Source organism: Pseudophryne corroboree, chromosome 9, assembly GCF_028390025.1.
Source record: "Pseudophryne corroboree isolate aPseCor3 chromosome 9, aPseCor3.hap2, whole genome shotgun sequence".
NCBI lineage: Eukaryota > Metazoa > Chordata > Amphibia > Anura > Myobatrachidae > Pseudophryne > Pseudophryne corroboree.
The window spans coordinates 122,596,698-122,740,876 of NC_086452.1; the positions used below are offsets into that span (position 1 = coordinate 122,596,698).

Consider the following 144,179-nt stretch of genomic DNA (forward strand, 5'->3'; position numbering starts at 1 on the left):
TATACAGGGGCTTTTTGCAAACTTTAAAAAAAAAATGTTCTATAGAATTATGCCCCTAAACAGGACAATGTGGGACTCCACCTCGGCTGTCTCTTGTGGTGTTAGCAACTATGTAGATCAAGGGTACGGAAGAAGCCAGGCAGTGGGACAGAGGGAGGTTGAGAAGGAAGGAGGTCTGGGAGAAAATTATGCAGCTCATTGGTGGCTGTTCCTGGGGGTGGGTCCAGTCACCAGCCAAGGAAACCAAGACCATGAGTAGTAGTCTTTGCACACATTAAAATGGTGAGTATTCACCATGCTGCATCACTAGGGTTGATTGTCATGCACACTATGGCTGGTGGCGTGTCTACCGCCTCTTCCCCCATCAGGTCCAGGGTCGGTGGCCGCATGGAGTAGGCACCCTCCTAGTCTACAACTCTATGCAATCACGTACACTGCATATGTGCTGGACTGACCATGCCTGCAACTGACACCCCTGCACCCTGTATCTACCCACTCCTACAATATGTACCTTCCACCTATGCACCCTGCACCTTCCATTCCTGTACCTTGTAACTGCCCACTCCTGCAATATGTACCTTCCACCTCTGCACCCCGTAACTGCCCACCCCCACACCCTGTAACTGACCACCAATGCAATATGCATCTATCACTTCTGCGCATTCAATCCCTACACCATCTAACTGCCCACCATTTCAATATACACCTTCCAACTTCGCATCCTGTAACTGCCCACCCCCAAAGTATGCACATTCTATCTCTGCACCCTGTAACTACCCACCCTTAAAATATGCACCTACTCCTTGTAACTGCCTCTCCTCTGTGTGTATCCTGGGCTTTCCTGTCCTCAGGAGGAACTGCTGCTCCTGGCTCCCTGCAGCCACTGATGTCTTATGATGCCCCCACTGCATGGCTGTGCGTGTGTGTGTGTATGTGTGTGTGTGTGTGTGTGTATGTGTGTGTGTGTGTGCGTGTGTGTGTGTGCCCATTAACTATACCCACTCTGGTGGAGGTAGGGGGCCCCTGAACATTTATGCTATGGGGCCCACAAGCTCTAGTTACATTCTGATCTGGTCTGATGCATTATCATATAGATCTGGGCATTACTGGAATAATAAGCTGGGGGCATCCCTGTTATGATATTTGAGGATTTCTAAATAAATGCTACTTGGGTTCCCATAATTTGTGCATTTGAATTCCCCCATTCACAACACATGGGGCTGAACCTTGATTTCTGCCCCAAGAAGGTAGATTTGATGGATACAGTCACCTCACTGACTCAAGACAATATGGGGCTTATTCATTAACCTTTATGTGCCTGTTACACATGCGGAAATGCTACTTTCATCATATTTTTAGTAGTGTGTCCATTCATTATTAGGGACCATATGGGGCTGTCTACCATTCAGCAAAACTTTGAATACTGAAAGTTTTGTAGTGCCTATGTCATTTAGCTTTTGGACATCAGCCTTGTGTGATCTGTTTGCTACTACATAAAGAGCTGTATAAACTCACAAATACATGAAAACTGCAATCACTTAATCGTGTAATCATACTCGACCTCTCATGTTTTCCCAGCAGGTCATGTTTTGAGGATTTCATTAAAATCAGGTGGAATGATTATTGACCCAGGAAAGAGATTTACTCTGCTGTGCATGGTTAATGAAATTCACAAAACATGACCTGTACGTAGGGTTGCCACCTATCCTGGATTTCCTGGATTCTCCAGGAGTTGGTGGCAACCCACCAGGAGGCTTTTCCTGTCTCTTGTATTCCAGGATTATCCCGGAATAAAGAGACCCGCCGGGGACCCACCTGCACTTAGTCCCTACCCCGCCCCTCCCACGCTTCAATAGCTTACGTGCAGTGCCACGGCGTGCCCTTTGTGCACACCATGGAGAGGAGGTCCCGCCCCCCCCAGCCATCCAGAAGAGGTCTGCGCCGCTGCATGCCAAAGTCAGTTGGTGTAACGTCATCGCGTGGCAGTGGACGTGGACCTCGGAGGAAGGGATGTACCGCCTGCAGCTCACCGTCGTGATGTGAGTGACTCGTTATATGTGCTCACTGCAGTGCTCACCCTCCTTCATCTGCTAGAAGAAGCATGTGAGAAGACTTAATGGACAGGTTGGGATGTTTGAGCATGTGAGAGAATGTGGGAAGATCTAATGGGCAAATGAGGGAATGTGGTGATAACTGATGGACATGTGAGGATAATGTGGGGAGATCTGAATCTGATGGACATGTAGCCAGAATGTGGAGAGATCTGATGGTCATTTAAGTGCAAAAGAATGTGGGAAGATCTGATGTGCTTGTGAGGGGAATGTGGGAAGATTTGATGGGCATGAGAGAAGAGTGCAGGGAGATCTGATGGGCATGAGAGAGGAATGTGGGAAGATTTGATGGGCATGAGAACAGAGTGCAGGGAGATCTGATGGGCATGAGAGAGGAATGTGGGAAGATCTGATGGGCATGAGAGAAGAATGTGGGAAGATCTGATGGGCATGAGAGAGGAATGTGGGAAGATCTGATGGGCATGAGAGAGGAATGTGGGAAGATCTGATGGGCATGAGAGAGGAATGTGGGAAGATCTGATGGGCATGAGTGAGGAATGTGGGAAGATCTGATGGGCATGAGAGAGGAATGTGGGAAGATCTGATGGGCATGAGATAGGATTGCAGGGTGATCTGATGAGCATGTGACTCACATACCCAGCATCAGTTCACCCTGCAATCCTCTCTCATGCTCATCAGATCTCCTCACATGTCCAATCCATCAGATGTCCCCATATTCCTCTTACATGCCCATCAATTCTCCCCACATTTTCCTCTCACATTAGATCTCCTTACATGCCTATCAGATTGGTTCAACTTCTCCTCACATGTTCATCAGATGTCCCCACATTCTCCTCACATGAAATCCTAGTGTCAGTGTCACCTGTTTCTTTTGGGTGCACTACCTGAGCCATGCAAATGGGCTTCATATACCCTAAACATGTGTACACCTTATACACCTTTCACTTGCTGGCACTGCACACAATGGGGGCACCTGTTTCTGCTGTGTGTATCACCAGCTCAATATGGGTATACCTCCAAACTCCTGAATGAGCATGCTGTCTGCTCACCTCCCAAACAAACTGCAGCACAGACAGCATGTTCATTCAGGAGTTTGGAGGTATACCCATATTGAGCTGGTGATACACACAGCAGAAACTGGTGCCCCCATTGTGTGCAGTGCCAGCAAGTGAAAGGTGTATAAGGTGTACACATGTTTAGGGTATATGAAGTCCATTTGCATGGCTCAGGTAGTGCTTCTGGTGACCAGAATCTGCTCATGGGAAGGTCTAGCAGATGAGTCATACATCTGAGCACGTTTGAATTATGCAGGTGTTATGGCTGCAGTGCCTTCAGGTCACATACATGTTGCATCGCTATATAGAACATGGCTGAGTAGTGTAAGTATTGTACTTATGTTTTCCTTTATGCAGATGCAGATGGCAGCTTCTCCTCCCTCAATGTTTAGTATGGAAGAGTTTCCCCCAGATGAACAAGGAGTCTCTGCCTGAAACAAATCCTCCATCTAGGCAGGGTGACCGTGCACAGGCCACCGGAGTTATCCTAACTTGAGACGGGGGAAACGTAATTCTCATGTATTGCAGTGACAGATGGTGGCCTAACTGGGTAATAACGTGTAATGGGTCCCTTGTCTCTGTAACCTCTGACAGGTTTCATTTTGCTCCCTGGTAGAGAGGACTTTGTGTTGTAGAGCTGCAGCAGCATTGTGGCCTTGTAGTGCTCTGTGCAGGGAGCTGTGTTATTATTGAGGCAGGACGGGGTGGTATGTGCAGATGTGTCCCTTCCTGCGACATAATTAGTACATCAGTCAGTTGGATTATGCAATCTGTACACAAGCAGGGATATCCCTAAAACCTGAAATGGTGGGGTGCCTCGAGGACAGCGTTTGGGAACCACTGAGTTAGAGAGTGCTCCATTTTCTGTTGTCATACCATGCATACTAAGTTACTCTGTTCTTTCTTGATATGAGCAAGTCACACAAACTTTGAAAAAAGGATAACACTGAAAACGAGTCCAGTTGGCAGGTCTACAAAGTGATTGTGTTCCTTTGACTTTGATAGATGCCCAGTAATGTTACCAGGATCTATCTGCAGCCAGTCCCTGGTTGAGCCACATTCCCCGGGGTTAGTGATGGATGTTGAATTAGAGAAACTGTGACCTCAACACAAACAGCAGGCTATACAAGGTAAACACAACAATGCAAGCGCATACATCACATCTATCAATATGTTTAAAGGATGCTCAACCTCATTGCCAAAAAAACCCCAAAAACAAACTCCTTTGCGTCCGGGAAGATATTTTAAAATAACCTGTTTATATGATATTGTTTAACATCTTAAGTCTGGTGTTAGAGTCACAGTTTGACAGATAATGCTATACTTTTTTTATTTTTAATTGCTACATGTTTTTCTATAGCTTTTATTTTTCCATAACACTTTGCAAGGGGAGTGGAGTCTTGTTGCCAGGTACAGTAACAAAAGTGCCCAAGTCATTGCCTAATGTGACAGCGTTATATAGAGTTTAAGCTAAAGGGAAGAGACTGGCATTGGTTTGTAACTAAGTAAGACTGAAAGGATCTATGTACCTGTGTGCTTGTGCAAGTGTTTAACAATTGTATCCGGTTGTTATACTGTGAATTCCATACAGTAGCTGCCAAATATCACTGGAAGTTATCCTCTTTGTCTATATCGGAGGAGAGCTGCATATTTTAGTTCCTCATTTGTATATTGAATGTTAATTTTTATAGTGATCTCTTTAGTTTTACTTGCATTACTTGCATATTTTGTCTGTAGTCATTAAGGTGCTTTCCACTAGGGTCAGATCAGTTCCATTACTAGTAGTAATATTTGTGTTTCAGGCAGAGGCTCCAAAATCAAACCTTAATCCAGAGTTTGATGCTGTGGGGTTTACAGTCGTCCTAATCACTTGCACATACCAGGCACAGGAGTTCATCTGAGTCTGCTATTTGCCAACAATGAGTACTCGGATCCTGAGCTTAGAGAGAAACGACCCTTGAAGCCAGACAACAAGTGCTGCCTAATTCTGTGCTAATTCTGAGCGGATGCTGGAGTTAACATGTTCCGCCACCGTGTGCAGGAGGTGTGCGGCTGATGAGGGCACTCATACTTGTGAAATGTCTGACAAAGACACTCATACTGGCACTGACAATATGCCGCCACGAGTAAAGAAGGCAAAATATTCAACATAATTCAAGAACATATGGTTGTGTGAATTCAATTGGCTTGTGAAAAGAGATGAATTCCACGGAGAATGCAAGCTTTGCCGATCTATGATTGACATCCAGTATGAGGGTAGGAGCGTGCTAACTGTACATTCTGAAAGCAAAAAGCACAAACTACAGTATGTGCTTTAGATAAAGATCGATCGCAATCAATTTTAAACTTTTTCCCAAAGAAATACTTAAAGGAAGAAGATACTATTGCTGCCATTGAGATTACTTCTGTCTATCATGGAATTAAACACCACCACAGTTTTAGCAGCCAAGATTGCACAAACTGTTCAGAACTTTATTTACAGATTCATCTTTAGCGAAAGAGATTTCTTGTGGGAGAACAAAATGTACCAGCATTTGTGAGAGTGTACTGTCTGTGGCCACTCAGGAATTGCTTTTGTGTGATTTAAAAGAAGCAGAATAATTTTCAATCGGAACAGGCTCTTCAAATAAAGCAATGTGAAAATGTTTCCAGTCATCGTGCAGTGTTTTAGCCAAGAATGTAGTGTAAAACAAGGACTTCTGGACTTTTACACTGACCCTAATGAAAAAAGTATTAACATTAAGGATCAACTTTGTCGAATCCTTCTCAAAACCAATTTGGATATCAAAATTTTTTCTTCACTTTCTGCAGATAATGCCTCTGTCAATTATGGTGTACACAATTCCGTATACTAAAAACATAAACTAGAAAACAAAAGAATTTTCAAAGCAAACTGTAAATGCCATATACTGCACAATCGCACAAAATTTGCTCTTAAGGCCATTAAATTTGATATCGAATCACTAGTGTTGAAAGTTTATAGTGAATTTTCAGCATATGCTAAACGAACGGAAACAGTGAAAAACGTTATCAGTTCTTTAATATTGAATACCGTGAAATTTTGCATCATGTCCCAACTTGGTGGCAGTTTGCTGCCAGCAATCGAATGTTTCCTTACAAATTGGCCAGCTTTGTGGGCATATTTTATTGAAGAAGGAGAAGAATGTAGCACAATTGTGTGGCAAGCATTCAAAGATGAAAACTTGCTAGCATTGTGCTACAGTTACTTTTTGCACAATGTTATGCAGATTTTTGACATTAACATTACATTTATTGAGAGGGATTCTGTAACCTGCACTGAAATACACGATATAATGCTTGACATTTATCAGAAGATCACTAATAGAAAGAGAGACAAATTTTTTGCCAGTTCGATAAATGGTATCTTAAACAAATTGAACGAAACGGGCAAGGGGACATTTTACTGAGAGGCAGATGTTTTCTTCGACCGGTGCCTAGTTTACCTCAATAAATGGTATGATTTGGTAAACTCGGAGTTCATGAAAATGGGCATACTTTCCATGAAGAATCCAATCTCATGGAATGATTTACAAGATTTGGCCAGCTCCTTGAAACTGAATACAATGGAAGATAAATTATATGAAGATTTTTGCATTTTGATAGAGGTTCAGGAAACTATTAAAAATTCAACTGAAAGAGTAGATTTGAAATGGGCTCAGTTTTTTCTCAAAACTTGATGAGGGAGTAGGTACAGAACTAAAAAAGATTGTATGTTTTGTTCTCTCCATCCCTGATTCAAATATTGCCTACGAGCGCACTTTAAGCATTGTAAATGATATTTGGCGTAAGGAGAGAAAACGTCTGGATGAAGCGCACACGAAAGCAGAGGTTCTGACTTTTGTAAACTTTAAAATGGACTGCAAAGAGTTCCACACATTTGTTTGTTCAAAGCCAGACATATTAAAGTCTGTGCATTCAAATGATAAAAATAGCTTTAAGAAGTAGAATACAAATTTATAAAAAAGGTGCGTACCAAACTGTTCTGGCCTTTTCAAAATTTGGTGTATTGCTAATAAAATACATACTGTATTTACTATTTTATAAATATGGTACATAATTTTAATTACATGAACATTGCTTGGTGTCAGGGGTGGGGGGTAGGTTTTTTTTTTTTTTTTGGGGGGGGGGGTGAGGATCTCCAGGAATGATGCATGAGGTGGCAACCCTAACTGTATTTGGTACTCAGGGACATGAATTGGAAACCCCTGGATTCTGGATTCCTCAACCTACAGTACATATACTAAAGCCCAGTGCTGCCGAGAGGGGAGGAGTGTTGGTGTGGCCCAGGTCCCACTGTCCCCCCTTCCCAGTTATAGGCAACGGCACTAGGAGCGGGGAGAGAGAGGAGTGACTGCAGCAGGCTCTCTGCTGTGTGCTGCGATGGGGGAGAGACAGCTGCAGTCACTCCTCTCTCTCCCTGATGTGCAGATGATTGATCGCACCCGGCCGCATGCCCTCCTGCCTGCCGCCTATCTGCCCCAATGCCGGTGCCCCCCTGTCCAGCACAAGGATTTGTAATATATCATAAGGAGGGCGGCTGGCCATATCTCCCCGCATTTGCCATGCTACCCTCCCATTACCCGGGCCCAACATAGCTGTGGGTGCCCCTGCTAAAGCCAAATATACAGTAGCTCTGATTTTGCCAAATGCTAAAAACCTCATGTAGGTACAAACATAAAGAAAACCATGGGTTTGTCTTGTATTGCCTCCCCCTTCCCTCCCATACCATTGAGGAACTTGATGTCCTCAAATACACAAGTATCTAGTCACATGATCACACAAAATATATTATATTCAGGTGCTGCTTTAGGCCAGATTTATCAATAGAATGTGCTTCTATTATATTTATAGAACACACAGCGTTATGTAAACTGTATTTATATAAGTTTCTAACTATCCTATAACATATTCTTTTTTACAAAAATCTGCCATCACTGCTTTTCTGTAAAGGTCATCGCAGTTTTTCAAGTTTACTCTTGGGGAGGTAGACAAGAGTGGGATGCCTGCTGAATTCAGACTTTTTTTTAAAGGAGCAATCACTTGCAAGGCACAACCATGCCTTGTAAGTGATTGTCCTTTTAAAAAATGTCTGTGCTCACCAAGAATCATGCACAGCCGCTGAATTCGGATGTTACTACATCCGACCCTTCATCGAACCTGCAGCATATTTACCAACAATTCCCATCCAGCCATTGCTCAGTCCCATCATTTACTTCTTCACTGGACAATTCTTTGAAAGAATATAATCTCACATACTTTATATTGGTTTGCAATGAATTTATTAGGTATTCATCTCAGGAATAGAAGAGTGAATGCAGATTTTGATTATAATGTAATACAGAGAGATAATAAATGTAAATTTCCTTGACACTGAAAAAAAGATTTCTTGGCAATTATTGATTTCATTAGAAGTTGACGAATTTCATTGTTGACAGTCGGTGAATCTGTAAAAGATAAAATTGTTATTAAACTGAGTACTCAATGAGATAATACTCAATAATCAAGTATTGTGGGAGCTTTGTAAACTGGTGTGAGCCAAAGAGGTAATTTGGTCCTTTTGTCACAAAGCGGGCAGCTTCTATAACCACATTTCTGACATTGTTGAAAGGCTGAATGACAGATTTGGCTCTGTGGCTTTAATTGTATATAAAGGAAAATATGTTAGATGTATGAACAAGCATGGGAATCAAAAGACCTCTAAAATGGGAGACATTCGATATGTCGGCAGTTGGGATCCCATCGCTCAGCATACCAGCGCCGGGATTCCGTCAGCCAGCATACTGACAACTATTCTCCCCCTTGTGGCGTCCACGACACCCCTGGAGAGAGAATAAATAGCGTGATGCGCGTAGCACGCCACCATGCCCACAAGGGGTTCTTTTGCGCTCGCCATGCTGCCGGCATTCCGGCGGTTGGGATCCCAGTGCTAGTATGCTGGGCGCTGGGATCCCGAGCATCGTTAAAACGTAGTACACCCCTCTGAAATTGCAAGGTTTTAAGCCTCTATTTTATCTAGTGATGAGCGGATTCGGTTTTACTCGGTTTTACTCGGTTCTCAAAACCGAATCTTATTGGCTATCCAAAACACGTGACATCAGTGAGTCAATAAGATTCGGTTTTGAGAACCGAGTAAAACCGAGTAAAACCGAATCCGCCCATCACTAATTTTATCAGAGTGCTAACATCGTATAATGCTTTATTTAAAATCCATTAACAAGCAAATCTAAAACAGGACACACTGGAGCGATAACCCATTGCAACAAATCGGATACCAGCTTTTATAATTCAAACTACGGTTTATGTTATGGTATTTATCTCTGCAATTTGAGGGTACAATGTATGATTCTGGTACAACATAATCTGGTGTCTTTTTATTTGCCATATGAGTCATTTATTTCCCCACAACTTAATTAGACTGAGGTTTCCCAATGATCCTTAAAGGGATGTTTTGGGTACGTTCATATAAGCATCATTATAAACTAAATGTTCATTAGATTATTTTGCAGCACCGTAAATAGATACACTCTGCAACCATTTATACCCCTTTTAGACTTGTATAAACTTCCTGGGTTATTGCATGTGAATGCGCATTAACCAGGGACTTTGCTTAGTCTGAAAGGGTCTTGAAGGAATATCCCAGGTAAAGCGTCCCGGCATTTCATCCCAGGTCGTGACCTGGGTAGAAGCAGGAACCGACCCGGATGCAGTGCAGTGTGAACGGGTAAGCCGGGTCAAGGTGACCTAACACCTGTTCTCTGCATAGGAGGAGGCGACTCTTGGAAATAATCATCTCCAAGTGCTGCCTCCTGTAGTGCCAGCAGTGACCTCACAAACCCAGCAATATGCCGGGTGGGGCCGCAAGTCTGAAAGGGGTCTCAAGCCAGGTTGCATCTGGGAAGCACCCGTGTACAAATTCCCGGTTGCAAACTTGCTCTGGGAATCTGAAAGGGGTATAAGTAGTGAACGTATTTTATGCATACTGTAAGATCTATGCTTTTGTACCTCGTATTAATGCAAAAAATGTATATACCCATGTCCATTATGTGTAGCAGTGAGCAAAAGAAAAGGAGAGGGAGAGAAAGAGAGCAAGAGAGAGACAAAGGGAGAGGGTGAGATGGAGAGAGGGAGAGAGAAAGAGAGCGATCGATCTGATTGGCAACACCTCCACTCCACTTTTTAAATTTAGAAGTTTAGTAAATCTACACCTTAGAAAGTGTACATTTGCATGTTTCTCTCTCTTTTTATTTTTTGCATGTGATTATTACTCCATACGCTACCACAAAAGAAAAAGAAAAAAATCTGCTTGTAATACTCCAGTAGAAAATCACAATGCTGGGCTGTTCATTGATGTGTGCAATACATTTGGTCCTTAAGGCGGTAAATAAAGTTTATCCCAAAAAAATCTTACTAGAAATCGCTAGCAAACCTAAATATGTTGCATTTAAGGAACCTTTTTTTTTTTTGCTTCATAACATGGAACTTACATAAACTTGTATTATTCTTCACAATAAATTCCCCAAAAGTCCTCCACCACCTGGCTTCTTACCAAGAAGGTCATCAATAGCTTTTGCCTGGTTATGAATAAATAAAATTACATTTATTATTATTATTATTGACAACTGCCATAATATACTGTATTTGGCCAATATTCATTGATATTTCAAAAATAAGTAGCAAACCCTTAATTAAAACATAAGTTAAAATGTTGAGCTTTTATTAAACATGGGACCCTTGGCATCATAAAACATTTGCTTACTCAATAAATTAGTTAACTTGCTTCGCCAAACTCCCCAATTTTGTTTTCATACAGTAGCTCTTTTATTTAATAGAAATGATCTCAGTAAATCTGTTTGCTATATTACATTATTGTATTGATAATTCTGTAACCAGAATAATTGTATACATTTAAAATTAATTTTACATTTAATCAATATATATTATAACTGAATAAAAATGAAAAGTCTATAAAGATAGAATATTTCTATAAACAGCAAAATCAACAATGCTTTGTAAACATGGAAAAAGTTTCAATGATGAAAGAAAGGATTGTGTTCTTAATAAATATCACCATAATTACCAGAACAGCCATGGTTTAGCTGTCCCATTAGTAAAACCATGTACTCCTTTGTGAATCCCACATATCGCACAGGTAAAAGAGGGGCATTTCCTGTGTAACAGGAATCCCCAATCCAGTGGATTGTAATCTCATACAAATAAAAAAAAACACTGTTTGCACAGATTTATCAAAGAGTGAAATGTTCTATTATCTGCAAATGCAGGTGTTTTTGCTGGTGGTAGGTTTTTTTTAATTTTCCTTTACACTATAGAGAAAAGGGTTGCTGCTGGTGAAAACCCCTACAGATGGTACAGATGTTTATGTGTACCACCACAATACTTGTTATGTTACAATACCTCCATTTCAGGATGGCAAAAACTGATCAAAATCACTTAAAAAACGCTGTATTCTTAGACTATATTATTTTTTCATATTTAATGTTTTTATACTTTAGAAAAAAATATTTTGAAATAAGTTTTGAATAGCTGAAATCTGGGTAAACTGTCTCAAGTGTCTACAGAGACTGGTTCAGTGAAGTGGTAAATGGGGAAGCGGTTAACATACCGCCAGTCGGGATCCCGGCAATCACAATACAGATACTGGAATCCTGACAAGCAGTGAAATGCCGATGCCGGAATCCTGGCAGCACAGGCTATTCTCCCTCTATGGGTGTCCACAACATCAATAGAGGGAGAACATAACCTGTGGCGAGCGCAGCGAGCCATCTTGCCTGCATCACGGTGAGTGCAGCGAGCCCGTAAGGAGCTTTCTATAACTCGCCTCGATGCCGGCATACTGGTGGCTGGGATGCTGCTGATGGTATACTGACAGACGCCATCCAGGCCACCGGTATATCATTCTGACTCCGGTAAATGAACTCTTACTGCTCTGGGCTAGTATCACTAAGGCAGATGATCATCACCTAGTTATATTCTTTTAGTTTCAAATCAGATTCACTGAGCCCATGATCTCAGAGTAGTTAATAATACTAGAGATGAGCGGGTTCAGTTCTCAGAGAACCGAACCCCCCCAAACATCACATTCCAAGCCAGAATCCGAGCCCAGCTTGGAACTTCCCACTGGACTCGGAAACCAAAACAAGGCAAAACATCATCATCCAACTGTCGGACTCTTTTGGATTCCATATAAACAGCTGCACGTCACTGCCATTTTAACTCTGGACTTGGAGAGTGAGGGAGACAGACCTCTGTCTCTCTCTGTGGGTGGTGGCATCGGGTAGGGTCAGTGTGTTCTCTGTAGGGGTGCTGTTCCAGTTCCTGTCACTGTGGTGTCAATGTGCTGTTAGGGGTGCTGTCCTGGCTGTCACTGGTGTTTCATGTGCTGTTATGGGTGCTGCAGCTGTACATGGGTGTTGTTGTCCTGGCTGTCACTGTGTTGTACAGGAGGCAGGGGCACTGTCCTCCTGTATGCAGTGAAAACACAGGGGTGTTGCCTGTAAAAATTCAGGGATACAGTGTAAATACATGTACACTGACCCTGTCTTTTATGTTGTACAAATTCTGGGGTGCAGTTAAAATAAATGTACACTGGCCCTGTCTTGTATGCTGTAGAAATTCTGGGGTGCAGTGAAAATAAATGTACACTGGCCCTTTCTTGTATGCTGTACAAATTCTGGGGTGCAGTGAAAATAAATGTACACTGGCCTTGTCTTGTATGCTGTAAATAATCTGGGGTGCTGCTGTGAAAATAAATGTACATGGGTCCTGTATGCTGTAAAAACACAGGGGTGCTGCTGTTAAAATAAACATACACTGGTCCTGTATGCTGTACTAAAAATATAGGGGTGCTGCTGTTGAAATAAAATTACACTGTTCCTGTATGCTGTAGTAAAAACACAGGGGTGATGCAGTTAAAATAAAAGTACACTGGTCCTGTATGCTTTAAAAATACAGGGGTGCTGCTGTTATAATAAAAGTACACTGGTCCTGTATGCTGTAGTAAAAATACAGGAGTGATGCTGTTAAAATAAAAGTACACTGGCTCTGTATGCTGAAAGATACAGGGGTGATGTTGTTAAAATAAAAGTACACTGGTCCTGTATGCTTTCAAAATACAGGGGTGCTGCTGTTAAAATAAAAGTACACTGGTCCTGTATGCTGTAGTAAAAATACAGGGGTGCTGCTGTTAAAATGAAAGTACACTGGCCCTGTATGCTGTAAAAATACAGGGTTGCTGCTGTTAAAATAAAAGTACACTGGTCCTGTATGATGTAAAATACAGGGGTTCTGCTGTTAAAATGAAAGTACACTGGTCCTGTATGTTGTAAAAATACAGGGGTACGGCTGTTAAAATAACAGTACACTGGTCCTGTATACTGTAAAAATACAGGGATGCTGCTGTTAAAATAAAAGTACACTGGTTCTGTGTGCTGCAGTAAAAATATAGGGGTGTTGCTGTTAAAATAAAAGTACACTGGCCCTGTATGCTTTAAAAATACAGGGTGGTGCTGTTAAAATAAAAGTACACTTGTCCTGTATGCTTTAAAAATTCAGGGGTGCTGCTGTTACAATAAAAGTACACTGGTCCTGTGTGCTGTAAAAATACAGGGTTGCTGCTGTTAAAATAAACATACACTGGTCCTGTATGCTTTACTAAAGATTTAGGGGTGCTGCTGTTGAAACAAAATTACACTGGTCCTGTATGCTGTAGTAAAAATACAGGTGTGATGCTGTTAAAATAAAAGTACACTGGTCCTGTATGTTTTAAAAATACAGGGGTGCTGCTGTTATAATAAAAGTACACTGGTCCTGTATGCTGTAGTAAAAATACAGGAGTGATGCTGTTAAAATAAAAGTACACTGGTTCTGTATGCTGAAAGATACAGGGGTGATGTTGTTAAAATAAAAGTACACTGGTCCTGTATGCTTTCAAAATACAGGGGTGCTGCTGTTAAAATAAAAGTACACTGGTCCTGTATGCTGTAGTAAAAATACAGGGGTGCTGCTGTTAAAATGAAAGTACACTGGCCCTGTATGCTGTGAAAATACAGGGTGCTGCTGTTAAAATAAAAGTACACTGGTCCTGTATGCTGTGAAATACAGGGGCGCTGCTGTTTTAATGAAAGTACACTGGTCCTATATACTGTAAAAATACAGGGGTGTTGCTGTTAAAATAAAAGTTCACTGGCCCTGTATGCTGTAAAAATACAGGGTGGTGCTGTTAAAATAAAAGTACACTTGTCCTGTATGCTTTAAAAATTCAGGGGTGCTGCTGTTACAATAAAAGTACACTAGTCCTGTATGCTGTAAAAACACAGGGTTGCTGCTGTTAAAATAAACATACACTGGTCCTGTATGCTTTACTAAAGATTTAGGGGTGCTGCTGTTGAAATAATATTACACTGGTCCTGTATGCTGTAGTAAAAATACAGGTGTGATGCTGTTAAAATAAAAGTACACTGGTCCTGTATGCTTTAAAAATACAGGGGTGCTGCTGTTATAATAAAAGTACACTGGTCCTATATGCTGTAGTAAAAATACAGGAGTGATGCTGTTAAAATAAAAGTACACTGGTTCTGTATGCTTTCAAAATACAGGGGTGCTGCTGTTAAAATAAAAGTACACTGGTCCTGTATGCTGTAGTAAAAATACAGGGGTGCTGCTGTTAAAATGAAAGTACACTGGCCCTGTATGCTGTGAAAATACAGGGTGCTGCTGTTAAAATAAAAGTACATTGATCCTGTATGCTGTAAAATACAGGGTTGCTGCTGTTTTAATGAAAGTACACTGGTCCTATATACTGTAAAAATACAGGGGTGCTGCTGTTAAAATAAAAGTACACTGGTTCTGTGTGCTGTAGTAAAAATACAGGGGTGTTGCTATTAAAATAAAAGTACACTGGCCCTGTATGCTGTAAAAATACGGGGTGGTGCTGTTAAAATAAAAGTACACTTGTCCTGTATGCTTTAAAAATTCAGGGGTGCTGCTGTTACAATAAAAGTACACTGGTCCTGTATACTGTAAAAATACTGGGGTGCGGCTGTTAAAATAAAAGTACACTGCACCTGCATGCTGTAAAATACAGGGGTACAGTGAAAGTAAATGTACACTGGCCTTGCCTTTTGAGCTGTAAAATTACAGGGGTGTTGTGAAAATACAGGGGTGCTGGTACTGTCCATGGCTGCGATATCTAGGCCTGGTCTTCACAACACTGTATGGGAAGAGGAGGCTCCTACCACCATTTGCACGCCCTCTGCAAGTACTGGGAGGAGCACCTCCAGTCCAGTTGCTGATATTGATATTGAGGCTGTCACTGTAGAAGTACACCAGGATGAGGAGGATATTAGTGTAGCTGGCGCTGAGGAGGAAGTTGACAATGAGGATTCTGATGGTGATGTGGTTTGTGTGAATAAGGCACCAGTGGAGACAGTTGTTGGCCATGGGATGAAAAAGTCCATTGTCATGCCTGGGCAAAATACCAAAAAAAGCCACCCCTTTGGTGTGGAATTATTTCTCCACAGGTGTCACGCCATTGATTGCCTTTGTCAATCCATAATAAGTAGGGGTAAGGACGTTAACCACTTAGGAACATCCTTCCTTATACGATACCTGTAGTGCATTCATCATAAGTCATTGTCAAGTTCAGAAACTTTGGGTAATAGCATAAGCAGTCCACTGACACCTAAATGATGTGGTATGTTTGAATATTATTTCTCTGTGAGGATGTAAACACTGAAAGGGGGAATCTGAGGATGAGGATGACATATTGCCACTGTAGAGCCAGTTTGCACAAGGAGAGATTAATTGCTTCTTTTTTGTTGGGGCCCCAAACAAACCAATCATTTCAGCCACAGTTGTGTGGCACACCCTGTCGATATAATTGATGTTTGTAAAAGTGTGCTTCCTATGCTGTATAAATACAGATGTGCTGCCGTATAATTCTAGTGGTGCTGCTGTACTTGGTTTAAATGAAAGCCTAGAACACATATGAAACAAGCTTAAACAACACAAACATATTTTTGAAAACATAGCCACAAAGGTGGTAATGGAAATTGCAATTTTGATGAAGTGTTTCCCAATGAGACCACATTTGTGGCCAAAATCAGTCAATCTCAGAAGAGACAGAATCATAATCCAGCGCAACTGCAGGAGAGGTAGAAGAGAGATTTTCAGCTGGAGTATTAGAGAGAGGTTCTTATCAATTATTTCATGTTAGGGATTCACTCAAATGAATGGCTCCATTAGTCAACCTTAATTTTGATTTATTATTAATGTTCCACATTTTGGGATTATTTATTTACAGGATGTGCATTTGTTGTACAGGGTTCTTTTCCTATGGGCTGCATAGGGCTGTCGCAAGACCTTGCGGTGTTAAACAGAATTTCAGTGATCCTGCATTGCATCAGCTTTCCATTGCACTGCAGCACTAGATGGGCCAGGAGCTGCTGTGAGGCACAAACAGTTACTGAATAAGGCCCAGTATGGAATCTCATGGTGGCTTACAGCCAGGAAGATGTCTCGCTTGCCAGACTGTGGCATGCTGTGGGCACAGAGGTTAGCATTGTTCCTCCCACAGTCCTGCTTATAGTATGAAATGATTTTTGACTGTTGAGTGGTAAGATCCACTAGGCACGGGCTCAATAGCAAAAAATTCACTGCACAGTCCTCCTTAGTACTGTACTGAACCCACCCGAACTCAACTTGTCCCATCTGGGGCTGCTGTGGGGGCTCAGGAGGGGCTGCTAAAACTTCTAAGGCTGCTTTATTTAAAAATTAAATATGAAAAAAATAAGAAGACAGACAGGTTTGCTCACATGCGTGTAACTGGGACACACAGGTATGCTCACATGCGTGTAACTGGGAGCTGTGAAAAACAAAAATAAGGCATCTGCCACAAAATATGTAAATAAAAATGCAATAAAAAATTGATAAAAAGAAACCCACGAGATTTTAACAAAATAAGTCTCCAGACTGCATGGAGGGGAAAATATCCAACCTTGATCCTTGCCTCTTCTCATAATGTGAAAAGTCATCAAATATGTAGGTGGTATGTTTTTAGCTATCTATGATTTGGAGCATTTGATGAGCTTTTTCCAGGGGGACCACCTGTTTTCTGAAATGATGGGTTTATTAAACTGTGCATGTCCTGTTTAAATAACATAAGGGTGGGTGGGAGGGCCAAGGACAATTCCATAGTGCGCCTCTTTTTTATCTTTGCAATATGTGCTCTTTGGGGCCTAGTTTGTAAAACTGCTATACTGTCTGCAATGCAGTGCCACTCCTAGATGGGCATGGTGTTTTTGCCGCCTACTTGTGTCACTTAGCTTAGTCATCCAGCTACCTCGGTGCAACCTTTTGGCCTAAAAACAATGGCCCTCATTCCGAGTTGATCGGTCGCAAGGCGAATTTAGCAGAGTTACACACGCTAAGCCGCCGCCTACTGGGAGTGAATCTTAGCTTCTTAAAATTGCGACCGATGTATTCGCAATAATGCGATTACTAACTACTTAGCAGTTTCAGAGTAGCTCCAGACTTACTCTGCCTGTGCGATCATTTCAGTGCTTGTCGTTCCTGGTTGACGTCACAAACACACCCAGCGTTCGCCCAGGCACTCCCACCGTTTCTCCGGCCACTCCTGCGTTTTTTCCGGAAACGGTAGCGTTTTCAGCCACACGCCCCTGAAACGCCGTGTTTCCGCCCAGTAACACCCATTTCCTGTCAATCACATTACGTTCGCCGGAGCGAAGAAAAAGCCGTGAGTAAAAATACTTTCTTCATAGTAAAGTTACTTGGCGCAGTCGCAGTGCGAACTTTGCGCATGCGTACTAAGCGGATTTTCACTGCGATGCGATGAAAAATACCGAGCGAACAACTCGGAATGAGGGCCTATATTGTGAGGTGTTCAGAATAGACTGGAAATGAGTAGAAATGAATGTTATTGAGATTAATAATACCGTAGGATCACAATTACCCCCAAACTCTGTGATTTTAGCTGTTTTTATGTATCTTTTTAAAAAAAACATTTAGATCCAAAACCAAAATCCAAAAGGGTGGTTTTGGCAAAACCAATCCAGATCCAAAACACGAATGGAGATCCAGATCCAAAACCAAAACGCAAAACCAAAACGCAAAACCTGAAAAGTGTCCACAGCACATCTCTAGAACTTCATACTATTCCTACTGTAATTCTAATTTTTTGCCAATGAGTGCAGGTTACATCTCCGATAATAAGTAGGATTGTAATTTGAGAATTAATGTTTTGGAAATAGGGCAGGGTGCTGTTGGTACCAGTACCAACATTTAAGAAAAGGGAGGGCAATACAGTTACCTTCCACTACAACATATTCATTTATTTTTATTTAGTTCAATTTACCTTTTGTCTTTAAATGTATTTTTTTTCATACCATATTTATATTGAGTTTTAATAGTAATGGATATAGGCAGGTACAGAAAAAAAGTGGAGACAGGGGGAAGGGGTTGACGGTACACACAAATGAGCAAAGAGCATACAAAATGCATCTAGGTCCAAGATAAAAATCACATGGAAATACATACGAATCAATGTACATAGTAATATAATGATATAATAATATAGTAGAAGAAGAAAATGTCAAGTTACCGGCTTGATCATATGCATGCACAGAAGAATATACAATTACTGGTTCATATCCAGTGAGAACGGTCTACCGGCCAGCCCAGGGGCTCTCATTAACCAATAATTGCTCCACAGGAACCAGCGCAGCCAGTGACAAGTGGCTGAAGAGTAATAAGTAGCCCCTGCTGTTTCAAACTCATAATGGGATTGGGTCATATTTCCGATAGCTTCAATAGTGGGGACAGTTTGTGTATGCCAGTGATGGGCTAACAGAAGTTTTGCTGCAATAAGTACTGTGTATGGCCCATTATGTATCAGTCGTTCGGCGTAAAGGTCACCAAAATATACATGGCGCAGAGCTAACTTCGGATGAGGGGATACCGGAAATCCTAGGACTCTTGAGATAAGTGTAAACACCAAGTTCCATAGGCTAGTAATTGTGGGGCATGACCAAGAAATATGTAACAAGTTAACGTTCACACATTGCCACAATTTCGCCAACATAGGTTGGAGATAGAGGGTTGCATGGCGTGTAGGCGTGCAGGTGTTAAATATAAACAGGTAAGAAGTTTGTAAAATAATTCAGCATGGGACAAGCATCTCCACAGTCAAAACTGGTTTGAAATATTGATTTCCAGTCCTCATCTGAAATAGTACAGGCTAAATCAGCTTCCCAATCAACCTGGGACATGAATTTCTTGAGGGATTGAGATCCAGTCGCAAGATTATACCACCGCGTGATACACCCCCTACTATCCTTTTTAATAAGTAAATCATGCACATATTTAGGTATGGTGGATACTCCACCGGGAGACCGTGTGGGTCCTGACAACCAATTTCTTAATTGGAGAAATTTGTAAAAGTCCTTATGAGACAAGGAGAATTGTGATTGTATTTGATTAAAAGGCAGTAAAGGGCCCGCCACGGTCACCTCACGGAGACACCACCCCTCTGGACATCCATGTGTCAAACAGAAGATCCAGTATGACAGGCCAGACCCCTTAGTGAAAGGTCAGTGGAAGGGAGGGAGACCTCAGTCATTTTGGATACAAGTTCTAGCCACGCCCTGCACGTGGATTGTACCACACTGGACCCAATGGCCACATTTCCCTTCAGTTGCTGGAACCCACAGCACATCATCCAAAGGGAATTGGGATAATAATCCTTGCTCCAGGTACTCCCAAAATTTAGGTTCATCATGATCAGTCCACGCTCCCATCTGGGCAAGGACACAAGCTAGAGGATAAGACCACAAATCTGTGTGTGTGTGTGTGTGTGTGGGGGGGGGGCATTCTGCAGTCCATGTGTGTTTGTGTGATGTGCTGAAAGGAAAAGGGGAAGGGATTGTTGTTGCACAGGAAACAATGGAGGTCATTTCGAGTTGATCGTTCACTAGCAGTTTTTAGCAGCTGTGCAAACGCATTGTCGCCGCCCACTGGGGAGTGTATTTTTGCTTTGCAGATGTCCGAACGCTTGTGCAGCAGAGCGCCTGCAAAATCTTTTTGTGCAAAACAAGACCAGTCCTGTAGTTATTCCTTGTGTGCTTTGATTCTAATGACGGAGGGACGGCTTTTGACGTCACACACCCGCCCAGCGAACGCCCAGCCACGCCTGTGTTTTTCCAAACACTCACTGAAAACGGTCAGTTGACACCCAGAAACGCCCACTTCATGTCAATCTTCCTGCGTTCAGCCGTGCAACAGGAATGTTCTTTAGACTGTGCAAACCCACGATGCTCATTGTACCTGTACGACGCGTATTGCGCATTGCAGAAATGCAGATTTTTAGCCTGATCGCTGCGAACAACGGCAGCTAGCGATCAACTCGGAATGACCCTCACTGTCTCTATGTTTCTTTGTTATGTATTTGAGTATTTAAAACCCCTAATGTCAATTGTTTATAACATTTGATATCCGTTGTTGGGGTTGCTACCACAGATCATGTAATTGTTGAGAAAAAACACAAAAGGAGGAGGATCTGTTTCCGGTGCACTATAGATTTAAAACATAACTTTTAATCAGTTATTAAAATAAATTATGTTTATTATTTCATCTGAAATCTAACAGATGAATTGTATGCGATTGCAAGATTTCAGATGAAATAATAAACACAATTTATTTTAATAACTGACTAAAAGTCATATTTTAAATCTATAGTGCACCGGAAACAGATCCCTTTTCCTCTTTTTGTGTTTGTGTGATGTGCAGTCTAAAGGGGGGTACTCACGGAGCGATATTCTAAGCAATCTGACTAGATTGCTTAGAATATCGGCAGGATCGCTCCGTGTGTAGCCCCCTCGGCGATAGCGATGCGCGGCCCCGCACATCGCTATCGCCGCTGCTAGATTGGCCTGCATGCAGGCCAATCTAGCGGGTCGCTCACTTCACCCGCTGGGTGAAGTGAGCGGCCCCCCCGTCTCCCCCCGCACGCTCAGCACAGATCGCGCTGTGCTGAGCGGCAGGAGAGATGTGTGCTGAGCGGTTCGCTCAGCACGCATCTCTCCTTGATCGGCCCGTGAGTACTGGGCTTAAGTGTGTGTGTGAGGGAGGGAGCAATTTGCATTCAGTGCATGTGTAGGGAAAGGGGACAGTCTGCACAGGACCTTAACTACCTGTGGGCTGATGGTGCTACACACCATCTGCATCCAACCCGATTGGCCACCGACAGCTGCAGCTCTGCCCACTATAACATATAAAGTAACATTGTGCCCGGCTTGTCTGCCGGACGCACAGCAGGTGCCCGCTGATATATATTCTAGCTGCCTGCGCCAGTGCCGTAACTAGGCATTTTAGCGCTGTGTGCAAGAAACGACAGTGGCGCCCCCCACCCCATGTAAGATAGGGGCAGTGCGCGCCGGAGGCGTGCAAAAAAATTATAGGGGCGTGGCTTCACGGGGAAGGGGCGTGGCCACAAAATAATAGCAATTCATACTACGGTGCACAGTAGTCTACATTATTCAAATTACGCTGCACAGTAGCGCCACTACACCAGGTAGAGCCCCTTTTATACATTACAGCAGACAGTGTCCCCCTTTTTACACATTGCGGCAGCCAGTCCCCCTTTTTACACATTGCGGCAGCCAGTCTCCCTTTTTACACATTGCGGCAGCCAGGGCCCATTCTTACACATTGCGGCAGCCAGGCCCCCTTTTTACACATTGTGGCAGATAGACCCTTTTTTTACACATTGCGGCAGCCAGTCCCCCTTTTTATACATTGCGGCAGATAGACCCTTTTTACACATTGCGGCAGCCAGTCCCCCTTTTTACACATTACAGCAGCCAGTCTCCCTTTTAACACATTGCGGCAGCCGGTCCTTCTTTTTACACATTGCGGCAGACAGCGTCCCTTTTTTACAATTACAGCAGACAGCGTCCCCGTTTTTACACATTACGGCAGACGGTGTCCCCCTTTATACACATTGCGGCAGCCAGTCCCCCTTTTTACACATTACGGCAGCCAGTCCCCCTTTTTACACATTGCGGCAGATAGACCCTTTTTACACATTGCGGCAGCCAGCCCCATTTTACACATTGCGGCAGCCAGGAACCCATTTTACACATTGCGGCAGCCAGTCCCCATTTTTTACACATTGCGGCAGCCAGTCCCATTTTACACATTGCGGCAGCCAGTCCCATTTTACACATTGCGGCAGCCATCCCCCTTTTTTACACATTGCGGCAGCCAGTCCCATTTTTTACACATTGCGGCAGCCAGTCCCATTTTTTACACATTGCGGCAGCCAGTCCCATTTTTTACACATTGCGGCAGCCAGTCCCATTTTACACATTGCGGCAGCCAGTCCCATTTTTTACACATTGCGGCAGGCGGTGTCCGAGAGAGAGACAGAGAGAGAGAGACAGAGAGAGAGAGAGAGAGAGATAGAGAGAGAGAGAGAGAGAGAGAGGGGGGGGGGTATACTTACCTTCTCCCCGCTGACAGGCTCCTCGTGCTGCTCCCTCGGTGCAGGCAGTGAGATGAGAAGGAGGAGGAGGGAGGGGGAGCAGGGAGCCGCAGCAGCGCTATGTTATTGGTAGTAAGCGCCGCTGCAGCATCCCCCTCTCCTTCTGTATTGGCTGCCGGGTAGCCAATACGGAAGGAGAGGGGGATGCTGCAGCGGCGCTTACTACCAATAACATAGCGCTGCTGCGGCTCCCTGCTCCCCCTCCCTCCTCCTTCTCCGCTGCCTCTGGCGCTGATGTCTTCTAGCTTCACAGCGCGGCGCACGGCGCAGAGACTTAGAGGCGGCATGTAATGAGTCAATTTGACTCATTACATGCCGCTGGCCGTGCGCCCCCAGGGCAACTGCGCTTTGTGCCAAGCCCCCTTGGCACACACGTAGTTACGGCTCTGGCCTGCGCAATCATCACATAGGTACTGCTGCGTATGTGTTAGTCTCTCTCTCTCTCTCTCCTCCCTACCACTCTCTCTGTCTCTCTACCTGCCACCTTTCTTTCCTTTCTACCCTATCTCTCCCTCCCTCTCTCTTTTGTGACTCTACCTTCTGTAATCTGTAAAAGGAGACACTGCCTGACGTAACGTGTAAAAGGGGGATCTACCTGGTGTAATATGTGTGATAGGGGCTCTACCTGGAGTAATGTGTAAAAGGGGCTCTACCTGGCATAATGTGTGACTGGCTCTACCTGGCATAATGTGTGACAGGGACTCTACCTGCCATAATGTGTAAAAGGGGCTCTACCTGGCACAATGTGTGACAGACTCTACCCGGAGGTATATGTAAAAGGGGACTCTACCTGGTGTAATGTGTGTAGATGGCGCTACTGTGCGACGTCATTTGAATAATGGGGACTGCTGTGCAGCGTAATATGAATTGGTATTATTTTGTGGCCACGCCCCTTCCCCATAAAGCCACATCCCTATATTTTTAACCCTCACTGGCCCTGTTTTACATATGCAGGGGGGCGCTGATGCTGGTTCTTGCACACAGTGGTAAAATGTATAGTTACGGCACTGCTGATGGGTATAAGTAGAATTCTCACCAGCACAGACAGCGGTGTGTTAGCTGGATCGTCCTCTCCCAGCCTCGTGCTGGAGGAAAGGTCACTGGCCTTATTCGACCAGAGCCGGCCCCTCCTGTATTATGTTCTGGGCATGCGGCTCAGGAGCGTGGCTGGCCGGGGCTGCGGTGCAGGAAGCGGGCCATGTGAGTGCTGGACTCCGGCTGCCATCCCGCAGGCCCGGGGACTTCTCGGAAATCCAGCACCGGTCTCTCCTCCCCATGGCAGGCTCAGGCATTAGCCACAAGATAACAGCCTCTCAGCAGCCTGGGGGCCAGACAGCAGCTCCAGCCATGGAGGGGGGAGCGGCCCAGCGGCAGCACCAGCAGCACTAACATAGCAGCGATCACTGGGATCGAGAGGACACGGCTCCCCGTACTCCTCGCTCACATTGCTCTCTTCATTGCCACACTTCAGCGGCTAATGCCTTATGGCACTATATTAAACTGCACACCCCCTGTCTGTCATCTGTCATTACCATGTGCATCTATATAATTAATGTACGTGTGTGTGTATATATATATATATGTGTGTGTATTTATATGTGTGTACACCCGTCCCTCTCCCACCTCCGGCTCCCCTGCACCCTCCCCTGCCCCACCTGCAGCAATAAAAATATTGCACGCCCTAAGGGCATGCAAGGGATAAGGGGGCGTCCCCTTGCGATGGTGTGAAGAGCGCCTGTAGGGTGCGAATAATAACCAAGTATTTAATAAAAAGAGAATTAAAGTATATAGTAAGTGATTAGGGAGTAAAGGGGGGTATTGACGAGAGAGATGTGTGCTGAGCGATCTTAACACAGACCGCTCAGCACACATCTCTCCACCCGCTCAGCACAGTGCGATGTGCTGAGCGAGAGGGGGGACGGACGGGGGTTCGCTCACTTCACATGCTGGGGGGCATGCACACTGCAGATCCGTGCTTAAAATCTAAGCATTCTAGTCAGCTTGCTTAGATTTTAAACACGGATCTCTCCGTATGTTCCCCCCTTAAGATAGGGATAGTCCTAGATAAATAAAGTAACTTTGTCAGAATCATCATTTTCAAAACTTATCCAAGACACATGTTGCATCATCCATTCCGTAAGCAAAAATTATACGTAGAACGTAGAGATGAGCGCCTGAAATTTTTCGGGTTTTGTGTTTTGGTTTTGGGTTCGGTTCCGCGGCCGTGTTTTGGGTTCGAACGCGTTTTGGCAAAACCTCACCGAATTTTTTTTGTCGGATTCGGGTGTGTTTTGGATTCGGGTGTTTTTTTCAAAAAACACTAAAAAACAGCTTAAATCATAGAATTTGGGGGTCATTTTGATCCCAAAGTATTATTAACCTCAAAAACCATAATTTACACTCATTTTCAGTCTATTCTGATTACCTCACACCTCACAATATTATTTTTAGTCCTAAAATTTGCACCGAGGTCGCTGTGTGAGTAAGATAAGCGACCCTAGTGGCCGACACAAACACCGGGCCCATCTAGGAGTGGCACTGCAGTGTCACGCAGGATGTCCCTTCCAAAAAACCCTCCCCAAACAGCACATGACGCAAAGAAAAAAAGAGGCGCAATGAGGTAGCTGTGTGAGTAAGATTAGCGACCCTAGTGGCCGACACAAACACCGGGCCCATCTAGGAGTGGCACTGCAGTGTCACGCAGGATGTCCCTTCCAAAAAACCCTCCCCAAACAGCACATGACGCAAAGAAAAAAAGAGGCGCAATGAGGTAGCTGACTGTGTGAGTAAGATTAGCGACCCTAGTGGCCGACACAAACACCGGGCCCATCTAGGAGTGGCACTGCAGTGTCACGCAGGATGTCCCTTCCAAAAAACCCTCCCCAATCAGCACATGATGCAAAGAAAAAGAAAAGAAAAAAGAGGTGCAAGATGGAATTGTCCTTGGGCCCTCCCACCCACCCTTATGTTGTATAAACAAAACAGGACATGCACACTTTAACCAACCCATCATTTCAGTGACAGGGTCTGCCACACGACTGTGACTGATATGACGGGTTGGTTTGGACCCCCCCCAAAAAAGAAGCAATTAATCTCTCCTTGCACAAACTGGCTCTACAGAGGCAAGATGTCCACCTCATCTTCACCCTCCGATATATCACCGTGTACATCCCCCTCCTCACAGATTATCAATTCGTCCCCACTGGAATCCACCATCTCAGCTCCCTGTGTACTTTGTGGAGGCAATTGCTGCTGGTCAATGTCTCCGCGGAGGAATTGATTATAATTCATTTTAATGAACATCATCTTCTCCACATTTTCTGGATGTAACCTCGTACGCCGATTGCTGACAAGGTGAGCGGCGGCACTAAACACTCTTTCGGAGTACACACTTGTGGGAGGGCAACTTAGGTAGAATAAAGCCAGTTTGTGCAAGGGCCTCCAAATTGCCTCTTTTTCCTGCCAGTATAAGTACGGACTGTGTGACGTGCCTACTTGGATGCGGTCACTCATATAATCCTCCACCATTCTATCAATGTTGAGAGAATCATATGCAGTGACAGTAGACGACATGTCCGTAATCGTTGTCAGGTCCTTCAGTCCGGACCAGATGTCAGCATCAGCAGTCGCTCCAGACTGCCCTGCATCACCGCCAGCGGGTGGGCTCGGAATTCTGAGCCTTTTCCTCGCACCCCCAGTTGCGGGAGAATGTGAAGGAGGAGATGTTGACAGGTCGCGTTCCGCTTGACTTGACAATTTTGTCACCAGCAGGTCTTTCAACCCCAGCAGACCTGTGTCTGCCGGAAAGAGAGATCCAAGGTAGGCTTTAAATCTAGGATCGAGCACGGTGGCCAAAATGTAGTGCTCTGATTTCAACAGATTGACCACCCGTGAATCCTTGTTAAGCGAATTAAGGGCTGCATCCACAAGTCCCACATGCCTAGCGGAATCGCTCCCTTTTAGCTCCTTCTTCAATGCCTCCAGCTTCTTCTGCAAAAGCCTGATGAGGGGAATGACCTGACTCAGGCTGGCAGTGTCTGAACTGACTTCACGTGTGGCAAGTTCAAAGGGCATCAGAACCTTGCACAACGTTGAAATCATTCTCCACTGCACTTGAGACAGGTGCATTCCACCTACTATATCGTGCTCAATTGTATAGGCTTGAATGGCCTTTTGCTGCTCCTCCAACCTCTGAAGCATATAGAGGGTTGAATTCCACCTCGTTACCACTTCTTGCTTCAGATGATGGCAGGGCAGGTTCAGTAGTTGTTGGTGGTGCTCCAGTCTTCTGTACGTGGTGCCTGTACGCCGAAAGTGTCCCGCAATTTTTCTGGCCACCGACAGCATCTCTTGCACGCCCCTGTCGTTTTTTAAAAAATTCTGCACCACCAAATTCAAGGTATGTGCAAAACATGGGACGTGCTGGAATTTGCCCATATTTAATGCACACACAATATTGCTGGCGTTGTCCGATGCCACAAATCCACAGGAGAGTCCAATTGGGGTAAGCCATTCCGCGATGATCTTCCTCAGTTGCCGTAAGAGGTTTTCAGCTGTGTGCGTATTCTGGAAAGCGGTGATACAAAGCGTAGCCTGCCTAGGAAAGAGTTGGCGTTTGCGAGATGCTGCTACTGGTGCCGCCGCTGCTGTTCTTGCGGCGGGAGTCCATACATCTACCCAGTGGGCTGTCACAGTCATATAGTCCTGACCCTGCCCTGCTCCACTTGTCCACATGTCCGTGGTTAAGTGGACATTGGGTACAACTGCATTTTTTAGGACACTGGTGAGTCTTTTTCTGACGTCCGTGTACATTCTCGGTATCGCCTGCCTAGAGAAGTGGAACCTAGATGGTATTTGGTAACGGGGGCACACTGCCTCAATAAATTGTCTAGTTCCCTGTGAACTAACGGCGGATACCGGACGCACGTCTAACACCAACATAGTTGTCAAGGACTCAGTTATCCGCTTTGCAGTAGGATGACTGCTGTGATATTTCATCTTCCTCGCAAAGGACTGTTGAACAGTCAATTGCTTACTGGAAGTAGTACAAGTGGGCTTACGACTTCCCCTCTGGGATGACCATCGACTCCCAGCGGCAACAACAGCAGCGCCAGCAGCAGTAGGCGTTACACGCAAGGATGCATCGGAGGAATCCCAGGCAGGAGAGGACTCGTCAGAATTGCCAGTGACATGGCCTGCAGGACTATTGGCATTCCTGGGGAAGGAGGAAATTGACACTGAGGGAGTTGGTGGGGTGGTTTGCGTGAGCTTGGTTACAAGAGGAAGGGATTTACTGGTCAGTGGACTGCTTCCGCTGTCACCCAAAGTTTTTGAACTTGTCACTGACTTATTATGAATGCGCTGCAGGTGACGTATAAGGGAGGATGTTCCGAGGTGGTTAACGTCCTTACCCCTACTTATTACAGCTTGACAAAGGGAACACACGGCTTGACACCTGTTGTCCGCATTTCTGGTGAAATACCTCCACACCGAAGAGCTGATTTTTTTGGTATTTTCACCTGGCATGTCAACGGCCATATTCCTCCCACGGACAACAGGTGTCTCCCCGGGTGCCTGACTTAAACAAACCACCTCACCATCAGAATCCTCCTGGTCAATTTCCTCCCCAGCGCCAGCAACACCCATATCCTCCTCATCCTGGTGTACTTCAACACTGACATCTTCAATCTGACTATCAGGAACTGGACTGCGGGTGCTCCTTCCAGCACTTGCAGGGGGCGTGCAAATGGTGGAAGGCGCATGCTCTTCACGTCCAGTGTTGGGAAGGTCAGGCATCGCAACCGACACAATTGGACTCTCCTTGTGTATTTGGGATTTCGAAGAATGCACAGTTCTTTGCTGTGCTGCTTTTGCCAGCTTGAGTCTTTTCATTTTTCTAGCGAGAGGCTGAGTGCTTCCATCCTCATGTGAAGCTGAACCACTAGCCATGAACATAGGCCAGGGCCTCAGCCGTTCCTTGCCACTCCGTGTGGTAAATGGCATATTGGCAAGTTTACGCTTCTCCTCCGACAATTTTATTTTAGGTTTTGGAGTCCTTTTTTTACTGATATTTGGTGTTTTGGATTTGACATGCTCTGTACTATGACATTGGGCATCGGCCTTGGCAGACGACGTTGCTGGCATTTCATCGTCTCGGCCATGACTAGTGGCAGCAGCTTCAGCACGAGGTGGAAGTGGATCTTGATCTTTCCCTAATTTTGGAACCTCAACATTTTTGTTCTCCATATTTTAATAGGCACAACTAAAAGGCACCTCAGGTAAACAATGGAGATGGATGGATTGGATACTAGTATACAATTATGGACGGGCTGCCGAGTGCCGACACAGAGGTAGCCACAGCCGTGAACTACCGCACTGTACTGTGTCTGCTGCTAATATATAGACTGGTTGATAAAGAGATAGTATACTCGTAACTAGTATGTATGTATAAAGAAAGAAAAAAAAACCACGGTTAGGTGGTATATACAATTATGGACGGGCTGCCGAGTGCCGACACAGAGGTAGCCACAGCCGTGAACTACCGCACTGTACTGTGTCTGCTGCTAATATATAGACTGGTTGATAAAGAGATAGTATACTCGTAACTAGTATGTATGTATAAAGAAAGAAAAAAAAACCACGGTTAGGTGGTATATACAATTATGGACGGGCTGCCGAGTGCCGACACAGAGGTAGCCACAGCCGTGAACTACCGCACTGTACTGTGTCTGCTGCTAATATATAGACTGGTTGATAAAGAGATAGTATACTCGTAACTAGTATGTATGTATAAAGAAAGAAAAAAAAACCACGGTTAGGTGGTATATACAATTATGGACGGGCTGCCGAGTGCCGACACAGAGGTAGCCACAGCCGTGAACTACCGCACTGTACTGTGTCTGCTGCTAATATATAGACTGGTTGATAAAGAGATAGTATACTCGTAACTAGTATGTATGTATAAAGAAAGAAAAAAAAACCACGGTTAGGTGGTATATACAATTATGGACGGGCTGCCGAGTGCCGACACAGAGGTAGCCACAGCCGTGAACTACCGCACTGTACTGTGTCTGCTGCTAATATAGACTGGTTGATAAAGAGATAGTATACTACTAATATTATATATACTGGTGGTCAGGTCACTGGTCACTAGTCACACTGGCAGTGGCACTCCTGCAGCAAAAGTGTGCACTGTTTAATTTTAATATAATATTATGTACTCCTGGCTCCTGCTATAACCTATAACTGGCACTGCAGTAGTGCTCCCCAGTCTCCCCCACAATTATAAGCTGTGTGAGCTGAGCAGTCAGACAGATATATAATATATATAGATGATGCAGCACACTGGCCTGAGCCTGAGCAGTGCACACAGATATGGTATGTGACTGACTGAGTCACTGTGTGTATCGCTTTTTTCAGGCAGAGAACGGATATATTAAATAAACTGCACTGTGTGTCTGGTGGTCACTCACTATATAATATATTATGTACTCCTGGCTCCTGCTATAACCTATAACTGGCACTGCAGTAGTGCTCCCCAGTCTCCCCCACAATTATAAGCTGTGTGAGCTGAGCAGTCAGACAGATATATATAATATTATATATAGATAATAGATGATGCAGCACACTGGCCTGAGCCTGAGCAGTGCACACAGATATGGTATGTGACTGAGTCACTGTGTGCTGTGTATCGCTTTTTTCAGGCAGAGAACGGATTATAAATAAAACTGGTGGTCACTATCAGCAAAACTCTGCACTGTACTGAGTACTCCTAATGCTCCCCAAAATTAGTAAATCAAGTGTCTCTCTAATCTATTCTAAACGGAGAGGACGCCAGCCACGTCCTCTCCCTATCAATCTCAATGCACGTGTGAAAATGGCGGCGACGCGCGGCTCCTTATATAGAATCCGAGTCTCGCGATAGAATCCGAGCCTCGCGAGAATCCGACAGCGTCATGATGACGTTCGGGCGCGCTCGGGTTAACCGAGCAAGGCGGGAAGATCCGAGTCGCTCGGACCCGTGAAAAAAAACATGAAGTTCTGGCGGGTTCGGATTCAGAGAAACCGAACCCGCTCATCTCTACGTAGAAGTGATGAATAATTAGCTGAAATTAGATTGGCCACTCTCGGGGTGATCTGGACCGCCAAGTATTTGAGGCTTCTCTCCTGCCAGACATATGCATTAGAGATGTGCACCGGAAATTTTTCGCGTTTTGTGTTTTGGTTTTGGGTTCGGTTCCGCGGCCGTGTTTTGTGTTCGAACGCGTTTTGGCAAAACCTCACCGAATTTTTTTTGTCGGATTCGGGTGTGTTTTGGATTCTGGTGTTTTTTTCAAAAAACCCTAAAAAACAGCTTAAATCATAGAATTTGGGGGTCATTTTGATCCCAAAGTATTATTAACCTCAATAACCATAATTTCCACTCATTTTCAGTCTATTCTGAACACCTCACACCTCACAATATTATTTTTAGTCCTAAAATTTGCACCGAGGTCGCTGGATGACTAAGCTCAGCGACCCAAGTGGCCGACACAAACACCTGGCCCATCTAGGAGTGGCACTGCAGTGTCACACAGGATGGCCCTTCCAAAAAACACTCCCCAAACAGCACATGACGCAAAGAAAAAAAGAGGCGCAATGAGGTAGCTGTGTGACTAAGCTCAGCGACCCTAGTGGCCGACACAAACACCTGGCCCATCTAGGAGTGGCACTGCAGTGTCAGGCAGGATGGCCCTTCCAAAAAACACTCCCCAAACAGCACATGACGCAAAGAAGAAAAAAAAGAGGCGCAATGAGGTAGCTGTGTGACTAAGCTCAGCGACCCAAGTGGCCGACACAAACACCTGGCCCATCTAGGAGTGGCACTGCAGTGTCAGGCAGGATGGCCCTTCCAAAAAATACTCCCCAAACAGCACATGACGCAAAGAAGAAAAAAAAGAGGCGCAATGAGGTAGCTGTGTGACTAAGCTCAGCGACCCTAGTGGCCGACACAAACACCTGGCCCATCTAGGAGTGGCACTGCAGTGTCAGGCAGGATGGCCCTTCCAAAAAACACTCCCCAAACAGCACATGACGCAAAGAAGAAAAAAAAAGAGGCGCAATGAGGTAGCTGTGTGACTAAGCTCAGCGACCCTAGTGGCCGACACAAACACCTGGCCCATCTAGGAGTGTCACTGCAGTGTCACGCAGGATGGCCCTTCCAAAAAACACTCCCCAAACAGCACATGACGCAAAGAAAAATGAAAGAAAAAAGAGGTGCAAGATGGAATTGTCCTTGGGCCCTCCCACCCACCCTTATGTTGTATAAACAGGACATGCACACTTTAACCAACCCATCATTTCAGTGACAGGGTCTGCCACACGACTGTGACTGAAATGACGGGTTGGTTTGGACCCCCACCAAAAAAGAAGCAATTAATCTCTCCTTGCACAAACTGGCTCTACAGAGGCAAGATGTCCACCTCATCATCATCCTCCGATTCATCACCGTGTACATCCCCCTCCTCACAGGTTATCAATTCGTCCCCACTGGAATCCACCATCACAGCTCCCTGTGTACTTTGTGGAGGCAATTGCTGCTGGTGAATGTCTCCATGGAGGAATTGATTATAATTCATTTTAATGAACGTCATCTTCTCCACATTTTCTGGAAGTAACCTCGTACGCCGATTGCTGACAAGGTGAGCGGCGGCACTAAACACTCTTTCGGAGTACACACTTGTGGGAGGGCAACTTAGGTAGAATAAAGCCAGTTTGTGCAAGGGCCTCCAAATTGCCTCTTTTTCCTGCCAGTATACGTACGGACTGTCTGACGTGCCTACTTGGATGCGGTCACTCATATAATCCTCCACCATTCTTTCAATGAGGAGAGAATCATATGCAGTGACAGTAGACGACATGTCCGTAATCGTTGGCAGGTCCTTCAGTCCGGACCAGATGTCAGCATCAGCAGTCGCTCCAGACTGCCCTGCATCACCGCCAGCGGGTGGGCTCGGAATTCTGAGCCTTTTCCTCGCACCCCCAGTTGCAGGAGAATGTGAAGGAGGAGATGTTGACAGGTCGCGTTCCGCTTGACTTGACAATTTTCTTACCAGCAGTTCTTTGAACCCCTGCAGACTTGTGTCTGCTGGAAAGAGAAATCCAAGGTAGGTTTTAAATCTAGGATCGAGCACGGTGGCCAAAATGTAGTGCTCTGATTTCAACAGATTGACCACCCGTGAAACCTTGTTAAGCGAATTAAGGGCTCCATCCACAAGTCCCACATGCCTAGCGGAATCGCTCTGTGTTAGCTCCTCCTTCAATGTCTCCAGCTTCTTCTGCAAAAGCCTGATGAGGGGAATGACCTGACTCAGGCTGGCAGTGTCTGAACTGACTTCACGTGTGGCAAGTTCAAAAGGTTGCAGAACCTTGCACAACGTTGAAATCATTTTCCACTGCGCTTGAGACAGGTGCATTCCACCTCCTATATCGTGCTCAGTTGTATAGGCTTGAATGGCCTTTTGCTGCTCCTCCAACCTCTGAAGCATATAGAGGGTTGAATTCCACCTCGTTACCACTTCTTGCTTCAGATGATGGCAGGGCAGGTTCAGGCGTTTTTGGTGTTGCTCCAGTCTTCTGTACGTGGTGCCTGTACGCCGAAAGTGTCCCGCAATTCTTCTGGCCACCGACAGCATCTCTTGCACGCCCCTCTCGTTTTTTAAATAATTCTGCACCACCAAATTCAAGGTATGTGCAAAACATGGGACGTGCTGGAATTTGCCCAGATTTAATGCACACACAATATTGCTGGCGTTATCCGATGCCACAAATCCACAGGAGAGTCCAATTGGGGTAAGCCATTCTGCGATGATCTTCCTCAGTTGCCGTAAGAGGTTTTTAGCTGTGTGCGTATTCTGGAAAGCGGTGATACAAAGCGTAGCCTGCCTAGGAAAGAGTTGGCGTTTGCGAGATGCTGCTACTGGTGCCGCCGCTGCTGTTCTTGCGGCGGGAGTCCATACATCTACCCAGTGGGCTGTCACAGTCATATAGTCCTGAGTCTGCCCTGCTCCACTTGTCCACATGTCCGTGGTTAAGTGGACATTGGGTACAACTGCATTTTTTAGGACACTGGTGAGTCTTTTTCTGAGGTCTGTGTACATTTTCGGTATCGCCTGCCTAGAGAAATGGAACCTAGATGGTATTTGGTACCGGGGACACAGTACCTCCAACAAGTCTCTAGTTGCCTCTGCAGTAATGATGGATACCGGAACCACGTTTCTCACCGCCCAGGATGCCAAGGCCTCAGTTATCCGCTTTGCAGCAGGATGACTGCTGTGATATTTCATCTTCCTCGCAAAGGACTGTTGGACAGTCAATTGCTTGGTGGAAGTAGTAAAAGTGGTCTTACGACTTCCCCTCTGGGATGACCATCGACTCCCAGCAGCAACAACAGCAGCGCCAGCAGCAGTAGGCATTACACGCAAGGATGCATCGGAGGAATCCCAGGCAGGAGAGGACTCGTCAGAATTGCCAGTGACATGGCCTGCAGGACTATTGGCATTCCTGGGGAAGGAGGAAATTGTCACTGAGGGAGATGGTGGGGTGGTTTGCGTGAGCTTGGTTACAAGAGGAAGGGATTTACTGGTCAGTGGACTGCTTCCGCTGTCGCCCAAAGTTTTTGAACTTGTCACTGACTTATGATGAATGCGCTGCAGGTGACGTATAAGGGAGGATGTTCCGAGGTGGTTAACGTCCTTACCCCTACTTATTACAGCTTGACAAAGGCAACACACGGCTTGACAAATGTTGTCCGCATTTCTGTTGAAATACTTCCACACTGAAGAGCTGATTTTTTTGGTATTTTCACCAGGCATGTCAATGGCCATATTCCTCCCACGGACAACAGGTGTCTCCCCGGGTGCCTGACTTAAACAAACCACCTCACCATCAGAATCCTCCTGGTCAATTTCCTCCCAAGCGCCAGCAACACCCATATCCTCCTCATCCTGGTGTACTTCAACACTGACATCTTCAATCTGACTATCAGGAACTGGACTGCGGGTGCTCCTTCCAGCACTTGCAGGGGGCGTGCAAATGGTGGAAGGTGCATGCTCTTCACGTCCAGTGTTGGGAAGGTCAGGCATCGCAACCGACACAATTGGACTCTCCTTGTGGATTTGTGATTTCGAAGAACGCACAGTTCTTTGCTGTGCTTTTGCCAGCTTAAGTCTTTTCATTTTTCTAGCGAGAGGCTGAGTGCTTCCATCCTCATGTGAAGCTGAACCACTAGCCATGAACATAGGCCAGGGCCTCAGCCGTTCCTTGCCACTCCGTGTGGTAAATGGCATATTGGCAAGTTTACACTTCTCCTCCGACGATTTTATTTTAGATTTTTGAGTCCTTTTTTTACTGATATTTGGTGTTTTGGATTTTACATGCTCTGTACTATGACATTGGGCATCGGCCTTGGCAGACGACGTTGATGGCATTTCATCGTCTCGGCCATGACTAGTGGCAGCAGCTTCAGCACGAGGTGGAAGTGGATCTTGATCTTTCCCTATTTTTGGAACCTCAACATTTTTGTTCTCCATATTTTAATAGGCACAACTAAAAGGCACCTCAGGTAAACAATGGAGATGGATGGATACTAGTATACTTATGGATGACGAGCGACTGCCGACACAGAGGTAGCTACAGCCGTGGACTACCGTACTGCGTCTGCTAGTATAGACTGGATGATAATGATATAAAATATATATATATATCACTACTGCAGGACAGGTATATATTGTATAATGACGGACCTGCTGGACACTGTCAGCACTGCAGACTCCTAAACTACTAGTATGAAGAAGATAGAAAAAAAAACCCACCACAGGTAGGTATACAATTATGGACGAGCGACTGCCGACACAGAGGTAGCTACAGCCGTGGACTACCGTACTGCGTCTGCTAGTATAGACTGGATGATAATGATATAAAAAATATATATATATCACTACTGCAGGACAGGTATATATTGTATAATGACGGACCTGCTGGACACTGTCAGCACTGCAGACTCCTAAACTACTAGTATGAAGAAGATAGAAAAAAAAAAAACACCACAGGTAGGTATACAATTATGGACGAGCGACTGCTGACACAGAGGTAGCTACAGCCGTGGACTACCGTACTGCGTCTGCTAGTTTAGACTGGATGATAATGATATAAAAAATATATATATATCACTACTGCAGGACAGGTATATATTGTATAATGACGGACCTGCTGGACACTGTCAGCACTGCAGACTCCTAAACTACTAGTATGAAGAAGATAGAAAAAAAAAAACCCACCACAGGTAGGTATACAATTATGGACGAGCGACTGCCGACACAGAGGTAGCTACAGCCGTGGACTACCGTACTGCGTCTGCTAGTATAGACTGGATGATAATGATATAAAAAATATATATATATCACTACTGCAGGACAGGTATATATTGTATAATGACGGACCTGCTGGACACTGTCAGCACTGCAGACTCCTAAACTACTAGTATGAAGAAGATAGAAAAAAAAAACCCACCACAGGTAGGTATACAATTATGGACGAGCGACTGCCGACACAGAGGTAGCTACAGCCGTGGACTACCGTACTGCATCTGCTAGTATAGACTGGATGATAATGATATAAAAAATATATATATATCACTACTGCAGGACAGGTATATATTGTATAATGACGGACCTGCTGGACACTGTCAGCACTGCAGACTCCTAAACTACTAGTATGAAGAAGATAGAAAAAAAAAAAACCACCACAGGTAGGTATACAATTATGGATGAGCGACTGCCGACACAGAGGTAGCTACAGCCGTGGACTACCGTACTGCGTCTGCTAGTATAGACTGGATGATAATGATATAAAAAATATATATATATCACTACTGCAGGACAGGTATATATTGTATAATGACGGACCTGCTGGACACTGTCAGCACTGCAGACTCCTAAACTACTAGTATGAAGAAGATAGAAAAAAAAAACCACCACAGGTAGGTATACAATTATGGACGAGCGACTGCCGACACAGAGGTAGCTACAGCCGTGGACTACCGTACTGCGTCTGCTAGTATAGACTGGATGATAATGATATAAAAAATATATATATATCACTACTGCAGGACAGGTATATATTGTATAATGACGGACCTGCTGGACACTGTCAGCACTGCAGACTCCTAAACTACTAGTATGAAGAAGATAGAAAAAAAAAAAACCACCACAGGTAGGTATACAATTATAGACGAGCGACTGCCGACACAGAGGTAGCTACAGCCGTGGACTACCGTACTGCGTCTGCTAGTATAGACTGGATGATAATGATATAAAAAATATATATATATCACTACTGCAGGACAGGTATATATTGTATAATGACGGACCTGCTGGACACTGTCAGCACTGCAGACTCCTAAACTACTAGTATGAAGAAGATAGAAATATAATGAATGACGGACCTGCTGGACACTGTCAGCAGAATGCGTTTATAGAATAAAAAAAAAAAACACCACACGAGTGTTTAACTTTTTCAGGCAGACAATATACTGGTGGTCACTGCTGGTCAGTCACACTGGTACTCTGGCAGCAAAAGTGTGCACTGTTAAATATGTACTCCTGCTATAACTGGCATTAACTGCTCCCCAGTCTCCCCCACAATTAAGCTGTGTGAGCAGTGAGCACTACTCAGCACAGTCAGATACACATAGATGATATTATCATGCAGCACACTGAGGCTGAGCACAGATATGGTATGTGACTGTGTATCGTTTTTTTTCAGGCAGAGAACGGATTATATTAAATGATAAATAAAACTGGTGGTCACCACTAGTATAACTATCAGCAAAACTCTGCACTCTCTGAGTACTCCTAATGCTCCAGTAAATCAAGTGTCTCTGTCTCACTCTCTATCTAAACGGAGAGGACGCCAGCCACGTCCTCTCCCTATCAATCTCAATGCACGTGTGAAAATGGCGGCGACGCGCGGCTCCTTATATAGAATCCGAGTCTCGCGATAGAATACGAGCCTCGCGAGAATCCGACAGCGGGATGATGACGTTCGGGCGCGCTCGGGTTAGCCGAGCAAGGCGGGAAGATCCGAGTCTGCCTCGGACCCGTGTAAAAAGCGTGAAGTTCGGGGGGGTTCGGTTTCCGAGGAACCGAACCCGCTCATCTCTAATATGCATAGTGGGCTTTTAGGGACTGTAATAGAGTAGGAGGGAAACCAACCGGAAGCGCCTCTGTTTTAAAATAATTTAACTTATAATAGGAGACCTTAGAATATTCTCCCAATAAAGCATGCAGTGCCTGCAGATATTTTTCCGACTCAGTCAGGATAAGGAGAACATCAGCCACAAATAAGCAGACCTTATAGGACCTGCCAAAGAGAGTCGGGCCCTTAATGGAATCAGTGGATCTTATTTTCTCGGCTAAAGGCTTGATTGCAAGAGCAAACACCAAAGGAGATAAGGGGCAGCCTTGGCGAGTACCATTGGAAATCTGAAAGATTGAAGAAAGCATCCCATTCACAAGCACTTGGGCGGACGGGTTAGAATAAAGTGCCGATATAGAAGAAAGAGCCCTCCCATCTATTCCAAATTTCCAGAGAACTGCATAGAGATAACCCCAGTACAATCGATCAAATGCCTTCACCACATCCAATGACAGTAATAACAGGGGTACATCCGAGGCGGAGAAGGCATCCAAGATATTAATAACCCACCTAGTGTTATCCAGGGATTGCTGACTGGGGACAAATCTCACCTGGTCCTGATGGATAAGGGATGGGAGCAAAGGGTTAAGTCTATTTGCTCTAAGCTTTGCTTAAAGTTTCCCATCCGTATTAAGTAAAGCTATAGGGTGGTAGTTAGACATAAGGGCCGGATTTTTACCAGGTTTGGGGAAGGTTACTATGCAGGCTTCCAGCATCTCTGCCAGAACAGTCCCACGGGATGAAGCCGCATTAAAAATCGACTCCAGTACTGGCACTAGGGAGTCCTTTAAGTATTTATAGAATAAATTGGTGTAACATCAGGACCAGGTGCCTTATCCAGTGGCAGGGAATCTATAACACTGCCGATTTCCTCAAGAGACAATGGTCTCTCAAGGAACTGACAGGTTTCTGAATCAAAGGAAGGGACATCAATGTCACTTAAAAAGTCCTCAATATCTACGTGTGTGGGTTGTGGATTTGATGGATTCCTCAAATTATATAGGAAGGCATAATAGTTCGCAAAGGCGTCAGCTATAGCCGAGGGGTCAGTAATTTAAATGTTTCTAGAGTTAGTAATCATCTCCCCCCATTCTTTAGCAATTTTTCCTGTGAGTTTCCTGGCCAACATCCTTCCCACCCTGTTCCCTTGAACGTAAAACCTCTCTTTTAATTTGAAGAGGTTCCTATGGACCTCTGTTAGGGCCAGGAGGTTCTATTCGTCCCACACTTTAAGTAGTTCCCATAAATTGTCTTGTTGGAAGGAGAGGCTTTAAGTTGACTTTCCAAATCCACCAAATGCCTCTCAACATCTGCTTGGTGTTTACAGGATGCTCTTCGGAGACGAGCTGCAGCTTGAATTGCTGAGCCTCTAACTACAGCTTTGAGAGCACACCAGTGAGTAAAGTGAGATGTATCTACTGGGTCATTAGTGTCTAGATACATGGATAGTGCCTGGAAAGAAGATACCCACCAAGGCGCCAGGGTCTAGGGTTTTTTTTTGACAGAATTAAGGTCCCAACGTATTGAAAGTGCTGAGTTATCCAACCAAGATACTGGCTAGATAGAAGCCCTTCACACTGTTTGAAGAGTCCATTTGTCTGAGACCGCAAGATCAATTCTAGAGTAGGAACCTTGGACTTGGGAATAAAAGGTATAGTCCCTACAGGCTGGGTTCTTGGATCTCCAAATATCATATAAATCTTGTTTATGGAGGATGTGTCTAAAGACACATCCTGGGAGCATTCACAGACTGGGAGCATTCACAGACTGGCCGAACTTCACTGGGTAGGGGAGCTGAGGATCTGTCAAGACCTGGGTCTAGGACCATATTAAAATCTAACACCATGAAGGATGAGGGAATTATGTTGGCTTTACACTTAGCAAAATGAGATAGGGCCAGCTTCTATTTGTTAGGTGAGTTCAAGCCCTTGACATTTAATGACAGTACATTAACTATTAGAAATCATTAAAAATGATTTACAAATTAATACGGACCAAAGAGCACTAGAAGCACAGAAGCATAAAATTGTGTGTCTTTATATGTATTTTTTGTATGACATCTTCCAAAAATGTAAAACTGCAAACATGAAAATCCCAGTTTTTTCTTAACTTACCGCTCCACATAGAATTTTCCCCACGTTGGCAATGATGGGGTCATTCTGTAATGAAAACAACAGCAAGAAGTTACTTAATCACTATTGGAGTTAACTTTTTTATATGAATAATTTAACCTGTCTCTTTGACCAATACTCTGACTGCTATGGATGGGTGGCATTGTCAGATCAATCATATCAGTCTCAATTAATAGCATCTAATTTCACATACAAAAGCTGGTAAAAAAGGTAGAACATACACTCCCCAAATCATGGACAGACACTGGATAATTGGGCCATTACATGTCTTAACATGAAATTACATACTGCAATCTACAAATCAAAGTGAAATACACAGATAAGTGCTATTGCCATATTAAAAAAAAAAGAATAATCACAGTTTAATAATACAAAAACAATTCATATAAACATTAAAATGAAGGCCTTATAACCAATATATGCTCAGTTCATATATAATCAGTCTTTGGACATAAAGATGATAACCCCAAATTTGGGAAGTAGCGGACAGTTCAAATACAGTGGCACCCCATTGTCGTCATTTGAACCATCGGTAAGTGGAAACCCCAAAGAACTGTCACAGGATCGCTAATTATTTACCATAAACTGGATATATATCCATATAGGGTCAGACACCTCTAGATTTTTCAACTGTCCCCTACTTCCCAAGTTTGGGATTATTACCTTTATGCCTAAAGACTGATTATACATGAACTGAGCAGATATTGGTTTTAAGGCCTTCATTTCAATGCTTATATGAATTGTTGCTATTTGTATTATTAACTGATTATTCTTACATTTTTATATGGCACCTATCTATGCATTTCACTTTTATTTGTAAAGCGCTGTTTACATTTTGTTGCACTCTGTTGTTTGTGGAGACTATCTCCCTATTAACAGCTGCCTTGTAAAACCATCACAGTAGCACTTGAATAGAAATACCATTTTTGATAGATAGAAAGATAGATAGATAGATAGATAGATAGATAGATAGATAGATAGATAGATAGATAGATAGATAGATAGATAGATAGATAGATTTCCTTTTGGAAAATGTGCATTTTTGAAGTTTAATAGCTTATAGCACTAATAAGTTTTAGTGGAATCAGTATGAGATCCTGGCGGTCGGGATCCTGGCGATCAGGAGAACTTTATAAAAACATTTTACATTTTGAAAACAGTTTTACGTACTGAACTGTGGGAAAGTACATGTCATAGTTTTGCACAATATTCATTAGTACTTCGTTGGGAAGCCTTTTGCTGCAATTACATACCTCCCAAAATTGGTGGCCAGTGGGTCAGGACCTTTGATGTGCTGAAAGCGCGCCCGCACCAGAAAAGGGGTTGCTCCTAGGGGAAAGGGGCTGAGCCTCATGTTACTCCCATTTCCGTCACTGTGGGGGCGTGTTATGCTGGGTTGCCCCAGGCTCTCTCTGCACTGTGAATAGATGCTGTGCGCATGCACACAGTGTCTATTCTCCCACTGATTACCCACTGCTCTGCATAGTTTGTGCTCCCCCTAACCAAGGCCCCCTCCTCTCCGGCTGCAGTAGACTCTGGAATAAGGCAGAGTCTACTGCGCATGCGCAGGTCTCCGGGAACATGGCGCCCACATCTTGTTCCCGGGAACATCTCCAGTGCGCATGTGCAAATCACTCGGAAATGGCAGCAGCACCCATTTTCCAAGTGATTTCTGTCTTTGGTGCAGGCCTGCCGACCAGGGACTCCGGAGGGGTAAGTATAATATATAGGTGCAGTGTGTGCTGTGTGGGCCCCCCTGGACCCAGTAGCCTGTGTGCACCACACACACTGCAATCATTATAGAAACGCCTCTGTGCTCCCCTCTCCCCACTGCTGGACACTGATGTATGTGCTGCTATTTGAAGTGCCATTGATCATATAAATTCATCCCACACCTTTTGCTGTCATACATTCCCACAGCATAACACTAAATGGATGCTTCATAGTAGATGTTGTGCACTCAGGTACCACATTTTCTCCAGTTCTTCTGCGGACATATTTCATGCCGCCACTACCAAATATGGATATTCTGGATTTGTCACTCCAGATGACCAATTAATATGCTTTTTAGCCCATTCTCATCTTTTCTGTCTTTGAGAGATAAAAGTGACTTTTTCCTTGGAATTCTGGTATTTAATCAAAAATATTGAATTATGCGTCACAGTCCTGGCTCTTGACAAAGCCGCTCCAAGTGCGGGGGAAATGCTTTAAGCATATAGAGGATCAATCGCTTGGGTACAGTGGCGATATGGAATAGCACTGGCTTAACTATAATTTATACCGGATTCTCCTATCGCTATAACTGACACTAATCTGCAGGGCCGGTTCTAGCCCTTTTGGCACCCCGGGCAGAAAATAGGGGCGTGGCTTCATACAGGGGGCATGGTCAGTTACGACTCCTGTAGAGTTGTGCGCCCATTTGTGCCCCCTGTAGAGTAGCGCCGCTTACACACACACACAAAAAAATAATAATACTTACAATCCCCGCTCCTGATTCCCGACCACTGCAGACTTCCGCCGGCGCCACTTCTCTCCTCGGATCTATGGGAGAGACGTCATTACGTCTCTTCCATAGCGCAGCACAGACAGACACTAGAGGTCAAATATGACCCCTTGCATCTGTGTCAGTCCCACAATGCTGTGCGGTGCGCGATGACGTCATTGCGCACCGCACAGCTAAGGTCCTCTCCACGAAGGGAAACTAGACGCGAAGCGTCTAGTTCCCTTCACAGCGGTGGACACAGCGGGGGGCACAGTAGAGGATCTTGCCATGGTGCGGCGCCCTCCAGAAGGCGGCACCCCGGGCAAAAGTCCTGCTTGCCCGTAGCAAGATCCGCTACTGCTAATCTGCACTTGTAAAATGGAGTCTCTCCGGGACCGGGCTGCCGCCTATACAAGAGCATGATATAGAGTTGAGGATTATCCCGGCTGAGCCCACAGACGGTGGTCAAACATGCAGTGGCCTATTCAATATTGCAGGCTGTGAAATCTTGGTCCCACAAGAGTGTCACATCCAACTGTGTGGAATGGAGCATTGATGCGGATAACTGAATAGCAAGCCATCGTAGACTGTGAACTGAGAGTCTCCGCTTGCTAATAGGAGAAACTGGTAATTACACCCCAGCATCTACATAGTGCTATATCTGTTTTGATTACCCAAGTACACCACTGTTCCTTATAAGAAAATTAGATTTAACTAGTTGCACACTAGTTGCTCTGATTATCATTCACAATTCTATATTGTGAAGTACTTGTTGGTCTATTGTGATTTTAAATGTTTATGTGTTGGTTATATTAATGTTTTTTGATTTTTGAATAAATCCCTTTTTTATAAATAATTCTGCATTATTAAGCGCCACAATCTATTTCTTCTTTGTATAACATTGAGAAGAGGTTGGCAACCTCTTCACCAGGTGGCTGCTGATTTGCATACCGATACCCACACGCACCCACACAGCGCCAACAAACCCTATTTGTTCTCTTTGTTTACACCACATTCATGTAAATCATTTTGAATTGCTTCAGACTATTTTCTTCTATCACAGTTTTATCCCTGAGTGATAGAAGTATATACACTTTTGCACAATACAAAATGCAATCTGCTTATTGCCAAAGTCTACATTCTTCAAGATGGTACAGTGTGGAATAGGAGGGTAGGCGCAAGACTGTGAATATCAATATTTGGTTTATTTATGTTTTTTTATGTTAGAAAAACAGATATGCAAGATGACATTTTATACAAATTAACAAAATGATGATCTGCTCACATTAATATTCCCAATGAAAGGTAGAATAGTCAAATTCTAAGAACTGATGTTCTAAGCAGCTATCTTTCAATCTGCAGTAGTCACATCATTTCACATTCATTTAAGTCCCTAGGACCTTATGTCAAGTCTTGTAACCTTCAGGCTAAAATTATTTTTATGAATCATCTCTGTTTCAAGGATGAACTAACGTCGCTGTAAAAATTGTTACTTTATAATTTTAGGGCAAATACATCTTTGTAAACATAGTAAAACATGGCTGATTGTTTCATTACAACTTTGTGTCCTCTTTATTAGCCTAAAAACTAATATTCAAAACTATTGTTAACAAATTCATAACTGTGCCATTTACATTTCTATATCTTTACCTTAATAAGTATATGACTAGCAGTACAAGTGTATCAAAAGAGTTGAGTATGGGTGACAGGTGTTTGGGATCCATACCGACGCCGGGATTCCGGGGGTTTAGAATGCTGGCGAGGAAGGGGGGGGGGGGTTGGGTGGTTGTTAGCGTAACAAAGCCCTTGCCACAGCTTCGTGGATACCCATGATTTGGAATAATCCCTATTAGTTGGCATGCTGACTCTCGGAATTTTGAGGGGTCGGGATGCAGGTGTTGGTACTGTGACCGGCAGTCTTCTGAACGTTGGTCACATAACTACATCCCTGTCAAAAGCCTTTTTCCGATGACACAGCTGCATATTAATTGTTGTATTTTACTTGTATTTATTGTCACTAATACCCCTTTCAGACATAAGACCCGGGTCTATCAACCCTGGAATTTCCCAGGTCTCCGTTTGAGTCCCTTATTCACACTACATCAAATACCTGGGAAATACCACCCGTTCACACTGAACCCAGTTGTGTCCTGGAATTTGAAGTGTATTTGAAGGTGACACTTTCATGAATATTATTCAGCCTTTGCTATTTTTTTAATGGCAAATATATGGTTTTATTTCCTATTTAAATACATTTTTCTTTAAAGATGTGCTAGTTACTAGGTAATTATTATTTCTTACTAAGGTCTGAAAGGAGTATTACTGAATAATTAATCAGGTGAGACAGGGATAAGTACTTATGGGGTGTCCATGATTAGGGTAGTCAGTTTAAGTAGACCTCTTTTTAACTTCTCTGACCTGTATAAGAGTGTTAAAAAATAAACAAAGAAAGTCCTAAACATTCATAAGAAATAATTACCTTAATGGTTCCAAGCAATTTCTGTATTAGGTCCTTAAGCAAGTTGTCAACTGAATTAGCGACTTGATTCTGGAAAATATCACTATGTTAACTACTTTCTTAATTATACAGAATGGATACAATGTTCAGGCTTAACATGACAACAATTTAAATAGCTCCAATATAGATATTTAGAAATGATACAAACAACATACATGGGGGTAAATTTACTAAGGTGGGAGATTTTTTAGAACTAGTGATGTTGCCCATGGCAACCAATCAGATTCTACTTACCATTTATCTAGCTGCTTCTAGCAGATAATAGATATAATCTGATTGGTTGCTATAGGCAACATCACCAGTTCTAAAAATCTCCCACCTTAGTAAATTTACCCCATTGTGTGTTGACAACAGTTAAGTGAATCCAATCATGTGACTCCTAGAACTACTAAACCTACAGTGTAACTGACTTTGCTTTATGTGCAATAGCTCCTATCAGTCCCAAATGTATATGATAAAGTTTCAGGTTATAAGCACTATAGGGGTAGACTATTTCACTCTGAGTAATCCTACGCTGTGCGCCCAAGATGGCTGCCGCACCTGGTACCTTGTGAGGGTGGAATACACAACCCTTGGAAGTTATTACCCAAAATGCCTACACCAATCATGCATTATGCTTTCTGTGTGCTTAAGGTTTTCTTTTATGTCCGTGTTGCTTATCTATTGCTGTATTACTTAGATCCGCTGTATTGTGTGCATTGCTTTTGATATCTGTAAAGCGACTTGAGTCCTGTTGGAGAAAGAGCGCTATATAAATAAAATTATTATTATTATATATAATTTAGATATGGTTTCGATCAACATGTCCGAATGTCTGCAAGAAACCTTTTGGTGCTTAATAGTGTTGATTAGAGAGGCCAATATTGTGCAGTACTAAATGATAATGTAGCCGGTTACATACATGTCAAATAATGACATAAGAACTTTTACAGAATTTATTTATAAATGTCACAAGGTGGATTTGGTTTAATTGCACTATCGAGGATTTGTCCACATTCGGATGACTTTATAACTATATTTGATGCAACTCACACCTAATATATTGCTTCATCTTTATGGCTTCCATCTGTGCTATTTAGCTTTATTTATACTGTATCTTCAGGCAGAGTTATTATTGTTTAGTTGTTTTGCATTATAAAATAGCATCTCTCTGCTATTTACATTAGATATTGTTGTATCCAGATAGTAGCTGTGGGCTTACCCCTGATTCCGCGTGTTGCGTGCGATAACGGGTCCGTATTTGGCTGATTAAAACGGTTTGTAATAGGATACCGCGATAATGACCATCGCTCATTAATTGCGATATCCTGACATTTTCATCTGCCAAAATGGCATTGCAGACAATTGGATACCCCCCTTTTGTCTTGGATCAAGATAGCAGACATAAACGATTCTGCTTACTGATGTAAATACTCAGCTGGTAAACACAGCAGAAAGAGACGGCAATATTTTGTAAGAATTGCAGGGAGGTATCAACTGTACAAGCAAGATATATTAAATCACCAGTTACCAGTGAATGGGGAGGACATAATAGGGTATGAGAATCAGAAAGTGAGAGATTTTGGGGGTAATTCTGAGGTGATCGCAGCAGGAACTTTGTTAGCAGTTGGGCAAAACCATGTGCACTGCAGGGGGGGCAGATATAACATGTGCAGAGACAGTTAGATTTGGGTGTGGTGTGTTTAAACTGAAATCTAAATTGCAGTGTAAAAATAAAGCAGCCAGTATTTACCCTGCACAGAAACAAAATAACCCATCCAAATCTAACTCTGCAAATGTTATATCTGCCCCCCCCTGCAGTGCACATGGTTTTGCCCAACTGCTAAAAAATTTCCTGCTGCGATCAACTTGGAATTACCCCCCATGTGCACTGCAGGGGAGGCAGATATAACATGTGCAGAAAGAGTTAGATTTGGGTGGGTTATTTTGTTTCTGTGCAGGGTAAATACTGGCTGCTTTATTTTTACACTGCAAATTAGATTGCAGATTGAACTCACCACACCCAAATCTAACTGTCTCTGCACATGTTAAATCTGCCTCCCCTGCAGTGCACATGGGGGGGTCATTCCGAGTTGTTCGCTCGTTGCCGATTTTCGCAACGGAGCGATTAAGGCAAAAATGCGCATGCGCATGGTTCGCAGTGCGCATGCGGTTTGTATTTTAACACAAAACTTAGGAGATTTACTCACGCCCGAACAAAGAATTGTCATCGTTGAAGTGATCGTAGTGTGATTGACAGGAAGTGGATGTTTCTGGGCGGAAACTGGCCATTTTATGGGAGTGTGCGGAAAAACGCAGGCGTGCCAGGGAAAAACGCGGGAGTGTCTGGAGAAACGGGGGAGTGGCTGGCCGAACGCTGGGCGTGTGTGTGACGTCAAATCAGGAACGAAACTGACTGAACTGATCGCTATTTGTGAGTAAGTCTCGAGCTACTCAGAAACTGCTAAGAATTTTCTATTCGCAATTCTGCTAATTTTTCGTTCGCAATTCTGCTAAGCTAAGATACACTCCCAGAGGGCGGCGGCTTAGCGTGTGCAATGCTGCTAAAAGCAGCTAGCGAGCGAACAACTCGGAATCACCTCCATGGTTTTGCCCAACTGCTAACAAAATTCCTGCTGCGATCAACTTGGAATTACCCCCTTTGTGTGAGTTCTCTTGTTTTTTAACATGGCATGTTGATTTTGCCATGTAAATGATTGCCAAAAAAACAACAGGAGAGCTCTTACAAAATCTCTTACTATCTGATTCTCACACCCTATTACATTCCCCCTATTATGTCAGATCTGTTTTCCTAAAACAAAATACATTTTTTTTTAAAGACGTCCAATAGTCTTAAACATATCTTACCAATGGTCCCTTTTTAAGCGGTTCAAGTATAGTGCAAGTGACTGAATCCTTGAAAAGAAATGAGAAAAGAAAAGATTACTTTGCATAAACATTTTTGTTTATAGTTTTAAAAATTTGATAGTGAATGAACACGTAGAATAAATAAATAAACTGCGCTGGTGTAACCTAATTAAGTATAGTGAAACATCAAGTAAATACAAATAAATGTAATTGATAATAAGACAGAGTTAACAATAAACATTGTGATAAAGACACCTTTCACAGTGGATTAACCACATATAAGCAATTGATCATTGGCTAGATTAGCTCCAGTCCCTTAAGGTAATAAAAGTAGAAGTGAACAGATTGCTGTGTGAACCTCAGTATTCAGTAGCAAGTTGTCTATAGTTTGTTAATATAGTATAAACTGTACAAAGTAGTCAAGGGAAGTGCATAAAAATTAGAGATGAGGGGGTTCGGATTTACTCGGTTCTTAACGCCAGAATTAGCGCAAATTCTTTTTTTCTGGATTTTTCTTATTGGCTAACCAAAACACGTGACGTCCATGAGTCAATAAGGAATTTCGGGTAAATCCGAGTAAATCTGAGTAAAACCAAACCCGCTCATCTCTAATAAAAACTAACCTTTTATTTGCAGCCAGGAGAGACATATAAAAAGGGCCAGATTAAGCCTTGTTGGCTCCTGGTGCAACTACTGTTAATTGTGGGGGGCCCACCAATACAATTGGCACAGCCTCTCCCCCTTTTGATGTCTTTAGTATGGCTCTGCATTACTGTAATAATAATAATAATAATAATACAGATATAAACACATGGCAGGTGGCAATTATGGGGTATATTGGTGGGCACTGGGGCCAGTGAGGGTGGCTCTGGGCAGCCAGGTGCCATCTTGAAGTGGCAGGTTGCTGGCTGGAATACCCCATTACAGCTTAATTGCAATGAGCAGGGGAAGGGCAAAGTGTGAACACACAAACACAATGTAGAGGGCCAGGAACCAGGCACTAGTGCATTACCTGTTTGTACCCTGACAGGTATTTTTTTGTTGTGATTGGGGAGGATAATGTCCTTGGCCACCATCCTCCTTCTGTCAGAGCTGCTGTCTGTTACTGGACGTTCACCGAACATCATCATCAGCAGCCTGGACTGGGAGAGTGGGGAGCCAGGCACGAGAATGGAGCGCGCAACAGATCCATCTGAGCAATGTTGAGGTGAGCCTGCCAGGGAATGTACAGAGTGGGCCAGGTCGGGGCAATGATAGCAGCAGTTTGGGGGCCCATATAAAAAGGGGAATTAAAAAGATAAAAAGTGGAAAATAGAAAAGGAGGTGCTAGGTAGTAGAGTGAGATCTCCCAAAATGCGCAATTTAGGTTGAAATATGCAGGTTTGCTTTGCTTTTAATAATTTCATATTGTGGAGCCATCTGTGGACATTATATATGATTCCACACTGGGACGCCAGTGTCAGAATCAATTGTTGTTCTCTGTAGAGAGCTTCTTTTACTTAAGATATCTGATCTGCATTTTAGATACATTGTATGCTGTTTAAACAGCACGTTTATAAAGCATAATACAGTGTTTCTGTTTATATATACAAGAGGTGAAAACCTCTGGTTTTTAAACTGCCATATATATATATATATATATATGTATTGTTTGTTCTATATATTTTGTTTTGTGTCATTTATTGTTTGATAAAATATTTTTTATTTAAAAAAGGTCAAGCATCATTGAGTCAATCATTCTACTTGCTAGACTGCACTTAATCAATTAATTAATTCTAAGTGATTTTTGGTGCGCAGAGCATTTTTTCCCTTTTCTTGTGCTTCAATTAGTTGTTCAGCCTAACCAGCTGTTTTGCTCAGCAGCCCATTAGGTCACGATTTTTATTGATTACCATCTGGTAAATTATCACCATATATTGTATTTCAGCGCCAGATATATATACAGTTTGAGATCTATCTCTAGCTGTATGTGTTTATAATTTTTCACGTGAAATATGCAGGTGTTTATTTATAAGCCACAATAAATTGACATATAAACAGTATTAGTAAAAAAACTTTAGTTTAGTTTTAAATAGGCAACACGTTTAGGCCAAAGCCCTTTTCAAGCCAGCCTTCTCCTTTGCTCAGATATAGAATCTGTTTTTGAGAGCTTCCTTAAACGATTTTGTTTTTTAATTTTTGTTTAAGAGTGTACAAGAGGGGTAGTTGGCTCCGTTGAACTGGAATATTTTTAGCCTAATAGCAAATGGGCTTGTTGCACATCAAGGAAAAGATAGCATGGACGCAAGTGGGTTATAGTGTTCTAAAGTGTACCTAGCATAAAGTAGGTGCATGTACACTCAGGACTGTAGAGAGCCATGCTGGGTCACGTTACAGGCTTAAAAAAAGAGGGCATGATGACACCCTTAACACTGGGGGGGGGGGGGGGGTTACACAGTGGAGGGCACCTGCTCCTTACTTTATCAGGAAGCGGGTCCCTCCTGTTCGGCCAGCACCACCTTCCCAGTGATATTTGACCACTGGAGATCAAAGACTCTGGCACAGTGCCAGAGTCTTTGCTTTCTATGTGCGGCACCATCTTCCTTTAAGTGATCACCGGGAAGATGGCGCTGCTGATGCCGACAACAGCACAAGTATACTGGGGGGATATCGGATCCAAGCCCTTCCAGCAGTTTGAGCCCGGGTAGTTTGTACCCACGCCCCCATCCCTCTCAACGCCATTGTGTACACTGTTGTAGCCAGGCAGAAAGCATATTGATTGTAGTTCAACCTCTGCATATGGACGACAGTACGCCCATTTTTTTCTGCAGTATTTTTAGGTGTAATTTACTACCATTTTGCAACCTAATGTGCACCAGTCCCATAATTTGCAGACTAAAATATAATCCTGTGTTATAGAAGTATATGTAGGTATTGTAATTCATTCCAGACAAACCATTTGATATTGAAAGCAATTTTAGTTTCTCTTGTGAATGTTATACATAATTGCAATATTACAACATAAACTGTAGATAAAGATTAAATCTAACCAGGGTTGTTTTAACTGAAGACACATCCAGCTGATCTTCACTCTGTGCAAAGAAATAAATAAATCTTACAACATGAATATAAAATCACCACTCTTCAAAGTGAAATTCTCCATTACACATTTTGTAGTATAAATGAGACAGGACTTTTTTCTGTTCAAAGTATATTTTACATTTACAGTAAATGTCATGAGCCAGATGTAATGACGCCTGAGTTGGGCAGCCGTGCGGGATGCCAGCTGAACTTGGACGTTTTTTAAAAGGGCAATCACGTACAAGGCAAAACCATGCCTTGGAGGTGATTGCCCCTTTAAGAAAAAGTCAGAACTCGGGCATCATTTGGGTTGAGTATGCGTTACCGCCGATGGGGATCCCAGCGGTCAGCATACTGACCACGGGATCAGCCGGTAATGTGACCACCGGTCACATAACTACATCCATATTATTACATCTGGCCCCATATCTCTATGTAAACAGAATAAGCAGATTTAAAAGGTGAGATTCAATGCTGAGAAATGGCTACAGTGATTTGCAATGGTAGGGCCAAGGCACTTTGTGGGCAGGATAATTGCTAATTCTGTTTGGCACCCCATGGAGGCACACAGGAAATATATTAATGTTACTGTACTATATTGTACGGTGATGTGCGCATCCGAACATTGTGATGATACATCGATAAATCAATATCTCTGATCAGGGATGTCTCGATGTATCATCACAATGTTTTGCTGCACACATCACCGTAGAATATAGTACAGTAACATCACTGGCTAAGTACAGTGCACATGCATGACCAGCCAGGCATGGTCATGGCTCATGGGGGCACGCCACGAGTCACTGTGGCTTGGCCTTGCAGTACGCCCCTATCTCTCTGTATCAGTGGCGTGTGGTGAGGTCAGTGGCTGGTGAGGCACTACAGCCATAATGTCCTCCGAATCCTGCCGATGACCCCTACCGCCGCAGAGCCAATGCCCACTACTGCCCCTGTGCCGATGCCTGCTGCCACCGCCAATGACTTACAAACTCACCCACCATCAACTGACCCAGCCCTCCGTCACTAATTTGCATCTCAGTCCGATGCCACCAATGCCCGGTACCTGCCTGCTCATCATACTTGTGATATATTGTACATTTTTATAGAAAATAAATAAATAAATTAGTGTTTGGGACTGGGAGGAGGACATGAATGCAATTTTGTTGTCCAGGGCTTCCATTAGTCAAATTACGTCGCATAGTAGCGCCACTTACACAAATTACGCCAGGCAGAGCTCCCTTTTACACATTACAGCAGGTAGAGCCCGTGGCGGAACTAGCGAGCGGTGGGCCCATGTGCGACAAAATGCTTTGGACCCCCTTCCCCTTTCCATCCAAGTTTATGTAAAACAGGAGCAGTGCGCGCTGCAGGCATACGCAAAATATATAGGGGCGTGGCTTCGTGGGGAAGGGGGGTGGCCACAAAATTATACCAATTCATATAACGGTGCATAGTAGTCTCTATTATTCAAATTACGCCGCACAGTAGCACCACTACACCAGGTAGAGCCCCTTTTACACATTACGGCAGACAACGTCCACCTTTTTACACATTACGGCAGACAGCGTCCCCTTTTTACACATTACGGCAGACAGTCCCCCTTTTTACACATTACGGCAGACAACGTCCACCTTTTTACACATTACGGCAGACAACGTCCCCTTATTACACATTACAGCAGACAATATCCCCTTTTTACACATTACAGCAGACAGTGTCCCCTTTTTACACATTACGGCAGACAACGTCCCCCTTTTTACACATTACGGCAGACAACGTCCCCCTTTTTACACATTACGGCAGACAGCGTCTGCCTTTTTAGACATTACGGCAGACAGCGTCCCCTTTTTAGACATTACGGCAGACTGCGTCCCCTTTTTTGACATTACGACAGACTGCGTCCCCTTTTTAGACATTACGGCAGACTGCGTCCCCTTTGTACACATTACGACAGACAGTGTCCCCTTTTTTACACATTACAGCACACAGCCCCCCTTTTTTGTACACATTACGACAGGTAGAGCACTTTACACACACCCCTCCCCCCACTCTACCCTTAAGCTGTGGTGTAGTGTAGGTGCAGTGCAGTGTAGTGCAGTGCAGTACAGTGTAGTGTACTGCAGTGTAGGTGTAGTGCAGTGCAGTACAGTGTAGTGTAGTGCAGTGTAGTACAGTACAGTGTAGTGTAGTGTAGGTGCAGTACAGTGTGGTGTAGTGTAGTGTAGTGTAGGTGCAGTGTAGTGTAGGTGCAGTGTAGGTGTAGTGTAGTGTAGTGTAGTGTAGGTGTAGTGTAGTACAGTGTAGTGTAGTGTAGTGCGGTGTAGTGTAGGTGCAGTGTAGTGTAGTACAGTGTAGTGTGGTGTAGTGTAGTACAGTGTAGTGTAGTGTAGTGCAGTGTAGGTGTAGTGTAGGTGTAGTGTAGTGTCAGCCACTTACATGATTTCTTCTTCTGGCTGCAGGCTCCTGACGCGGCGCTCCCTTGGTCTGTACATTGCACTGCAGGCCAAGGGGAGGGGAGGGGGAGGGGGGGGATGATAAGCAGCACCAGGTGAGAGGGGGGTAGATTAGAGGCACCAGCGGTGGTTGGGGGGAGAGATGAGCGGCAGCTGCACTGATGGTGAGTGGGGGGGGGGGGGAGATGAGCAGCACCAGCGGGGAGGGGGGAGAGATGATCAGCACTGGCGCGGGGGGCGGGAGGGGGGGTAGATGAGAAGCACCAGCGGGGAGGGAGGGGGGAGAGATGATCAGCACTGGCGCGGGGGGGGGGGGAGGGGGGTAGATGAGAAGCACCAGCGGGGAGGGAGGGGGGAGAGATGATCAGCACTGGTGCGGGGGGGGGGGGGAGGGGGGTAGATGAGAAGGACCAGCAGGGAGGGGGGGGGGGAGAGATGATCAGCACTGGTGCGGGGGGGGGGAGAGAGGGGGGTAGATGAGAAGCACCAGCGTGGAGGGTGGGGGGAGAGATGATCAGCACTGGCGCGGGGGGGGGGGGGGTAGATGAGTTGCACCAGCGGGGAGGGAGGGGGGAGAGATGATCAGCACTGGTGCGGGGGGGGGGGGGGATGGGGGTAGATGAGAAGCACCAGCGGGGAGGGGGGGGGAGAGATGATCAGCACTGGTGCGGGGGGGGGGGGAGAGGGGGGTAGATGAGAAGCACCAGCGGGGAGGGAGGGAGGAGAGATGATCAGCACTGGCGGGGGGGGGGGGGGGGCGAGGGGGGGGGGGTAGATGACAGGCACCAGCGTTGGTTGGGGGACCCGGGGGAGAGATGAGCGGCAGCTGCTGCACTGATGGTGAGTGGGGGAGGAGAGGGGGGAAGATGAGCAGCACTAGCGGGGAGGGAGGGGGGAGAGATGATCAGCACTGGCGCGGGGGGGGGGGATTGGGGGGGGAGGGGGGTAGTTGAGAAGCACCAGCGATGGTTGGGGGGGCAGCACTGACGGTGAGCGGCCCGGGGGAGATGATCAGCACCAGGGGTAGGGGCGGTGTTGAGCGGCGCCGGCGGTGTGTGGGGGATTAGCGGCGCAGAGCTCTGCGCCGCCTAGTCAAGAGGAGAGGTCGTCAGCACCAGGTGACGGGGGTCGGGGGTGATGAGCGGCGGCGCCGGCGGTGTGCGGGTGATGCGGGTCTGGCCAGACGAACGGAAGCTGCAGGGACTCAGGTCAGGAGTAGCCCTGCCCATGATCTCATAGTGCCCAATCATATCTGCAGCAGTGACAGGGGCGTGCTTTCATATGGGCAGAAAGCACACCCCTGTCACTGAGGCACTCACACTGGTGCCGCTTATCCTGGTTTTTGTAATGGGCTTTTACAGCCCTGTCCTTGGCCCCGCCCCCTGCCCGCCCCCCGTGTCCGACCCTTTACCATTATACACAGGAGGCACCGCTCTCGGTGCCTCTAAAAAAAATGTAACCAGTTTTAAAGTGTAGAAATGATTAAAATAATATAAAGCATATACTTAGGACACAGAATATGTGTCATAAGTATATTCTTTATATTATTGTAATCATTAATGATAGGGGAGAATGACAGGGGAGGCACTGCCTCCCCTGCCTCCCCTGACTGCACGTCCCTGCTCTGTATGCTGGGCGGCACAGCTGTGCACCAGGAGGTGGAGCTGCTCATACAGCCCCTGTCTCTGTGAGCCAGGCAGCTGAGCAGAGCGCCAAGAAGCCAAGCTGCTTGGCCTGTCCTGGTCTCTCTGTGTGGGCAGACCAGGCCCATCAGGCCATCGGCCATTGTGGCATAAGTGCCAGCTGAGCAGTCCGGCCCGGTCTCTGATAGAGAAAACTATACATGATCTGGTAATAGCCATTTAGATCTTTAACTGTGAATGACATGAAGTTAACTAGTTTGGCAACATATGGAAAAAATGTTACTGTTCCTTACACCACATAAGAGTTTTTTTACGCCGCCGTTTAACTGTAAGACAAAGAGAGAAAAAAGTTATAGTTTAACTTAATATGACACCTCAGAGAAGTAATTACACATATTTAACAAAAAAAGCTAAATACTATTCAAAGGTTAATATGCATACAGTGCATCCGGAAAGTATTCACAGCGCTTCACTGTTTCCACATTTTGTTATGTTACAGCCTTATTAAAAAATGGAATAAATTCAATTTTCCGCTCAAAATTCTACACACAATACCCCATATTAACAACGTGAAAAAAGTTTTTTGAGATTTTTGCTAATTTATTGAAACCCCCCCCTAAGAAATCACATGTACATAAGTATTCACAGCCTTTGTTCAATACTTTGTTGATGCACCTTTGGCAGCAATTACAGCCTGTAAGTATGGTATTGGCCTGGTGATGAGCGGTGCCTGGTTTCCTCCAAACATGACGCCTGGCATTAACGCCAAAGAATTCAATCTTTGTCTCATCAGACCAGAGGATTTTGTTTCTCATGGTCTGAGAGTCCTTCGGGTGCATTTTGGCTAACTTCAGGAGGGCTGCCATGTGCTTTTTACGAAGGAGTGGCTTCGGTCTGGCCACTCTACCGTACAGGCCTGGTTGGTGGATTGCTGCAGAGATGGTCGTCCTTCTAGAAGGTTCTCCCCTCTCCACAGAGGAATGCTGTAGCTCTGAAAAATTGACCATCGGGTTCTTGGTCACCTCCCTGACTAGGGCCCTTCTCCCCCTCTTGCTCAGTTTAGATGGCCGGCCAGTTCTAGGAAGAGTCCTGGTGGTTCCACACTTCTTCCATTTACGGATGATGGAGGCCACTGTGCTCATTGGGACATTCAAAGTAACAGATATTTTTCTGTACCCTTCCCCAGATTTGTTTCTCGAGCAATCCTGTCTTGGAGGTCTACAGACAAATTCCTTTGACTTCATGCTTAGTTTGTGCTCAGACATGCACTGTCAAGTGTGGGACCTTATACAGACAGGTGTGTGCCTTTCCGAATCATGTCCAATAAACTGAATTTACCACAGGTTGACTCCAATTAAACTGTAGGAACAACTCAAGGATGAACACTGCAAACAGGATGCACCTGAGCTCAATTTGAGCTTCAAGGCACAGGCTGTGAATACTTATGTACATGTAATTTCTTAGTTTTTTTATTCTTAATAAATGTGCAAGAAAAAAAAAAAAATTTCACAGTGTCATTGTGGGGTATTGGCCCTCATTCCGAGTTGTTCGCTCGCTAGCTGCTTTTAGCAGCATTGCACACGCTAAGCCGCCGCCCTCTGGGAGTGTATATTAGCATAGCAGAATTGCGAACGAAAAATTTGCAGAATTGCGATTAGAAATTTCTTAGCAGTTTCTGAGTAGCTCGAGACTTACTCCTACACTGCGATCAGTTCAGTCAGTTTCGTTCCTGGTTTGACGTCGCAAACACACCCAGCGTTCACCCAGACACTCCCCCGTTTCTTCAGACACTCACGCGTTTTTCCCAGAAACGCCAGCGTTTTTCCGCACACTCCCATAAAACGGCCAGTTTTCGCCCAGAAACACCCACTTCCTGTCAATCACACTACGATCACCAGAACGATGAAAAAACTTTGTTAGGCCGTGAGTAAAATAACAAACTTTTGTGCTAATTTACTTGGCGCAGGCGCACTGCGAACATTGCGCATGCGCAGTTTGATACTAATCGCTCCGTTGCGAAATAAACTTACGAGCGAACAACTCGGAATGACCCCCCTTGTGTGTAGAATTTTGAGGGAAAAAATGCATTTATTCCATTTTGGAATAAGGATGTAACATAACAAAATGCATCTCAGTCATGTTGGGCATCTTGCGCTCTATGGTATACAGATGCTAGGTGTATGAGGTATTGAAGGGCAGCTTCGAGAACACAATTCAAATGTTCTGTTAGTAGCACTGCTTTTTTTTCTGGCGGTACCCGGGGGGTACGCAGTACCGGGCAGCACTTATTTTTTGTGTCATTTTTCATTCTTATAACTAGTTTCATAAACAGGACAAAATCATTGAAATCATTTTAGACATGAATAAAATAAGTGTCTGCACAGTTATCCACAGAGTGGAAGTTACTACAAATCAGGGGCGTCTTAAGAGAGGAGGAGGCCAATGTGCAGTCTCCATCTGGGCCCCCTCCATTCTAGCTGCCTAGCCGGCAGTGCAGCGGAACTCTGAACACTAGGGTCACTAGAGACTGTAGCCCTGTACCAGAGTACAGTGCATATGCACAGGTCTCAGGGAAAATAGATGCTGCATAAGTTTCCTGGAGACCAGCGCACCACTACTGGTGCTGATGCGGGACTCCAGAAGGGTATGTATTTTAAAAAATGGGTGCATTGTGTGCAGTGTGTGTACCGCACACCTTGCAACCATTATATATACACCACTGCTTCTAACCTTGCTTCAACTTGGACTATATGCATATGTGCTTATGTCATGTGCATGCATTTTCCTGGACTTATGATGTGTTACTTTATAAATTTCCTTTTTAGTTGTTCATTGCAACAACAGCTTTAATCCATGTGGTATCTGGCAGATGTAAAATTGTTCTCTTGACTATAGTAATATAGAAATAGTGTATTATATACAGGGTCAGAGTCTACCATTTTATGTAGGATAGGTGGACACAACTTGTGTATGCACTGTGCACACAAAAAAACAAACTGGCCTCTAGGGATTGCGTTAACTGTATTTCCCTAGGAACAAAGGTTTACCATTACATTGGATGTGATTACAGAAGTTGGAGAGATACTGGGAATAGAATATTCAGGAACTGGATGAGGTGTATGTTGCTGGAGAGATTGTGCTGAGTTGAATATGGAAGATGGAGACATATGGTACCCTGCCACTGGAGTCCTTCTATAGGGTATTAATGGAAAAGTCCATACCCGGTTACCGTGACAGATTGATGTGAACTGTACAGGAACAATGCTTTAGTCTGTATGTGTGTGTGCAAGATTTCATCTTCCTAAAATAATAATAATAATAATAATAATAATAATAAAGTGAAAAACATCTCAAATTACTGCTTAAATTAATGTTAAACCTTTTAAGTTCTTTAGAACTTCGGAGACTAGGTGGCCCCCAGCCATTCAGGTACATTTACTATACCGCCACTAAATTCCCTCTTCCACCACTGACTATAGTTGTTTATTTGTTATAATATGAGATCCTTTCAAATTGAAGAGCCCCTTTGTTATTGTTAGCACAGTGAATATACGTGCTGGTTATGTATGAACATTTGGATCATTTCAACTGGTATCGAAATGAGAAATAAGGACGGTGGGGACTGCTCAGACATGCATTATCTTCATGTATACATAGACAACTATACAGTACTAGTGACACATAGCCCTGTTGTACTGTGTCACCCCTACATGGTTCAGAGTTGAAGTCCCAGCAGGGAGATGACACTAGTGCTAACTGCTATCACTAGCCAGGTAGGGGACTGAAGAGGCCATGTTCAACCCTGTATTCTATCAATCAGACTCATGGAAAAGCACTGTCTTTCTGAATGCCTCTATGTTATGTCACCTATGTATGGTGAGTAAGCATACTACAAACATGTATGAATATTTACCACGCTGTCAGTTGTCTTTGTAACCATGGCCTAAAATGAAACAAATAAAAAGTGATTAAATGCAGATGTTCATAGAAACTACACACATTTATGGGAAATGTCAGTAAACCAGAGGTTCCCAAATGCGGTCCTCAAGGCACCCCAACGGTCCTGGTTTTAAATGTATCCATGCTTGGCCACAGGTGACTTAGTTAACACCTCAATTTGATTTAACCGTCTGTGCTGAGCCATGGTTATACCTAAAACCTAAAAACGACTGTTGAGGTGCCTTGAGGACCGCGTTTGGGAACCTCTGCAGTAAACTGTAATTTCAATAACCATAAAATAATTAGAATGTACAGTATATAAAGGTGGAGCAGGGTTAAGCAACATAAAACATTGTGATCTAGTAGTTTGACCTAAATTCATCCCCATATATCCATATACAGCATGTTGTAGGTGAGAGGGTAGACACAGTGAGGTTATAGCATAAGTAGCATAGACTATCTTCTGCGTACTATTATGCACCAGCTGACAACATAGGTTTCAAACAACCTTAGTTCATATAGAACACTGAAAATTAAGTGATACTTAGGTCCAGAGTTGTAACTAAACATTTCAGTGTCCTGTGCCAGAAAGAGTTTTGTTGCCCCACAATATTTTAAATAGGGACAGTGTGTGCCGAAGGCGCTTACCCCCCAAAAAGGGTCATGATCTCATGGGGAAGGGGCATGGCCACACTACAGTACCCTCAATTCACATTATGCCATACAGTAGTGCCCCTTATACACATTACACTACACAGTAGTGTCCCTTATACAGGTTACCCCATACACTAGTAGTGCCACTTAGAAATTATACCACACAGTAGTAGTGCACATTACACATTATGCCACAGAAGTGATGCCCCTTACACAATATGCCATATAGTAGTAATGCTCCTTACACATTATGCCACATGGTACAACTCCTACTACACATTATGCTACACAGTTCAATTCCCCCCTTCACAGTATGACAGATTGCCGCACAGTACAAATCCCCCCTTACACGTTGGGGAAAATGTAATATGGTGTGAGAATCAAGAAGTGAGAGAATTTGGGAGTGTTCTCCTGTTTTTTTTTTTTTTGAAAGTGGCAATCATTTACATGGCAAAATCAACCTGGTTTTGCCATGTAAATGATTGCCACTTTAAAAAAACAGGAGAACTCTAACGAAATCTCTAATTTCCTAATTCTCACACCCAATTACATTCCCCACATTGTGCCACCTAGTACAAATCCCCCCTTACACATTTTGCTGCACAATACTGACCCCCTCCTTACACAATATGCCACATTGCCACACAGTATAAATCCCCCTCTTACACATTATGCCATATTGCCACACAATACAAATCCCCCTCCAGATCTCTCTCACCTAAATACTGTACTTACCCATTCACTGATGCTATCCTGCCTTATAGAGCTCCTCACTCTGAGGAGCAGGTCACTGTGGGAGGATGGAGAGCTCCCTAATGATGGGAGCTGGGGAAAGCTGCGGTGGTGATCCTAGTGAGTTAGGCTACAGCTGCTCAGCCAGGGTTTCCGGAACAAGAATTGAAGACAGTGCAGGAGATGGGGGATGGTACGGAGCACAAGGGGCATGCTGCTGCAGCGCTGCCCGCTGTAGCTTATAATAGTAGCAGTGCACCCAGCAGAGAAGGAGCAGGGTGCACCACTACTGTTATAAATTGCAGCGGGCAGTAGTCAGCAAATAGTGGCGGGCTGGCAGTGCATACACATCGGTGATCGTGGGGTGGAGGTGGGTCCACCCAAAGGGCATGTACTCTTTGTATAGGTGCACAACCCTAGTTATGGCTCTGCCATAGGTCTTAGGTACTGAGTTAGGTGTTGTCATAGAACAGGCTCCAGCAGAAGACTAGTGGATACATTTAGACAATCTTGTGTTGTGCTTTCAAAACTCTTGTATTGTGCCCTTGCCACTTAATTAATAGTTGTGGGTGCGGCATCCTCTTCTCTGTCGTTGTGTCTGTCTGTTTTTTTCAAGTCACAAAAACATATGTTCATGAAAACTGCATCATTTTGTAATGGAAACTCCTAGAAATAACATGCACTTTGTTTCATCTCAATGAAGCTTAATCTGAGCAATAGCAAAAGCTACATTTATTGGCATCATCAACGCAAGAGATACTGAAAGTTAAATCTCTTAAAAAAAATGTTATAGAGGGCACTAAATTGACAGGGGGCCTTATTCAGACGTGGATGGAGTTGCTGCGCATATTGCAAAATACTGATGTTTGGTACTTTGCACATGCGCCAGACATATAATGTGCATGTGCAGTACTGGTCTGCATCGTAGGATGCGGTACTGCATCAGACAGTCAGTGATTGACAGTCTAATGTTGTTTAGGGAAAAAAAGGGGGCGGCAACGTAGGCCTCTGTTTCCCAAAATGGAGGTGTGTCTCCACCGTTGTGGGGGAGTGGCAAGGTCAGGATCTCCGTTGGAAGAGAAGATATTTTCTGTGCTTTTTGTTTTATCTGTAGCGGACGCCTGGCACGACCCCATGGTCGTGGTGGTGCAGATGATCTGATGCTGCTTCCTAGGACACAGCTTGTATCACTAATGCAAGTAGGAGCATGATGTCTCCTGCTGCATTACCATATTAGTGCTATCGCTGCTGCTTCCATGTAAGCTGCAGTGATAGCACCTCCTTCCACATCTGAATCAGGCCCAGGATGCCGTAGAGGAGAAACTTCTCAAATACCTCTAATTCCCAGTAAACATCTGCTTTCCTCTGCCAATTAACAAACCACAATGTCAGACTCCACATCCTCACCCCTCCCACCACTCCAATTTTCCTATATTCTTCCCTCCCTCTCTCTTCCCCTCACCCATCTGCCACTGCCTCAACACAGCAGAATAACAGTGCGTGGGCGTCTAGGCTGCAGAATCAGGCAGAATGTGAAGGTCTGACAAGGAGAATTGCTATAGTGACCCATCACCACTGAGAAACGAATATGTTATTATAGGTTGGGACTATAATGCCAGCGGTCAGGATCCCAGAGGTCAGCACACCAGCCTTGGGATCCCAGCCAACAGAATGTCAGTGGGGGGTGGGGAAGCGCAATGAAGCCTCTTGTGGGCTCGCTGCACTCTCCATGTAGTGGGCTCAGTGGCTCACTGCACTCACCACAGGTTCAATTCCCTCAGGTTCTGTCAACACCAGATGGCCTAATGATGCAATTCTATGGCAATTGTATCATTTTTGCCCTACCCCTATTGAAATATGCATGAATTGTGGCATTTTACCACACAGGGTTTAATGACGCGACTGGTCCATCCCACCCCATCTCCTCTCCAGGCTCCTCCGAGAGGAAACTTCAAATCTAGGTAAGTTTGGGTAACAGGTGTATTGCTGTATTGCTGGTGGTCACATGACTATAGAAAAGATTTGCATACCTGGATGTTTTTCAAGCATTGATCTTGTAGAAGGGGGTTTAGCTGTAAAAGATCACATATTAGGAGGAAAAACATATCATAAGATAACAATTGTTAAAAATTTGTAGTAAAGTAACAATTACACAGAAACACAATATATATTCTGTATCTTTAAATATTTGCTAATTACTGTTAGTTGTATTTTGTCACAACCATTAAGCATTTGCACAAAAATTTGGGCACATGGTTAATTTTGGACATTATCCATGATCAGTAACAGCCAGTGAAGCCATAACACAGTGGAAGATCATTTTATTCCAACGACTTGTAATAGGCATGCAGAAACAAAGTTACGTGTTTAAGTGCAATCAGTAGCATCAATTTACATTATGCAGAGAAAGAAAATAAATATTTTGTACAAAAAATAGTAAGTACAGTATTTAAAAAAAATCAGTACATCATTCTTACCAGGTTGCAAACAGCATCAACAACATTTGTAATGAATTCGCCTGAGTTCTAGAGAACAATGAAATATAATTAATTCATTTTTAAAATACTTTTATTTAGTAAAGAAAGAGAGACAGGATCATCAATAGCAGGTCTAAACCCAAGTGTGAGAAGTGGGAGTTGCCAATACCCCATAGTGGTCACAAAGTACAAGCAGCAGACTGAGGGGGGTATGTCTAAAACATTCTTGTGGGCATGGTACTGCCTTCTATTCACTTGCAGGCCCCCAGAGGGATGTAATATGAAATACCAGTGTATGGGATCCCGGCGACCGACACCAGCATGTCGATGCTCAGAATCCCAACTAGGGTCAGGTAAGTAAGCTTATCCTTACCCTCTTACCCTAACCATCCCTTCCCGCAACATAAACCTAATCTTCTCCCCCACAACTCCCTGTGCTGACTGAACCTAACCCCCACTCCCTGCATTCTAACCCTAACCCTCCTTGTGGGTGCCTAACCCTACCCCCCCTCCCTACAGCCTAACCCTAACCCTTCCTTTCCTGCAGCCTAATCCTAACCCCCACCCATTGCTAAACTCTAGAATTCGAGATGTAGCCGGTCAGGATTCCAGTGTCAGCATTCCAGAGTGATGTCAGCATTTTGGCCGCGTGTCAGGATTCTGGCACCGGTTTTTCGAGTGCCCGCATCCCGATCTCCGGCATCCTGACTGCACCCCCCTCCCCCAGAGAAGTCTTTGCCTGGGTACTTTAAAGCCACCATCCTTCTCTGTTGCCCTGTGTAGAACTAAAGGGACGTATACTGGAACCCCTTCATTAGGGAGATACTACTGACAGATATTGTAATGGTTGCTTTGTCTGATATGTCAGACTGGAAAAGTTTTGAAGTCCATCCAGAACTAGGGCACAATACATTAACTGACAGTTGAAAGGGGTTAGAGAAAACTCTGAGATCCAGCAACCTATACAAATTTCACACATATGTTTGGGCAGGTTCATCATAAGTGCAGCACAGAACTGTCTGCAGATATCCACCATGTCTTGTGAGATCCCAGTATCAGAAAAGAGTATGTTTATTGTTACTTCAGAGTTAGAAATTTAAATATTAAAATGAGATTGTTAATAAATCAGTCTACAAATAGTTAAAACAGTTTACTTAGGTGTATACTTATATACAATGTGTTAATTAATATCACCCTAGCCACAGTATTGCTAACATCTAACAATTTATGCATTGAGCATTTAATAGCACCAGATACTGGCAAGGTGTTCCTAGGAATTTGGAATTGTTGATTAGACAGCATCCACCATATTCTCCACCAATTACATAATCTTCCATATACATAAAAAACTTATATATTATAATGGTCATGGTGATAGATCCAGTTGGCCTGGCTAACAAAAATCAGCCAATCAGGAGCAGACCCTTGATTTGCTAGGCTAAACCAATCACCGGGCAGTTATTAGAACAACTGTATTTCCTATATAGTTAATGGATGTTTTATATACTGTATATTTCTTAATTTATTTTACCATTTAGACTAATTACAACATTATTTGTGTAAAAAGCACTAATGACTTATTAACTTTAGTCTATAAATGAAAATAATGTAAATATAACTTACAAGAGCTTTCTCCAAGCATGAAGAAACATGATCTGCGATTTCTAAAACATTATCTGCAGTGTCTTCCTAGAAAACAAACAAACAAACAAACAAACAACATATTCATATTTGTTACTGAGTAAGCAACTTTCATTTAATTTCTCAATACAAATCTGCCATATTTTGTTCAGTGTTCTAGAGATGAAGGTGTAAGGAGAGATGTGATATAGGGGGATGCGTATCAAAGTCTAGAGAGTGATAAAATGGAGAGAGATAACGTACTAACAATCAGCTTCTGTCGTTTTACAGGCTGTGTTTGAAAACCTTCCTCCAGTGTATTTCTCTCCAAGCTTTGATGCATCTCTCTAACAGAGACACAATACAAGTAGTTGCATTATGGGTTCTGAAAATAAGTGTAGTAAATTACATACTGTATATGGGTGGTCTCCAGTATGCCGGCTGTCGGGATCCCGGTGCACATTATACCGGTGCCGGGATCCCGACAGCCGGCATGCCGACACTCAGGGCCGTTTCTTGGGGCAGGCGAGCAGTGCAACTAACTGTGGATCCCTGTTTCCCCCTCCTATTTCCCCCTGAGTAACCCGCTCGGGGGGCGGAGTTTCACGGAATGACGCGGTTGCGTCGTTACGTCATGATGCAACCCCGTCACTCCGCGAACCCCCCCCCCCCCCCCGAGCGGAATACGGAGTGGGATCCAAGTTAGGAAGAGGGAAAGGCCGGCGCGAGGAGCGACTGGTGAGGTGGGCCGAAGAGCGGTAATCGCCTCTGTAAGTATTCTCTCTCTCTCTCTCTCTCAATGTGTAAAATGGAGGCACCTGCCGTAATGTGTGAAATGGGGACTCTTGCCTGCCGTAGTGTGGGGATTTAATGTATCAAGGGCATTGCAGTGTGTGGTATAATATGGTGCAGGGGGCATTACTGTGTGGGGCTTAATATGGTAGAATTTTTTTTCCTGAGGTGGTCGTGATCTGTTGGAGCAGGGTCAAAAACGGGATTGTGAGGTAGTCTTTTCAGACGAGGTCATGCCCATTTAGATGAGGCCACGCCCATTTATATGAGGCCACGCCCCCTTGTCGGGTGCGCGCGGAAGTTTTTTTATAATCTAGGTGTGTGCGTGTAGGGGGGGTGTCACATTTTTTTATGTCATGGGGCGCATTTTTAAATCTCGCACTGGGAGCCAAATTGGCTAGAAACAGCCCTGCCGACACTTATTCTCCCTCGTGGGGGTCCACGACCCCCCTGGAAGGAGAATTAAATAGTGTGGCGCGCGTAGCGCGCCCCCGTGCCCGCAGCGTGGCGAGCGCAGCGAGTCCGCAAGGGGCTCATTTGCGCTTGCCACACTGTCGGTATGCCGGCGGTCGGGCTCCCGGCGCCGGTATGCTGGTCGCTGGGAGCCCGACCGCCGGCATACCATACTACACCCCTGTATATAGCTTCAGTAAAATAGCATTACTTCAATGCATTTCCCACATTTTACACACCACATTTACAGACTGATTTAAGAAGCATACAGACTAGACACGTTTAATCTGATTACACAAGTTCTCTCATTCTTAATTGTACCATCATGCTAAGGATAAGCACTTTATATGTACAATATTGTTTTGACTTTTAATTACGTTTATTTTCTGTGTGCTGAACATATAGGGGTGAATGTAATAGCCTATGAATTGCAGGCATTGTCAATATCCCAGCAAGTTAGGCTGATGTTTAAAAGTAGCAATCATTTAAAATGCAAGGTTTTGCCTTTTCAATGATTGCCACCTTAAAACACCAGCCACTTTAAAGCATTGCCAGGATGTCGGCAATGCCACTACAAATACCCTATAGACTCTTCTTTTAATCACATGACAGGGTGAGAGGGGCTTGTGGCAGACCTGGCACTGTGGCAGACCTGGCAGAGGAGGCGCTGCGGGCCAGGGCAATGTACTACCCGGTGGATTGTCATCCCGCCAGTTGTTTGTTTACCAAACTGCACTGTCCACTCCATCTCTGCAGTGCTCTGCCTCATGGTGCTCTGGACCATCAAGGTGTGCATGCCCATGAGTATTGATAGACGCCGCCGGGGCAATAAGAGAAGGGGCTTACAAAAGGAGGCAGAAGGTAGCAGGCGCTTGGCCAATCGATTTAGGGTATCCCAGCTGTCTACGCATATGTACGATTAATATCACAATGCGGTAAGAGCTGCCCCTTGTTATACCTGCACCACCAGGTAAGAAGGTGTGCGGGGTGTCCTGCATCTCCTAGTACCAGGAGGAGACGTCTGCACGTAGTCGCGGGGCTCCTCCTCCCTGCAGCTGGAAGGACAGCTGGCTGTGTTGTGGGGAAGGAAGAGGTGGGTGGTGGGGGGACCGGGAGCACACCGGGAGCCTGCCAGCACGCAGGTGAGGAGGGCCTGTCTGAGCAGCGCTGGGTGGCAGAGAGACGGCAGGATGCGGAAAGTAGCCCATAGGCTTCTATAGGGTTATGCCAGAAAAGCTGGCATTACCCTCCACATCATTAAGCAGGCGGCCGGCAGTTAGTTTTTTTTTTTTTTTTACCGCATTTTTCCTTTAGTACATCCAGGCCTCTATGTCAGGCAGACATGAAGTCATCACACCAGGAAGCAGAAAATACACAGCTGCTGTTATGCAAATATGCTTGTGTGAAAAATAAAAATTCTCTGTATTGGTGTTGTTGTGGATGCACTATGGACACTCCGCAGTTCATTAGACATAATCAGAGATTTGCAGGCTCTGTGAACCCCTTAATCAACAATCAAGGCTTAAGGGTGGGTCCCTTCTACTGTCCAGCTCATGCCAAGAAGATCAGAGCACAGCGCATAGCCATAGCTGCACCACACTATACAGCAGTCACATGCATAACTGCATATGCATCCTATAGACTTTATCAGCCATGTATATACATGGATGCTGAGGGAAGGTTTAGGTGCAGAAACAGCCTGCAGAGCCTGTACTCAGAAATCCCCCAACTTCCTCCATCCCCACTATATGTGATCATGGCTTAGAGGTGCTCGCATTGCCCTTACAGGATATGCTGCTAGTATGGTAGTACATGGAGGAGGGTGAATGAGTCCTCCATTCACCATCCCATCAGGAGGAGCTGTCCCTCTGTACTGGGTGCTTCTGCAGTGCTGCTGTCTGTGCATAGAGCCTGGGAAGCAGCAGTGAATTCACCACATGCTTCTACTTCCTGGACATGCCCGGGCGAAAGCGCCACCTGCTGGTGCATGTGCAAATCTCCTCTCCACCCTTCATGCTCTTCTATAATTAGTTTCCATCCATGGTCAAAAACAGGTGCAAATTACTAGTATATTTTTAAACTTACCAAGTTAAGTCCAGTAACTTCCTGGATGGTACATTCATATGGTTTCTGTTGAGTATCAAAAATGAAATGACATTAAAATATTTATATTGTATATAAAATGATCATGTTGTGAGATGACAGCAGTTTAGAGTGTTGACTTCAGAGCAGTCAAAGCTTAAATAGGAAACTTAGAATACATGCACATACTGTATATCAGTTTTGAGATAAAGGAGCATATTTTACCGAGCCTACCTTCAGTCTTATGTAAGGAATACATTAGATACCTCAACCTTCTTCGCATCGTGGTACGGCATACTGGTATTACAAATGTGTATGGGTGAATGAAGACAAACAATTGGCTCTGTCAGTCAATGTCTGTATGCATATAACACCTGGGATCATTGGTCAGTGATAATCTCTAGCACTAAAATCATCTAATTAGATTCTGACTGATGGTATTTGATGTTTTCAGTCCAATTTCACGTGAAACAGCCAAACTGGACTAATATTCTATCACTTTTGGGGCTAAAATTAAAATTTCTACACACTGACAGATTTTAAATTAGGTTACTGCACACTGATGCTTTGCCTGCCACCAGCTCCTGAAACATTTGCATATATGTCTATGAATGTTACTTGTTATTATTTTTGTATAGCGAACATTTAAAAAAAAAAGTTACGCTGTTTTTAAGCATGTCCTTGATTATTGCTGATGTCCTCTGAAGTAGCAGTGCTAGTCTTGTGTCTTCCCAGCTGTGCAGGCAGGGCGTGAACATTCCTTGCGCAGAAATGTTCCTAGGGCCTTCCTACCTCTATGTCTGTCTGTCTTTGCCCAGTTTTATTCTATAACTGTTGTTTTAATTGTAAAACACAACGGAATATGCTGCGCTATATAATAAACTGCTAATACATAAATAAATAATATACTGTCCTAGAGCATCCCATAGGACATTCTGCGGCAGCATGTCACTGATGCAATATACAATATTTTTGTTATCAGACTTAAATGGTTTGTGACCACCCCATATTTATCAAATCATTTTAAGTCAAGATCTACTAAGAATGCATTTACATATATCTCAGCAAGGTAGAAATGCATTTTTCTACTCTAAAATGAATGCAGGGACGTCCTATAAGTCATGTAAATTTCCACTATTTACCTTTATGTTCTATCTATTTCAAGCATACTGTGAGATATACCCCGCAGCTCATTACCCGCAGCCTCCAATTCAATTAGCGACTTTACCCCATATGTTAAAGCACAGAGGAGGACTTTCTCTCATAGCTTCAGGAGCTGTGAGGAAATGTCTGTGGGAAAAGGCACTCTCTGGGGATATAACACATGGGGAAACCCATACATTCTGCAATTTATGCAGAATGTATGGGTTAGCGGATATCATCCCTGTGTTTACAGTACAGGTTAAAGGCTGTTTTTTTTAATAGCCTCATAGAGCCGTCATTTAAGGCATATATATAGTAAGACCTCATTAGTGTATGATATGGATTAAGCTGCTCATAGAATGTTCATGAAACCTAGCAATCAGGGGCGTCAGAACGTTTTATGTTGGGGGGGGGGGGGCAACATTTAATCCCAATTTTTCACCCCTGGAGCCACTAGTGAGGAGGTGGTACCATTGGAAGGAGGTGGAGCCTCTTGTGAGTACGTGGCCTGTAGTACCAGGGATGGAGGCACTACAAGGAGTAGAAAGACTGTAGGACCGCAGTAGCTGTGCAGTGCCCTGCCAGCTTGGCGCCTGGGAGCACACTATACATCATGAAAAGGCTGCCGCTGCTCTGTCTCTCCCTGCACTGCACGGAGGATGCAGTGTGCGGTCTTCCACCTGACCGCACATTGCTCCTCCAGTACATCGGCACCTCTCTCACACTGCACAGAGGATGCAGTGTGCGGTCTTCCACCTGACCACACATTGCTCCTCCAGTACATCAGCGCCTCTCCCACACTGCAAAGAGGATGCAGTGTGCGGTCTTCCACCTGACCGCACATTGCTCCTCCAGTACATCGGCACCTCTCTCACACTGCACAGAGGATGCAGTGTGCGGTCTTTCACCTGACCACACATTGCTCTTCCTGTACAGTGGCGCCTCTCTCATGTTTGGAGGGCGTGCTGCCCCCTTTCCCTCCCCGTTCTGATGCCTCTGCTCGCAATATAAAGTTAGCTGAATAAGAGTTGGATATGTAAGGGGGTAATTTAATTCTGGGTATTGGTTGCAGTTTTGGAACAGTAAGTACATTGCATCCACCGGCATCACATTTTTTGTGATGCCGGTGATTTCTTGGCACTACTGTACATGTCTAATATGTGCGCAGCCAAGCATTGCCAGAATGCCCAGCAGAACATCCCTAATGACATTTTTTGATGCAGAACGTCAACTGAATGTAGGGATGGGCAAAACTATTCTACAGCATGACATAGAAGCTTAACTGATACCTGTTTATAAATTATTTATTCCTGCATTTTACTGACAGCTTAAAATCATTGCTTTTGTCCCAATTTTTTAATTATTAGAACATTGTTATAAATATATTGTATTTTATTAAGTCTATGGAGTCTATTCATGAAGCAGTTTAGTGGGGAAATGAGCCAGTGGAGAAGTTGCCCATGGTAACCAAACAGCATTGAAGTAACATTTCTCAAGTGCATTCTATATAGTTATACGTAGCAGGTGATTGGTTGCTTTGGGCAACTTCTTCATTGGCTCACTTGCCCACTCTTTTCACTGCTTCATGCATAGACCCCTTTTACTTGAAGAAACATTGCTTGATCTCTGGCCCATCAATGTACAGTATTCATCATCTACACCAAGCTCATCTAGTTATACCAAATGAGATATTTAAATAAGTGAATTTAAAAAATATATTTATTAATAAATATTTATATATTTACTGTATAGTTAGAGGAAATAAACAAAACTTACCAGAACACTTTTTACGTCTTCAATTAATTGTTGACTGTATGTTTCTTTCTGTAGAGTCAAAGGTTAAAGAAAATCAATAGAGTGCACTAGAGATGAGCGCCTGAAATTTTTCGGGTTTTGTGTTTTGGTTGTGGGTTCGGTTCCGCGGCCGTGTTTTGGGTTCGAACGCGTTTTGGCAAAACCTCACCGAATTTTTTTTGTCGGATTCGGGTGTGTTTTGGATTCGGGTGTTTTTTTCCAAAAACACTAAAAAACAGCTTAAATCATAGAATTTGGGGGTCATTTTGATCCCAAAGTATTATTAACCTCAAAAACCATAATTTACACTCATTTTCAGTCTATTCTGAATACCTCACATCTCACAATATTATTTTTAGTCCTAAAATTTGCACCGAGGTCGCTGTGTGAGTAAGATAAGCGACCCTAGTGGCCGACACAAACACCGGGCCCATCTAGGAGTGGCACTGCAGTGTCACGCAGGATGGCCCTTCCAAAAAACCCTCCCCAAACAGCACATGACGCAAAGAAAAAAAGAGGCGCAATGAGGTAGCTGTGTGAGTAAGATTAGCGACCCTAGTGGCCGACACAAACACCGGGCCCATCTAGGAGTGGCACTGCAGTGTCACGCAGGATGGCCCTTCCAAAAAACCCTCCCCAAACAGCACATGACGCAAAGAAAAAAAGAGGCGCAATGAGGTAGCTGTGTGAGTAAGATTAGCGACCCTAGTGGCCGACACAAACACCGGGCCCATCTAGGAGTGGCACTGCAGTGTCACGCAGGATGGCCCTTCCAAAAAACCCTCCCCAAACAGCACATGACGCAAAGAAAAAAAGAGGCGCAATGAGGTAGCTGTGTGAGTAAGATTAGCGACCCTAGTGGCCGACACAAACACCGGGCCCATCTAGGAGTGGCACTGCAGTGTCACGCAGGATGGCCCTTCCAAAAAACCCTCCCCAAACAGCACATGACGCAAAGAAAAAAAGAGGCGCAATGAGGTAGCTGACTGTGTGAGTAAGATTAGCGACCCTAGTGGCCGACACAAACACCGGGCCCATCTAGGAGTGGCACTGCAGTGTCACGCAGGATGTCCCTTCCAAAAAACCCTCCCCAAACAGCACATGACGCAAAGAAAAAAAGAGGCGCAATGAGGTAGCTGTGTGAGTAAGATTAGCGACCCTAGTGGCCGACACAAACACCGGGCCCATCTAGGAGTGGCACTGCAGTGTCACGCAGGATGGCCCTTCCAAAAAACCCTCCCCAAACAGCACATGACGCAAAGAAAAAAAGAGGCGCAATGAGGTAGCTGACTGTGTGAGTAAGATTAGCGACCCTAGTGGCCGACACAAACACCGGGCCCATCTAGGAGTGGCACTGCAGTGTCACGCAGGATGTCCCTTCCAAAAAACCCTCCCCAAACAGCACATGACGCAAAGAAAAAAAGAGGCGCAATGAGGTAGCTGACTGTGTGAGTAAGATTAGCGACCCTAGTGGCCGACACAAACACCGGGCCCATATAGGAGTGTCACTGCAGTGTCACGCAGGATGTCCCTTCCAAAAAACCCTCCCCAAACAGCACATGACGCAAAGAAAAAAAGAGGCGCAATGAGGTAGCTGACTGTGTGAGTAAGATTAGCGACCCTAGTGGCCGACACAAACACCGGGCCTATCTAGGAGTGGCACTGCAGTGTCACGCAGGATGTCCCTTCCAAAAAACCCTCCCCAAACAGCACATGACGCAAAGAAAAAAAGAGGCGCAATGAGGTAGCTGACTGTGTGAGTAAGATTAGCGACCCTAGTGGCCGACACAAACACCGGGCCCATCTAGGAGTGGCACTGCAGTGTCACGCAGGATGTCCCTTCCAAAAAACCCTCCCCAAACAGCACATGACGCAAAGAAAAAAAGAGGCGCAATGAGGTAGCTGACTGTGTGAGTAAGATTAGCGACCCTAGTGGCCGACACAAACACCGGGCCCATCTAGGAGTGGCACTGCAGTGTCACGCAGGATGTCCCTTCCAAAAAACCCTCCCCAATCAGCACATGATGCAAAGAAAAAGAAAAGAAAAAAGAGGTGCAAGATGGAATTGTCCTTGGGCCCTCCCACCCACCCTTATGTTGTATAAACAAAACAGGACATGCACACTTTAACCAACCCATCATTTCAGTGACAGGGTCTGCCACACGACTGTGACTGATATGACGGGTTGGTTTGGACCCCCCCCAAAAAAGAAGCAATTAATCTCTCCTTGCACAAACTGGCTCTACAGAGGCAAGATGTCCACCTCATCTTCACCCTCCGATATATCACCGTGTACATCCCCCTCCTCACAGATTATCAATTCGTCCCCACTGGAATCCACCATCTCAGCTCCCTGTGTACTTTGTGGAGGCAATTGCTGCTGGTCAATGTCTCCGCGGAGGAATTGATTATAATTCATTTTAATGAACATCATCTTCTCCACATTTTCTGGATGTAACCTCGTACGCCGATTGCTGACAAGGTGAGCGGCGGCACTAAACACTCTTTCGGAGTACACACTTGTGGGAGGGCAACTTAGGTAGAATAAAGCCAGTTTGTGCAAGGGCCTCCAAATTGCCTCTTTTTCCTGCCAGTATAAGTACGGACTGTGTGACGTGCCTACTTGGATGCGGTCACTCATATAATCCTCCACCATTCTATCAATGTTGAGAGAATCATATGCAGTGACAGTAGACGACATGTCCGTAATCGTTGTCAGGTCCTTCAGTCCGGACCAGATGTCAGCATCAGCAGTCGCTCCAGACTGCCCTGCATCACCGCCAGCGGGTGGGCTCGGAATTCTGAGCCTTTTCCTCGCACCCCCAGTTGCGGGAGAATGTGAAGGAGGAGATGTTGACAGGTCGCGTTCCGCTTGACTTGACAATTTTGTCACCAGCAGGTCTTTCAACCCCAGCAGACCTGTGTCTGCCGGAAAGAGAGATCCAAGGTAGGCTTTAAATCTAGGATCGAGCACGGTGGCCAAAATGTAGTGCTCTGATTTCAACAGATTGACCACCCGTGAATCCTTGTTAAGCGAATTAAGGGCTGCATCCACAAGTCCCACATGCCTAGCGGAATCGCTCCCTTTTAGCTCCTTCTTCAATGCCTCCAGCTTCTTCTGCAAAAGCCTGATGAGGGGAATGACCTGACTCAGGCTGGCAGTGTCTGAACTGACTTCACGTGTGGCAAGTTCAAAGGGCATCAGAACCTTGCACAACGTTGAAATCATTCTCCACTGCACTTGAGACAGGTGCATTCCACCTACTATATCGTGCTCAATTGTATAGGCTTGAATGGCCTTTTGCTGCTCCTCCAACCTCTGAAGCATATAGAGGGTTGAATTCCACCTCGTTACCACTTCTTGCTTCAGATGATGGCAGGGCAGGTTCAGTAGTTTTTGGTGGTGCTCCAGTCTTCTGTACGTGGTGCCTGTACGCCGAAAGTGTCCCGCAATTTTTCTGGCCACCGACAGCATCTCTTGCACGCCCCTGTCGTTTTTAAAAAAAAATTCTGCACCACCAAATTCAAGGTATGTGCAAAACATGGGACGTGCTGGAATTTGCCCATATTTAATGCACACACAATATTGCTGGCGTTGTCCGATGCCACAAATCCACAGGAGAGTCCAATTGGGGTAAGCCATTCCGCGATGATCTTCCTCAGTTGCCGTAAGAGGTTTTCAGCTGTGTGCGTATTCTGGAAAGCGGTGATACAAAGCGTAGCCTGCCTAGGAAAGAGTTGGCGTTTGCGAGATGCTGCTACTGGTGCCGCCGCTGCTGTTCTTGCGGCGGGAGTCCATACATCTACCCAGTGGGCTGTCACAGTCATATAGTCCTGACCCTGCCCTGCTCCACTTGTCCACATGTCCGTGGTTAAGTGGACATTGGGTACAACTGCATTTTTTAGGACACTGGTGAGTCTTTTTCTGACGTCCGTGTACATTCTCGGTATCGCCTGCCTAGAGAAGTGGAACCTAGATGGTATTTGGTAACGGGGGCACACTGCCTCAATAAATTGTCTAGTTCCCTGTGAACTAACGGCGGATACCGGACGCACGTCTAACACCAACATAGTTGTCAAGGACTCAGTTATCCGCTTTGCAGTAGGATGACTGCTGTGATATTTCATCTTCCTCGCAAAGGACTGTTGAACAGTCAATTGCTTACTGGAAGTAGTACAAGTGGGCTTACGACTTCCCCTCTGGGATGACCATCGACTCCCAGCGGCAACAACAGCAGCGCCAGCAGCAGTAGGCGTTACACGCAAGGATGCATCGGAGGAATCCCAGGCAGGAGAGGACTCGTCAGAATTGCCAGTGACATGGCCTGCAGGACTATTGGCATTCCTGGGGAAGGAGGAAATTGACACTGAGGGAGTTGGTGGGGTGGTTTGCGTGAGCTTGGTTACAAGAGGAAGGGATTTACTGGTCAGTGGACTGCTTCCGCTGTCACCCAAAGTTTTTGAACTTGTCACTGACTTATTATGAATGCGCTGCAGGTGACGTATAAGGGAGGATGTTCCGAGGTGGTTAACGTCCTTACCCCTACTTATTACAGCTTGACAAAGGGAACACACGGCTTGACACCTGTTGTCCGCATTTCTGGTGAAATACCTCCACACCGAAGAGCTGATTTTTTTGGTATTTTCACCTGGCATGTCAACGGCCATATTCCTCCCACGGACAACAGGTGTCTCCCCGGGTGCCTGACTTAAACAAACCACCTCACCATCAGAATCCTCCTGGTCAATTTCCTCCCCAGCGCCAGCAACACCCATATCCTCCTCATCCTGGTGTACTTCAACACTGACATCTTCAATCTGACTATCAGGAACTGGACTGCGGGTGCTCCTTCCAGCACTTGCAGGGGGCGTGCAAATGGTGGAAGGCGCATGCTCTTCACGTCCAGTGTTGGGAAGGTCAGGCATCGCAACCGACACAATTGGACTCTCCTTGTGGATTTGGGATTTCAAAGAACGCACAGTTCTTTGCGGTGCTTTTGCCAGCTTGAGTCTTTTCAGTTTTCTAGCGAGAGGCTGAGTGCTTCCATCCTCATGTGAAGCTGAACCACTAGCCATGAACATAGGCCAGGGCCTCAGCCGTTCCTTGCCACTCCGTGTGGTAAATGGCATATTGGCAAGTTTACGCTTCTCCTCCGACAATTTTATTTTAGGTTTTGGAGTCCTTTTTTTACTGATATTTGGTGTTTTGGTTTTGACATGCTCTGTACTATGCCATTGGGCATCGGCCTTGGCAGACGACGTTGCTGGCATTTCATCGTCTCGGCCATGACTAGTGGCAGCAGCTTCAGCACGAGGTGGAAGTGGATCTTGATCTTTCCCTAATTTTGGAACCTCAACATTTTTGTTCTCCATATTTTAATAGGCACAACTAAAAGGCACCTCAGGTAAACAATGGAGATGAATGGATTGGATACTAGTATACAATTATGGACGGGCTGCCGAGTGCCGACACAGAGGTAGCCACAGCCGTGAACTACCGCACTGTACTGTGTCTGCTGCTAATATATAGACTGGTTGATAAAGAGATAGTATACTCGTAACTAGTATGTATGTATAAAGAAAGAAAAAAAAACCACGGTTAGGTGGTATATACAATTATGGACGGGCTGCCGAGTGCCGACACAGAGGTAGCCACAGCCATGAACTACCGCACTGTACTGTGTCTGCTGCTAATATATAGACTGGTTGATAAAGAGATAGTATACTCGTAACTAGTATGTATGTATAAAGAAAGAAAAAAAAACCACGGTTAGGTGGTATATACAATTATGGACGGGCTGCCGAGTGCCGACACAGAGGTAGCCACAGCCGTGAACTACCGCACTGTACTGTGTCTGCTGCTAATATAGACTGGTTGATAAAGAGATAGTATACTACTAATATTATATACTGGTGGTCAGGTCACTGGTCACTAGTCACACTGGCAGTGGCACTCCTGCAGCAAAAGTGTGCACTGTTTAATTTTAATATAATATTATGTACTCCTGGCTCCTGCTATAACCTATAACTGGCACTGCAGTAGTGCTCCCCAGTCTCCCCCACAATTATAAGCTGTGTGAGCTGAGCAGTCAGACAGATATATAATATATATAGATGATGCAGCACACTGGCCTGAGCCTGAGCAGTGCACACAGATATGGTATGTGACTGACTGAGTCACTGTGTGTATCGCTTTTTTCAGGCAGAGAACGGATATATTAAATAAACTGCACTGTGTGTCTGGTGGTCACTCACTATATAATATATTATGTACTCCTGGCTCCTGCTATAACCTATAACTGGCACTGCAGTAGTGCTCCCCAGTCTCCCCCACAATTATAAGCTGTGTGAGCTGAGCAGTCAGACAGATATATATAATATTATATATAGATAATAGATGATGCAGCACACTGGCCTGAGCCTGAGCAGTGCACACAGATATGGTATGTGACTGAGTCACTGTGTGCTGTGTATCGCTTTTTTCAGGCAGAGAACGGATTATATTATGTACTCCTGGCTCCTGCTATAACCTATAACTGGCACTGCAGTAGTGCTCCCCAGTCTCCCCCACAATTATAAGCTGTGTGAGCTGAGCAGTCAGACAGATATATATAATATTATATATAGATAATAGATGATGCAGCACACTGGCCTGAGCCTGAGCAGTGCACACAGATATGGTATGTGACTGAGTCACTGTGTGCTGTGTATCGCTTTTTTCAGGCAGAGAACGGATTATAAATAAAAGTGGTGGTCACTGGTCACTATCAGCAAAACTCTGCACTGTACACTACTGAGTACTCCTAATGCTCCCCAAAATTAGTAAATCAAGTGTCTCTCTAATCTATTCTAATTCTAAACGGAGAGGACGCCAGCCACGTCCTCTCCCTATCAATCTCAATGCACGTGTGAAAATGGCGGCGACGCGCGGCTCCTTATATAGAATCCGAGTCTCGCGATAGAATCCGAGCCTCGCGAGAATCCGACAGCGTCATGATGACGTTCGGGCGCGCTCGGGTTAACCGAGCAAGGCGGGAAGATCCGAGTCGCTCGGACCCGTGAAAAAAAACATGAAGTTCTGGCGGGTTCGGATTCAGAGAAACCGAACCCGCTCATCTCTAGAGTGCACATTGTTATTTTGGCAATTACTTAATAAAGGTTATGCATGCTGTACCAAATGCGTGTCATTGTTAATTGCCCAAAAGGCCATCATAATTAAAATGTGTATTAAACAGTTTAATAAAATGTAATTAAATTATTTATTTAATAAAATATACATGTCACAAACTATTAATGGAGGTGGATATTTGATGGACCGTTAAACAGATAACTAGAGTAGCCAGGTCTGTGATGGGCTCACAACGTCCTACACGTCGTAAACTGCTTACAAGGTAAGCCTACTGTATATGATGCTTGTTCCCAATGAAAGAACCATTAATAGAGTTCTGAAAAGTTGAATATACAGTATGCTCAGGGCCAGCAACAGAAGTCTTGGGGCCCGGTACAGTGATATCCCTGGGGCCCCCTCAGAATATATATATATATATGTGTCCAGTAGAAGTCCGGCACTCAGATCAATACTGGTATAAATGCTGCGGTGCCCTCCTCGTGGGGTATTGGAGCTCCACTGTACAGCAAGAAAATTTCAGGCGACACTCAGCAGACTTGAGTCAAGAATTTAAGCAAGTGTCATTTATTGACCGTGGGCCGACATGTTTCGGAGAAGATTCTCCGTCCGATCTATATCTGTATATAAATGTGACGTGCAGTGGGGTGAGGCAGGTGAGGCAGAGTCTTTCCTGTCATAGTAACGTTGTGCCAGAGTTTTGACTGTATAAAGTATATTAAAAACACAAAGAATATGTTTGAAATATCTTATTTGTATTATTCTAATCATTTTTATTGCCAAAACTGTGGAGTAAAATGTATATGGCATGTGAGGCAGTGCCTCCCCTGCTTATCTTCTCCACACATCTCTAAACAAATCTCACTAAATTTCCAGTAGTTTATAGTGCTGTACCACTGCATAATGCCCAGATGTACCCTTCGACGCATATATTGTGTGTAAATCTGGCTCTGGTGCTAGCCAGTGCCTCCTGAGTCATTTAGCTCACCGCCTGACCCTGATATATGCATCGTAAGCTCAATTAAGAAAGCTCTTATTAAAGTAGATGCCACCACACCACCAGTAGCACGTCATTTTAAGGCAGCAAAGCACATGATCAAGGACTCTCCAAGTAATGCCAATGACACTGCAATTAATGCCAATTGAACAAGTTCCCCCCTCCCGTAGAGGAGGTGACAGGAACACAAGCCTACTACAAAAGGAGTGTAAATGCATTTATAATATGGGGACAATGGCACCAAATGGACTAAACGAGGAGTTGTCGTTTACCCCTTTTTTCTGAGTATGGATGAGGAAGATCAAGCTGGTTTATCTGATGGACCCAATAATTTATATTTACTAAAATAGGGTTAATATTATATACTCCCCTTTGTTAGTCATGTAAATTCACACTTCATCCTGTCCTTAGTGAGAAATGATCTTTGGTCCCCACAATCTGTTCTGGTTTGTTTACATGTCCCTTTCATTGTTCAGAGACTGCATTTATTGATGTAGTCTTATATTTTTGATTGTTTACACATGGCTCACTAGTATTTCCCCCTGCCTCTGCAAGTGCACCATTGGCCAACCATGATGAGGGGAGCGTTGCCACGAGTTGCCTGGCAACATCTACAGAGACAGGGACGCCCGGATGTTGATGCTGCTGACGTTGGAGCAAGTTTCGCGTCACGTTGGTCCGTCCCATGCTGCATCCGTCCGAGGAGTTTGTTTCGACATCTAGAAGTGGCGGCCCATAAACCCTGCACGACTGGCTCTAAGTGATCAGGGCATTATGCAGTGACGGGGAAGGAGTGAGCGCAGTACACCATGTGCATCTGATAGGTGAGCACTGGGACATCATACCAGCAGATTAAACAGGTGTTTGTTTTGTGTTGTAATCAGAGTTTGTATATATATATATATATATATATATATATATATGTGATCTCTGGTGATGGCTAGACTTACTGAAGGCTTTCCCTGACGAAGGTGCTGTTGCACAGAAACAGCTGTAGGAGCTGTCACTTGCCACGATGCACTGACCTGCTAAGTATCATTTTTTCATCTCTATTGCTGCTTATGCTTATGTCTGCACGATGCACTTTTTTTCAAAAGAAATATATGAATTAAATTCAATGGATTTTGCTGCTACTTTAGGTGTGCTGGTTTATGTGGATTTTCCACAGTTTTTGATATGCACTATTGATCACCGTGCACCCATCCATTTATGACTGAAAGTGTGTGCGATCTACACTGTTTTGTATATAATGTATATCTCCTTCCTCCCACACACCCCACAGTCTGTCTCTTCCCAATTACTCCATGCTGTATTCCCAGCTCCCCCACCCTGTCCTAAAGCCCTGAATCCCCTCACCAAACCACTCTAACCCTGGGGAAAGACTCACCTGTGCTGCACTACCCAGTATCCAGACCCAAACAGCGCACAGCATGTACCATGTGGCCCTCACACCCCACCAGAAAAGGCCATCACAAAGCTGCTGCCATGTCCTGTAACTGCCTGCAACAGAACTGGACCCAGAAGAGTGGGCGCACACTCGCGCAGCAAAGTCACTGTGTTTGAGAGGCTCCTGTCACTCTGAGACTACGCCCACACTGCCTACAGATCGCTGCCTTATTTAGACAAGACGGGTCACATCCCTGTCGGGCACTAAGGGTCATATCCTTGTGGCCCCTCTGATCCTTGGGGCCTGGTACAGGTGTCCCCTTTGACCTCCCCTGTTGCCGGCTCTGTATACTCTGTAGTCTTTTGTGTATTTTTCAAGGCATGTGAAAGACTCCTCCAATATGCCAGGGATGTAATTTGCAAGGACAGCAGTTTTCACTACTGCCATGGGCGTGATTACAGTGGGTGCAAGGGATGCCATTGCTAAGGGGCCCAGATGTTAGGGAAGCCTCGGCTCAGGTTATAAAGTTGCATACCAATTTCCCAGATTTGCCTGCTAAGCAATTCAGGCTGATCTATTGTTTATCCTGAATTGTGGAACATCACATTTTCAGTGACAGGAGTGTGTAGTGGATGTTATAATGGTAAGGTGGCACTGTAATGTGGCACAATATGAACTGGAGGGCACTGTAATGTGTCATACTCTCATCAGTTCATTGTAATGTAGAGAGCACTAGAATGTTACATGATAAGAATTGGGGCACTAAGGTGGCACAGTATGAATAGGGGGCCACTGTATGTCATAATGTGAATTGGGGGTACTATATGTTATAATGTGAATTGGGGACACAGTGTGGAATTATGTGTCCTGGCAGCCCTACAATGTGACATAATGCAAACTAGAGAACTATGATGGTTCATAAAATAAAGGGACACTACTATATTAACTAGGCCACTACTATAGGACATTACATTATTTAGGGCACTATTATGGTTCAGAAAATGAACCAGGGCACTATTATGGGGCGTAAAAATATCAACTGCTTTGGAGAGGTGTCTCTCAAAAATCATTGGTAGAGGGGCCCCTAAAATATGTTGCTATTTGGCACACAAAGTTCTGGTTACACCCCTGGCTACCACTGATCCTGTGATTTAACTTTAAACTGGATAACTATAATTTATTATCATATGCTATGGTGATTACAGATCACCCAGATGTGCTATTAATCACCTGAGACTGGGTACCTTTCCATATGATGTGTAAGAAATTAAATGATTACAAAAGCGATAATTTCAGTTGTCCTTTGGGATCTGGGGTCCCCCTGCCCATGCACAGTCTACATGTCTGTTATTGCATGGGAGGGATACCAGAGGCAACAAATCTCGGTAATTTCTGTGGAATGTAGCTCACAGGCTACAGCAGCTAATGCCATTTTCAGATAGAGTTGACTTATGGGTCAAACTCTAGAATGCTTAACATTCTGGAGCTTGGTAAACCTGACTGTGTCGCAGGCCCCATAGAAACCTATGGGGCCTGCAGCTGCTATGGTCCCTCCGTTTCTGACTGAGACAGATATGGAGATATCTTCTGCGATCCCTACTTAATACTTTTAGGGGATCCACCTTGAAAACACCTGAAAATATTATATGATAAATGGGCCTCCCAAAATGAAAATATCCATTGTGATACTGACTGGTAATAATTACTGCAGTGCCCCAATTATTGCAATAATTATTGGTAATAATTATTGCAGTGCCACCTAAAGTTATATGTCTATCAGGATCTCTAGAGTGTGTTCATTTTTGAAAGCAGAGTTTCACCATGAGGGTTTGGAAATATACAAAATATTAATTATTATTATTATTAGACAGAAAGCAACTACTTGGTACTGAACCCATAGTGAATATATATATATATATATATATATATATATATATAAAATATGAATTTTATGTTTATATATTTTTTATTTCAGTGCTGTTGCTGTAAATTAGGATTACAATACAGCTGCTTGATATTTTTATTTTAGAATATTTCTCGTATAATAGCAGGGCTTAGTAAGGACATATGTTTCAATAGGGAGTGCTCTGGTTTTCTTGTATACTAAATATGTGGATACAGTATGAACAAAAATGTTCTCACATATAAAAAATATTTATTGGGCTATAGGTATTCCAGCTAATGATATGCCATGGCTATTTATCGTTTGGTATGCAAACCAATAAAAATATCTGTTTGCTAAATATATCATTTATAATAGATCCAAAATGATATTTTGCATGCTTTCTGTCTCATCACTTAAGTTGTATTCTACTTTTGTTCTGTTTCATATACACTTACATCTTTCACTTGCAATATACATATAAGAGCATCAAAAGCAACATATATAGTTACCTCATTTCTATGCATACAAAGGGTTTTGGCAAGTTTAGTCAGCAAGTCAGGTGAGCAATGCTATTGAACAAAAGAAAATAATAGTAAATACAATAATACTATTCATGAAATATGTGATATGCAGAACTCAGGTTAATTACAGTGAAGTGAATCACAAACACACCCAACATCACAGCTAAGGAAGCCATAGCATTTCAGTATAATTATGTGGCCATAGCATTATAATCAATAAAACAATGCCAGGAACAATACATGTTGTGACTGATAGCAAGCAACAAGCTATGAACTTAACCGATCTATTGTACAGTACTTAAGGGGGGTACTCACAGAGCGATCCCGGCATAAAATCTAAGCGATCTGACTACATTGCTTAGATTTTAAGCATGATCCCTCCGTGTGTACCCCCACAGCGATAGTGATGCGCGGGGCTATCGCTGGTGCTAGATTGGCATGATTGGCATGTCACCTGCTGGGTGAAATGAGCGGACCCCCGTCCCCTCCCTGCACGCTCAGCACACATCGCACTGTGTGCTGAGCGGGGGAAGAGATGTGTGCTGAGCGATTCGCTCAGCGCACATCTCTCCCCACATCTCCCCGTGAATACGGGCCTTAAGACTAATGAAAGCTGATATCTTTATGGTTACTATGGATTTAGGATGTTATTCAGTGTTGTTAGCAAACCAAGAAAGTTAGCAATTGGGCAAAACCATGTTGCACTGCAGGTGGGGCAGATGTAACATGTGCAGAGAGATTTAGAATGGGTGGGCTATATTTTTTCTGTGCATGGTAAATACTGGCTGCATTATTTTTACACTACAATTCAGATTTAGATTTGAACACACCCCACCCAAATCTAACTCTCTCTGCACATGTTATATCTGCCCCACCTGCAGTGCAGCATGGCTCTGCCACAATTGCTAACTTTTTTGGTTTGCTAACAACTCTGAAGAATAACCCCCTTAGAATTGTTCTTTGCACCTTGTCATTTAACTGAACTATATACAGTATATATATATATATATATATATATAAAACACAATAGTATCTTTATCTCGCGCCAACCTGGGAGCAGCACTTCGGGAGAGATCTTTGTTGGGAGACCTCAAAACATACAGAATAAAACACAAATTCCCAAGTGCGCTAAGATGGAATGTATTTACACACTTCTTCAGGTGATAATTTCGTCAGAATGTAGACTGGAGGATATTTAAAACTGGGGACCTGTAACCGACACCCCTCACCAAAATAGTCACCCAAACAAGAGGCCAATCGGCCAATTAGTAAAAAGTTGTTTTAATAACATGTAATTGAACATATGAGTTTTTACACAGTTCACAATATAAAATTATATGAATAAAATACAACCAAAAGAATACACAGCCAACACGTTTGTGAGATGGATCCTAGATACCCCTCACCTTTTGCAAGGTGCGAGCTCAACAGGGAATATCTTCACAAACTAGATTGTGATCCTTTGACTGACAAACCCAACGCGTTTCGTCTTATCGACTTCATCAGGGGTAACGAGTATAGAAAAAGGACTAATTTGCTCTCGATGGATTTGTATAAATGATCCTATCCTCAAAAAAGGATTATTCGAAATATATTGGGACTTAATAAGTGGAGCTCTTATATCCGGACTCCTAATGGATGTTTCTTCTAAAAAGTATAATCAATTAAGTGATGATGTTTTATATGGACTACCTTAAAGCTAATTTAGGCGTGAAATCTTTATCAAACCGCCTAGAGGAATTATTGATTCTAGCCTCCTAGGAGTGCTGACAACCGAATATCGGCATTTTTGTAAACTACCTAAAAAATGGTATCCACTTTTAAGAACCGAGACTACTTCTTATTCAAGTATTGACCTTCATACAGTAGAAAACTCCAGAATTAAATGGCTGGTTTGACAATCTCAAAGGTATAAATGATGTGGCTTCCTCCATAGGTCTCACAGAATGGATCCTGGGAAAACTTTAGCTGCATGTGGAAGTCACAGAGTAAACCGATATTCGGTTGTCAGCACTCCTAGGAGGCTAGAATCAATAATTCCTCTAGGCGGTTTGATAAAGATTTCATGCCTAAATTAGCTTTAAGGTAGTCCATATAAAACATCATCACTTAATTGATTATACTTTTTAGAAGAAACATCCATTAGGAGTCCGGATATAAGAGCTCCACTTATTAAGTCCCGATATATTTCGAATAATCCTTTTTTGAGGATAGGATCATTTATACAAATCCATCGAGAGCAAATTAGTCCTTTTTCTATACTCGTTACCCCTGATGAAGTCGATAAGATGAAACGCGTTGGGTTTGTCAGTCAAAGGATCACAATCTAGTTTGTGAAGATACTCCCTGTTGAGCTCGCACCTTGCAAAAGGTGAGGGGTATCTAGGATCCATCTCACAAACGTGTTGGCTGTGTATTCTTTTGGTTGTATTTTATTCATATAATTTTATATTGTGAACTGTGTAAAAACTCATATGTTCAATTACATGTTATTAAAACAACTTTTTACTAATTGGCCGATTGGCCTCTTGTTTGGGTGACTATTTTGGTGAGGGGTGTCAGTTTGTCAGTTACAGGTCCGCAGTTTTAAATATCCTCCAGTCTACATTCTGACGAAATTATCACCTGAAGAAGTGTGTAAATACATTCCATCTTAGCGCACTTGGGAATTTGTGTTTTATTATATATATATATATATATATATATATATATAGGTATGTGATGGTCCGGCACTCTTTGGAAGGAAGGGTAACTTGGTCCGGTGCCCGTGCTGACGTTTTCACGTGTTTGTAGTGAGGTGGATGCCCGGCACTCTGGACTCAGTAAATGTAGTAAATGATAGGCCCTACGGTACTGTCAACGTTTCAATTTATTGTAAATTTTCCTCAAGACATATGAACAAAATAGACAAACACTCACCTTATATCCCCACCATTGTGCTCAGTGCGCGGGCCGTTGCGGGGGACCGCCTCCCGGCGAGGTCCGTCGGGTGGTGACCGGGGCAAGGCCCTTCTGAGATGTGAATCAAGGTGGATTCACAAACTGGACACTGTAACCCCTCGGGGCCTTAATGATATGGTACCTCTATCTTGTTTTCTTTAATTTCAATATGGCTATCATAAGTCTTTTTTCCCCTTTCTTCTTCTGTGTCCCTCTCCTCGTCTTTCTTTCTCTCTCTCTCTTTTACTTCCTTGACTTTCTTATACTGCCACTTTTAAGAAATGCATATCAGATACCAGTGGATAACAGTGTATAGTTTTACAGATTTGCAGCACAGTATTTAATCTGTCTTTTATAGCGATCATTGCTAAGCTTATGCAATCATTGTTGTTGTTTCTAGCGATGTCATGGTAACCCAGCACTGGACGTGCATCACGCTATACGTGATGACGTCTTTTTACTGCGCAACAGCTGACGGGAGACTTCCGGCCCGACGGACCTCGCCGGGAGGCGGTCCCCCGCAACGGCCCGCGCACTGAGCACAATGGTGGGGATATAAGGTGAGTGTTTGTCTATTTTGTTCATATGTCTTGAGGAAAATTTACAATAAATTGAAACGTTGACAGTACCGTAGGGCCTATCATTTACTACATTTACTGAGTCCAGAGTGCCGGGCATCCACCTCACTATATATATATATATATATATATGTATACATACAGAGAGATCCAGCACTCCAGCAGGCCCTCGGCTGCAGTGGTAATATGCTCACAGTGCCTTCCTCATGGACTGAACAGCCCCCAATGTATCAAGCGGAAGAAGGCGGCACTCAGAGACTTTCCAATTTCAAACGTGAACAAGTTTAATGGTGCATCACTAAGCCATTAAACTTGTTCACGTTTGAAATTGGAAAGTCTCTGAGCGCCGCCTCCTTCCACTTGCTATGTATATATATATATATATATATATATATACATATATATACAATAATATTATCTTGCATTTTTTGTACTTTTATCTGTTGTATTTAATTCTATACCAGATTAGCTTGATATTCATGCTGTCAGTCAGCTATATGATCATGTTGCTACTGTACTGTATCTATGTGTCTTTGTTGGGGGTCAGTTTAGAACCCTATGGAGCTAAATGGCACTAAAGGGAAGAAAAAAAAGTACAGCTGTGCACCTAGACAAACCATATTAATGTAAAGGGTGCAAATACATTTTTTTTTTATTTTTTTTGCATGTGAGATAAAAACTGACTACTTTTACATGTAGCCTCTAAATACTGGACAGCTTTATTCTGCTGTGCAGTCAGCATGTCTGCATTCACAATATAGACAGTCATTATGTCAACAACAAAATGTTGAATTTTATCATGTCACCACGGCTAAAATGATGACATTGAACATGCCGACATCTGCAAAATGTCAACATGGTTAAAATGTTTACTGTATATATGACATGTACATTGTCAGAATGTTGGCAATATACATTAGGGTTAGCTGTTCTCATTTCAAACTGTCAATGTTGCGGCAGTGTTAACATGTTCCAAGTCAACATCGTGCATGTTGTCATTATGAACATGTCGACGTGCAGTACCTATTGATTTGTTGTAGTCCACATTATGACTGTCAACATTATAAATGCCATAACGAACACATTTATTTTTACACTGTAATTTACAGCCCAATTTACAGGACATCACCCCTCCCCCCTTCCCTATCCTATATACCTCTACAATGTTTAATTCTGTCTCTCTTCAGGGTCAAGATGACTTTGCTAAGGTGTACATTTGATCTTTTTTTAATTTTTGCCCAACTCAGCTACTATATGTATAAATGAAATGTGTTAACTTCCTTCAATTTCTTTTAACTACAAATGACATAAAAAAAACAATAATACCTGTATTGCTGTCATTAAACATTTAGAGGGCATTTGCTCAGTCGTCCCCTCCTCCACCTCCACTGATACTCCTGATGTATTTTAGGAAACAATTTAAAAATGTTTTATTATACATCGATTCCAGACCAATAATTAAAGACAATATTTTTTAACATTTGTTGCCTTTATTACGTTATGCCTTAATTTATACAACAGCAAAGGTTGTAAAATCTAAAAGTTAAGCCTTGATAATTATGTAAAATTTCATTTGATAATAAATACTGACATAAAATAATCATTATAAAATGGTTTTGTTTTTAAACATATAGATGTAAATTACCATCTCAATAAGACCTCTAAAATCACTCCTATGTCCATCTTACGCTTTATATGGTAAGTACGGTATATCTTGATACTAAGGATGACCAATCAGTGTTCCTTTATCGATATTCTGGGCTGATATGGGATCGCCATATTTGGAATGATACATAATACAGGTATGTTCAGAATAATATTGGTACTGTATTACTAAATATCAATGTTAGGTGCTGCACATGAGCAACTGCTGTCTACAGCAGATCTGCAGCACTCGGCTGCAGCTCTGAAAGTCTCTGAGAGGTAGAGAGCGCCTATAAGGAGACACCATGAAGTTCTTAGCCTCTCAGAGAATCTCAGGACAGACAAAAACCAATGTAGGAGAGTGTTGGGATAGGAAAGATGTAGTATATCATAGCAATAGGATCGATCTGCATGATATATAGACTGCACCATATTGGTTGAAATATCATGACCCTCCAGTCAGAAAAATTTCTACAGTATTTCTGAAATATCAGATATCGATGCAGATCCCTACTTTATAATACCAACTTTGGCTATGACTCATCAATATTGAACTTCAAAGTATTGCAGAAATGAAAATATACTACACATAATGCAACAACTATTTACTAGAACCAAGGAGTTTCTTACCTTCATTGCCAAGGCTGAGACCAACCAGCATAAAGAAAATGATGCTCTTCATTGTGCAGATTGTTGGGTTCACCTCAATCTATGGACAATACCTGGGATCAGCTCCTGTTTTATACTGTTAGAGGACACTGTCATTGCACAGGATCAAAGACTTTGAGAGTTGCCAAAATCAGTGTCCTCATTAATGCTGCAAGTCTAAAATAAATATTTGAATTAGATAAGAAAACCGTACACAGGTGCCACCTTCATAATACACTGCACTCAAATTATTAGTAAGATACTTCTTTATACTTGCCCACTGATCCATTTTCTAAAAATACCATGCCAATAAACCTAAATCCAATGAAGTTGTTGACTACTAAACTTTCATCTCATTGAAGGACAGTCTCACACATGTTTAATTTGAGGTATTTCATTATTAACTTCAGTTGGAGGGATTTATTTGTTTGAAACGATTATTCATCTACAATCAGATGTTGGGGTCTATTTATCAAATAGCCCTGAAAAGTAGAGATGAGCGCCTGAAATTTTTCGGGTTTTGTGTTTTGGTTTTGGGTTCGGTTCCGCGGCCGTGTTTTGGGTTCGAACGCGTTTTGGCAAAACCTCACCGAATTTTTTTTGTCGGATTCGGGTGTGTTTTGGATTCGGGTGTTTTTTTCAAAAAACACTAAAAAACAGCTTAAATCATAGAATTTGGGGGTCATTTTGATCCCAAAGTATTATTAACCTCAAAAACCATAATTTACACTAATTTTCAATCTATTCTGAATACCTCACACCTCACAATATTATTTTTAGTCCTAAAATTTGCACCGAGGTCGCTGTGTGAGTAAGATAAGCGACCCTAGTGGCCGACACAAACACCGGGCCCATCTAGGAGTGGCACTGCAGTGTCACGCAGGATGTCCCTTCCAAAAAACCCTCCCCAAACAGCACATGACGCAAAGAAAAAAAGAGGCGCAATGAGGTAGCTGTGTGAGTAAGATTAGCGACCCTAGTGGCCGACACAAACACCGGGCCCATCTAGGAGTGGCACTGCAGTGTCACGCAGGATGGCCCTTCCAAAAAACCCTCCCCAAACAGCACATGACGCAAAGAAAAAAAGAGGCGCAATGAGGTAGCTGTGTGAGTAAGATTAGCGACCCTAGTGGCCGACACAAACACCGGGCCCATCTAGGAGTGGCACTGCAGTGTCACGCAGGATGTCCCTTCCAAAAAACCCTCCCCAAACAGCACATGACGCAAAGAAAAAAAGAGGCGCAATGAGGTAGCTGTGTGAGTAAGATTAGCGACCCTAGTGGCCGACACAAACACCGGGCCCATCTAGGAGTGGCACTGCAGTGTCACGCAGGATGTCCCTTCCAAAAAACCCTCCCCAAACAGCACATGACGCAAAGAAAAAAAGAGGCGCAATGAGGTAGCTGACTGTGTGAGTAAGATTAGCGACCCTAGTGGCCGACACAAACACCGGGCCCATTTAGGAGTGGCACTGCAGTGTCACGCAGGATGTCCCTTCCAAAAACCCTCCTCAATCAGCACATGATGCAAAGAAAAAGAAAAGAAAAAAGAGGTGCAAGATGGAATTGTCCTTGGGCCCTCCCACCCACCCTTATGTTGTATAAACAAAACAGGACATGCACACTTTAACCAACCCATCATTTCAGTGACAGGGTCTGCCACACGACTGTGACTGATATGACGGGTTGGTTTGGACCCCCCCCAAAAAAGAAGCAATTAATCTCTCCTTGCACAAACTGGCTCTACAGAGGCAAGATGTCCACCTCATCATCACCCTCCGATATATCACCGTGTACATCCCCCTCCTCACAGATTATCAATTCGTCCCCACTGGAATCCACCATCTCAGCTCCCTGTGTACTTTGTGGAGGCAATTGCTGCTGGTCAATGTCTCCGCGGAGGAATTGATTATAATTCATTTTAATGAACATCATCTTCTCCACATTTTCTGGATGTAACCTCGTACGCCGATTGCTGACAAGGTGAGCGGCGGCACTAAACACTCTTTCGGAGTACACACTTGTGGGAGGGCAACTTAGGTAGAATAAAGCCAGTTTGTGCAAGGGCCTCCAAATTGCCTCTTTTTCCTGCCAGTATAAGTACGGACTGTGTGACGTGCCTACTTGGATGCGGTCACTCATATAATCCTCCACCATTCTATCAATGTTGAGACAACCGACACAATTGGACTCTCCTTGTGGATTTGGGATTTCGAAGAATGCACAGTTCTTTGCTGTGCTGCTTTTGCCAGCTTGAGTCTTTTCATTTTTCTAGCGAGAGGCTGAGTGCTTCCATCCTCATGTGAAGCTGAACCACTAGCCATGAACATAGGCCAGGGCCTCAGCCGTTCCTTGCCACTCCGTGTCGTAAATGGCATATTGGCAAGTTTACGCTTCTCCTCCGACAATTTTATTTTAGGTTTTGGAGTCCTTTTTTTTCTGATATTTGGTGTTTTGGATTTGACATGCTCTGTACTATGACATTGGGCATCGGCCTTGGCAGACGACGTTGCTGGCATTTCATCGTCTCGGCCATGACTAGTGGCAGCAGCTTCAGCACGAGGTGGAAGTGGATCTTGATCTTTCCCTAATTTTGGAACCTCAACATTTTTGTTCTCCATACTTTAATAGGCACAACTAAAAGGCACCTCAGGTAAACAATGGAGATGGATACTAGTATACAATTATGGACTGCCTGCCGAGTGCAGACACAGAGGTAGCCACAGCCGTGAACTACCGTACTGTACTGTGTCTGCTGCTAATATAGACTGGTTGATAAAGAGATGTCTATGTAACTATGTATGTATAAAGAAGAAAGAAAAAAAAACCACGGTTAGGTGGTATACAATTATGGACGGACTGCCTGCCGAGTGCAGACACAGAGGTAGCCACAGCCGTGAACTACCGTACTGTACTGTGTCTGCTGCTAATATAGACTGGTTGATAAAGAGATGTCTATGTATCTATGTATGTATAAAGAAGAAAGAAAAAAAAAACCACGGTTAGGTGGTATACAATTATGGACGGACTGCCTGCCGAGTGCAGACACAGAGGTAGCCACAGCCGTGAACTACCGTACTGTACTGTGTCTGCTGCTAATATAGACTGGTTGATAAAGAGATGTCGTAGTAGTATGTATGTATAAAGAAGAAAAAAAAGCCACGGTTAGGTGGTATACAATTATGGACGGACTGCCTGCCGAGTGCAGACACAGAGGTAGCCACAGCCGTGAACTACCGTACTGTGTCTGCTGCGACTGGATGATAAATGATATAAAAAATATATATATATCACTACTGCAGCCGGACAGGTATATATTATATATTATATAATGACGGACCTGCTGGACACTGTCTGTCAGCAGAATGAGTTTTATTTTTATAGAATAAAAAAAACAACAACACACAAGTGAAGTCACACGACGAGTGTTTAACTTTTTCAGGCAATCACAATATAAGTATACTACTAACTATACTGGTGGTCAGTGTGGTCAGGTCACTGGTCAGTCACACTGGCAGTGGCACTCCTGCAGCAAAAGTGTGCACTGTTTAATTTTAATATAATATTATGTACTCCTGGCTCCTGCTATAACCTATAACTGGCACTGCAGTGCTCCCCAGTCTCCCCCACAATTATAAGCTGTGTGAGCTGAGCAGTCAGACAGATATATAATATATATAGATGATGCAGCACACTGGGCTGAGCCTGAGCAGTGCACACAGATATGGTATGTGACTGAGTCACTGTGTGTATCGCTTTTTTCAGGCAGAGAACGGATATATTAAATAAACTGCACTGTCTGGTGGTCACTCACTATATAATATTATGTACTCCTGGCTCCTGCTATAACCTATAACTGGCACTGCAGTGCTCCCCAGTCTCCCCCACAATTATAAGCTGTGTGAGCTGAGCAGTCAGACAGATATATAATATATATAGATGATGCAGCACACTGGGCTGAGCCTGAGCAGTGCACACAGATATGGTATGTGACTGAGTCACTGTGTGTATCGCTTTTTTCAGGCAGAGAACGGATATATTAAATAAACTGCACTGTCTGGTGGTCTCTCACTATATAATATTATGTACTCCTGGCTCCTGCTATAACCTATAACTGGCACTGCAGTGCTCCCCAGTCTCCCCCACAATTATAAGCTGTGTGAGCTGAGCAGTCAGACAGATATATAATATATATAGATGATGCAGCACACTGGGCTGAGCCTGAGCAGTGCACACAGATATGGTATGTGACTGAGTCACTGTGTGTATCGCTTTTTTCAGGCAGAGAACGGATATATTAAATAAACTGCACTGTCTGGTGGTCACTCACTAGTAAACTCTCTGCACTCTCTACACTTCTACAGTACTCCTCCTAGTCCTAAGCTCCAGTAAATCTCTCTCTCTTATAATCTAAATGGAGAGGACGCCAGCCACGTCCTCTCCCTATCAATCTCAATGCACGTGTGAAAATGGCGGCGACGCGCGGCTCCTTATATAGAATCCGAGTCTCGCGAGAATCCGACAGCGTCATGATGACGTTCGGGCGCGCTCGGGTTAACCGAGCAAGGCGGGAGGATCCGAGTCTGCTCGGACCCGTGAAAAAAACCATGAAGTTCGGGCGGGTTCAGATTCAGAGAAACCGAACCCGCTCATCTCTACTGAAAAGTCCAATTTTCTCCTGCTACTCATCACGGCAATTGATAGTAGATGTATCTGGGACAGTGGCAATCCTGGCTTACAGCAGTAAACAATGACTTATCACATAAACAGCCAGTTGGTTTCTCACTCTCCTCACCTGTTCATATGTAACCCAGCATTGCCAGATCACACAGATGAATTGCACACAGATGACCAGACTGGAAGGCTTATCTTTGGCTTCCAGGTACAGATTGGTTAAATGTAAAAACAAAAATAAGAACAAATTGTAAAAAAAATATCAAAAATTAAGCTACAATTTAAAATCATTTTTTTAAATAAAAATAAGGACAACTTTTTATTTATAAAGCATTTTTCTTAAATTTTACTGTGTCTGCTTCCTCCATCCTGAGATGGCAATAACCTAGAAAGACAGTTAGCTTACAGTTACTCCTGTTGTCCTTCATAAATATGTGTTAAACATCTTCTCCATAGCCAGATTAATGTGGGGGCACAGGGGATACTGTACCCCAAGCTCCCCTCTGTTAGGGGGCCCCCCGACCGCAGACAGTGAAATCACTAACTCTCCCTCTTGTGCAGCAGCAGAACCATGCAGCCAGAATGTGAGCAGGAAAGTAAGCAGTGCAGGAAGAGACACAGGAGTATCAGCTTGCATGAGCTACCAATGAAACTTCCCAACAAGAGGAGAAATTGGAGGGGGAAGAGAGCTGCAAGTGACTCAGGGAACACAGCTTCTTCTTCTCCCCACCTGGGTGTATGGGTCCTGTGCAGTGGTGAATTTCCCATTAGGCACGGGGGGCGTGTGCCTAGGGGCAACACTTGTTTGGCGGTAGCACTTGCTTGCTTGAGTTGGTACTGTCAGCCCAAAAAGTACCAGTAACTGCAAAATATTTCCACTGTACTGTACCATATTCCATCTTGAATGGAGTGTAAATGGGTAGAACATGCACAAACTGCCACTGTAAGCTATCCTACTTAGTATATATGTATACATAATCGAAATAAAAAATGCCATGGTGGCTTTTTGTTACTCTATTAAATTGGCTATCCTAAAATGAGGGCTTATAAACCAATTAATAAAAATAATGAAATTAGGCAGGTGGGTTGTGGCTGTTACTGTTGTGCCTAGGGGTGCTCTCACCCATAAATCCACCCATGGTCCTGTATAACCTGTTATTTAATGAGAGCATTTGTCCTCCTCCAGTCCTTTTCCAGTGTTTAAGTAGTACAGGGGCTGCTGCTATTTCATTTTGCATGATAAATTATAGAATGTATCTTTCTATGTTTATCTTAAGGTTGTTTAAGTTGTCTTTGTACCACAACAATAAAACGTTATAAAATATTTGTCTTTTAATTAGGTGGAGCTATAAACAGTACTCAGGCATTATTAAACTATTAGTTTAAATCTAGTATACACTATTGGTTTAAATTTAATATAAACAATCCATACCTCCCAACAGACCCATTCCAGGAAGGACAAAATGCTCTCTACCTGGGCTTCCCTCTTAATTTACGATTGCAACCACCTGTGTTGAAATACGCTTCTTGTCAGTTAGTTAGTTCAACACAGGTGATGCCAATCATATATTAAGAGGGAAGGCCAAGTAGAGAGCATTTTGTCCATCCTGGAATGGGTCATGTTGGGAGGTATACACAATATAATCCCCCGGGCCCCCCTGTCTTAAGTACCTCAGCAATGATCTTCCCCATGCATAGCAAAGCTATTGCAGTAGAGCCCATTTGATGGTTATGGCAGGCAATACATGGCAATAGCCATTGCATTCTGTGAGTAATGGCAATTAGGGAGAATCTCTAAATTATATGATAAGATTTATTTAGGGCTCTTCCCTATTTGATAAATAGGCCATTATATTTGATTGGTCATGATGATGCCACACTCAGTAAAATGATTGGTTTGGTTACAAAAAGACCTTCTGCACATTTTAGATTTTTTTTTATATATTGTTATCCCAGCAATAATTAGTGAAGTGTGATACCACCTTAGATATTATCGGTTCAGAGACAATGTAAAATAAGACATTTTTAATTAATTAAAAGTCTTTTAAAATATTCCATGCCAAGTATTAGAATACATCAAAAACATCCATATGCAATACAGACGTAAAGAACATCAGATGATTACTGTATACTCATATATTCATGGAGAAATCCGGATTTGCTCTTTGTTATTGGCTCATGTCGATACAGATGGAATTCAGAAAATACCCATGCGTTTCATCAGAATGAATTCCTCAGGGGTATATCACAAAGCTGTGATGACCAGAGGTATAAATGATTTGAGGTGTAAATCTCCAGAATAAATGAGCCTATAGTAGAGGTTCAATTGTAGATTTAACTAAAATTGTCCCTGCAGGGGAATCAATCCAGTAATACCATACAAATAGATAAAACAATAGATACAACAATAAATAGTCCACCGTGAAGGTGCAATCTTGAAAAATACACAAATGATGTGTCTAGAGCTTTTTCACAGCAGTATGTAAATAGATGAACTATACCATAGATAACTTGTATACACTGATGACATACATTTACATGTTTATAGACTTAGGGGTATATTCAATTGAAGTCGGATCTAATGGATCCAACCTGGGCTATTCAATGGACATCTCAATTTGACTTTTAAAAAAGTGGAATTGAGATGCGGGAGGGGAGACGGGGTAGAGCCGCGGGCAGACGGGGATGAGCAGCGCTACAGCAGTGGCTATATAGCCGCTGCTGTAGCGCTGCTCTCCCCCGTCTGCCCATGGCTCTCCCCCGTCTCCTCCCCAGTCCCTCCTCTCTCACAGCTGCCGCTCCCCCTCCCCCTCTCACACCCGCCACTCCCTGTACCCCCTGTCACAGCCGCTGCTCCCCATCAGCTGCCGCTTCCCATCTCCCCCTCTCCCCATCCCTCCTCTCTCACAGCCGCCGCTCCCCGTCCCTCCTCTCACATCCGCCGCTCCCCGTCAGCCGCTGCTCCCCGTCTCCCCCTCTTTCACAGTTGCCGTTCACGGCAGCGTCCACCAGGCTCCAGCAAGTGAGGTCTCACTTGCTGGAGCTGGATGAATACTGCTGTGAGCGGCGGCTGTGACTTCCTCCAGCGCTGCTCACCCCGTCCCCGCCTCGGCTCTCCCCATCCCCGCCTCAGCTCTCCCCATCTCCGGCACTGTTCTCCCCATCTCACTCGACTTTTTTTAAAGTCGAACTGAGATGGTCGAAAAGGGGGCCAAAACCTGTTGGTTTTGGCCCTGTTTTCGACACAAGCACGTGGATCGGCTTGTCGAAAAATATGGGGTTATATTGAACAGGTCGAATCATGATTCAACCTTAAAAAGTAAAAAACTGCCGTCTTTTTGACAGATGGCAGCTTTCGACTTCAATTGAATATACCCCTTATAATTTATCTCTAGCTTTGGTGGGGTACCAAATACTTTGTGGGTACCACAGCAGAGTCATTATAATTTTTTGCACACGCGACAATTAAAGGTAAATTATGTCACAGATGCATAAAAATCAACCAGTTTTGTCCCAATAAAAAGGCCAACAATTCTGTTGCACAAGTTGCGACAATTAAAGTGATCCTTGCGACAATTAAAGCTTGGAGGTGTCCATTTTGTTGGCTTATATAATATTCACAAGATTGTCACCTGCCAGTTTACTAGGAACTGTATTGTACAGTATCTAATTAAGACTAGACAAGGAATATGGATTTTAGCTGTCTCCTCAAAAATTGGCTTGCTGTATACTGCTAGCTTTAACAAAATGAATGCCACCATTGTGTAAGTGTGACAAGGAAGAAATCTGTCTCAGCATAATCCCGACAGAGTTTGGCACACAGATTCCTTGGAAGCATTAGGACTGTTGATCTGACCTTTTTACAGTGTAAACATTTGTGATAAATTATCAGTGTTATATTTATTTAAGAGATAACATGTTCATTACATCAATTGGTTAATGCCATTGTAACAGAAGGTTAATACCACTGTAACAAACAAATCTGACAAAATGAGTAAATTGTAATCAGTGCTTGTATGGCAAGTAGATAAATCATGCATGTGAGAAGCTCAGAATGAAAAGGCTCATTTATCAAACTCAGAAGCACTATTGCCTGATCACTACAAACATTTTCTCTTATGCATCAATTATACAACAATTGTGCATAAAAGAGCAGTCTGTAATGTGAACAGCCATAATGTTAAAATATTGATCATTTATATTGCGTTAATAGTAATTGTGTGGTTATTAGATGATTTGTAGATAATGGGTAGAAGACCACTGAACACTCAGATAATATACATACAAATCTGTACATTATGAAAATAATTAAGCAGCACCGGGAGGTATACTGGTATGATGATATTGTGGTGCAAAGCACGGCCTTCTAAGGAAAATTAGTATCTAGAGAATGGTTGTTTATGTGCCTATGTCACTCCTGGAGAGAACAGTAGTGTATGTACCTGTGTTACTGTAGTGTATGTGCCTGTGGGGTAGATTTATTAAAACGTGCTAAAGGTTCTTTATTTACAGGGTTCCGCTTCACCGTATTTTCGGGGTGAAGCGGGACCTTCTTTCCGGTGAATTTACAATCCTAAGCTTGCACATTATGGGAGCGCCTTATCACACCCCTCTGGTGATACGTGTCCACCATAACGTTCGGCTGCAGTCCGTTCTTCCATGCATGCCCTGTCCAGTGACTCCCAGCATGCAGTTCGGGAGTTAGGCTGGCGCATACGTGGAATGAATGTGTGGACGCCAGGAATGTGCTGTGTGCGGTGTGTGTGAGGTGAACTGTGGCGCGTGACCCACTGTAAAGATATCATTAAAGTTATTTGAGATCGCAAAGCAAAAAAAAAAGTACAGTAGCTGCCAAAAGCCATCCGCAGCACCGGGTCTGGCCGGGGAACTGGAAGAAGGCAGGAGACACTAAGGTTCGGACAGAACGAATGGTAGTAAGTCAGGTATGTCAGTGGGGATCTATCTGAAACATAGAGGCGCCGAAACAGGTGTGACTGGATACCGTTGCAGCTAAGAAGAGCGCATCACCAGGTACATACATCAAAGAAGGTTAATAAATCTTCCCCTGTGTTACTTCTGGAGAGAACAGTAGTGTATGTGCCTGTGTTACTGTAGTGTATGTGCCTGTGTTACTCCTGGAGAGAACAGTAGTGTATGTGCCTGGGTTACTCCTGGAAAGAATAGTTGTTTATGCTGATATGTTATGCCTAGAGAGATCAGTAGTGTATGTTCTTGTGTTACTCCTAGAGAGATCAGTAGTGTATATGCAGTGTATGTGCCTGTTTTACTTCTGGAGAGAACAGTATTGTATGTGCCTCTGTTACTGTAGTGTATGTACCTGTATTACTACTGGGAAGAACAGTATTGTATGTGCCTGTGATTCTTCTGAAAAGAACAGTAGTGTATGTGCCTCTGTTACTGTAGTGTATGTACCTGTATTACTACTGGGAAGAACAGTATTGTATGTGCCTGTGTTACTGTAGTGTATGTACCTGTATTACTACTGGGAAGAACAGTATTGTATGTGCCTGTGATTCTTCTGAAAAGAACAGTAGTGTATGTGCCTGTGTTACTGTAGTGTATGTACCTGTATTACTACTGGGAAGAACAGTATTGTATGTGCCTGTGTTACTGTAGTGTATGTACCTGTATTACTACTGGGAAGAACAGTATTGTATGTGCCTGTGATTCTTCTGAAAAGAACAGTAGTGTATGTGCCTGGGTCTCACATGGAGGTAATTCTCTTGGGGTGGAGACTTTGCAGAAGGAGCTGGATGTGCTGTGAACAAGTTGTTTGGTGTCAAGCTCCAGCTGCTGCTGCAGATCCATTTTACAGGGGGCTTCCTTGTTGGCTTCCTCTGGTGGGATGGATTCCCCCAGGGGAGAAAGCTCCCTGTGTATGGACATTGATCAGAGCACTGAATTTGCTGCTATAACTAACCATGGAGCCATGGCAATATCGGCAGGTGACCAGCCAGAGGCAGTGGGGATCAACTGTTCTAATAGTGCTCCAAGGCAATCAGCTGCAAGCAGACAACCTCAAACTGAATGAGGGTGCTCCCTTGAGTGAATCAACTCCAGGTAGAGCGGCAGCAGAAGCTGCGTGCCCGACTATCAGTGAAGTGGGGGTGTCCTGTCCATTAGATACTAGGGAAAATGATCCAGTATTCCCAGGAGGGACTGAGGATGAAGAAGAGACAGAGAAGACATACCAGCATTACAGCATAAAAGAACTGAAGCCCAGCGACTTAACCAAAGAATAACCACAAAAAAAAAAGAAGAGAAACAGATGCTACAAATTGGAGAGACCAGTTCTGAGAGAGGAGATCATGTCACGTGCTTTCGCTCTGGATAGGGTTAAAGCATGGCTATAGGTGCTGGAGGAAAGTTAAAGCTGAAAGTGAAAGAACTGCATCTACTATATCCTGTGATCAGCTGCTGGAGGTGGCTGCAGTGATGGAAGCCCAGGACCCTGAGGTCTGTCAGTCAGACAGAGGTGATTCTGTTGCAGAGTTTTGGGTTGGGGAGGCGTCTCCCCATTATCCAGCTATGCTGCAGGCTGTGGAGAGTGTGCAGGGCACTGCAGGTGCAGCAGGAGCTATGGTGGCTGATGCTGTACCTGCCGAACAGCCAATCTGCATAAACCTGTCCCACAAGTATAAACATCTGTGAGATGTGAAAAGGACGAATTGTAAGATTTCCAATTGGAGATGCAAATAATTAAAGCCAAACTCCTTCTGAAGGCCAAAGCAGAGAACGAAGATAAAGGTACTGTTGCTGGCCCTTCTACCAGTGCTGCAGGGGTTAATATAAGTTCTGCAGCAGGTGGAGGAAGGGGAGGAGAAGTGTGTTACCTCTCCTGTGCAGCAGGATCTGAGACACCATGCAGGGAATGTTGGCTCTGGACAAAAGTACACTGTCAACAGGTCAGCAGGAAGTGATTAATATTGTGTATGGTCAGATGGGTGCTCCTAGCAGAGCAAAGGTGGCTGCTAAACTGCTAAATATGGAAAGAGAAAGAAGAGAAAATTTGACTGTTTCTGGTGAAAGTAGAAATGTGCAACAATGTACAGAAAATGCAGCATCTGATGTGAACAGACAGCCTGTCTCAGGTGTTATGAGTTATGCCAGTATGGTAAATAGACCCAGTACAAGTTCCAGTATGCCTCAAATGAATGTAGGGTCAGGGAAAGTAGGGAAGAGAAGGAACTTGATTCAGTTTAAGTGGGTTGGTGTAGTCGAGACACCGACTAAAGAAAGTTTTTTTACAGATGATTTTCGGTTTAGTATTCCATGCCTCAGATCTGTATGCCTGCATTCACCCAGTTAAAACACCAGCTTTTAATTTAAGCTTTATTTCTTATCAGGAACTTCATGATTTCTGGGTGAAGTGGCAGGCATACAGATCATCTAAACCATATGATGCATTTAAAGCTGTCTTAGTTACCAAACAGGATAAAGTGAAGGTAACAATCTTTGTCAGAAATGTATCTATCCCACAGCAAGATATTCTGTATTGGCTTTCTAGGTTTTGTGATGTGCAGTCTGACCTAATTAAAGTTGGATTTACCATAAAAGTATGGGACAGTGCATGGGCTACCATGGTGAAACTAAGAAACACTGATAGAGGTTTCCTCCACATTCCTTCAGCTGCATACATAGGAAGGGATAGTGTGCAGTGTTTTTACCAAGGACAACCAAGAACTTGTTTCAGGTGCTGTGATTTTAGACACCTAAATAGTGACTGCAATGTGATCAAATGCACACTATGTGAGAAGGTGGGTCATATTTCCAATAATTGTAATAAAGTTACTTGCAATTTATGTGGGGGAGATGGCCACCCATATACTCATTGTCAATGGGCCAACCACAATTTGGGAGAAGAGCAAGATCAGGGAGATGAGTTATCCAAAGGGAGAATGGAAGTTCAGAAAGAAGATGGTCAGGAGAAAGAAAACCAGATAAAGGTTCAGAGGGTGGAAAGTCAGAAGGAGGCCTGTGAGGTGATGGTACCACAAGGTTAAGTAGGTAAAGAGGTAAGAAGAGTGAATAAAAAGAAAAGGAAAGGAGAGAAAATAAAAGTAGTACTTAGCAATTGGTTCAATGCTCTTACTACAGAGTGAAGTTGTAAGAAATGGTGGTGACCTCTCTTTTGTGCCCAGGGTCAACACAATAAAAACAAGAAAATTTACAAAAAGTGTAATTGAAGTTGGAGTCCCAGGGAAAAAGAGTAAAAAAAAGATGAAAAAAAAGTTGAGACAAGAGAGAGAAGAGGGTCATACAGAGGAGGACAGACAGGAGAGCCTAGAGTGGGACCCAGTAGGGACAGATTTGGTAGAGTAGGGAGCAGAGGCCATAGTGGTGGAAGAAACCCAAAATTTGGAGAAAGTTGTATCCTCAGGGTCTGTGGTTGGCCCGAGTGTCACGCTCAGCTTGAGTTGAGGATCTGACGAAGGACAATTGACTGAGAGAGCAGCTTTTGGCAAAAAGGAAGGAAACTGGGTGGCTGAATATAGTTCTTACTCATGGATTGAAGAGTTGGCCCAAAGATGTAGAGGGGTAGGCAATGAGGACAATGACTGAGAACGATACACTGAAGAAAGATTAATTCAGTTTTAATGAGACTTCAATAATACACAACAACTAGGAGATAAGTCCGAGTGAGTTCTGAAGAACGAAATGTTCGTGACTTGTAGACGGTGCTGAAGAATACTGAATGAAGAAGTGACTTGTGATTTGTAAACAATGCTGAAATACACTGAATGAAGAGATGACTTGTCATTTGTGAACAATGCTGTAGAACAATGAATGAGGAGATGACTTAATTTGTAAACGATGCTGAAGAACACTGAATGAGGAGATGACTTGTGATTTGTAAATGATGCTGAAATACACTGAATGAAGAGATGACTTGAAGACCGATGTTGAAGAGAGGATCACTGCTAGCACTGATAGCAAACAGAGACCCTCTATCAGATAGAGGACCCAGCAGTTAAACCGCAAGGGCAGGTGGACTGGAAGCAAAGGACTGCAATAACAGAACTGACCACTGGGTGGCCTCCACAGAACCAGGATACCAGGGGTTAACCTGGTGCACCGAGCTTGAGCACCTTACAGCAGCAAGTAACTTGAAGCACTGGCACCATAGCTAAGCATCAACCCCTTTTTATAAGGGAAGATTCGGCTGGATGCAAACTGGGACTGGGATACTATTGGCTTGGTCTCCAACATGGTGGCTCCCTGCACAGAGGACACATGTGGAACCAGCACACAGCCACTACCTCTGGCCTCAGCCTTCCAGACGCCACACTCCAGCAACCGGAAACTTGAAAACAGACACCTCCGGCTGCCATGCTCCACTCCCCAGGACATGGACCCCAGCCTCCAGATGCCCAGCAGCTGCACAGGAGGACCTCACTTCCAAAACTCCTATCCACCGCAGCCACACCAGCCAGATTACAGGAAGGATGCAGGGACCAGAACTGGAGGTAAGACTCCGGATGCTGACAGTATCACCCCTTGTTAGGGTGGTCTCTGAACACCCACACTGCTTAGTGGGATTCTTGGCATGAAAGGCAAGAATCAGTCTAGGAGCATGAACATCCTCTGCAGCCACCCAAGATCTTTCCTCTGGACCATATCCTTTCCAATCTATGAGATACTGGAGATGACCATACTGCTTGCGGGAGTCAAGAATCTTATGAATATTGAATTCCTCATTTTGAGTGGCTTGAACCTTGGGACGTTTAGGGAAAGCTGCCCGAAAATGATTTAGTACAAGAGGTTTTAGCAGAGAAATGTGAAAAGCATTGGGAATTTTCAAAGTTTCACCTTGTAAGAAACAGGATTCAACACTCTTTCAATAGGATAAGGACCGATGAATCTTGGATCAAACTATTTGGTAGGAACTTTGAGTCTGAGGTTTCTGGTGGATATCCAAACATGATCTCCCACTTTGAGACTAGGAACAGCCCTCTGTTTCCGATCGGCGTAGGTCTTATATTTCTGGGAAGTCTTAAGTAGCGCCTTATGAATTTGTCCCCAAATCTTAGTGAACTGACGAAGAGCAAATTCAGCAGCAGGAACCTCAAGAGCTGGGAGAGATTCAAAGGAAAGAACTCATGAATAAAAACCATAGTTAATGAAGAAAGGAGTGGAATTGGTAGAAGAATGTTACAGGTTATTATGTGCGAACTCAGCAAATGAGATGTAATCCATCCAGTCATCCTGAGCAGGGGATATGAACATCCGTAAGAAAGTTTCCAGATCTTGGTTGACTCTTTCAGTCTGTCAGTCAGTTTGGGGATGATTGGCTGAAGAGAAGTTCAACTTGATTCCTTGAACAGAGCTGAGGGCTTTCCAGACCATGAATTGAGAACCCCAATCAGAAACTATTTCCTGTGGGAGACCATGCAAACAGAAAATCTCTTAGAAAAACAGTTTGGATAGCTGAGGAGCAGAGGGAAAACCGGTGAGGGGTATGAAGTGAGCCATCTTTGAAAATCGGTCCACAATGACCCAAAGGGTGTTGTGCCCTCTGGAGGCTGGAAAATCGGTTATGGAATCCATAGAGATGTGAGTCCAAGGCTTTTGAGGTGTTGGAAGTGGATGAAGAAGACCTGAATGAGATGTTTGTGGACTTTTATGTTGACCACACTTGATACAGGCTGCTACAAATTCAAAGACATCAATTCTAAGATGAGGCCACCAGTAGAATCATTGAATGAACTTGAGAGTCTGAAGACCACCGGCATGACCCATAAAAGGCGAAGAATGAGCCCACATAAGAAATTTCCTGCAAAGTTTTGGTGCCACAAAAGTTCTCACTGGAAGAGAAACAGTATGAGTTGAAGCAAATGAAGCCGTATTCAGAATAAATTATTTCTCAGAGGAGTCGAGTGAATCATCCATTTGAAAGGAACGAGAAACTGCATCTGCTTTTCGATTTAAGGTTCCTGGGCTGTAAGAGAGTTTGAAGGAGAACCGAGAGAAGACGAGAGCCCACCTGGCTTGCCGTGGGTTTAAACAATCAGCTGTCTGGAGGTACAGAAGATTCTTGTAATAACAGAGATAGGGTGTCTAATAAATATCGCCACTCTTCAAAAGCTAATTTTATGGACAACAGTTCTTGTTCCCCAATAGGATAATTTTGCTCTGTTTGCGAGAATCTTTGAGAAAAATATGCACAAGGATGACATGAAGGCCTCTTTTAAGTACATGAAGGTTTTCATCAGAGCCTCGGGTGGCCAAATTGAAGGATTGGCTCCATTCCTGGTTAACATGGTAATTGGGGCGATAATAGTGGAGTCGTTCTTCATTAATTTTCTGTAAAAGTTGGCAAATCCAAGAAATTTTTGGATCCCTTTTAGAGTGGTAGGAAGAGTCCAATCACGAATCGCTTGGACCTTGGTTGAATCCATCTGTATCTCCTGTCCGGAAATGACATAACCGAGAAAGGCGATTGAGGGTACATCAAAGGTGCACTTTTCTAACTTGCAAAAAGACGATTCTTCCTAAAATGGCTTAAGACCTCTTTGACTTGCTCACGATGGACCTTCAAATCTTTAGAAAAAATTAGAATATCATCCAAGTATAACACTAGACAACTGTAAAGAAGATCTATGAATATCTCGTTCATGAAGTTCTGGAAGACGGCCGGAGCATTGCAGAGACCGAAGGTCATCCCTAGATACTCATAATGCTCATTCCGGGTGTTAAAGGCGGTCTTCCATTCATCTCCAGAATTAATGCATATCATGTTATAAGCCCCTTGAAGGTCTAGCTTAGTGAAAATGGTGGCCCCTTTCACACGATCAAATAACTCAGGAATCAGGGGCAGAGGATATCTGTTCTTCACAGTGATCCCATTTAACCCCTGATTTTCTATGCATGGCCTCAGACTCCCATCCTTCTTTTTTCTGAAATAGAAACCTGCCCCAGCCGGAGAGGAAGAGGGGCGAATAAAACCTTTACTGAGGTTTTCCAAAATGTAATCTGACTTGGCCTGGGTCTCTGGAAGGGATAACGGGTATATTCGACCTCTTGGAGGATTCTTGCTAGGTATCAAATCAATGCGACAGTCCCAACTACGATGGGGAGGCAGAGTGTCAGCTCCCTGTTTGCTAAAGACATCTTGAAAGTCCTGATAGACTACTGGGCGTTCAGCAGGATTCGAATTACAAAGTGGTTTCACAGATGCCAAGCACTAAAGGAAGCAAGACTCACCCAAGTGAGCACATCCATAGTCTGCCAATCGATGCAGGGATTATGTCTTTGTAGCCAAGGGAATCCGAGAATTAATTCTTGAGATGCTTTAGGAATTACTAGGAAAGAGATGTTTTCTGAATGAAGAGCTCCAATCTTTAATTTGAGAGTAACAGTGCGGTGAGTAATGATTCTTTCAGGGATGTAACTTCCATCAACTGCAGTGATTGAAATAGGATGATCCAACTTCACCGTCTGAATTCTTGTTCACTTGACTAGTGCCAAGGTGATAAAACTCTCAGCTGCTCCAGAGTCGAGTAGTGCAGAAACAAAAAGAGAAGAAGAGGGGAGCTCTAGACAAGTGGTAAGCACAGATTCTTTCCTGAAAGGTAATTCTGAGGAGACTCCTAACTTAACCTCTCCTGCGTAAGTTAGGAGTGGGAGTTTCCCAGCCGATGACTGCAGGACTTGACAAAGTGATCAGCCGCTCCGCAATACATACAGAGGTTACCTCGTCTCTGCCTTTGTTGTTCTTCTTCAGTGAGATGGGACTGGTTAACCTGCATGGGTTCCTCTGTGGATGGGGAAGATGGTCTAGGAAGAGGAGCAACCCGAGGTCTCGGACGGTCCGACTTTGATCTCTCCAGGCAACGCTCTCTATACCTCAGATCCAGCTTGTTGAGATTAGTTTGTCTAACTTGTCTGGAATGTCTAGGGTGGCTAGTTCATCCTTAATCTTGTCTGAAAGACCATTCCAGAAAGCTGCTATGAGAGCTTCTTCATTCCAACCAAGTTCGGAAGGAGGGTATAAAACTGGTTAACGTATTGACTGATGGTTCGAGTTCTCTGTCACAAACGCAGAATCTCCAAAGTAGCTGAAGAAGTCCTGCCTGGTTCCTCGAAAATCTTTCAGAAAGTTGATACAAATTCAGAGTAATTTGAAAGAATGGGATCCGCTCTCTCCCACAGAGGAGATGCCCATTCTAACGCCTGACCGGTCAGCAGAGAAATAATATACTGTAAGCTATCCTGGTCTGGGCAGTTGGGAAATTCACCAACTGCAACTCAAACTGAATCTCACATTGGTCAAGGAAACCGCGGCATTGCTTTGGAGTACCATCAAATTTACTAGGTGAAGGTAATTGCAACCGTGGAAGTGGAACTGGCCCAGGAGCTGTTAGAACTGGAGTGCAGGAATGGGAGCTGGCACTTGAGGTACGGATAGGAGTGCACGGAGAGAGTCTAGATGAGCTGACATAGTTTGCATAAACTGCACGATTTGAGTTTGCATAGCTTCCTGCTTATTTAAACGTGACAGGATGTCTGAGGCTGCGTCACCCCCAGAAACCTAATCACTCGTCAGATCCATATGGCCAGTGCTTACTGTCACACTCGGCTTGAGTAGAGGATCTGACGACTGACGATTGACTGAGGGAGGAGCTTTCGGCAAAGGAAGGAAATGGGGTGGCTGAATATAGTCCTTACTCATGGATTGAAGAGATGGCCCGAAGAGGGGTAGGCAATGAGGACAATGACTAAGAACAATACACTGAAGAAAGATTAATTCAGTTTTAATGAGACTTCAATAATACACCACAACTAGGAGATAAGTGAGTGAGTACTGAAGAACGAAATGTTCGTGACTTGTAGATGGTGCTGAAGAATACTAATTGGAGAAGTGACTTGAGCACCTTACAGCAGCAAGTAACTTAAAGCAATGGCACCATAGCTATGCATCAACCCCTTTTTAAAATGAAGACTGCACCGGATTGGCTGGACACAAACTAGGATACCTATTGGCTTGGATTGGTCTCCAACATGGCGGCTCCCTGTACAGAGGACACATGTGGAACCAGCACACAGCCACTACCTCTGGCCTCAGCCTCCCAGACGCCACACTCCAGCAACAGGACACTTGGAAGCAGACACCTCCAGATGCCATGCTCTGCTCCTAGGACCCAGACCCCAGCCTCCAGATGCAAAGCAGCCGCATGGGAAGACTTTGCTGCCACAGCTACTATCTGCCGCAACCACAACAGCAAGCTTACAGGAAGGCCGCAAAGACCAGAACCAGAGGTAAGACTCTGGATGCTGACACCAAGTGGTACAGAATCATAACCCATGTTCCATACAATACCAAGTGGTACATTACAAAGTATTAAAATGGGTGACCAATGCCAGGTAATTAGGTTTGCCCATAAGCCACCTGATATGGAGCCTCCTCTAGAGGATGGTTCTAGACAGGAGGGGGAGGACAGTGATGGAATGACCTCAGTCATTGAGGAGGGTGATAATACCTCTGGGGAGGTAGTATATCAAGAGTATTGATCTTCTATGGAGGTTTCAAAGTGTGTTAAGTAAAAGTGAACAAGGTCCTGCTTTTATAATCAAAGAAACATGGATCCCCAACCCATAAGATGCACCACTATTAATGTGGCTTCCGTAGTTTCTGAACGAACTCGTTTTATGGCCTTTTATTTTTTTCAATACGATTCAGTTTGATTTTTTGTTTTTGCAAGAGACCAGAATTAGTAGGTTGGACACCCCACACAAGGCAAAGGTGTGTCCCTATGGTATATCTATCTGTCTGACTTTACTTGCCCCCCCACCTGCTTTGAGAATCTAATCTAATATTTAGAAGTGTAATGTGAAATGAGAATTATCCCCATTATAATTCATCATTGCCACTTAGACACATTTGATATATGTAATTTGACTATATTACATTTGTTATATGTATACATATTTTTAAAGTAATTTATATACATTGATGAATAATAATAATAATACTTACAATAACGATAATTACAAAGATTATTATTAGAGGTTGGGGTTTAGTGTGGATGTGATGGGAATTGAACCTGGGACCGTGTGTGTGGTGGTGCAGAGCATTATACCACTAGACTATAGTGGAAGCTATGCAAGGGTTAGGAGGTTTTATGGATTTGCTATTCTTGATTATAATTATTGTGTATGTGCCATCACCTTTGTCTTCCGACTTTTAGAAGATTTAGAAATCGTTGTAACCAATTTTTGATTATATTTCTGTTACATAGTAAGTCCACCATGTCTATTTATATTTATAATGTAAGATTATGATTTTTATTATGTTGGTCACTGTAAAAGCTATCTAAACACATGTGAGATGTAATTAGTGATTACTCAGGTGTGACTGTGCAAGTAATTCACAATGCGATTGGTCCCCAGGAGTTTAAATATCATGCAGGACAGCCCCTCTTCATCCTCTGACGAAACCGCATACTTACAATAGCGGAGAAACGCGTAAGGACTGGGGCTTATTCTTCACTGATGCCCTCCTACATTTCAGCGGTACCTATTTACCAACATCCTTACAACAACTGCTTTTTGGAAGCTGATCATCTTATGAGATCCTCCGGTGTATCCCGCACTAAGGAAAGGAAAAGTGCCATCTCCCGACTGTGACAGCTATCGATAACGGAGGCCGTCCACAGATGACAAGCAAGCACACTACTGGCCGTGAGTAAAGTGGACATTTTGCTATTTGGCCCTAAGCACAGCGGGAGTAGACATACAAGCCTTGTATGTATGCACGGACACTAAAGTTCAACAGCAAATACACCTGGCCGCTTTGCGGCTCTAATTAGCGGGAGTTGAAAGCCGGCCACCCGGCCCTTATATACAGGGATCTCAGAGATTTATAAATATGTAGGGCGCACGACACGTGCACTTAAGATACGTTTTTTGGAGCATAGGCGAAACATCATTAAACGTATACAAACCCATAGTGTGTCAAAACATTATGATACCATCCATAATGGAGATCCGAAATGCTTGAAACTTATTGGTTTAGAATCTATTCCCCATACCAAACGAGGTGGTGATAGATATAAAAACCTATGCAGACAGGAGGTCTTCTGGATGTACCAGATGAATAGTATCTTTCCTGACGGTCTTAATGAGGCAGTAGAACTGAATTCAATAATATAGGCCCAGATATAAGAAATTCAGTGTAAAGAGAACTATAAGAATAGAAGCATCTCCCTCCCCTTCCCCTCCTCCCCATCTCAATTCACTCCTCCCTAGCAACCCCCCCCCCTTCTCCCCTTCCCCCCCCCCCCCTATTTTGCCCCACTATTCACTTCCCTTTCCATTCCTCTCCTATAAAAAAATTAAACCCCCCCCCCCCCCCCTCCCTTTCCCCTTCTGGATGTGAGCTATAGGGATATTGATATCTGTCCATTTACGCATAATTGAACATTGTTGGTAATAATGGGTGAATTGATATTATCTACAAGAAATGGTCCTCCGAATTAAATCTATATGGCTCTGCTTATTCATCTTTAACCATCAGAATATGGTATATATCAAATTTTCTATCTTACATATAATACAAGTTATTCTAATAATAAAAAAAGTCCTTTGGGATTAATATATGTTTATATATACAAGTTATGGGCTGTATGTATCTTCTCTCTCTCTCCCTTCATATGTCTACAGATCGTTATTAATCAATTTGCTATAAGTATAAGCAAAAGTAAAATATGTAAAGTAACCATAATCCCATTGAATAATAGTCAAATAGAATATGTGAGTAAATTACTATATTCCTTGGTCTAATCTCATAAAAACAATTTCCCATAGTAGAGATAAAATGAAATAGAATAACAAGGAATGTTGTATCATAATTTATTGTGAGGTAGTATAACAACAATAACTTTAGAAGAGGTAAATTAAAAAATCCACATCCCGCTGAAATTAATACCAAATGTTTGACTTAGAAGTAGTCTCTTGACTAGTTAAAACTTCAATCCCTTCACAGGATTCCGTAATCGGGCCATGTGACTGGAATAACATCAAGCGATTGTCATAGTTCGGTCCTTTGCCATTTAAAGTTCAGATCCCCTCACGGGACTCCGTAGCGGGATCACGTGATCGGACTGGGAGAGTCACGTGACCAAGAACGGAGAATCATGGGTATCTATAGAGAGCCTCGTGGAGCGGAAGAGGAAATAATACCTCTCAGATGCGCTCCACGAGACGGAAATAAGATAGGACAATGAACCCGGAAGTATTATTAATAAATGAGACGAAGTGAATTTACTGTCCAGGGAATGTCTGTTTTCTTCGTGATTGGGATATTTTTGTGTATATATTAATATAGTCTTTAATAAAAATGAATACAATTAAGAAACAATTAGTGTACAATCATGAAATATATGCCCTATGATGTTTTCACCCGGAAGTATTTCTAATAAAGAATTATGAATTTGATTATTATTTAAGTTATCATGGAAATATTAGATTGGAATCATGTGAGTCTGTCCTAGAATTATAATTAAAGCATGAGTGCTATAACTAGTATATATTTTTAACATTTTTTAAGGATAAGGATTGAGTGAACAGGTGCAGAACGTTTGGTCATCAATACTGGTATAAATACCAGACCAGCTCAGCTATACAGTTATCCTCTGAAAAAGCTGTAGCTTGTACAGCGAAACGCGTCAGGAACTGTCATCCTTGGGTCATCACTTGCCAAATTTATTGCCCATATCCGGACCAGAACTGGACTTCCACCCTTGCAGATAAAATAAGGAAAGATTTTTTTACATCCTACAACTTCCAACCTAAGGAAAAGGACACCGCAAAGCATTGAGGAATCCGCTTGGACACTTACAAACAAACTACCAAGGGACTTCACCTCTAGCGGTATTGGTAAAGTTGGATGGTAGACTGCGCAGTCAGTCTCTCTTTCTATGCATTATACATCTGCTTATCCAGTTCATTAAATAGGAACAGACTGTTTATTAGAGGCAATTATAATTGAGACCCATTTTAACTATTTTTATGAGTTGTGTATGTTGGTTTTAATAGGCTAATGATTGCCGTCTATATTAAATTGAATATTTTTCACTCAATCTGTATGTATTAGCAAGTTTATCAGCGCTGCTATTTGTTTGTTAGTGGACAGGTGATGCTGCATTTAAAAGGCACATGAGATTCTGCCTTATAAGGGTGAGGAATTGTTTGGGGATGGTCTCTGGGACCTCGTATCCACAGCAACAGCTGGGAATAAAAATTTTTTACCTCAAGTTTCCTCACAAAAGCCTAAGAAAGCACCGTATTTTCAGGTACAGTCCTTTCGGCTTCAGAAAAGCAAGCGGGTCAAAGGCGCTTCCTTTCGACACAGAGACAAGGGAAGAAGGAAAAAGCTGCACCAGTCAGCCAGTTCCCAGGATCAAATCGCTTCCCTCGCTTCCTCTGAGTCCACCGCATGACGCTGGGGCTCCACAGGTGGAGACAGGTGCGGTGGGGGCGCGTCTCGGGAACTGCAGGGACCAGTGGGCTTGCCCACAGGTGGATCCCTAGGTTCTGCAAGTAGTATCACAGGGATACAGGCTGGAGTTCGAGACGACTCCCCCTCGCCGTTGCCTTCACATCAGCCTTGCCTGCTGCCCTCGGAAAGGTAGTACTGGCGGAAATTCACAAGCTGTACTTCCAGCAGGTGAAATCAAGGTACCCCTACTTAAACAAGGCCGGGGTTACTATTCCAAAATGTTGTGGTACCGAAACCAGACGGTTCGGTGAGACCCATTCTAAAATTGAAATCTTTGAACACTTATATACGAAGGTTCAAGTTCAAAATGGAATCGCTCAGGGCGATTATTGCAAGCCTGGAAAATTTCAGGGTATCACTGGACATCAAGGATACTTACCTGCATGTCCCTATTTACCCTCTTCACCAGGTGTACCTCAAAATTGTGGTACAGGATTGTCATTACCAATTCCAGACGTTGCCGTTGGTCTGTCCCCGGCACTGAGGGTATTTACCAAGGTAATGGCCGAAGTACTTATTCCGTACTTGGACGATCTCCTTATAAAGGCGAGGTCCAGGGAGCAGTTGTTCGTCGGAGTAGCACTATCTCGGGAAGTGCTACAACAGCACGGCTGGATTCTGAATATTCCAAAGTCGCAGCTGGTTCCTGCGACGCGTCTACTGTTCCTGGATATGGTTCTGGACACAGAACAGGTTAAAATGGGTTTCTCCTGGAGGAGAAGTCCAAGGAGTTGGCGTCTCTAGACGGAGACCTCCTAATACAAATACAGGTATCGGTGCATCAAGGCACGCGAGCCTTGAAAAGGATGGTAGCTTCTTACGAAGAATTTCCATTCGTCAATTCCCATACAAGGGATCTGTTGGGCAAGTAGTCCGGGTCGCATCCTCAGATGCATCGGCGGATAACCCTGTCTCCAAGGGCCAGGGTGTCGCTGTGGTGGTGACTGCAGAGTGCTCAGGGGCAGTCACACAGGGAAGAAACTTCCAAGGCCTATGGAAAAGTCAGGAGACTTCCCTACACATAAATGTTCTGAAACTATGGGCCATTTACAATGCCCTAAGTCAGGCTAGACCCCTGCTTCAACACCGGCCGGTGCTGATCCAGTCAGACAACATCACGGCGGTCGCTCATGTAAACCGACAGGGCGGCACAAGAAGCAGGATGGCGATGACAGAAGCCACAAGGATTCGCCGATGGGCGGAAAATCATGTGTTAGCACTGTCAGCAGGGTTCATTCCTGGAGTGGGAAACTGAGAAGCAGACTTTCTCAGCAGATATAACCTCCACCCGGGAGAGTGGGGACTTCATCCAGAAGTTTTCCGAATGATTGTACACCGGGGGGAAAGGCCACAGGTGGACAGGAGGGCGTCCCGCCTCAACAAAAAGCTACAATGATATTGCGCCAGGTCAAGGGACCCTCAGGCGATAGCTGTGGACGCTCTGGTAACACCATGGGTGTACCAGTCGGTGTATGAGTTCCTTTCTCTGCCTCTCATACCCAGGGTAATGAGAATAATAAGAAGGAGAGGAACAAGAATTATACTCATTGTTCCGGGGGGCCAAGAAGAGCTTGGTACCCAGAACTCCAAGAAATGATCTCAGAGGACCCATGGCCTCTGCAGCTCAGACAGGACCTGCTGAAGCAGGGGTCCTGTCTGTTCCAAGACTTACCGCAGGCTGCATTTGATGGCATGGCGGTTGAACACCGGATCCTGAAGGAAAAGGCATTCCGGAGGAAGTTATCCCTACGCTATTTAAAGCTGGGACAGAAGTGAACGCAAACCATTATCACCGCATATGGCGAAAATATGTTGCGTGCTGTGAGGCCAGTACGACCCCAAAAGGAGGAATTTCAGCTAGGTCAATTTCTGCACTTCCTACAAGTCAGAGGTGACTATGGGCCTAAAATTGGGTTCCATTAAGGTCCTGATTTCGGCTCTATCAATTTTCTTCCAAAATAGAACTGGCTTCACTGCCTGAAGTTCAGATTTTTGTTAAGGGAGTGCTGCATAGTCAGCCCCCGTGTGTGCCTCCAGTGGCACCGTGGGATCTCAACGTAGGGTTGGATTTCCTGAAGTCGCATTGAGTTGAGCCACTTAAATCCGTGGAGCTATAATACCTCACGAGGAAAGTGTTCATGCTGTGAGCCTTGGCGTCGGCCAGGCGTGTATCAGAATTGGCGGCTTTGTCAAAAGCTCTTATCTGTATTTTATATGGATAGGCGGAATTGAGGACTCGTTCCCAATTCCTTCCTAAGGTGGTAGCAGTTTTTCATGTGAACCACCCTGTTGTGGTACCTGCGGCTACTAGGGACATGAAGGACTCCAAGTTGCTGGACGTAGCCAGGGCCCTGAAAATATATGTTCCAGGACGGCTGGAGTCAGAAAATCTGACTCGCTGTTTATCATGTATGCACCAAACAAGCTGGGTGCTCCTGCTTTTAAGCAGACTATTGCTCGTTGGATTTGTAGTACAATTCAGCTTGCACATTCTGTGGCAGGCCTGCCACAACCAAAATCTGTAAAAGCCCATTCCACAAGGAAGGTGGGCTCATCTTGGGCGGCTGCCCGAGGGGTCTCGACTTTACAACTTTGCCGAGCAGCTACTTGGTCAGGGGCAAACACGTTTGCTAATTTCTACAAAGTTAATACCCTGGCTGAGGAGGACCTGGAGTTCTCTCATTCGGTGCTGCAGAGTCATCCGCACTCTCCCGCCCGTTTTGGGAGCTTTGGTATAATCACCATGGTCCTTACGGAGTCCCCAGCATCCACTAGGACGTCAGAGAAAATAAGAATTTACTTACCGATAATTCTATTTCTCGTAGTCCGTAGTGGATGCTGGGCGCCCATCCCAAGTGCGGATTGTCTACAATACTTGTACATAGTTATTGTTAACTAAATCGGGTTATTGTTGTAGTGAGCCATCTTTTCTAGAGGCTCATCTGTTATCATACTGTTGACTGGGTTCAGATCACAAGTTATACGGTGTGATTGGTGTGGCTGGTATGAGTCTTACCCGGGATTCAAAATCCTTCCTTATTGTGTACGCTCGTCCGGGCACAGTATCCTAACTGAGGCTTGGAGGAGGGTCATGGGGGGAGGAGCCAGTGCACACCAGATGGTCCTAAAGCTTTCTTTAGATGTGCCCAGTCTCCTGCGGAGCCGCTTATCCCCATGGTCCTTACGGAGTCCCCAGCATCCACTACGGACTACGAGAAATAGAATTATCGGTAAGTAAATTCTTATTTTAAGTTTTACAGTGTTTATTTAAAAAAAAAAAAAAAATGAACCCCAGCACGGATCACACAGATCCGGCCGAGATTCATTTTGAAAAAGTCGGCAGTGTTTTGCTAATCACTGCCGTAAAAAACAGAAAAAAAACACGAATGACATCGACATCGGAAAACCCGAAAAGGCAAAATACGGCAGCTTAGTAAATTAGTCATAATCAATTCAAAAAGTTGCAATTTTACACTGTCGATGTCATTCGTGATTGATCTTTGACCTTTTTCGGAAAAATACGAATTTTAGTAAATATACCCCCAAGTCCCTGGATGTAGTCAGGGCCTTAAATATTTATGTAGCCAAGAGGACGGCTAGGGTTAGGAAAACAGAGATTCTGTTTGTCCTGTATGCAGCCAACAAGGTTGGCGCTCCTGCTTCTAAGAAGACTATTACTCGCTGGTTCTGTAACTCGATTCAGCAGGTTCATTCTACGGCTGGATTGCCATTACCAAATTCGGTAAAGGCCCATTCCACTAGGAAGGTGGGCTCTTCTTAGGCGGCTGTCCAAGGTGTCTCGGCATTACAACTTGGTTGGGTTCAAACACTTTTGCTAAATTCTACAAGTCTGATACCCTGGCTGATGAGGACCTTGCGTTTACTCAGTCGGTGTTGCAGAGTCATCCACACTCTCCCGCCCGGTTGGGAGCTTTGGTATAAACCCCATTGTCCTTACGGAGTCCCCGGCATCCTCTAGGACATAAGAGAAAATAAGATTTTAAACCTACCGGTAAATCTTTTTCTCCTAGTCCGTAGAGGATGCTGGGCGCCCGTCCCAGTGCGGACTAAATCTGCAAGACTTGTATATAGTTGTTGCTTACATAAGAGTTATGTTACAGTTGGAATCGGTCTTTGACTGATACTGTTTTTTTTTTGTTCATACTGTTAGCTGGTTGCATATATTCCAGGTTATATGGTATGATTGTTGTGGGCTGGTATGAATCTTGCCCTTAGATTAACAAAATCCTTTCCTCATATTGTCCATCTCCTCTGGGCACAGTTCTCTAACTGAGGTCTGGAGGAGGGGCATAGAGGGAGGAGCCAGTGCACACCCATGCTAAAAGTTCTTTATAGTGCCCATGTCTCCTGCGGAGCCCGTCTATACCCCATGGTCCTTACGGAGTCCCCAGCATCCTCTACGGGCTAGGAGAAAAAGACTTACCGGTAGGTTTAAAATCTTATTTTTTTTTTCTTTTGCTTTGACACAGTGAACACTGCAAAGGGGGTAAACAAAAAAAAAAAACAACAACATTAGAATCTGTACTGAGCATATATAGACCTAGCAGAGGTGCAAGCATACATGTGTTTGTGGCATTATACCACCTGAACAAAAGCTACCCACTGCAATCGATATATACATTTTATTTTTTAATATAAGTTGTGGGTTCTGAACTTTGATAAACATCTTGCGCAGGGATTTAGCTTTGTTTATTACTTGCTGCTCCGACCTTTGCATTCCCTGTAGGCAGGGCTGCAACTATGATTTTTGGTACCCAGGGCAAGGTAGTAATTTGGTGCCCCCCCAAAAAACAATAGAAAATTAAGAAAAATTAAAGGTTAAAAATAAAAAAAGTGACAAACAACTTCAAACTATGCCACGCAATAGTGCAACCTTATTCTCATTACACTGCACCGGTGTATCCCTCAGTAACATAGTGCTGCCCCATGTTAGAGAGAGGAGAGATGAAGGGGTGATGGATAGAGGGGAGGAGAGAAAAGATAGAGAAAATAGAGAGATAGGAGAGAGAGATGGGAGAGAGAGGAGAGAGATGGGAGAGAGAAAGGGGTGAGGGAGAGATGGGAGAGAGGAGAGGAAGAAAGGGGAGACAGAGGTGAGGAAGAGATAAAAGATGAGAGAGAGGGGTGACATGCAATCCTATATAACCCTCGAATAGGATGATGAAGTTCTTTGGTTAGTAGAATTTTTTTTTATATATATGAAAGGGTAAAAATAAACACATATATCGGTGGCATCCGATTATGTTCCTTACCAGTAGGTAGTTAAAAGGGTAGTCCCATTCAGGGTCTCCAGTGTAAATGTAATCATTCTTTGGCTGGTGCGGTGGTTTAAAAAGGATAAGTCCCTTTCAGGGTCTCTGGTTTGGATTTAACCCATCTTTAGCTGGTCTGGTGTTACTGCGTGAAAGAGTGCAGGGCAGTGCAATGTGAGGCAAGATGGTGAGCTGCACTCACTGCTCCTAGCCAGGCACAGTCAAAGCAGGATGCAGCAATAGATGTATGGTGTAAGTGTTGCCGAAGCTGCGCTTGTGGCCTCTCCAGCTGTTAAAAGAGGGCAGCGTGCCGGTGGCAAGTTGGCACCCCCGTGACTAGCGACCCTGTCCTGGCACCTTTACTGCTCAGCTCCCCTCATCCTGTGGTCATCAGGCTCTCCACAGGTAGCGGGTGCACACCAGGCTGTCTGGACTCCTGATCCTGAGCCCACATCATCACTGCAGGCACCAGGCATTTCTGATTAGGGTGTCCGAGATGTAGGTGTGGTCTTTTAATTAAATCTGGGTGATGGCTCTGTGGGTCACTGGTATGGCAGTGTCCTGAGAAGCAGGTGGCTGGTTGCAGGTGAGGAAAGTGGGAACCTTGGAGCCAAGATGGGAGCACTGCAAGCACGCGACCATTCCCGACTCCTAATGGTGTTCTTGCGAGAAGACACAGCTCCCAAGTCTCCTTAGGTGTTACCCAGCTTCTGAAGGAGCAGCTGGCCAAACTTAGGAGCCGGACACCATAGCCCTCCGTCTCCCTATTTGCTGCCATGCTGTAGGTGTATATATGTTCAATGGATATTTACATTTTCAATGAACAGACGATCATAGCATATAATAAGAATTTACTCACCGGTAATTCTATTTCTCGTAGTCCGTAGTGGATGCTGGGAACTCCGTAAGGACCATGGGGAATAGCGGGCTCCGAAGGAGGCTGGGCACTCTAGAAAGATTTATGACTACCTGGTGTGCACTGGCTCCTCCCACTATGACCCTCCTCCAAGCCTCAGTTAGGACACTGTGCCCGGACGAGCTGACATAATAAGGAAGGATTTTGAATCCCGGGTAAGACTCATACCAGCCACACCAATCACACCGTACAACTCGTGATACTATATCCAGTTTGACAGTATGAAAACAACTGAGCCTCTCAACAGATGGCTCAACAATAACCCTTTAGTTAGCAATAACTATTTACAAGTATTGCAGACAATCTGCACTTGGGATGGGCGCCCAGCATCCACTACGGACTACGAGAAATAGAATTACCGGTGAGTAAATTCTTATTTTCTCTGACGTCCTAGTGGATGCTGGGAACTCCGTAAGGACCATGGGGATTATACCAAAGCTCCCAAACGGGCGGGAGAGTGCGGATGACTCTGCAGCACCGAATGAGAGAACTCCAGGTCCTCCTCAGCCAGGGTATCAAATTTGTAGAATTTTGCAAACGTGTTTGCCCCTGACCAAGTAGCTGCTCGGCAAAGTTGTAAAGCCGAGACCCCTCGGGCAGCCGCCCAAGATGAGCCCACCTTCCTTGTGGAATGGGCATTTACAGATTTTGGCTGTGGCAGGCCTGCCACAGAATGTGCAAGCTGAATTGTACTACAAATCCAGCGAGCAATAGTCTGCTTAGAAGCAGGAGCACCCAGCTTGTTGGGTGCATACAGGATAAACAGCGAGTCAGATTTTCTGACTCCAGCCGTCCTGGAAACATATATTTTCATGGCCCTGACAACGTCTAGCAACTTGGAGTCCTCCAAGTCCCTAGTAGCCGCAGGCACCACAATAGGCTGGTTCAGGTGAAACGCTGACACCACCTTAGGGAGAAACTGGGGACGAGTCCTCAATTCTGCCCTATCCATATGGAAAATCAGATAAGGGCTTTTACATGATAAAGCCGCCAATTCTGACACTCGCCTGGCTGAAGCCAAGGCCATTAACATGACCACTTTCCACGTGAGATATTTCAGATCCACGGTTTTTAGTGGCTCAAACCAATGTGATTTTAAGAAACTCAACACCACGTTGAGATCCCAAGGTGCCACAGGAGGCACAAACGGGGGCTGAATATGCAGCACTCCTTTCACAAATGTCTAAACTTCAGGTACTGAAGCTAGTTCTTTTTGAAAGAAAATCGACAGAGCCGAGATCTGTACTTTAATGGAGCCTAGTTTTAGGCCCATATTTACTCCTGCTTGCAGGAAATGCAGAAATCGACCTAGTTGAAATTCCTCTGTTGGGGCCTTTTCGGCCTCACACCATGCAACATATTTCCGCCATATGCGGTGATAATGATTTGCCGTAACATCTTTCCTGGCTTTAATAAGCGTAGGAATGACTTCCTCCGGAATGCCCTTTTCCTTCAGGATCCGGCGTTCAACCGCCATGCCGTCAAACGCAGCCGCGGTAAGTCTTGGAACAGACAGGGCCCCTGCTGTAGCAGGTCTTGTCTGAGCGGCAGAGGCCACGGGTCCTCTGAGATCATCTCTTGAAGTTCCAGGTACCACGCTCGTCTTGGCCAATCCGGAACCACGAGAATTGTGTTTACTCCTCGCTTTCTTATTATTCTCAATACCTTTGGTATGAGAGGCAGAGGAGGGAACACATAAACCGACTGGTACACCCACGGTGTCACTAGGGCGTCCACAGCTATCGCCTGAGGGTCCCTTGACCTGGCGCAATATCTTTTTAACTTTTTGTTGAGGCGGGACGCCATCATGTCCACCTGTGGTTTTTCCCAACGGTTTACCAGCATCTGGAAGACTTCTGGATGAAGTCCCCACTCTCCCGAGTGGAGGTCGTGTCTGCTGAGGAAGTCTGCTTCCCAGTTGTCCACTCCCGGAATGAACACTGCTGACAGTGCTAGTACATGATTCTCCGCCCATCGGAGAATTCTTGTGGCTTCTGCCATTGCCATCCTGCTTCTTGTGCCGCCCTGTCGATTTACATGGGCGACTGCCGTGATGTTGTCTGACTGGATCAGCACCGGCTGGTGTAGGAGCAGGGATTTTGCTTGTCTTAGGGCATTGTAAATGGCCCTTAGTTCCAGAATATTTATGTGAAGGGAAGTCTCCTGACTCGACCATAGTCCTTGGAAGTTTCTTCCCCGTGTGACTGCCCCCCAGCCTCGAAGGCTGGCATCCGTGGTCATCAGGACCCAGTCCTGTATGCCGAACCTGCGGCCCTCCAGAAGATGGGCCCTCTGCAGCCACCACAGTAGAGACACCCTAGTTCTTGGAGACAGGGTTATTAAGCGATGCATCTGAAGATGCGATCCGGACCATTTGTCCAACAGGTCCCACTGAAAGATTCTGGCATGGAACCTGCCGAAAGGAATTGCTTCGTAAGAAGCTACCATCTTTCCCAGGACCCGTGTGCAGTGATGCACCGATACCTGTTTTGGTTTCAGGAGGTCTCTGACAAGAGATGACAACTCCCTGGCTTTCTCCTCCGGGAGAAACACTTTTTTCTGGACTGTATCCAGAATCATACCCAGGAACAGTAGACGTGTCGTCGGAACCAGCTGTGACTTTGGGATATTCAGAATCCAGCCGTGCTGGTGCAGCACTTCCTGAGATAGTGCTACTCCCACCAACAACTGTTCCTTGGACCTCGCCTTTATTAGGAGATCGTCCAAGTACGGGATAATTAAAACTCCCTTTTTTCGAAGGAGTATCATCATTTCCGCCATAACCTTGGTAAATACCCTCGGTGCCGTGGACAGTCCAAACGGCAGCATCTGGAATTGGTAATGGCAATCCTGTACCACAAATCTGAGGTACTCCTGGTGAGGATGGTAAATGGGGACATGCAAGTAAGCATCCTTGATGTCCAGGGATACCATGTAATCCCCCTCGTCCAGGCTTGCAATAACCGCCCTGAGCGATTCCATCTTGAACTTGAATTTTTTTATGTATGTGTTCAAGGATTTCAAATTTAAAATGGGTCTCACCGAACCGTCCGGTTTCGGCACCACAAACAGTGTGGAATAGTAACCCCGGCCTTATTGAAGTAGGGGTACCTTGATTATCACCTGCTGGGAATACAGCTTGTGAATTGCCGCTAGCACCGCCTCCCTGTCTGAGGGAGCAATCGGCAAGGCAGATTTTAGGAACCGGTGGGGTGGAGACGCCTCGAATTCCAGTTTGTACCCCTGAGATACTATTTGAAGGATCGAGGGATCCACCTGTGAGCGAGCCCACTGATAGCTGAAATTCTTGAGGCGGCCCCCCACCGTACCTGGCTCCGCCTGTGGAGCCCCACCGTCATGCGGCGGACTTGGAAGAAGAAGCGGGGGAGGACTTTTGCTCCTGGGAACCTGCTGTTTGTTGCAGCCTTTTTCCCCTACCTCTGCCTCTGGACAGAAAAGACCCGCCTTTTCCACGCTTGTTTTTCTGGGTCCGAAAGGACTGAACCTGGTAAAACGGCGCCTTCTTAGGTTGTGAGGGGACATGGGGTAAAAATGCTGACTTCCCAGACGTTGCTGTGGAAACTAGGTCCGAGAGACCATCCCCAAATAATTCCTCACCCTTATAAGGCAAAACTTCCATGTGCCTTTTAGAATCTGCATCTCCTGTCCACTGGCGAGTCCATAAGCCTCTCCTAGCAGAAATGGACAATGCACTTACTTTTGATGCCAGCCAGCAGATTTCCCTCTGTGCATCTCTCATATATAAGACTGAGTCTTTGATATGGTCTATGGTTAGCAGGATCGTGTCTCTGTCTAGTGTGTCAATATTTTCTGACAGTTTATCTGATCATGCAGCGGCAGCACTGCACATCCATGCTGACGCAATAGCTGGCCTAAGTATAATGCCTGAGTGTGTGTATACAGACTTCAGGATCGCCTCCTGCTTTCTATCAGCAGGTTCCTTGAGGGCGGCCGTATCCGGAGATGGTAGTGCCACCTTTTTAGACAAACGTGTGAGCGCTTTATCCACCCTAGGGGGTGTTTCCCAACGTGACCTATCCTCTGGCGGGAAAGGGAACGCCATTAGTACCTTCTTAGGAATTACCAATTTTTTATCAGGGATAGCCCACGCTTCTTCACACACTTCATTTAATTCATCTGACGGGGGAAAAACTACGGGTAGTTTTTTCTCCCCAAACATAATACCCTTTTTAGTGGTACCTGTATTTACATCAGAAATGTGTAACACCTCTTTCATTGCCTCAATCATGCAGTGAATGGCCTTAGTGGGCATCAGGTTAGACTCATCGTCGTCGACACTGGTGTCAGTATCAGTGTCGACATCTGCGTCTGCGGTCTGAGGTAGTGGGCGTTTCAGAGCCCCTGATGACCTTTGAGACACCTGGACAGGCACGAGCTGAGAAGCCGGCTGTCCCACATTTGGCATGTCGTCAAATTTCTTATGTAAAGAGTCTATACGTGCACTCATTTCTTTCCATAAGCACATCCACTCAGGTGTCTGCCCCGCAGGGGGTGACATCCCTCCTAAAGGCATCTGCTCCGTCTCCACATCATTATCCTCATCAAACATGTCGACACAGCCGTACCGACACACCGCACACACACAGGGAATGCTCTAACAGAGGACAGGACCCACAAAAGCCCTTTGGGGGGACAGAGTGAGAGTATGCCAGCACACACCAGAGCGCTATATAATGCAGGGACTAACTGAGTTATGTCCCCTATAGCTGCTTTTTCTATATAATGTATACTGCGCCTAAATTTAGTGCCCCCCCTCTCTTTTTTTACCCTTTTCTGTAGTGTAGACTGCAGGGGAGAGCCAGGGAGCTTCCTTCCAGCGGAGCTGTGAGGGAGAAATGGCGCCAGTGTGCTGAGGGAGATAGCTCCGCCCCTTTTCCGCGGACTATTCTCCCGCTTTTTTCTATATTCTGGCAGGGGTATTTTCCACATATATAGCCTCTGGGGCTATATATTGTGGTATTTTTGCCAGCCAAGGTGTTATTATTGCTTCTCAGGGCGCCCCCCCCCCCCCCCCCAGCGCCCTGCACCCTCAGTGTCCGGAGTGTGAAGTGTGTGTGAGGAGCAATGGCGCACAGCTGCAGTGCTGTGCGCTACCTTGGTGAAGACTGATGTCTTCTGCCGCCGATTTTCCGGACCTCTTCTTGCTTCTTGCTCTGTAAGGGGGACGGCGGCGCGGCTCCGGGACCGAACACCAAGGACTGGGCCTGCGGTCGATCCCTCTGGAGCTAATGGTGTCCAGTAGCCTAAGAAGCCCAAGCTGGCTGCAAGCAGGAAGGTTCGCTTCTTCTCCCCTTAGTCCCTCGCTGCAGTGAGCCTGTTGCCAGCAGGTCTCACTGAAAATAAAAAACCTAATTTCTATACTTTCTTTCTAAAGGCTCAGGAGAGCCCCTAGTGTGCATCCAACCTCGGCCGGGCACAAAATCTAACTGAGGCTTGGAGGAGGGTCATAGTGGGAGGAGCCAGTGCACACCAGGTAGTCATAAATCTTTCTAGAGTGCCCAGCCTCCTTCGGAGCCCGCTATTCCCCATGGTCCTTACGGAGTTCCCAGCATCCACTAGGACGTCAGAGAAATTAAATTAACATAGCAAAGGTAGCATACATGTGTTTTTGGCCTATTCCCAACAGCATGCTTGCTACACTGTGCAGCAGATGCAATGTTATTTTTAGATAAGAATTTTTATGTGTGTTTTACACTGGTTTAAGTGAAAAATTATATATGAGTTTCTTTTGCCTGAATTAAATTGTGAATTTTCTTAGATAAATGTAGTATTTTTGGTTAAAAAAAAAAGCTTTATATTTACAATCTTGACGCTATGCAAGGATCTCTGTAGGCTGCAATGTCTCTGGTTCAGTACATGTGGGCTGTGACAGGGTAGTCTGCAAGAGGGTGGTCTGTGGGTCATTCACATCAATTGTCAATTTGTATTTAATCAGAAAGCAGTAGCAGTGAGTCAGGGCAGGCTGCACTTCTAGGCATGCTTTGCTGACTTGACTAACTGCGTTCGCCCCCTGATTTGTGACTGGTGCTGCTGTTGGTGACAGATAAAGAAGATAACAGGCTGACTGGATTTGATATGGCAGAGTTGCCAAAATTGGGGTAGCATGCATCATAGTCTGGGCCAGTGCAATGTCTCACTTTACAAGTGGTAAAAGTAGAAAAAAAAATTCTTATTGGTACTGTGTGTGTGTTCCAAAAAATGGATGTGGCCACATGCCACATGGGGCATGGCCAATGAAAATAGGGTCATGATACACATATGGGGGGCCAGATACACATATGCCCCCATGGTGCCAGATATGCCCCTGCAGTGCCAGATATGCTCATGCAGTGCAGGATACACATGCCCCCACAATGACAGATACACATATGCCCACACAGTGCCAGATGCAAGTATGCCCCCACAGTACCCGATACACATATGCCCCCACAGTGCCAGATATGCTCCCATAGTGCCAGATACACATATGCCCCCACAGTGCCAGATATGACCCCACAGTGCCATATACACATATGCCCCCACAGTGCCAGATATACATATGCACCCACAGTGCCAGATATGCCCCCACAGTGCCAGATACATATGCCACCACAGTGCCAGATGCAAATATACCCCCACAGTACCCGATACACATATGCCCCTGCAGTGCCAGATACACATATGCCCCCACAGTGCCAGATATGACCCCACAGTGCCATATACACATATGCCCCCACAGTGCCAGATATACATATGCACCCACAGTGCCAGATATGCCCCCACAGTGCCAGATACATATGCCACCACAGTGCCAGATGCAAATATACCCCCACAGTACCCGATACACATATGACCCCACAGTGCCAGATATGCTCCCACAGTGCCAGATACAAATATGCCCCTGCAGTGCCAGATACACATATGCCCCCACAGTGCCAGATATGCCCCCACAGTGCCATATACACATATGCACCCACAGTGCCAGATATGCCCCCACAGTGCCAGATACACATGCCACCACAGTGCCAGATGCAAATATACCCCCCACAGTACCCGATACACATATGCCTCCACAGTGCCAGATGTGCTCCCACAGTGCCAGATACAAATATGCACCCACAGTGCCAGATACAAATATGCCCTCACAGTGCCAGATGTAAATATGCCCCCGCAGTACCTGATACACATATGCCCCCACAGTGCCAGACACAAATATGCCCCCACAGAGCCAGATATACCCCCACAGTGCCAGATACACATATGCCCCCCACAATGGCAGGTACACATATGCCCCCACAGTGCCAGACACAAATATGCCCCCACAGTGCCAGATATGCCCCCACAGTGCCAGATACACATATGCCCCCCACAATGGCAGGTACACATATGCCCCCACAGTGCCAGGTACACACATCTCCCCACAGTGCAAGGTACACATATGCCCCCCCCCCCCCCCCCCCAGTGCTGCTACTGTTGCTCTGGCTGCTGCTGCTGGGTATTTGAGGGGAGGAGAGCGCAGTGCGAATATAACATGTGCATGTGGGGCAAATATTACATGGGCATAAAGAGTTAGTTTAAACTTTAAACTGAAATCTAAATTGCAGTGTAAAAATAAAGCAACCAGTTTTTACCATGCACAGAAACAAAAAACCCACCCAAATCTAAATTTCTATGCACATGTTATACTGTATCTGCCCCCTCCCCCTTCCTGCAGTGCACATGGTTTTGCCCATTAGAGAACAATGTTGCTGCTGTGATCAGGTCTGAATTAGGCCATAATTAGGATATGGAAAGCAAGACTGAGTAGAAAATAATTAAGTGCAAAAATTCACTAGTACTGTAGGTGGAATATTGCGCTTTACAATGTGAAAACAGCGTGAAAATGGACAGACAAATGGGATGCGGTCAAGATCTCGCCGGCACAATCCCAACATATTCTCCCTCTGTGGGTGTCCACGACACCCATAGAGGGAGAATAAATGAGTGTGCCCGCAGCGTGGAGAGCACAGCGATCCCGCAAGGGGCTGCGTTGCGCTCACCCCCCTGTCGGGATTGTGCCAGTCGGTATCCCGGCGTCGGTATTCTGACTGCCGATATTCCGTCCGGCGGTGATACTAGACAAATGAATAGCAATACTAAACTAAAATGTGTGATTGTTACACTAATGATAATACCTCCAATAAACATTTGTTTTGTCCTTGTTCACTCTGTATTCACATTACACATATTTCCCCTATTGCTACTTTTTGCACACTTTTTTTTGCCTATGGAATTTGGTGACATTCTGGTTGTTAGATCAATCTACAGACAGATCTAAATTGTGGAAGTTTAATTATGGCTATTAAAACTACTGACACTTTTTATACAAACTACACCTGCAGGATTTTTGGCATAACCATTTTTTTAATTGCAGTGCATTGGTAGGAGCACTAGAGGCTAAAAGTTGCCAGCTTGCCAGCCCCTGGTCAGAGGTACTGTATATGTCAAAGGCAATGCTCAAAAAGAAATGTTATACTAAGATACTAAGTAGTGTATTCTCAAATTGCTATGTAGCAGAAGTTCCATAAAGAAACAACTCCTGTGGAGAGATTTCAGATGGAATCAGTTTTTGATCCTTGATAAGTGGTGGAGGAAAATTCATAGGAGTATTTTATCAAATCAATTCATGAGAGTGATGGTGGATTCCATAGGCTAGAATCTTATGTTGAGATTTATCAAACTTTATAGATGGGACGTTTTGTCCATAGTAACCAATCCTATTCTTGCTATAATTTATAGACTCAGGGCCAAACGCTGGATTTACTCAGTGGGGTTTCCATGTGTGTGTGTGTGTGTGTGTGTATACATATACAGGTTGAGTATCCCTTATCCAAAATGCTTGGGACCAGAGGAATTTTGGATATCGGATTTTTCCGTATTTTGGAATAATTGCATACCATAATGAGATATCATGGTGATGGGACCTAAATCTAAGCACAGAATGCATTTATGTTTCATATACACCTTGGTGGTCATTCCGAGTTGTTCGCTCGCAAGGCGATTTTAGCAGAGTTGCTCACGCTAAGCCGCCGCCTACTGGGAGTGAATCTTAGCTTCTTAAAATTGCGAACGAAAGATTCGCAATATTGCGATTACAAACTTCTTAGCAGTTTCAGAGTAGCTCCACACTTACTCGGCATCTGCGATCAGTTCAGTGCTTGTCGTTCCTGGTTTGACGTTACAAACACACCCAGCGTTCGTCCAGACACTCCCCCGTTTCTCCAGCCACTCCCGCGTTTTTTCCGGAAACGGTAGCGTTTTTCCCCACACGCCCATAAAACGGCCTGTTTCCGCCCAGAAACACCCATTTCCTGTCAATCACACTACGATCGCCGGAGCGAAGAAAAAGCCGTGAGTAAAATTACTACCTTCATAGCAAATTTACTTGGCGCAGTCGCAGTGCGAACATTGCGCATGCGCACTAAGCAGAAAAACGCTGCGATGCGAAGAAATTTACCGAGCGAACGACTCGGAATGAGGGCCCTTATACACACAGGGGTATATTCAATTAGCAGTGATAACGGACTTTTCACGTGAAAAGTCCGGTTTTCGGGTGAAAAACCGGACTTTTCACGTGAAACGCAATTACAGCCTATTCAATTATCCTGGAAAATTTATCGGTGATAATTTTTTCACTAATTTCACTTCACCTTCTCTGAAGCAGGTGAAAAGTTGGGAAAAGTCACTATTTTAAGGTAAAAATGTTTGGATATGGTACAGAACTCCTGGGACACCCCCCTTAATGACTAATTAGGCATGTTGAAGTTTTTAATTATTTTTAATTGGCCTATAATGACATGTCATTTTTGGGGTGAAAAAGTAAAAAGTGATGGAAATTGGGGTTCAAGGTATGGGACAGGTATATTGGGGTGCTTTATGAGTGGGACAGGTGTTTTTTAGGCTTGCAGATGGGAGTAATCGGTCTGTTTCCACTTTTTTTTAAAGTACCCTAAAATTACCCAAATATATACTTATACCCATTTTCATGTACCCCAAATTTAATGAGAGCATTTATTTTGCACAAAAAAACTTGCTTTCTATCATTTTTTTGCATTAAAAAAAAATGCATATAACAGCCATTTCACACAATTTAAGTCCCCAAAAACTCTCTAATGTGATCTCTAACACACTTCTCTTCTGTTTTCCTATGTTAGTTTAGCATTTTTTGGGGTACAGGCTGATTTTCCCATTTTCACCTGCACTTTTCACTGCAAGAATTTTCACGTGAAACCCGGTCGGAATTGAATAGGTCGAAAAACGGAGCGTTTTCGCGGCAATTTTCGGCCGATTGCCGCGAAAAATTTTCGGGCTAAAAATTGCCGCGAATTTGCGGATAATTGTATACCCTAGATAGCCTGAAGGTCATTTTAGCCAATATTTTTTATAACTTTGTGCATTAAACAAAGTGTGCGTACATTCACACAATTCATTTATGTTTCATATACACCTTATACACACAGCTTGATGGTCATTTAATACAATATTTTTAATAACTTTGTGTATTAAACAAAGTTTGTGTACATTGAGCCATCAAAAAACAAAGGTTTCACTATCTCACTCTCACTCAAAAAAGTCCGTATTTCGGAATATTCCGTATTTTGGATTATTTGGATATGGGATACTCAACCTGTATTATGAATTTTAATCCCCAAAAAATGACATCATAACCCACATAAAATTGTAAAAATCAACCACACGGAACGCACAACAGATGCTAACTGGAAGTGCTGTACTCTCCATAATAATGGAATGCATGGCGCCAGGTGGAAGTGCTGTTCCTCCACTGATGGAACAAGCAAGTATGGAATAAAGGAACACACAACAAACAGTAGTGCCATGTGTTCCAAAGACTAGACCGAAAGGCTCTAACCTTATCGGGTGGCATAATGAAAGCTATCTGTTAAAGAAGTGTACGTTCCACTCGGGGCGGTCGTCATTAGCTTGTGGAACGCACTTCTGGTTTCCGGTGTGCGTTCCACCTGAAACCAGTGGAACGTATTTACGGCTTCCGCCATGTCTTCCACTTGTGCTATGGGGAGGGGAGGGTCCCGATTAACCTGTGGCAACTTGAAAGCTAGCTCATGTAACATAACACTGGTTCAAAGTGTATATGCATTGCCTGCTCATAATATAATATTAAAGGAAGTATATAATTCTTCTGTCTGATTCAAGATACATATCCAGTATCTGCATAAGATACCCGGCTAGATGCATCATCACTTGGAAAGTGATAAAATGGAGAGTGAAAAAGTAACAGCCAATCAGCTCCTAACTACCATGTCACAGGCTGTGTTTGAAAAATGGCAGCTAGGAGCTGATTGGCTGGTACTTTTTCACTCTCCATTTTATCACTTTCCAAGCGATGATGCATCTGGCCCACCATGTTATAATCAGCAGGTATGACACATCTGTCTATTTGTAATGACTCTTATGTTTAAAGAATCCAATATCATACAGTATAATTGTTAACATACTGTATAATGATATCACAAATTTAGTAATATCAAAAAGGAACAAAGAGGATGGTGTATAGGTGGCCCATAGGGCAAATACATGCTATATAGCCTATAGGTCTTATACCATTGGATGCTCATATCCAGTAATTGCTTACTCTATAGGCACCTCAGCATTTACAACCATAAAGATCTTACTGTTTTTTGCATTCAATAACATTGCAAAACTGATGGTTATCAAAGGAATGAAACAATGTCCACATTTTCGTTAAGCCCATTGGGAACAAGAGTTTTAAGGGTGTAAATCCAATAGCTTTCCCTTTTAGCTAGTGAAAGCTCCCTACTACCTTCTCTATGCAGTGGCGGAACTAGTGACTGGTGGCCCAAGTGTGACAATATGGTTTGGACCCCCTTCCCAAAATGGGGCATTTACGCACGCCCCAAAAATAGTCATGTCTTGAAATCACATACTAGACAGCATCAGTGACCCCTGTATACTCTAGCCCAGATCAGTGACCCTCATATACTATAGCCTGGACCAGTGACCCCCATATACTAAAGAGAGCATCGGCGAGCACCATATACTACAGGCATCATTAGTGACCCCTGCATACTACAGATATCATTAGTGACCCACATATACTATAGACAGCATTGGTGATACCCATATATTACACACAGCATCAGTGACCCCCATATTCTACAGATAACATCAGTGAACCCCATATATTACAGACAGCATTCGTGACCCACATATACTACACACAGCATTGGTGCCCCCCGTACATACATTTATCCAGAAACGCCTAATTAAATCCCTCAGTCTCATAAAATAAAAAAAATCTTAAAACACTGTGTGTATATTGTGTGTGTGTGTGTGTGTGTGTGTGTGTGTGTGTGTGTAAATATTCACTCTTCTTTACTCCAGCGTGGGATGACAACTATGCCGGGTATCAGGGTTTCTATGACAACCTGGCATCATGTTTCCAATGACGTGCTTGGAAGGTGCCAGAAACCGGGGTTGGGAGACAGGACTCCGATCAGCGCTGAGCACTTGCCGGGGTTTTCCAGGTATTTATGTAAGGTTTACTGTTTGTATAGTTGTTGCTCACCTTGACAAATGGGCGGTTTAGCCCCGAAACGTTGGAGTGTGGTGCAATATTTTTAATACACTTGTACATTTGCTTTGAATAAGACTCCGAGTGTCACAGTTGTTTTTTATATGTAGTATCCACTGTATTCTGAGGGCACCGGAGAAATCAAGATTACTGCAGAGGGAATGCCAGTCCACGAACACCTCATTTTATATATATATATATATATATATATATAGTGCATCGAACGTCCGGCACTCCGAGAGCAATATGAGTTAGTTTGCCGATGCCCTCACAGGTATAAGTAGATATAACAGCAAAACTAGCGGCACTCAAACTGATTCTCCGTAATTAAGAGACACACATGGGGGGTAATTCTGAGGTGATCGCAGCAGGAGCTTTGTTAGCAGTTGGGCAAAACCATGTGCACTGCAGGGAAGGCAGATATAACATGTGCAGAGAGAGATAGATTTGGGTGTGGTGAGTTCAATCTGCAATCTAAATTGCAGTGTAAAAATAAAGCAGCCAGTATTTACCCTGCACAGAAACAAAATAACCCACCCAAAACTAACTCTTTATGCACATGTTATATCTGCCTCCCCTGCAGTGCACATGGTTTTGCCCAACTGCTAAAAAATTTCCTGCTGCGATCAACTTGGAATTACCCCCATGGTTCTGAATTTCAACATTTCAAACTTTATAGTTTGTCATCAAGAAATAACATACCACATACAAAAGCATACATTTATATACAAGTGCACAGCGGGAATGAACCAATGTCGATTTAGTAAACGCCCACTCCACAGGGCACATTGATTAATGACATCATCAGCACCTGTGTTACACAGGTGTATAATCTTACAAAAGTAAAATTGTGGGGTACCGCACAGGACAATAGGTAAATACTGAGAAAATGGGCTCTTTTCTGTATGGCCTCTATAAACCAACATTAAAGAAGTTTAGTTAGATATCCCCTAAAATGGGTGTCTAATCTCTGAAGTTGGTGGTGCTCCCAAAGTCAGTGGGATGTATGCTTTGGAACAAAGGAAGAGTCTTTCTTTTCCTTTGTTCCAATACAGGTGTGTAATTGCCAGAAGGTGACCAAATAAAACACAAGCTTTTATTAAAAACAAGCAATGTACAAAGGAATGTGAACATGCAAAAATACATAACACAAAACATCAAGATACAGCAATATAATAACACAAATAAGGAGCTCCTGAATCCTCACAGTAACCCCTTCAAAGCCGAAAACAGCTAATGCATAGCAGGGAATAAACAGCAACAATGTTAATCACATGTTTATGTCAACATTTCTAGTTATAGCAATAGAAATTCAGCAGAGGTTAGTGTAAAGGGCCCTACAGACATGCCAATCCGCCGCCGAGCTGCCCGAAGGCGGATATGGCCGACGAGCGACCCGGCGGCAGGGGGGCAGTGACGGGGGGAGTGAAGTTTCTTCACTCCCCCCGTCACCCGGCTGCATTGAAGTGCAGGCAAATATGGACGAGATCGTCCATATTGGCCTGCATGTACAGCCGACGGGGGTCCAGCGATGAACGAGCGCGGGGCTGCGAATCGTTCATCGCTGGAGCCTCCACACTGAAAGATATGAACGAGTTCTCGTTCATTTATGAACGAGATCGTTCATATCTTTCAAAAAATCGGCCAGTGTGTAGGGCCCTTAAGAAATATTTTCATTTAAACCTTTAGGCGCGATAATATTGAGTCGGTGTATCCACTGTGCTTCAGATCTAAGGAGCTGTAACAATCTATTCCCACCCCGTTTGTTGGGGATAGTAGTGTCTATCATATGATATTTAAATCACGATTATACAGCAAAAAGTTATGGAGAATTAATTCAAATAAACGAAGAACAACCTCAATCTTTTCAGATGAAAAATTGCTTGTGTGAGAAAAATGATCTCAAAGACTGTAGTCCTAATTCATGTGGAATTGATGTGTGTAAAATGAATGACATCAATGCACACCAGCCAGCAATCATCTGGTAACTGTGAAATACATTGTAACTTATTGACAAATGATGTAGTATCTAACAAAAAAGTACTCTGGTGTTAAATTAGAGGTTGTAATAACGCATCCAGTAAGGTAGCAGTGGGTTGAAATAATGAACCTTGGGCTGACACAATTGGTCTCCCTGGGGGGTGTATTTAACCCCTTATGAATTTTGAGGATCGGGTAAAAAATAGGTGTAATGCGATATGGCGGAATCAACAAATCTTTAACCTGATCTGTAATCAAACCACAATCCACAGCAATCAAAAGAATATCAATAAATTGCTGTATACAAGTTGCTGTAGGGTTAAAAGACAACTTCTTGTAAAAATCAATGTCAAAAAAGTTGACGCATAATTTCCACATTATAGTCACACCAATCTTGCAAAACCACACCTCCCCCTTTATCCGCCCAACGGATGACTAAATTATTATTTTGTACTAAAGTTTTGAGCAAAATGTTCAGGTGAAGTAAGGTTGGAGTGCAGAGTTTTAGCATTACATTTAATTGATACCTGTGTGTCATTATCCAGCATACAAATAAATGTCCTGGCCAGTTCATTTTTTTTCATATTCCATTGGTAATGGTCAAATTTGGTGCTTGGTACAAAGGAAAGTCCTTTTAATAAAAGACTGGTATTACTTGATGATAATTCATAACTGGAGAGGTTAAAGATTCGACTCTCCTGTTCAGCGGTGGTTGATCCACGCGTCTTCTTGTTTTATCTCTTATACTGACTCTGTGTCCTCCTGTGGGAACTGTTTCTCCCCCTCGTGGATGAACCCCTACAGGGGCTTCTGTGCATTTATGTTGTTTTAGTTCACTATTTGATCCCTCATTGTGCACCGATGAGTCTGTAATCAAATTGAGACAATTTGTCCTTGATGATGCGTTTGTAACGTCTAAAGAAGGTACACCTCTGATCCTTCCTTATGTTGGTTACCAAATGTCCATTTATAAACTGTATGAGTGTCATAATCTGTGTTAACTTTAATTCATTTTCCTTTTTAAATTGCAACAGCTCTCTCTTGTAGGTGGTAAATTGTAGTTTTAGGCGTTCCATCCAATCTAGGCTATGGTCTGAAGCAGTGCCGTAACTAGGCATTTTAGCGCTGTGTGCAAGAAACGATAGTGGTGCCCCCCCCCCCCAATTTAAGATAGGGGCAGTGCGCGGCGTAGGCGCGCAAAAAAATTATAGGGGCGTGGCCTAATGGGGAAGGGGCGTGGCCAAAATAATAGCAATTCATACTACGGTGCACAGTAGTCTACATTATTCAAATTACGCTGCACAGTAGCGCCCCTTTTATACATTACAATAGACAGCGTCCCCCTTTTTACACATTACAGCAGCCAGTCCCCCTTTTTACACATTGCGGCAGCCAGGCCCCCTTTTTACACATTGCGGCAGCCAGGACCCCTTTTTACACATTACAGCAGCCAGTCCCCCTTTTTACACATTGCGGCAGCCAGGCCCCCTTTTTACACATTGCGGCATCCAGGCCCCCTTTTTACACATTACGGCAGCCAGTCCCCCTTTTTACACATTGCGGCAGCTAGTCCCCCTTTTTACACATTGCGGCAGCCAGGCCCCCTTTTTACACATTACGGCAGCCAGTTCCCCTTTTTACACATTGCGGCATCCAGGACCCCTTTTTACACACTGCGGCAGACGGGACCCCATTTTACACATTGCGGCATCCAGGCCCCCTTTTTACACATTACGGCAGCCAGTCCCCCTTTTTACACATTACAGCAGCCAGTCCCCCTTTTTACACATTGCGGCAGCCAGTCCCCCTTTTTACACATTGCGGCATCCAGGCCCCCTTTTTACACATTGCGGCAGCCAGGACCCCTTTTTACACATTGCGGCAGCTAGTCCCCCTTTTTACACATTGCGGCAGCCAGGCCCCCTTTTTACACATTACGGCAGCCAGTCCCCCTTTTTACACATTGCGGCAGCCAGTCCCCTTTTTTACACATTGCGGCATCCAGGACCCCTTTTTACACACTGCGGCAGCCGGGACCCCATTTTACACATTGCGGCAGCCGGGACCGCATTTTACACATTGCGGCAGCCGGGACCCCATTTTACACATTGCGGCAGACGGTGAGAGAGAGAGAGAGAGAGACATACTTACCTTCTCCCCGCTGGCAGGCTCCTCGTGCAGCTCCCTCTCGTCTCGGTGCAGGCAGTGTGAGGTAAGAAGGAGGAGGAGGGAGGGGGAGCAGGGAGCAGCAGCAGCACTATTTGATTGGTAGTAAGCGCCGCTGCAGCATCCCCCTCTCCTCCTGTATTGGTTGCCTGGAGCTGCTGTGGATGCTGGGGAACCGCATCCCAGCATCCTTAGCAGCGCCGGGCAGCCAATACAGGAGGAGAGGGGGATGCTGCAGCGGCGCTTAGACCCAATCAAATAGCGCTGCTGCTGCTCCCTGCTCCCCCTCCCTCCTCCTCCTTCTCTCCGCTGCTCGGCGCTGCGCTGGTCTCTTCCCCTACACAGCGCGGCGGCGCACACAGAGGCGGCATGTAATGAGTCAATTTGACTCATTACATGCCGCTGGCCGTTGCGCCCTCAGGGCAACTGCGCTGTGTGCCAAGCCCCCTTGGCACACACGTAGTTACGGCCCTGGTCTGAAGATAGTAGTGGCAAATTAGCTGATTCAAACACACTGATTTTGTCCTTAATCTTTGCCGTTTATTCCCTGCTATGCAAAGCTATGCTGTTTTAATCACTTCTCATTTTTCTATCACCTTCTTTATAGCTTCGGCTTCCTAACACTAATTTATTTACACTATAGTTTTTCATCGGTATGCTGCCCTGTGTTTTCTGGCTTATGCAGTTTTTTTGGGGTGCCACACCCTGCCTCTATATATAGAGCTAGAGTCCCCAAATATACAGAGAGGACTTGATGCGGTTTTGGTATTTGTTCATGAATTTGCGCAAGCGAGATCGCTCAATTCTAATGTTGTGTGGGATTTAAATTTGGTTACTGTTATCATTCAGGGTGCAGTGGCAAACGCAGGATTTGCAAGGGGGGGTTTCCAGAACTGGGCGGAGCCAATCACGGGGGTGGGGACTGAGGTGACCCAGTATATGCTGGGTCCGTAAAACTAGTGTGTGTGTGTGTGTGTGTGTGTGTGTGTATGTGTATATATATATATATATATATATATACATACATATATCTACACATATATATATATATATATATATACATACACACACAGATACATATACATGGGTGGTCTTCAGTATGCCGGCGGTTGGGCTCCCGGCGACCAGCATACCGGCGCCGGGAGCCCGACCGCCGGCATACCGACACTTATTCTCCCTCGTGGGGGTCCAAGACCCCCCTGGAGGGAGAATAGAATAGTGTGGAGCGAGTAGCGTACCACCGTACCCGTAGCGTGGTGAGCGCAGCGAGCCCGCAAGGGGCTCATTTGCGCTCACCACACTGTCGGTAAGCCGGCGGCTGGCCTCCCGGCGCAGGTATGCTGGTCGCCGGGAGATCGTAGTGAACCCATATACACATATACATAGCATATTAAACATGCATACATAATATATATATATGTATATATATATATATATATATGTACACACACATACAGTACACATATATATATATATATACACATCTATATATATGTATATATGTATATCATATGTGTGTGTGTGTTTATATGTATGTATGTATGTATGTATGTATGTATGTGTATATATGTATGCACATGGATATATATGTACTATAATTAAAATAAAGTAAACTTTTATTGCACTTGCAAGTGCCACCAGGACGCTAGACAGTCATTAATAATACTCATGCAGCTATAAAAAAAAAAAATATATATATATATTTTTTTTTTTTTCAGTGGAGGGGGGTTTCTGGGTACTCGGAAACCCCCCCTGGGTGCGCCACTGGGGTGCTGGGGGAAACAAAATGCTTTTTTTTTCTTGCTTAGAAATGCCCCTCCCTTTCAAGCACCTGAATGATATCTCTATGCTACAGTAATTGAGCATCTGCCACTATGTATATATATATATATATATATATATATATACATACAGTATATATATATATATATATATATATATATATATATATATACACACACATACAGTATATGTATATGTATATGTATCTCCTATATAATAGCCCAGATCTGTGATCTTGTGATTCATTTGTTAACGCTGGGCGGAGTCACAACAGTGGGCGGAGTTAGTCAAATGAGTCACAGATCTGGCCAAATCTATAGGACACTAGGAGCAGCTGCAGAAGCAGATAGTATGGACATGGCACAGGCAGGGGTGCATACCTCCCAGCTTTCACACAGACACACACACACACACACACACACACACAGCGAAAAGGGGGCGTGGCTTCACGGGAGGGCCCCGTTTTCATCAGTGAGGGGGCATGCCCAGCGCTCTGTGAGCTGCTGGCATGCCCCCAGGGGCTGATTATGAGTTCGGGGGGCACAGGGTACTTGAGACAGGGGAGCCCTATGTCATTGCCGTACCTGCTGTGGGTTGGGGGCGTGGCCTAATCGCGGTCCGCGAGGCCACACCCCATTATGCAAATTCCGGGATTTTATTTTTTTTTATGGAATTTTGGCCCCTCAGCTAGGGCTAAATCCAGAGGAGGTGGTCGCTCCCCCCTACACACCCGCACAGGGAGAAGAAAGCAGGGAGACTGCTGCCTCCCTGCAACACCACAGACCTGCCTGCACGTAGCAGCGTGTGCTGACTGTAGCACAATGCTGCCGCTGTTGCTGGCAGGACGGGGGAGCTTCTGAGCTGGGACAGAGCTACTCGAGCTGGGGGGGCCCCTAAAACTGTGGGGCCAACGGTACGTACCGCCTGCCCTCCCCCCTTAATCTAGCTCTGCTGCTGGAACCCCCCCTTAATCTGTACCCCCTGATGCCCCCTCTCCCTCTGTCTCCACTATTCACCGCTGCTCTGCTAAGCAGAACAGCGAGTACAGGAGCTTTCCAACTGCTCCACCCCCCCCCCCCCCCCCACCGCAGGACACTGCGACCCGCTGGTGGGACAGCGGGAACAGACCCCAAAAAATGGGACTGTCCCGCGAAAATTGGGACATTTGGGAGGTATGGGGGTGTGTGAGGGGGTATGCCATACTTGACCCCCACATCAGCATACTCAGCAGGGTCTCTCTGGCGGGAAGGAGCGTCACATTCTGGCACACTCCACGCTTCTTAGCTGTAGTTTTGTGGGTCACCAGCCGCTGTGCACTTTCCGTACTGCCTCTGTTATCTCCAGCCCCTGCGACCCCACCGCTAGCTGCAGTGAGTTGCGCCCAGCTCCTTCACACACTTTAGCCGGCGGGTAGCGCTGCAGAAGTCCGCGCTGCTTGCAGGCTCTGACCCCCTCCTCCCTCCAGCATCAGCGTCTTCCTTCCCAGTCTCCCCTTACCATAGTGCCCAGCAGCCGTGAGGTCCGCGCCACGTGCATGCTATGACCCCCTCCTCCCTCCAGCCGCAGCATCTCCTGGGGGCTAACCAGTCACTCCCAGTCTCACCTTACCACAGTGCCCGGCAGCTGCGCGAGGTCTGTGGTGTGTGACTGAGGAGGGGGGGGAGTGATGCGGACGGGCAGAGGAAGCAGGAATACAGCCTAAGAGAGTCAGCCATGCCAAGACTCCACCAGCAGCAGATGCCAACAGGTTGGAGTGGAACAGCAGCAGCAGCCAGCAGCAGTGACTCCGGTAAGACACATTTGTCTGTCACCACTGTTCTGTCCCTAATACCAATCTCTCCCGTGCCCTGTGTTCTGTCATGTCCCTGTCACCCCTGGCCTTGACCTGCCACCCTTATCCTGGCCCTTTCACCCTTATCCTGGCCCTGTCACCCTTATGCTGGCCCTGCTACCCCTATCCTGGCCCTGTCACCCCTGTGCTTGCCCTGTCAACCCTATACTGGCCCTGTCACCCCTGTCCTGGTCCTGCCGCCCCTACACTGACCCTGTCACCCCTATCCTGTCCCTGTCATTTCTGTCCTGGCCCCGTCGCCCATGTCCTGGCCCCGTCACCCCTGTCCTGGCCCCGTCACCCCTGTTCTGACCCTGTCACCCCTGTTCTGACCCTGTCACCCCTGTCCTGGCCGAGTCAACCCTGTTCTGACCCTGTCACCTCTGTCCTATCCCTGTTACTGCATACCCTCCAACTACCTTTTTGGCAGGTACAGTACCCGCAGCACCTCCAGACCTCTCCCCAATGCACCACACCTCCGCACCTTCCCCTCCACCACATGCGGCACTCCACCCCTCCCCCACATGCTGTGCCTCCAGACCCCCTACACCACCCACGGCTCCCACTCCTCCGCCCCTTCACCACCCCCAGCAATCTCCAGGCCCCCTCCACCATTCACCCCCCTTATATGTCTCCCCCACACCTGCCCCCCTCCACCCGCAGCATCTGCAGACACCCTCCTCCATCCGCGGTCCCCCCCTCACCCACCCCTCCCCCACCAATGGCACCCCCGCACCTGCCCCACCACCACCTGCAGCACCTCCGGACCTCCTTCCCCATCTGCCGCAACACCCGTACCTGCCCCTCCCCTACCCATAGCGCCTACGGACCCCTACCCCACCAGTGGCACTCCCGCCCCTTCCCATCCCACAGCACCTCCGGAACCCTCCACCCATCTGCAGCATCCCCACACCTGCCCCTCCCCCACCCATGGCACCCCTGCCCCTCCCCCACCTGCAGTGCCTCCAGACCCCTCCCCCATCTGCATCCCCCACTCCTCTGCCCCTCCCCCACCCGCAGCACCTCCCAACCCTTCCCCATCCGGGCCCCACCCCCACTTCCGCCCCCCCCCTCCATCCGCAGCATCTACAGACACCATCCGCAGTACCCCCCGCGCCTGCTACATTCTGTACATTGTGGCCTGCAGGTCGTGTTCACGCCATCGCAAGGGGCTGCTTCTCCTTCACCATCGCACACCCTTTCATTGTGCAATATTTAACCACTAACAAAGGAATGCAGGTGATACTCCATATAACACAAATATTGAACCCCAGAAAGGCATGCAAGGGTTAAGGGGGCGTAGCCCCTTACGACGGTGTGAAGAGCGCCCGTAGGGCGCGATGAAGCACCTAGTATATATATATATATATATATATCTTTTGGACTTTCCTCTTAATTTGTGATTGCCGGACCCTATTTTGAACAGGTTAATGAATAAGAAATGAGTTTCAGCACAGGTGCCCGGCAATCGTAAATTAAAAGGGAAGCCCAGGAGCAGAGTATTCTGTCCATCCTGGAGAGGGTCATGTTGGGAGGTATGCATATACACAATACAATGCGGGCACTCCATTTTAAATTCAAAGTATTTACCCTGGTGCCCTCCTAGGTCAAAAGATTGCTCCATAATATGTGCTATTGCTGCCGGCTCTCTAGGGTATTCAAATAATAAGCCACAGAAGCTGTTTAGTGGTTCAATGTTTCGGTCTTTAGACCTCTATCAAGAACATGGAAACACAATACAATAACATACAGTACATTATATAACAGATCAACAAACCTCAGTGCAAGCCATGTGCCCTGCTGGGCGCCATAGTGCAGCCAGTGACACGTGTCATGACGCAATGTGTCCTGACATCACCCGCCGGGCACCCACCAAGCAGCTAAATGGGAACACCCCCTATATACAGTGGTAGTCATAGCAACTACTAACCAGCACAAAAACATCAAATAGAACACAGGTCACTAAAATACGATAAATAAAAATAAAAATAACCACATACAAAAACTAAATAATGGCAAGTTAATATACAAAAAATGTAAACAATATACAATGTGCAAAAAAAAAGAAAAAAAAAAAGCAACAACTGCATTATGAGACTCAAGTCTTATATAAATCTTCTTCACATGTGCAGGGCCTCTCCAGCTGTGGTGGCACTTCAAGTCTCAACATATCCACCTGACAAGAAATACTGGGACTTGTAGTTTCACAATATCTGGACAGGCATAGTCAGCATTTTAGTTTCCCTTAGGTCCGCCAGCACTGCGTACTATTTCTTGCACAGCTCCATGCCCACAGCAGTGAGAACCATGTACCAGACTGCATAGACTCACATGGTGTGGCCCCTGCACCAGTCTGCATGGTGTGGCCTGCATCCTCCCTCTCTCATCACACTCCTTCCTCTCCGCAGCAGCTGCCTGTCACATGAGGGAGGACCCATAACACAGGCAAGAACGCACGGGCCACTGGGAAGGTGGTAGCAGGAGGGAGGGGGTGAATACCCTCTCTCCCTAATCCTACTTTGCACTGGTGTTGAATAATTGGCTCCGGTGTCGCCCAGTGTGTGATCCGTGGAGGGCTAATAATGAGTCAGTCAGACTCATTATAATACCGCTGTCTTTGGGCCCCTGAATTGCGGTGGGGTGCCGGTGCAATGCACTGGTTGCAACGCTGCTAGTTCCTCCACTACCTCTATGGTTCTCTTTGATATGTTCCAGAACAGTGAAAGAAAAATTATTCTGCTGCACTGTTGAATTATGGAATTCGGAGAAGTGTCGAATGAATATGCACCTTATATTTGATGTTTTGCATATGCTCTTGGATTCAGATTTTTAGATGTCTCTTAGTCTCTCCTATGTATGTTAAGCCACACCTGCAGGTAATCCTGTATACTACATTCTCCATGTTGCAGTATACTACCTGATCTAATGCATACAGTTTTCCATTATCCAATTTCCAATTAAAAATTGTTCTACTCATTAATTTACAACATATGCATTTAGTACAAGGAAATCACCCAGTCTTTTTGCTAAGAAAGGCAGGTTTGGATGTACTCATTGTCCCATCTATTTTAATCCTACTTGGTGCAAGGATGTTTTTCAAATTGGTCGCTTTACGGAATACTTTATTCGTTCTTAAAGGGAGGTGGGATCCAAGTATGGGATCTTTAAGTAGGATGCACCAGTGTTTCTCCATGATTTTGTTTACTGAGAAGTTTTCTCTGTTATACTGGGTGATGAAAGGTCTCTGATGCCTTTCCTTTTTCCACCCGATTTACTTTTAGACTCAAGTGTTTTGTCCATCTCCTGGATAGAAGCTTTAAATCTGGCATCCCGGACATAGCAAAGATCATAACCTCTCTCAATAAATCTGTTTAACAGCACTAAAGACTGTCTCCAATAGTCCTCTTCTCTACTGCAATCTCTTCTAATTCAAAGGAATTGTGTATAAGGGAAACTCTTCTTCCAGACTTTTTTTTTTTTAATTCTTTGTTTTATTTTTTATTTAAATACACTGATTTTGTATCACTAGAGGTAAACACTATCCTCTACTCTGTTAGTAACATCTCGCTTCATTATGAGACATTAAGGAGAATGAATTATCCCATCTATATATTTAATTACACTCACATATTCTCACCTTCATGTGTTTCTAACCACTGAGGAAACTGGTGTTAACTAATTGAATTCATTATATTTATTATACTATATGACAGACATTAGTGTTTCTATTATTATAGCTATTTATTAAATACTCACTAATTTATCTGTGGATTTGTAATTGCCCACATCTCCTCTTCCACTTTATAGGAATCATATTTAATCCACCACTAATAGAAGTGATTTCCCATTCATTTTTTGTCTACTTGATTTTCAACTAATGATTACTCCATATCGGTATGTATAAATGAAACTCTGAGATCCATTTATGTTCATACTGTCATATGTCTAGATAATGTCTAGATAATGTTGAATATGTAATGTGACAGAATATACAATCATGATTTTGTAGATTCTGCAATCATTATGTGTCCATCAGCTTGCAAAGTGGTATTGTGATCTCACTATTAAATGCTTGTTTACATACTCATCATTTTGCTTGTATGTATACTCGATAATTATGGGTCATTCTACCTATATCTTTGTGTGCTTTTCTAATAGTTTACTCTCTCTACCATTCAGATATAACCCCTGATTAAGTCTGCAGTGACAAAACGTGTTAGGTTGGCAAGTCAACATCCACATCACAGATCTACATTATATATCTATGTAGACATTTCTCTCTAACAATGCATTGGATTCTGTATTGTACTATTTGATGTGGATGTAAACCCAATTTTATGTGAATATTGGATTTTATCTTGTATTCAAATTCTTTATATATTTTGACAAAAAATGTTTAGATAATTATTTGTTGTGGCAGAGGATTGTCATATTTGTAGGCTATCCAGCCACATTTGAACATAGTGTCCTCCGATCGTGTATGTTGTTTTGTGTTTTTAAATCCTGACAAACAGAGGGGTTATACATGTTATATGTATGTGTATGTATGTGGGGTTATACATGTACATATGTATGTATGTGTCAGGGCAGGTGGTGTTTGTGGATCCGTTGGACTCAGTCCAACTGAAGGAGCAGATGCCCCTGAGTGCTGAAAAGAAGGAGGTCAAAGGTAATTCCTTTTCAGATATTTATTTAAGACAACAGATAGGAATGTATCCGTAGGGAGCTGGGGCTAACTGGTTCAGGATAGGGAAACTGCTGGGAATGAAGTCACTGAATGATATGAGGCTGAGATTGTACAACTGTGAAGAATGGATGCAAGTTGATAGAAGGACGAGGCTGAAGAACTGTGAGGTCAAGTTGTAGATAGATGCAGTGGCAAGGTTGAAGAACTGTGAAGTCTGGTTGGTGGATGGTATGAAGATGTGAGTGAAAAACTGTGAAACCTGGATTCTGCATGATAAAAAGATGTGGATGAAGAACTGTGAAAACTGGTTGCTGGATGATATGAAGACGTAGATGAAGAACTGTGAAAACTGGATGCTGGATGATACGAAGACGTGGATGAAGAACTGTGAAAACTGGTTGCTGGATGATATGAAGACGTGGATGAAGAACTGTGAAAACTGGATGCTGGATGATATGAGGACATTGATGAAAAACTGTGAAAAATAGAGGCGGTGAACCACTACGGCGTTCCTGCGGAATCCGAAGGTACCGGTGGGCAAGCGGGCGACTGTGACTGCACCTGGTTGATGGATGGTATGAAGATGTGAGTAAAAAACTGTGAAACCTGGATTCTGCATGATAAAAAGATGTGAATGAAGAACTGTGAAAACTGGTTGCTGGATGATATGAAGACGTAGTTGAAGAACTGTGAAAACTGTATGCTGGATGATACGAAGACGTGGATGAAGAACTGTGAAAACTGGTTGCTGGATGTTATGAAGACGTGGATGAAGAACTGTGAAAACTGGATGCTGGATGACATGAGGACATGATGAAAAACTGTGAAAAATGGAGACGGCGAACCACTACGGCGTTCCTGTGGAATCCAAAGGTACCGGTGGGCAAGCGGGCGACTGTGACTGCACCCGGGAGCACTGGTGGGCGTTGTGCAGCGAGAGTTGGCAGAGAGCTTGGAGAGCCTGATGGGACCAATTAACAGGAGAAGCACAGAACAAGCTGCGGGAGCACAGAGCTAAGGCACAGAGTAACTACAACAAAGCACTGGCACAGAATGCAAAAATCTAAGCCTACTTATAGGCAGCAGGGGATCAGGATTGTCTGTCACTCACCCATCTCGCTTATTGGTGCTGCACTTGGTCTCCAACATGGCCGCCCCCATACTGCAGACACACAGGGAACCTTGGCCACTAGGTCCTTCCTCCTGCCTCCCAGAATT

At 44.4% G+C, this 144,179-nt stretch overlaps 1 protein-coding gene across 1 annotated transcript; it reads right to left on the reverse strand.

Annotated features, from left to right (window-relative positions):
• Positions 1 to 8,418: 8,418 nt before the first annotated feature.
• Positions 8,419 to 88,557, reverse strand: LOC134956772 (uncharacterized). The gene is made up of 16 exons (XM_063938734.1): positions 88,485 to 88,557; positions 87,537 to 87,607; positions 82,681 to 82,740; positions 70,759 to 70,806; positions 67,843 to 67,887; positions 64,516 to 64,581; positions 62,893 to 62,940; positions 62,446 to 62,487; positions 59,004 to 59,033; positions 55,384 to 55,416; positions 50,964 to 51,005; positions 47,935 to 47,982; positions 45,049 to 45,117; positions 40,070 to 40,114; positions 10,633 to 10,719; positions 8,419 to 8,592 (listed from the first exon to the last, which is right to left on the reverse strand). The coding sequence occupies exons 1-15, from the start codon at positions 88,534 to 88,536 to the stop codon at positions 10,651 to 10,653; spliced, it is 768 nt and encodes a 255-aa protein (XP_063794804.1). The 5' UTR covers positions 88,537 to 88,557; the 3' UTR covers positions 8,419 to 8,592; positions 10,633 to 10,650.
• Between the last annotated feature and the right edge of the window lie 55,622 nt (positions 88,558 to 144,179).

Coding starts and splice junctions, on each gene's coding strand:
- LOC134956772 (XM_063938734.1), bottom strand. CDS start 88,536: ATGAAGAGCATCATTTTCTTTATGCTGGTTGGTCTCAGCCTTGGCAAT. Junction 64,582..67,842: donor AAGTTACTGGACTTAACTTG/GTAAGTTTAAAA, acceptor TTTGTTTTCTAG/GAAGACACTGCAGATAATGT. Junction 59,034..62,445: donor AATGCTTGAAAAACATCCAG/GTATGCAAATCT, acceptor GTTTCATTTTAG/GCCATGGTTACAAAGACAAC.